This window comes from Prinia subflava, chromosome 11 (genome assembly GCF_021018805.1).
Source record: "Prinia subflava isolate CZ2003 ecotype Zambia chromosome 11, Cam_Psub_1.2, whole genome shotgun sequence".
Lineage (NCBI taxonomy): Eukaryota > Metazoa > Chordata > Aves > Passeriformes > Cisticolidae > Prinia > Prinia subflava.
In genome coordinates this window covers 4,696,829-4,811,091 of record NC_086257.1, presented here as the reverse complement: position 1 = coordinate 4,811,091, position 114,263 = coordinate 4,696,829, and the positions used below count along the sequence as shown (strand labels likewise).

Sequence of the window (114,263 nt, the reverse complement as noted above, 5' to 3'; positions counted from 1 at the left end):
GCCCGTGGGGATGTCCCCACCAGCCTCTTTCAGATGGGAACACTCCTGGCCCCCTCATTGTTCCAGCTGTGCTGGGGTTCCAAGACTGCTGGGGTTCTCCCCCAGGTGGGGAGGGATCTGTCCAGTCCTTCCTCCACTGAGAAAGAGCTGGATCAGTCACCAGCTCAGAGCAGGAACAGGAGTGAGGGGATTTGGCACAACCAGGAGCATCCCAATCCCAGCCATACCCTCCCCAGTTGGAGACTTGTTCAAGGCAAGTTCCCTGCTGGAGTTTTGGGATCAGAATTCACTCTGTTGCACAGCAGCACCCCAGGCCACACATTCCCAATGACGGGGGGGGAGATCAGACCTGGGACACCTCAAAATGATGGAGATTTCAGAGAAAGGACAGGGAAGACAAGTTGGCCTCAGGCCTGGCAGCTTGAGGGGGCATCTCCAGGAGGACAGGATCCCTCTGGCTGGGATGGTGGGGGCAGGGGAAGGGCTGGGGTGGTGCCTTGGCTCCCTGCCCATGGGGATGCAGTTCCCTTTGGGGCAGCCTGGGGAATCCTGGCACTGGAAACAGCGATTCCTTAAACTCCAGCTCTCCTTCCCACCTGGCTGCAGTTTGAATCCCGGGTTTGGGACAGAAGCAGGTACCTGGAGGAAGCTTTATCAGGGAGATTGCCATGGAGAGGTTTGAGGGGTTCAGCACAGTCACAGACACTGCCACTGGGGCTCAGTGGTCACGGGATGCTGTCACCACTGTCACCATCACCCCAGGAGATGTGCTGAGGCTGCAAACCCGCTCTCCATCCCGGGCACCTTCCTCTGCCCACAATGCCCCAGTTTTCCAGGCTCAGCACGGCTGAGGGCTGAGGCACTTTGGGAGCCTGAAGACAGCCGAGGTGATCTCATCCCACGAATATTTTCTTGGCTCACTCTCCTGGCTCCAACGCCTCGGCGATAAGGCTGGGCTGAGGTCAGTGGGAGGGTTTGGCATTGCGGAGCCGTGTGTCACCCCGCCGAGCCTGGGACACGGCACCTGCGCCTTCCTGGCTCCAGCCACAGCCCCAGGGCCCTGCTCATCCACCAGGATGCTCCACTTGGGAAGAGGGGCTGTGCAGGCAGCCAAAGGTGTCCCCACCACTTCTCACAGGTCCAGCTGCTGTTTCACCTTCTCCTGGGGAAAACAAAAAGGTTGAGGTTTTTCTTACTTCCCCCATTAGAAAGAAGGAGAGGAAATTCTTCAGATCACTTTCCAAAGGGGTGTTATCAGCCCAGGAGGGGTTTCCTGCTGCCAGAAATAGAGCGGTGTAAAGATAGGGAGGGAAGCAGGATGACACAGGCATAGATAAGGGGGACGAGCCAGCAGAGGAACCCTGGCTGCTGGGGGAGCTGGTCTGGCTCCCTTGGAGCTCGGGTGGGAGCCCCATCCACCTGGGAAAGAGCAGGGCAGGGCCACAGCTGGGTCCCTTTGGAGATGCTGCTGCTGGGCTTGGTATATTGGAGTGGTGCATCATCCATCCATCCATCCATCCATCCATCCATCCATCCATCCATCCATCCATCCATCCATCCATCCATCCATCCATCCATTTATCCATACAATCACAGACTGATTTTGGGTAAAAAAGGACCTTAAAGCTCATCTTGTTCCACCCTCTACCTCAGGCAGGGATATCTTCCACTAGACTAGGTTGCTCCAAGCAACCACTAGACCAAGTCTGTCCAGCTTGTCCTGTCCATCCATCCGTCCATCCATCCATCTGTCCGTCCGTCCATCCGTCCATCCATCCATCCATCCATCCATCCATCCATCCATCCATCCCTCCATCCATCCATCCATCAATCCCTCCATCCATCCATCCCCCCCTGTGGTGCTGGGCCTGGGCCAGTGTTCCCAGACTCTGCACATGCCTGGGGACACAGGGACAAGGGCTGTGCTCGCCACACACAACTAGACCCTCACTGGGGCTTCAGGGTCGGTGCCAATTCCCACATTTCAACCTTCATCGTGAGGATTTGACTTGTCACTGGGAAAACTGGGCTGAAAAGCCTGTTTCTTGAGCATCCAGGTGCTCCTCTTCCTCCAAGCACTGATTCCATCTTGCTGCATTTTCTTTCCATGCACTCCTGCCTTTGAGTCTGGTGCCTGCTACATGTAGATTTATTTTTTTCCCCATTTTATGGGAGATAACCCAGAGGTAGTGAGGTGCTGCAGCTCTGTGCCTGCTATTGCACCCTGGGTACCCCAGGGGTGATACCAGAGCAGAAAAACAAGGAGAGGAGGCTGGGGACCCCCATGTTCCCCTCCCCAGATCAGCCTCCCGGCACTGTGCCAGTCGGAAGATGCCGAGTTCCCTCCAAAGAATGGGAGCTTAATGTCCCGGAGCTAATAAGCAATTTTCCCCTGCACCTGCCTCTCCCCGCCGCCTCCCCTCCGGCCATCTGCCACCTCGGGGCCTCTGCACTCTGCACCGGCAGCCTGCGCTGAGGCAGGGCGGGTGTTTCACTGCTTTGGGGCTGGGCGGGCTCAGTGTCCCCCCAGAGATGAGCTGGGGTGCTTTGAAGGGGGACTTTGGCCCCTGGTGGCTTTCTCCATCCCTGTGTCCCCCCAGGGAGGTGGGTGGCAGAGCCCAAAAGGGGAAACTGAGGCTGAGAGAGCAGCAGGGAACATCCAAAGGTGCCAAGCCAGAGACGAGCTGGCAGGAATTACTGTATCCACAGGGAGCTGGCATCCCCAGCCAGGGGATGTGAAAGAAGGGCTGTGAGGAAGGGGATGTGAGGATGAAGGACACAGGGAGGTGATGCAAGAGGGAGGAATGCAAAGAGAGGGATGTGAAGAGGGGATGCAAGGAGGGGGAAGGTGAGGAGGGGGTGCGAGATGGGGGATGCAAGAAGAGGGATGTGAAATACGAAGAGGGGGACATAAGGAGGGGATGTGAGGAGGGGGATGTGAGGAGGAAGACACGAGGAGGAATGTGAGAAGGGGAATGAGAGGATAGGGGTGTGAGGGGGGGGATGTGAAGAGGGGGATGTAAGGAGAGGGAATGAGAGGAGGGGGGATGCGAGAACGGAGAATACGAGGCGGGGGGTTGCGAAGAAGGGGAATGTAAGGAGGGGGATTCGAGAAGGGGGGTCCGCGGGGGAAGAGCAGATGGGGCCGGCAGGCTCGGGGTTGCCCCGGCCCCGCAGACAAAGGCTGGGGCAGATTTACGGCCCGGGACAGCTGGCGGGCAGAGCCGCCCCCCCTCCGCCGCAGCTGCCGCTCCCGCTCCCGGCCGCGCTCCTGCGCCGGCGGCGGCCCCGGGGCGGAGCGGGGCGGGACCGGCCCCACATTCCGGGCATAGCAAAGCCCGGCCCGGCCCCCGCGGCCCCGGGACGCTCAGAGCCGCCGCAGCACCGCTCCGCTCCGCCATGCCCCGGTGAGTTCCGCCGCCGGGATCCCCGACAGGCACCGGGGGCCCCTGACACCGGGAGTTCCCCAGCACCGGGACCCTCCCGACCGGCACCGGGACCCCCCCGACAGGCATCGGGAGCCTCCAGCACCGGGAATCCCCCGGTACTGGACACCCCCCCCCCGCGACTCCTCGGGCACAGGGAATCCCCTGGCACTGGGACGCCCCCGACCGGGATCGGGACCCCCGACAGGCACTGGGAACCCCCCGGTCGGCACCGAGACCCCCCGGCACGGGGATGCCCCTCGGGGAAACGAAGCCCCCCCGGGCACCGGGAGCCCCCCAGCAGGGATCGGGAGCTCCCTCGGCACTGGGACCGACCCGGACCAGGAACCCGGGACCCCCCTGGACCGGCATCCTCCCGGCCGGGACTGGGACACCCCCCTGGGGCTGGGACTCTTCGACCGAGACCAAACCCCCCCGGCCCAGACAAGTCCCCAGCCGGGACTGGGACCCCTCCACGGAAAAAGGACGTCCCTCGGAACCGGGACATTTCTCCCTGGGATCGGGACTCGCCGTCCCTGGCACCTGGACCTTTCTCGGGGAAAGCCCCTCTCCCTTGCCGGATCCACCCCAGGGACTGGGAACCCTCCCAGCACCCTCCCAACCGGGACCTAGAGCCCCCCCCGGGAAAATGCAGGACCCTCCCCGGGACGGGGACACCTCTGCAAGTCCAGGACCTGCGGGGACGGGGACGAGGGGTCCTGTCGATCTCCCGGCAGCTCTGTGCCTGCTCCCGCGGGGCCACTTCATCCCCCGTTCCCGGGCCGGTGCCAGTCCCGGCTCCATGGATGCCAGTCCCGGGTCCATGGGTGCCAGCCCCGGGTCCATGGGTGCCAGCCCCAACCGCGCTGAGGCTGCCGGTGCTCGGCCACCCCACTGCGGAGGCTGCTCCGCTCTCCCGCTGCCGCCACGGGCTCCCACCCCTCCGGCACGTCCCGGCCACATTCCTGGCAAACAATCCCGCGTCCATCAGGATCCGCACTGTCCTGCCCGACTGCTTCCCAACGATCCCGCTTTTCCCTCTCGCAGGTGTCTCGGCGTGGCCAGTCGCTGCTGAGGTCCCCCGGGACGCCCTTCTGGGTGGAAACGTGGCTCTGCCGCCGGCACGGACGGACATGAGGACGGCGGAGGACTCGAACGGGACGGTGCTGCACCGCCTGATCCAGGAGCAGCTGCGCTATGGGAACCTCACGGAGAACCGCACTCTGCTGGCCATCCAGCAGCAGGCCCTGCGCGGCGGCGGCGCCGGCAGCCCCCGCTCCTCCCTGGAGAGCCTCAGCCCGGAGGAGAGCCAGATGGTGCAGCAATCCACGCGGCAGGAGCCGCAGGGCCAGGAGCATCACTCTGACCACGTCTACTTGGAGAACAGCGTGTACCGGCTGTGCCCGCCCAAGGGCGAGGAGCTGCCCACCTACGAGGAGGCCAAGGCGCACTCCCAGCTCCTGGCCTCGCAGCGGGTGCGGGCCGAGAGCGGCGCCCGGCGCCCCGACGAGGCGCTCAAGGACCTGAAGCACGGCCACGTGCGGTCGCTGAGCGAGCGGCTCATGCGGATGTCGCTGGAGCGGAACGGGGCCAAGGCGCAGAGCCCCATCAGTGCTTCCCACAGCTTCCCGCAGCTCTCCCGCCAGCTCGTCCCCCTGCGCGGGCAGCACCCCGAGGGCACCGAGCCGCGGGGACCGCCCCCGGAGTATCCCTACGTCATCCCTGCCCAGGACGCTTACCTGGCTGAGCCCCGGCCCTGCTCCCGGGAAGGTCCTGGATTTCAGCATCCTGAGATCAGGTAAACGGTGGCACCTGGGCTCTGCTTTTGGATGCCTCCCAGGAACGTCCAGGATGGATGCTTGGAACTTGCAGGATGTGAAGGGCAGTGGGGGCCCAGAGTGGCTGCTCCTGTCCTCACTGGCTCAGGCTATTGGGGGTCTGCTGGGAGCCCCCCACTCTGCTCCTGTCCCCAGTTCCCCCAGCATGGCTGGGCTTTTCCAACCAGTGATGAAAATCCCACTGCCCCCTCCCCGTGCACCAGGAGAAATCTGGGGGTAACTTAGGGGATAATCTAGGAGCTGGAAGCAGCCCAGGAAACAGCTGGATGTGGAATAGGTATGGGGCAGGGTGGAAGACAGATATGCTCCCTGCTCCACAGAAACGCATCCCATGGTCCTGAGCTGGGAATGTCCATGTATCTTGGAAATGCAGTTGAGCAGAGCCTGGGCTGGTGCCAGGTGGTTTGTGGCCCTTTGGCAGCTCAGTGCCTCTGGCAAAGCCCCAGGCTGACTGTGAGATGGACATCTGGGGGGCCAGGCATTGCCTGGAATTTGGAAACAACCTCTTCCAGTGTGGAAAATGATGGGAAGAAGGGAATTGGTGGCTCAGTGGGAGGACACACTGCTGCCAGCCCTGCTGATCTATCCAGGCAGAGAGCGATAGCATCTCCAGCAGGAAAACCTTCTCTTTCCAGGGAACAAAGAGGGGAAGGGGAGTTGCGAGGAAGATGTATTTATTCTTCCTTGCTCCTATATCATCCCGCAGGAATGCAGGCCCTTGGCGGGCAGCCCGTGGGGGAGCGCAGCGGGGCTGGGCCCTGCACAGCCACCCTGCTCAGGGTATTCCAGGAGGGATGTTGGGGTGGGATGCTGGAGCAGTGGCACGAGGGGCAGCCAGGCCGGCCTGGCTCCTCTGAATATAAAAAGGACATATCCATAGTTTGGCAGTGAGGACCTATGTCAGGAGCCCTTGCTTTGTCCAGAAATTCAGGAAAATGCCGGCTTCCAAGGTGCACCCTATGCCAGGCTGCCTGCAGCATTCCAAGGAAGAGAGGGCCCTGGGGGTTGGGAGCCCATCCAGAGCCACTGGCCAGGTCCTGGAGGGGTCAGGTCAAAGCATCCCTGCAAAATGTGATTTGTGGTTAGAGAGCAAGCGCTTCCCAGTTCTACAAAGCAGGACAGGCACTTCCACCTCCTTTGAGGTGGCTCAGAGACAGCAGCAGCACATGCTCGGTGGGATGCTGGAGCTGCAGCCGCTCTCCCACCCTGCCAAACCATGACAGGCTCTCTTCGGTCCCGCAGGGTGCTGCCCACCCCAGTGCCAGCTGCCTTCCTGCCGCTGTGTCCGGGTGCGCTGGGTCCGGCCGGCGTGGAGGCCCTGGTCAGCGCCCAGGCCGTGTCGGCCGGCAGCCGCCTGGCCCGCGCCGACGCCGTCCTGCGGGAGAACGAGAGGCTCCAGCGGGAGAGCGAGAAGCTGCGGCGGGAGCTGGAGAGCTGTGCCGAGAAGGCGAGCCGCATCCAGAAGGTGAGGGAATGCTGGCAGCCCCGTGTCCCCCCTGCCCGGGGGGATGCTCAACCAGCTGCTGTGAAAATTCACCCCCTTTAGTGATTTAATCCTTTCTCCTCCTCCCTCCGGCAGCTTGCTCCCCTCGGAGCAGCTGCAGCGTGGCAGCCGGGACTGGGCAGAAGGAGCCCATTCTCCAGTGGCCCCATCCCGGCCACCACAGAAAGCCCTTTGTGTGGCCGTGTACAAGGGGCGGCTGTTCCCCAAGGCCAGGCTATGGCAGAGCCAAAATCTGTGGAGAGACTCTTCCATAAGAAAAAAGACTAAAAAAAAATTCAGTTTTCTTCCCCAAAACATGTGCTAAGGGTCAGCTTGGGGTGCACTGAGGTCCTGGGGCAGCTCAGGTTGGGCTGAGCACCCCGGCTGGGCTTTAGCTGGCATCTCCCTTTCCTTTCCTCATTCCATGAATATCTAACCCTGGCCTGTCCCTTCCTCCACCCCAGCTGGAGAGCGAGATCCAGCGCATCTCGGAGGATTACGAAAACCTCGTCAAGGCGTCTTCCAAGCGGGAAGCCTTGGAGAAAGCCATGAGGAACAAGAGAGATTGTGAGATGCGACGGCTCCAGGACTTCAACCGGGACCTGAAAGGTGAGGGACCCCCCGTGTCCCCATCCCTGTGGGTGCTCAGTGTTCCCTGGCTGTTTCCATGGGAAACATGGGCTTTCCCCACTTCCTCCAGCCCAAATCGTGTATTTAAATCTTAATTGGGTTTGATTGTTTTGGACCAGAGCGGTTGGAATCGGCGAACAAGCAGCTGGCCAGCAAGACCCAGGAGAACCAGGAGAGCAACCAGGGCAGCGTGGCCAAACTCCTGGCACAGAGTAAGTCCCGGGGGACACCCATCCTTGCCCGGCTCCCCGTGGCATCTGCGAGCAGGGCTCTGCTGGAGGAGGAGGAGGGTGTCGGGCAGCAGCCCTCGCCCTTCCCCAGGGAGGATGGAGCAGCTCTTGGCGCTGGACTCGAGCCATTAATCCCGGCGGCCGGCCGGCGGCGTGACCCGCATTCCCCACATTCCTGCCGCAGCGCCGGCTCTTCCAGCACCAAGCCCGCACTCCCGCCCCACGCCAGCCTGGCCGTTCTCTCCCTCCTCCCTCCTGAACTTCACAGCCATGCCAGCCTGGGCTTTTTTGGGGGAAAACGTACTTAAATTTTAGCAGAGAGATGTGCTGTTGATCAGGAAGAATTGCATCCCCTTTCCCTAAAGTGGCTGGATTCATGCCAGGCAGGTTTCACACTTCCTGAGCAAAAATTTGGGCTGGAATGTGGCATGGTGGAGGCTTTTGGCCATCTGCCCAGGTGGCTGGAACGCCCCTGACCCCCATTTCGTGGAAGATCTGGAGGAAGGGGTGGCACGGCCAGAAGTCGGGAAGCAAAGAAACCCCACTGCGCTTCATGGGCCAGCCTTGGGCAAGCCAAATGTCTGAGATTCGCGGGGTTCCCTTGCAGGCTACGAGCACCAGCAGGAGAAGGAGAAGCTGGAGCGGGAGGTGTCCCTGCTGCGCAGCGCCAACGAGGACCAGCGGCGGCGGGCAGAGCTGCTGGAGCAGGCACTGGGCAGTGCCCAGGCGCGGGCGGCCAAGGCGGAGGCCGAGCTCCGGAAGAAGCGAGCCTACGTGGAGAAGGTGGAGCGGCTGCAGGCAGCCCTGGGGCAGCTCCAGGCCGCCTGCGAGAAGCGGGAGCAGCTGGAGCTGCGGCTCCGCACCCGCTTGGAGCAGGAGCTGAAGATGCTGCGGGCTCAGCAGGTGGGTGCTGGCCAGCCTCAGTGACCACAGCGAGGCACGGCGGGTGCTCCCAGCACCTCCTCCTGCTCACTGGGGCTTTGTTTTGGCCGCTGCAGAGGCAGGCGGGCACCGCGAGCGGGGGGACGCCAGAGCTGAGCGCCCACACGCTGTCGGAGCAGCTGAGGGAGAGGGAGGAGAAGATCCTGGCGCTGGAGGCCGACATGACCAAGTGGGAGCAGAAGTACCTGGAGGAGTGCACCATGCGCCAGTTTGCCATGGACGCCGCGGCCACGGCGGCCGCCCAGCGCGACACCACCCTCATCAGCCACTCCCCGCGGCACTCCCCCAACAGCAGCTTCAACGAGGACCTTCTCCTGGCCAGCCACAAGCACCAGGAGATGGAGAACAGGTAGTCCCACCTTGCCAGGGGCGTTTGGATGCCCTTCAAATTTTTCCTGGGGTCTGATTGGGCAGTGGATCCTCCTCTCCCCATCCAGCTCCTCTTCCAGCTTCTGCCTTTCCTCCTCTCCAGGTTGAAAGCCCTTCATGCCCAAATCCTGGAGAAGGATGCTGTCATCAAGGTCCTGCAGCAGCGCTCGCGGAGGGACCCCAGCAAAGCCCTTCAGGGCTCCCTGCGGCCGGCCAAATCCGTGCCCTCCATATTCGCTGCCTCCGCTGCCCCAAGCTGGCCAGGGGCTGGCCAGAGTGACCGGCCATCCGAGGGCAGCTCCCGTGGCAGCACAGGTAAAGAGTGACACTTGCCCACTCCCTACCTTCACTTGGTGGTGGGGACCTGCTTGCTATTTCCCCCCGTGGTTTTGGAGTTAGAGAGCGTGGGGAGGGGTGATTCCTCCAGGACCAGCCAGCAATCACAGAATCCCAGAATGGTTTGGGTTGGAAGGGACCTTTAAGCTCATCTTGTTCCACCCTCTGCCTCTGCCTGTAGTGGGCAAGGACACATTCCACTAGACCAAGTTTCTTCAAGCCCCATCCAACCTGACCTTGAAAATTTGAATGCCTTGCCTTGAATCCCTAACAGAGTCTCCTCCAGCAGGCAAAGCCACCGCTGAGGGGACAGCAGTGTCCACTGCCCTTCCCTTGCCATCCCACTCAAAGCACGGCAGCAAGGACGGCAGCACGCAGACGGACGGAGCGGCCGGGAGCAGCGGGCAGGGCGAGGGCACCGCAGGGCTGGGTGAGTCCCCCTGGATGGCACTGGGCAGGGAGTTGGGATGCCCAAGCCCCCACATGGGCTTAGCATCCCTGGGATGGGATTTGCACAGCAGCAGCAAATTTGTAAGGCATTTTTAATGCCTCAGCTGGCTGGGTTGGAATCCCTGCAAGTCCCTGTAAATCCCTTCTTTCTCTGCAGAGAGCTCAGCCACTGTCAGAGCCCCAGACCTGTCTGACATGGTGGAGATCCTGATCTAAGGCCACCCGGGGCTGCACAATGGCCTCTCCGCCCTTCCTGCCAGCACGTCGGGATGGAGAAGCATCTGGGAAGGAGGGGCCGAGCCGGGAGCTCAGCAGTGTCCCCTCAGCCGGTCTCAGCAGTGACTCTGGGGTGTGGGAGGGTCACTGTCCCCCCATGGGTCCCTGGCTGCGCAGGGCGCGCCAGAGCCCGGGGACGCTGTGGTGCCTTCATCCCCATCCCGGCTCCATCCCAACTCCATCTCCATCCCAGCTCCCACCTCTGGGTCTTGGCCATCTGCACCCAGCCAGGTGCTTGGCTTCCAGCTGGAACATCCCTCTCTGATGGCCCCAACTGTACCCACAAGCTGAAGTCTGTGCATGGGAGGGATCCTCCGTGGGTCCCATCCACCACCCGGATCCACATGGCCAAGCCAAGCACTGGGAGCACCAAACTCCCATCACCCGCACCCTGCCTTTGGGTTTTCATCACGGGCTTTGTGATGGGCTGACAGTGAAACAGAAATGACAATGGAGGGGATGAAAGCTGGAGGTGAAAGGCTCCAAGGATGCCGATGGAGGCGGCAGGATGTGCCGCCCTTCTCCTGGCTGCATCCCCTGGTTACTGGCAGCTGGCTTCTGCCATAGCCAGCGCCGACATCCCTCTCCTCGGAGCTCCCCATCCTTGCCCTTCATGTAAATATAGATATTTTTCTTTATTTCTTTCCCCTTTCAACATATGCATTTGCTGGCCAACTGCATTTTTTATTTTTCTCTCCCCAGACATGTAAAAAATGCGTTCGGTTCTCGTGCATTGTTTACAAAATGGAAAAGAAACGAAAAATTATGAAAGAGGAAAAAAAAACCCCAAACTCCATGACTTAATATATTTTATATTAATATTGGTATTTCTTTTTAAGTATTTTTTTCGTGCTGTGAACTTTTTTTCCTGCCAAAGACGACAAGTTCTCGTTTGTGCATTTTAAGTTATCTTTAAGTATTTAAACATAAACTTGGCTGTTTGGTTACGCCGCCCTATACCGAGATTGCTGTAGCATTCCACTTGGTATAACAATATTTTAATAAAAAAACCCAAATATTGATCCATGGATTCTCTTTTTTTCCATGCAATGCGGAGAGATGGAGGTGCCACCAGGGGAAGAGGGTCTGGCAGTGCTGACCCTCTGCTTCACATGTCTTTCCCAGCTCCCCAGGGCAGAGATTTGGGGTGCAGCTGCATGGGAGAGGGGAAAAATGCTCAAGAGCATTTCTGCATTCCCCAAAATCCCTTTGGGGTCTGATTCCCCTCACCTTCATGGGGGAAAAGGATGGAGTTGCCTAAAAGTGTTGATGTTTCCTTCCTGCTCTGGCACCCCTGCATCCCTGTGTCCTTGGTTTCTGCATCCTTGTGACCCTGCATCCCTGTGTCCTCAACCCTTGCACCCTGCTGTCCTTGATCCCTGCATCCCATAACTCATATCCTGATGGGATCCTCCTCTTCCTCACAAAACCCCTTCCTGCCCTCCTAAGCCCCAGCCACAGGGACTCCCTGATGTCTTCCAGCATGGATGGACCTGGTTCCCAAGCTGTCTTGGCTGTGTCAGCCATCTCCAAGCCCTTCCCACTCTGCCTGATCTTCCTTGATCTTCCAGAAGACCAAAAGTTTTCCAGGAGCTGGACTTTTATTTTCTGATAACAGTGGTGTTAATGCATCCTGGGGAGTGTCCCTGGGGACTCAGCCATCTCCAGCCAGGCCAAGGCTTTCCCTTTGTGCCCCCCCTTGGAATAACTGGGAGCTCATCTTTGTTATCCCGCTGTCCCTGGGGACTCACAGCTCTTGTGCTCTGCAATGGGGTTTAGCTTGGATTGTGTGGAACAACAGCATCAGAAATCAGTTTTGCTGCCAGCTCTTCCACGGAATCATGGAATCCTTTAGGTTGGAAAAGCACTTTGAGATCATCAAGTCCAACTGTTAACCCAGCACTGGCAAAGCCACCACTAACCCATGTCCCCAAGTACCACGTCTACATGTTTTTCAGCACTTCCAAGGATGGTGATTCCATCCCTTCCCTGGGCAGAATGCCTTGGGACTCCATTGAGGATCACTGGTCTTGGTGAGACAGTGATGCTGAATCCCAGCTGAGACCCAACTTTCCCACTTAGGACTCTGGAAGAAGTATGGCTAAAAAATGAAAATTTGGGTCTTTCTATGGCTGTGGAACAGGTCCTATCCCTGAGGAGCAGGTTAGGGACACCTGGAGCGATGTGAAGCTTGGAGCTGGGATCCTCCTTGCACCTCTGGCTTCTCCTGGGTGTTGCAAGCAGGGAAATCAGCTCCTCCCATGCAGAAGGCTGAAGAGAATCCTGGAACGGGGCCAGGGATGGGAAGAACAGGGTGGGAAGCTCACAGGGAACTGCTGAGGTTGGGAATATGTCTGGGGGATCCTGGCGGCCTCCAGCCAGGGCTGTACCTGCCCTGCCTCCCCCAGCTCCTGCCGCTCCAGAGCCAGGAAGGCCAGCAGCATTCCTGGCATACCGCAGCTCTCACACCCCATGCTTTATTTACCCAAATCCGGATGCAGAGTGGCCTGGCTGCAGGTCTGGCTGTTTGCAGAGATCCTTCTGGGGCCAGGGATTGAGGGAATGGGCTCCTGTTGAGAGCTTTGCCCATTGATCCTCACCCCCAGGGCTCTCAGTCTCGGGCAGTCAGACAAAAGTACAAAGCCCACCTGTGGATACAGGGATTGGGCTACAGGGAGAGGATTCCTAAATCCAGCAGGTAGAGCAGGGGGTCCCAGTTCTGCCTGCTGCACCTTTCAAGGAGCCGTGTGCTTTTGTACGGATGCTGTTCAGCCAGGGCAACATCCCAAAGGAGCTGCACACCCTGGCCATGGAAGGTGCTGTGGGGTGTGTAATCACCTGCTCTGTCCTCACAGGCATTTCCCTCTGCCCTTCCCACACCGTCTCCCTGGATTTCACCATCGCTGTTGCCTGGACCCACTGTCCTTTATCCCATGTCCCTGGCACCACGGCACGGCTGAAATACCATATGGGAGCCAAACCTCCTGCTCCCATCCCTGTGCACGTGATCTCTGTGTTCTTGATCCTTGCTTCTTGTGTCCCTGCATCCCTGTGTTCTGTTTCTGTGCCCTTACTCTCTCCATACCTGTATCCCTGCATCCCTGTATCCTCAATCCTCGCATCCCTGTCTAGGACACAGGGCTCCCATGCCCTGGGAGGGGTGCTGGAGCTGCCTGCAGAGCTGCAGGCTGGCCTGGCACCTGCGTGTGACTCCCCCTGTGGGCTGCACGTCCCCATCCCTGGGGAGATGGGAAAGGGCCAGCAGGCTCTGCTCCAAGTGCCACCAGTGTCACCTTGGTGGCTTTGGGTGGGATGCCCTGTCCCGGGGCAGCAGCTCTTGTGGGTGACAGGGAGATGGCTCTGCTGCTCCAGGGCTGTCTGGGCAGTTCTGGTCCCTCTGTGGTCACAGTGGGCTGGGACAAGGCCAAGGATCTCCTTGGGGCTCCCTGGCTGTCCACAAGCCCCATTCCCAGCCAGGAACACCTCATGCCCTTGGTGCCACTCCACAGCAGCCTCTCTGCAGCTTTGGTTCCTGCTTTACCTCATTTCTCTTTGGAGAACGTTGGAACCTGGTCCCTGGAGCATCCTTGAATTTTGGCATGTCCTTTTTGAGCCCTGGTTCCTCCCCCTCATCTCCTTGTGCATTCCCCCTCCTTTTCCACTTGCTAAATGCTAGAGCTGAATGGGGAGAGACAAGCTCATCACACTCCCCTTCACATGGAAAACTGTTTTAAAAACCAACAAACAAAAAATCCTCACTGGAATTTGGGAGAAAGGGAATTTCACCCCCCTTCCAAAGAATCCCGATCCTCGTGGGGGAAGCCTGGCGAGGCTGTGGGCCAGCCCCGCAGCCGCTTCCCAGCAAACCAGTCAGGCAAACCGGCTGCTTTCTCTCGCCTCAAGTCCCGGCTTGCTCGTCGGACCGGCAGGAATGAAGCTCTCCCCGCCGGTCCTGCTGAACCCTTCCCTTCCCCCTCCCTCCCTCTCCCATCCCACCCCTTTCCCGATGTTCCCCCAAGCCTCCAGGCTCCTCTCTGTGTCCAGAGCTTGTTGGGGGGTGCCTCCCGGGCTTTCTTCTGCCAGGGGGTCAACGCTCCCTTCCCGAATTCCTTTCATCGGGATTTGCATTCCATTGCAGAATGAGCAACCCCAAGGTGTCCCCTCCCTTCAGAACATCAGCATGTCTCGATTTTTGCATTCCCATGACCCTGCACCCCTCTGTCTTCGATCTCTGTATCCCTGAGTCCTCAGTCCTTGCATCCCTGACCCCCTGGCTCCCCATGCCCCTGCGAGGGGGTGGCTGGAGATTCCTCTGTGGTAGGGATGGGATCACAGGATGGGGGTTGTTATTTAGGGGTTGGCCATGACATCCGCAGCTCCATCCCCTCAGCCTTGGAGCATGGTCCAGCTTGGGAGCTCCCACCCCATCGTCCCCAGCCTCAGGGCCACCTGAAACCCTTCCTGCAGGGCTCTTGTGGGGTGGGGACTGTCCAGGTGTCCCTGTGGGGCTGCCCAGCTCCTGCTGCCACAGCCAGGATCGCCACCCGGGCTCTGCTGGGCTCAGCAGGAGCGGCCGGACCCGCGGTGCGAGCGCGGCGCATTCCTCATTCCTCTTGCCTGCGCTGTGCTGCCTGCCTGCCATCTTTGCATGCAAACAGTAAACAGGCTGTTATTATCCTGGATGCTTTGAATAACTGTGGCTATTTTTTCTCTTCCCAGTATTCTAAAAAGGCAAAAAATTCCCTGCGGTTTCTGAGTCAACTTTTTTTTCCTCGCTCTCTTTTCTTTCCTTCCCACCACCTCTGTGACCTTGAAAAACCAGGCGGATGAGCTCCCTGGCTGTCTCTGCTCGCACCCGCTCCCGGCTGCCGCTCCCGCTGCTCCCGGAACGATGGAACGCGGGGCTGAGCCTGGTGGTAGCGCAGGGCCGGCGTGGCATTGGCAGGACCCGGCCTGCTGGGCACTTTGCTGGTCTCCTCCCCTGGATGAGGAGCTAGGGATGCTCACAGAGGTGTTGGGGATGCCAGAGGAGGCTGGGGATGCTGGAGGTGCTGGGGATGCCAGAGGAGAATGGGGATGTTGAAGGCACTGGGGATGCTGGAGAGGCTGGGGATGCTCAAGATGCTGGGAATGGTTGAGGTGCTGGGGATGCCCAAGGAGGCTGGAGGTGCTGGAGGTATTAAGGATGCTCGAGGAGGTTTGGGATGCTCAAAGATGCTGGAGGTGCTGGAGGTATTAAGGATGTTTGAGGAGATTTGGGATGCTCACAGATGCTGGGCATCCTTGTGGTTCTGGGGATCGAGGTGCTGGGGATGGTGGAGCTGGCCAGGGATGCTGGAGTTGGCCAGGGATGCTGGAGTTGGCCAGGGGTGGTGGAACTGGCCAGGGATGGTGGAGGCACTGGGGGGGCTCTGTTGGGTGTAGCTCACACGGACGTCTGGGGCAGGGGCATGGGATGCTGCCTGTGCTCCTCACTTTGCATCCCCAGGAGCTGGAAGATGTGTCCAGGAAGGATGTGGGCAGCTGGGAATTGAGAGGGACACGAGAACAGCCTGACCATCCAGCCCTTGCAGGCAGCAGGTATTCCCTGGTTCCCTCCATAGATCCCCTGACAGGTCTGGAACTGGATCTGATGGGAGGGTTTTTTTTGGTTGCTTGCTGAGTTTGGTAACAGCAGGAAAAATTGAGAGGTTTGTGGCAGGTCCTGGCACACAGGGCTGGATCCAGCATGGAGCAAAGGGCAAGTCCCTGGGGTGATGGGCCACATCCCACCACAGGGTGCTGCAACAGCTCTGGAATAATATCTGTAGGAAAACAGGGATGAATTAACTGGATGGAGAAAAATTGTGGCCATTAGAAACTAATTTGGAAGCAAAGGGGCTTGGAAAGAGCACTTCCTCTGCTGGAGGGGCAAAACACATCCAGCTGCAGGAGACGGAGATGGCCGGAGCCATCGCTCCAGGCAGGGAAAGCCTTTAAAACCCACCCAGCCTCATTTCCCAGCACAGGGTCATTACACACTAATGATGCTCAGGCCATTTCAAGTGAAACTTCAGTTTCAAGTGTTTTCCCATACAGAAGTGCCTCAGGGTTGTTTGTTTGTTTAAAACCTGTCTTCTTCCTTCCAGGAAAAATGGGATGTTTAGCCTCTCTCCCCACTGCAGGGGAAACATTTTATTGTGATTTTCCTTTCCTCTGCTCCCTCCATTTGCAGCTGAAACTCTTCTGAATAAACAAGCATTTAAGAATGTGTGTTGGTTCATGGAAGAGAAGGGGCCCACATCTCACTTTTCCAGAAAATCACAGAAATACTGAATTTTTTGGAAAACATTTGGCTTCGGGCCAAAGGAAAGTTTTAACTCTGGACACTTGAAACTGTATATGTACAAAGTTTCCTTGAAACATGGTGGGGGGGAGAATCACTTTCCCTAAATTTCCTAATTTTTCATTCGAGAAAGCCGGAGAATAAAAAAAATATCTAGGTTTCAGGGAGAAAAACACAAACAGAGAACGGCAGAATGTGAATTTTGGCCTCGATGGAAAATGACACAGGCTGGAAAATATTCCCACCCGCATTTTTACAGCCTGAAAGTGCGATCCTGTTATTTTTTTCCCTCTTGCACAGGGTCCAGCATGAAGTAACACTACCCAGCCTAGAGATCCCATGGCATGTCCCAGGAATTTGTAAGCAATGTTGTATTTGCCGAGTAAACAGGGGTCGGGACATAGGGTAGGTCAGGGCCACGTGTGTCCAGAGCCACTGGAGAGCAGCTCCTGCCACTTTCAGGAAGGGAGGGCAAGCCCCCACCACCCTTACTGACCATCCTGGAACTCCAGGCATGTCTTGGATCTACCAAAAGTTTAGGAGCATGTTACCAAGGCAACCAAAACATTATTTTTTCCAGCTGCCTTGAAAAAAAAAAAGGTGGAATTAGAGAGAGAGAAAAAAAATGGAACCATCAGAGGAAATTCTAAGAAAATTAAATCAGATGGAAAACTGGCTAGTCCCTCTCCCTGGCCCTCCCTGAGGAATGCTGGATGCATACAAGCAGGGAAGATGCTCGTGGCTGTCTTGAAGCACACCAGGGCTGCCCTCACCAGCCAAGGCTATTCCTGAGCTGCTGCCCCATGCCCAGACCAGGAGCGGCTCCATCCCGGAATAGAGCCCCCATGGAGACATTACCCCATGGCAGCTATTTTGGGTTGTGTCCCTGCAGAGTTAAATGTGTCTCCAGCACCCAGGAGGGTCCATCCCTGTGGCCCAAACACAGCTTGTCCTACCTAAAATCCTCAATATTTTGGTCTTTGCTCCTTCCTCTTCCATCCTTTTTTCTCCCCATCTCCCTCAGCTTTGTGTCTGTTTAACCAGCAGCCTTGCTTTCCTTCCCCATGTCCAGCTGGCTCCAAGGCTGAGCAGTGCCTGGAGCCACCATGGTTTGGGAATGCCCATGGATCAGTGGGGAGGAATGCTCAGCATCACCCAGCACCCCAGCACAGGGCTCACCAGCAAATCAGGAAGACTGGATTGCAAATCCCAGGAATATTTTTGCACTCTGCTCTCTTGTTTACAGCTGCTTGCAGGGTGTAATCTCTGCTGTCCTCCTCTTCTATGCCAGGCATTTGCTGGCAGCGATTCCCTGCCCTGCCACAGAGCTGCATCCAGGAGAGTGTGAGGGAAGCTGGGCAGACGATGCAGGAAAATCCACTCCGGCTTTGCAAGGTCCAAAACAGCTGTAAGAGAGGAGAAAACTCATGGAAAAGAGGGACGTGTGCCATGGCTGCAGCAGAGCTCAGGCAGGCAGCTCATGGCTTTGTGGTCAGGGGAACAGGAGTGCATGGGAATGGACATCTCCCTTGAGACTGCTGCACCATGGAGACTTTGGAGAGAGTTTGGAGAAAGTGTCATTCCATGGTGAAGCAAGACAGTCATGCCATCACATCACCCCCCTCGGCCTCTGCCTGCTTCCAGGCAGGAGAACCAGTCCCAGCCCTTCCAAGCCACATGCTCTTCATGCTCCACCAAACACCATCCCCACTCCCACGGTCCAAAGGCCATCTCCAGTCCATGGTCCATCTCCACTCCCAGTGCTCCTTGGAGGCTGGTGCCCTGCCAGGTGGGAGAACACTGAAAACAACCCCAAAGCTGGAACATTTCCAGCTCCACAGCCTCTCCTGGCTTCAGCACCAGGAATCCTTGGGGCTAGAACTAGGGATCCCTGGGGTGACTGTGGCACAAAGACTGAGGGGTGGAATCCTGAGCATTCAGGCTCCTGTGGTGCTGTGGATCTCTCTGGCTGCCTACACACACACAGAGTCATGTGCTGCACAACCCAGGCACAGCTGTGCATGTCCCTGACTGGCACATCTCACTCACAGGCCAGGGAACAAAATCCTGGGATGACAAAGCAGGAGAATTCCAGGGTGAGCTCTACCACCATAAAAGAGTCTGCAGAAGAGAGAGCTTTGGGGTTACCCAACTGCAACCTTCCAGTGTCTGAAAGGGGCTCCAAGAGGGCTGAAAAGGGACTTTGAACAAGGGCATGGAGGGACAGGACAAGGGGGAATGGCTTCCTGCTGACAGAGAGCAGGGTTAGGTGGGATACTGGGAAGAAATTCTTCCCTGTGAGGGTGGTGAGGCCCTGGCACAGGGTGCCCAGAGAAGCTGAGGCTGCCCCATCCCTGGAAGTGTTCCAGATCAGGTTGGATGGGCTTTGGAGCAACCTGGGATAGTGGAAGGTGTCCCTGCCCATGGCAGGGGGTGGAATGAGGTGCACTTTAGGATCCCTCCCAACCCTGGCATTGGGATCTGGAGATTCAGTAATTCCCTCCTGGAGACAAAAATTTGCAGGGTAACCCCGTGTGCTCCCCAGGCTTGACTTTCAGAGCACGACTAGAAAGCGCTGGCTGGCTCCAACATGCTGAGGCAAGCGCTGCCTCTTCCTGCAGGTTCTGCAACAAACCACTGCTGCTTTGTGCAACACCTGGAGCCTTTCCAGAGGCTCGGCAGGTAGGGAGGTATGGGAGCCTGTGCCGGGAATGCTGCCGGGTCAGCCAGGGTGCTGCTGAGCCCCGCTCCTGGCACAGCGGGCTGGGAATGCTGCTGCACTCACCCCCTCCCCAGGAGCAGAACAAAGGCAGATTTTGTGATACCTTCTTTTATTTTATCCTGTTCTCAAACAGTTGCCCATGGGCTGGGGAAAACTCTCCTCTTGTATTCAGGTTTTGTGCAAAAATTCCCCAAATTCTTTCAAAACTCCCCAACTTTCTCAGCTTCACTGCAATCTCGGGGCTTCACCGTCCTCCAAAATCTGTGGAATGAGCAGCATTTCCTGGTGTTGAAATGCTGATGTAACAGGGTGGTGAATCAGTGGGGATCTTTCTGCCTGAACCATGTTGTATCACTGTGAGTGCTGAAGTTTTGCTATTTCAATCCACAAAGTCCCACAGAATCCAGCCGGAGTAAATGGCGAGTAACCTCGCTGTATCCAGTTTCAAACCCAGGAATTGGTGAGAACTGTATTAGTGCAAAACTATTCTGGTTCATGGGACCCCGCTCCAAACAGACTGGATGCCATGCAGTAATCCAAGCAGTGTGTAACATTGTAAAGTGTATAAATAGTCCTCTCTGGGTGTGTCGGAGGGGCAGGGGGAATGAGAGCAGCCCTGTTTGCCTTGGAAAGATGAGCTAAAAGCCAGCTATGGGCCTGGGGCTTGAATTCACACTCAGTCCTGGTTCCTGCCATGTTACAGACACTAAAATGAGCTGGCTTTGCTTAATATCTTCAGCCTGCACTGCCTCTTCTGGGTCTTCAAGTAACACCCATCAAACCAGGGTGCTGGTCCCTAACTGCTGGTCTCCTTCCCTGCCAGCGGCTCACCGAGGATGGGTTTGGCTTCTCCAAAGTTAGAGCTGCCTGCTGCCCTGAACCCAGCTTCTCAGCTAGCAGCATCCTCATGTTCTCCCAGCTTTTCCAAGAAAAAGCTGACGCAGCTGCAGATTCAGGGGCAGAGGCCACGGAGGCACCAAAACAAGGACGAACAAGGGATGAGTCCCCAGATGCCATGGCATGACGTGGGGAGGTCTTTGGAAGCCACAGGGGAGCTCATCACCCCCAGGTTACGGCAGCCTGGTCACCGAGGGCCGAGTCTTGCTCAGATCCCAGCGTCCCCCTCCTCCAGGGTGAATGAACTCCAGCGCTGGAGTTTGGAGCGGACACTATGTCCACATTCTTCAGCCCAGGGCCCGGAATGTCAGCTCCTGTCCCGACGCCAGGGGCTTGCATTCCTCCCCGATGCCTCTCTCCGAGAATGCCAGCCCAGAGAGCGCCGGGGAGAGGGTGCCACTCACTCCGGGGGGATGTGGGGAGCCGTGCTTGACCTGCAGAAAAGCTTTCCCCGAGCTGGCAGAGCCGGGCAGGCGTTAGCACATGTGTGCTGCCGTGTGTTTACTAAACACTGCTCCCAGCGAGAGGGAATGGCTGGAATTCACCCCGCGCTCCCCACCAGACCCCAAGGACACGCAGGCGGACCGGGGGAATTCGCTCCTCCAGCCTGTTGCCATGGCTGCATATTTCAGAGACTCAAGCAGCGAAAAAAATAAAAGAAGAAAACCAAAACATTTCAATGGGAGAGAAGAAAAATAGGAGGGGGAAAAATGCAGAAGAGTAATGAGAAGGATGAGTGAGTCCAAGAAATGTATTAGATCATCCTTAGAAACTGGTGTCTGAGGAGTTCTCCTCAGCTCAGGCTGTTCCAATATTCATTGTGTATTATTTAAGCCATGACTCCTGGCACCAGCTGGGGCTCTGCAGCACTGTGCACCGCTCAGGAACATTGCTAAAAGTTGGTCCCAGGCTCCAGGAGCGCTTGAGAGGGGCTGAAAACAAAACATCCCTGCTGGCTGTGGGAGGCAGCCTGCTCCAGATGAGTTGCTGGCAGAATGGCAGCAGGGCTGGATCCTGAGAGCAGGACCCAGCATGGAGCTGGCAAACAGCAGTGTGGGATAGAAACTCCTAAGTTATAGGATCAAATCCTTGGAGAGGCTGAGCAAGGACAGGAAAGGGGTGGCTCCGGGGTGAGAATTGAGCTGAGCAGCAAGCTGAGCCTGAGCAAGGGTGAGATGCACACCTGCAGGCAGGAAGGTATCCTGGCTCCTCTGATCCTGGAGGGATTTGTTGCTATCAGTGCACTGGGTATTTAAAGTCACTCTGTGGGCATTTTTTTTTTTATGAATAGGTTTTGGCACATGGATTGCTCCCTGTGCTTCGTGTCTGTGACACTCTGGAAAAGCATCCCTTTCCAAGGCAGAGGCAGTGCATGGCATCAGGAGCCTGGAGTTCCCACTCTGGCCAGGGTGATGCAAGTCTGGCTCATGTATCCCTGTGGTAGGAGCTCGCAGGGGAGCCACAGGCATGCCAGAATCCAGCTGGATTTAAAACCCTACAATGATCCAGCACCTTTGGCTCTCATATCTCCCAGAGGAATCTGGATCTGCAGCAATGTTTATTCTCTCCTGGGATTCCCACTGTTAATTACACGATCTGGAATGATGGTGCCATGGTCTCTGCTCTATGCCAGGAATGCCAGGGCTGTCTGACCACATACAAGATCTGGTCTGGAGCTGGATGCAAACAGGAACAATTTCCCAAGGGATGAAATCAGACAATCAGGTTTGGGTGGGAAGGGAACTTGAAGATCATCTATCCTCACCCCTGCCATGGGCAGGGACACCTTCCACTATCCCAGGTTGTTCCAAGCCCTATCCAACCTGGCCTGGAACATTTCCAAGGATGGAGCAGCCACAGCTTTTCTGGGCAACCTCTGCCAGGGCGTCTCCAGCCTCAAAGGGAAGAATCTCTTCCCAATATCCCAGCTAACGCTGCCCTCTGGCAGTGGGAAACCATCCCCTCTTGTCTTGCCACTCTGGGCCCTTGTCCCAGGTCCCTCTACAGCTCTCGTGGAGCCTCTTCAGCTCTGAAAGTTGCAGTGAGATGTCCCTTCCCTTCCCTTCCCTTCCCTTCCCTTCCCTTCCCTTCCCTTCCCTTCCCTTCCCTTCCCTTCCCTTCCCTTCCCTTCCCTTCCCTTCCCTTCCCTTCCCTTCCCTTCCCTTCCCTTCCCTTCCCTTCCCTTCCCTTCCCTTCCCTTCCCTTCCCTTCCCTTCCCTTCCCTTCCCTTCCCTTCCCTTCCCTTCCCTTCCCTTCCCTTCCCTTCCCTTCCCTTCCCTTCCCTTCCCTTCCCTTCCCTTCCCTTCCCTTCCCTTCCCTTCCCTTCCCTTCCCTTCCCTTCCCTTCCCTTCCCTTCCCTTCCCTTCCCTTCCCTTCCCTTCCCTTCCCTTCCCTTCCCCTCTCCCGCGCCGACAGCGACACCTGGCGGCCCGCACGGGGCCCGCAAATCCCGGAGCGTGTCCAGGGAAGGGAACAGAACTCAGGATGTGTCTGCAGCACCAGGAGCAGCTGAGGGAGCTGGGAAAGGGGCTCAGCCTGGAGAAAAGGAGGCTCAGGGGGAACCTTCTGCTCTGCACAACTCCTGACAGGAGGGGGCAGCCGGCGGGGATCGAGCTGTGCTCCCAGGGAGCAGGGACAGGAGGAAAACAGCCTCGAGTTGTGCCAGGGGAAGTTTAGATTGGATATGAAGGAAAATTTCTTCATGGAAAGGGCTGTTCAGCCCTGGCACAGCTGCCCAGCTGGTGGAGCGCCCACTCCTGGAGGGATTTAAAGGCCACATGGATGTGGCACTTGGGGACATGGGTCAGTGAAGCCTTGGCAGTGCTGGGGGAACAGTTGGACTCTACGGTCTTAGAGGGCTTTTCTAACTTAAATTAAACTTTTATGAGTCCATCTTTATATTGCATTTAGTCACCCATTCCCCACAGCGGAGCGTGGCAGTGGTGTTTTCCAGCCAAGGGCTTTCTCCTGTAATTCATTCAGGAACATTTCTCCCTGGCTGGTTTCATTCTGCTCACAATAATGAGTGTTTAACGACAACCCTGTTGCACATTCAGGACAAAGCTTGGAAATGAGGGATAGGGAATGTATTGCCCTGTCCAGATGGGATTATGAGCACGGGCAGTGAGATGCAAATATCACCAATCTAAAAGCAATTTTGAAAGTGAAATGCATGGCTGTAAACTGTCCACACAGCTTTCACCCCATAAAAATGCCTGTGGATGGTTTTCCAAGGTCCGCCTTTTGCTTTTTGTGGTGTTCAAGAGATATTAAGCAGCAGAAAGTTCCTTTCCAGCTGACCTAACCCTCACCCTGCCCCACAAGGAGATGCCTCCAGTAGGAAACGGGATGGAATTAATTGCTGTGACCCATCTGTGTCCAGCCCAGTCACCCGCAGCTCCAGAAAATGCTGAAATAAGACCTATGGAAGTGGCTCAAGGTCAGACTTCTGCTTCACAGGGAGAACCCAAGGAAATGCAGCTTATTTCACTCATGCAAGCAAAACAGCTGAGCACAGTGATGGCAAAGCAGGAAAATGCCCAAGGATTTTTGCCACAATGGAGACAAAATTTTAATCAGTGAAAATGTGTGAGGATCCTGAAGTGTCATCCAAACTAGGGCAACACCTGGCCTGTGCAGGTTCCTGCTTCCAGGTTCACTTCTTGCTTCCAGAATCCCTTCTCACTGTCTCTGGGGCTTAAAAAGATTTCCAAGTACAGAAAACAACATGGGAATACTGTAGGTTTTATGAGAAGCACCTTAAAATGTTTTGGATTTCTCTGATTTTTTTGAAAGACATTTTCACTGAATTTTGGGTATAGAGGGCTTCATGTGGTGGGAGCTGCTGGAGAGTAAATGGTCTGGCCAGGATTCTGAAATCACCCAGCAATGGTTGGATGGGAGGAGAACAGGTTGCCTTTCCAAAGCCTTTTTCCTGACTTTTCCCACAATTTCAAGATGAGGATCTATGAAAACACAGCAGCACCGAAAGAACAGATTAGAGCCAAAGGCACAAAGCATTTTAATGAGGGAAAAACATCCTGCTAAGTCTTTTAGTTTATTGGTGTTGAGCCTGTTCCAAGCCCAAAGAAAAGGACTCTGAATCTATTAAAATAGTTGGCTTGTGGGATCTGCAATGTAAGCATGATTAAAATCCATCTATTTTTATTCATATGAGAATATATCAGCCAGAGGAATCTGGTTTTTTTCAGAAGTAAAATATATTTGTCTTCAATAAAAGTGCCCAAGTGAGCTCAGCATGTAACAGCATTGCCCAGAGCTGGGAAGAGAGAAAGGTACCCGGGTTTGCTGCTGCCCAACCTTTGTTGGCTGGTGCTGGTCACATTCTAAGACCTGTCATGCCACTTGCACAGAAAATGGGAGACAAGAGTTAGATCACTGCAACCTGCAGAAATTCAGGCTTGCTGCTGACCAGAGTAATCTAAACCCTGAGAATAGTAGGAGAGTCCTGCTCTTTCCTGCTTCCAGTTTTGATGGATCCAGAGGGGCCACAACCTCTTCTGTAGAGGGTGTGGGATTTGCTCAGTACTTCTTTCTGCTTCTCATTTATCCCAGTGAAAATGGCGATTTTAATACTTTCTCAGAAAGAAAGTCACATAAATATTTTCCACTTCCTGGGCAAATGCTCCAATTGTGCCTTTTGTAAAAGAGGGATGGGATACAGTGACTCCTACAATTAATTATCTCCATTCCTGTATTGTGTGTGGGCTCTGAAAAACCATGGTAAACCATAAACCAGCTCCAACTGCCAGAGCACAGGGAAATGCTTGCATAAGTGACCTGTAAAACACAACCACATCAGTTTATCACTGCTGCTCTGTTGGCTTCCCAAGGGGAAAGGGGAAGTCATGGAGAAGACTGAGCTCTCTGAGGATGGGTGCTGGGTTTGGAGTCATGTGCTGAACTACAATGAAAAGTCTGATGTTAGAGCAGAGACATAATAAAACCCCTGGAGACGAATTTTGAAGGATCATTTGCACTGAAAAGCCAAAAAAGGACCAAGCAGGAGGGGGTTCAGGTGCCTGCTTTCCTTTTCTTCTCCGTCTAACACACTCATCCAATTTTCCCTCAATTTTTTTCCACTGAAAATGGTTTGATTTGTAATTTTCTGCCCTGATACCAGCTCTCACCTGAGCTCTGATCAAGCTCTGATCGAGTGCAGAACAAATTGTAAAGGCATTATAAGCCTTGTTGTGGAACATCCATGGCCCCAAATCCTGACACCCGCTGGCAAGGAAAACGCTCCCAATGACACACACATCAGCCAGCAACCCCCAGGTGTCCTGGGGAGGGAAGAGGTGAGACAGCCAGCCCCCAACACAAACAATTTATTTCACATTTAGCAATATCATGGCGTGAACGCTCCCCTTACAAGGCAAACACAGCAATGGCATGTGCCTTCCCAACCACATGCTGAAACCGTATTCCGAGGCTCTGCTCTCCCCCAGCCTCCCTTGCTTAATGCCACAGCAGCTCCAGCCAGCTTCATGTTCCCAGGATGTTTTTTCCATTAAATGCTACATTTCCAGGAACTTGTACGCACATTTCCCTCTGCTGCTGTGTGAGTGACTTTTCCTCTCTGTTTATCCTGAGCAGTCCAACTGCAGCAATGGAGCAGCCAGCTCTTCCTTCTCTAGGGCAGCTTTATGGTCCTGCACGCACAATTAGGAAATAAATATAGGAAAAATAGAAGTCTGGTGCAAAGGGAGCAGGTTGGAAGTCTGAAGGCTTTTATCCTTGCCTCAGTGCTATTCCAGAAACAGGGGACACCAGCCTTCCCAGTGCTGCTTGTTTACAGTTGATGTAATGGGACAAAGAGTTTGTGGAAGGTCTGTACATTTTAAACTTTGAAATTTCAGCTCTTCCCTCCTCTGGAAGACTCCATGGGTCAGTGCTGATTTGAGTGAAGCCATCTGTCTATTTATATTACTCAATATGTTGTCCATTCCCTCATTCTCAGTTCTCCTCATGCTTTGGGAAAAGGGATGGCAAATTCAGAGATGTGGGAGAAAACGAGCAGCAAGCTGCCAGTTTGTTCCACACCGATGAGTGAGGAGAACTGGAAATCCTTGGGCACTGTGCTCTGTGAAAGACAAAAGGGAAAACCCCTCAGGAAACGGCGGGAAGTGAAGCAGAGCAAATGAATGGGTTTATCCCTCCTCAGAGGTGTATGGGCATCCTTGCCCATAGAAAGGGGTAAATAGATACTAAATAAAGGGAAATACTAAATAATAAAGAGGTCAATCCATACTAAATAGCTTCGGGAGCCTGCTGCTTGCACAAGCTCAGCTGTGCCATCTTTTCCTAGCACTCCTAAATCTGAAGCCCCTCTTGCCCATTTCCAATGCCCATCCATGAGCAAAGCCAAAGCTCTGAAGCGTTCCTGCAGAGAAGCCTTGTAGGCAGAGGTCCTTGTGCAAATGATGAGCTGAAGATTCCTGGGCTAAGGAACCAAGGTGCAGTTGTGTTGGAAGCCATCCAAGCACTGACGCCACTCGTAAAGGAGAGAAGCTGTTTGAAGGGAAAAATGTTGGAAGACTAATTGGAAGAGGCAGCAGGACTTCATTCCTGTGTCTGTTTGAAGGGGCCAGCTCTCCTCTGCAGGGAATGCTGCACAGTTACTTACAATCACAAAGAGGAGGTGGGAAAAGCCACCCCCTATGGCAGCAGCGTGTGCGAGCGAGTCTGGACACGGAGCAATCATTCCCAAAGCCCTGTCTCCCATCTTCCAGCACCCACATAAACATCCCTATATCATGTGTCTTCCATGAGGCCCTCACGTATCAAATTCCTATCGGTGCCATTAATTGTCAGCTATTTGCTTTCACGGATTTGTTTTACATCCAGCAATGAATCCCAGCTCCTCCGTGCCTCTCGGGACGCGGTGGTGGTAAATGCTGATACAGTCAGGCTGGGAGCACACGCAGTGAGGCATCCCAGTGTCTATCCAAGCAAAACTTTTCCATGAAAGTGCTGCGAGTTCACAGCTATTGCTAGCAGCTTGCCACAGACAGACTTTGTGTATCCTCTTGCAATATAATCTTCCCTAGAATGGTTTTGAAAGACCGTGAACTCGATCCTGCCAAAAATAGTCTGTGCAGCCAAAAAAAATCAGCACAAGATCCTCAGTGTTTGAGCTGGCCTGCGAATTGCATTTTTCACCTTTTTCCAATGAGATGTTTCTTGACATCCATGAAACCTTCATTTGGCTTCTACTACCCCCAATTATCCTTGCAGCCTGCATTTTAATTACAACATCAGAGCCCAGCAAGCAATTGGCTTGATGGGCAAGAGGGGCCCAGCCAGGCCTGTAGCCCCATGAGTGGCTGTGCACAGGCTGGCAGCTGCAGCCCAAGAATGTGTTTATTTGTGTTTGGTTTATGTGGCTTTGGTGACCTTTGGTTAAAATCAGCCAGTGGCTTCCAGGAGCCAAAGTTACATACTCACTAAAAAGAAATGCAAGGAAATAACCCCGCATGGGCCCTTCTGCTGAACGTCACATTTGTGCTGAATATCATGTCCTTATGCCCAAGGCAGGGGTGGCTAAGGTTAAAGTCATGTTTGTTATCCATGGTGGCTGTGTGAATATTGGTACTCGTGAAGGACAGCCAGAAATAAGTTTGAGGAAAATGGGGCACAGTTGAAAATGAAAAATGGACTCCCATGCTGGGGCTCCTGTGGGCCCTGCCACCATTACAGGGTATTACAGCTGAGGAGTGCCCGTGTTCTTCTGTCCCTTCTTCCGACTCTTTGACAAACTCATGGATAAAAAGCGCTGATTGTCTCCTGCCTGGTGCCTACACCACATTTTCGACCTCGCTGGGCTTGTCCAACCTCCAGAAAGCAGCAGCAATTTCTGCTGTGCCTTCATGCTTATTGTGAGTGAAGCAGGGACCTCTCCAGTGATAAATCCATGCCAACACTCGCGTGGCTTTGGCAGACTTCCCACATAAGCTGCCTGCTCATGTCACCAGAAAAGGGCATCAGAAGTTTGCTTGGTCTCTGCCTAGTGAACCTCAGTCTTGGTTTTGATCACATCAGACACCACACGTTGTCTGTCTGTCCGCGAGTCCCTAAGTGAGGTGCATCACAAACCATGCGGAGTCTGGGATTTAGGCTCCATCTGCAGGGCAAATAAACACAGATGCCCGGGCGCCGGGTCTCCGGGCTGAGGAAATGGCCTGTGGAGAAGCTGTGGTGTGGAGGGCTCTCTCAGCAACCAGCGCTGTGCAGCCGGGGCCACATCCCCCAACTGCAGACCCATATGTAATTTTCAGCTCCATTCCAGTTTGGTGTTTTATTTTTTTAACGCCTCACACTGTTTAAGCAAGTGATGGATATTGTGGGGAGGAGTGCGAGCAATTTCTCTTTCACCTCAGCGATTAGAAGAGCAGAACTTCCTACACACTTTCCACTCTTACGATTACAAGCTGAAAGACTCAGTGATTAAACCTCAGTGATTAAACCATGGCCAATTAGCCTGAAGTGTCCTTCTGTCACAGGGTCCCACAGGAAAAAATTCCTCCCAGCAGGTCAGGAGGGAGTGTAGAACTCAAAGCCATTAAGGGATTTAATGATCATAAGTGAATATTGTGATGCTTCTGTTAAAAATCTCTACCAAGCAGGCAGCTCCCAGAGATGGATTTGCTAAGAGTGAAGCTGTCGCAGCTCTGGGGATTCCAGAGGAGCTGGAGAGCAGCCAGGTGTGACAGCAGGTAGGAAGGTGACAATGCAGGTGGCTCTTCAGCCTGGATGAGGTCTGTTTAGGTCAGCAGCCAGCTCAGAAAACCAAAATCCCCTTCCTAAGCCAATTGGAACAGAGGTTTTGTGTTTCAGGGGAAAGGTGGACACCTTGAAAAAGGGTTTTGCACCAGACTGCCACAGAAATCCTTATTTTTGAAATTCTGCACAGCTGAGGATTTTGGGAAAAGGTCAGGAATGTTTGTATAGGAGATTCAAAGCCTCACACTGGAATTTAATGTTGTTTGCATCGTTGGACTTGATTATTATTGCATTCTTTTAAAATATATCAGCTGTCAAGCAGCCCTGCTGCTGGCATTCCATACTGTAACAGAACAGGAGATGTGTTTACAGTTTGGATTTTACTTCAGGATCGTTACAGGCAGCAGTGGCTTGGCTGGAGCTGAAATCCCCATCCTCTGTGGGCCAAAGGCCCTTTGTTACAGTGAAATGAAATGCTGCTGCTTCTTAGCTCTGAAAGGACCGTAAGATAAAAAAGCAGATTAAAATATTAAATATAACATCAGTATGTTTTATATATTTAAAAACAGTACATTAAAAAACCCTTATTTTTTTGTTCAAAAAATTACCAAAAAAGGAAATTCTCTTAAACTAAAGCACTGGTATTCCAGCAGTATTTCCAGTTGGGAGAGGTTCTGAGCAGTGTGTTGGGTTTTGGGTAGTGGGGGAGCTATAGGAGTGGCTTCTTTGAGAAGCTGCCAGAAGCTTCCCCTGTGTCTGATGGAGCTGATGCCGGCCAGCTCCTAAACAGACTTCTCATTATCCTTCTAATCTGATTGGTAATAAATTCCATAAATTTCCCCAAACTGAGTCTGTTTTGCCCTTGACAGTAACTGCTGAGTGGTCTCTCCCTGTTTTTATCCCAACTTAGGAGCACTGTATTTTCTCTCCCCTGTCCCCTGATGGAGCGGCTTTGGTAGGCACCAGTCATCCCACAGTCTGTCACACTGGGATTATCTTTTTTCAGGGATATTTTGGCAGAGCATTTCCAGTCGTGGCCATGACCCCTTGGCCCATCCTAGATGGATGGCTGGGGCAGGCTGGAAGGGTTTGGGGATGGAGGCAATGACAGCTAAGCAGGAGCATGGGGATGTGCAGGGTCTCAGGGTGAGCATGAGGTGATTCAGTGGGTGACCTCCAGGATGGGGCCAGATGCCACAAAGGACCTGGACAAGGCATTGGAGGTGCTGATCAACAGTGGCTGGACATGAGCCCAGGTGTGTCCATGTGGGCAAGAGGCCAATGAGTCCAGCAGGACGAGGGCAGTGACTGGGCACAGTGAGGCCCCTCGAGTGCTGTGTCCAGTTCTGGCCCTCACAAGAAGGACAATGAGGAGCTGAAGTGTGTCCAGAGAAGGGAACAGAGCTGGGAAGGGGCTGCAGCACCTGGAGCAGCTGAGAGCTGGGGGACCTCAGCCTAGAGAAAAGGAGGCTCAGGGGGAACCTTCTGGCTCTGCACAACTCCTGACAGGAGGGGACAGCTGGGGGGGTCGGGCTCTGCTCTCAGGGAACAGGGACAGGATGAGAGGGAACGGCCTCAAGTTGCACCAGGGGAGGTTCATACTGGACATCATGGAAAGGATGACCAAGTACTGGAAGGGGCTGCCCAGGGAGGTTTGGAGCCCCCGTCCCTGGAGGTGTCCAAGGAAGGCCTGGACATGGCACTCAGTGCCCGGGGCTGGGTGACAAGGTGGAGACTGGTCACAGGTTGGATCTGATGGTCTTCGAAGTCTTCTCCCACCTCAGTGATTTGGTCATTCTGTGATCGGCACTGCGTAGGGACCGGGGATTTTCTCCCTCCTCCTCTTCCTCCCGGCGCCGGGCGGGATGCGGGAAGAGGCGGGAAGAGCGGTGAGGGGGATCCCGCCCCTCCCGCCCGCGCTGAGGGGGCGCCCGCGGCGGCGGGAGCGGCGCGTGCGCGGGGCGGGGCCTGGCGGCGGCCGCGCCGTGCGAGGGTCCGGCGGGGCGGGGGGTTCCGCCCGCTTCCCCCCGGCCCTGCGTCCGTCCCTCCGTCCCCGCGGAGCGATGGTGCCGCGGCGCCGGGAGCCCGGCGGGGGGCGGCGGGGCCGGCCCCGTGAGGCGGCGGGGGAGGCGGGCGCGGGGCCGCGGCGGGGCCGGCGGGTGCGGGGCCCGCGCCGCCATCTCCTCCGCCTCCTGCCGCCGCCGCTGCTGCTGCTGCTGGTGCTGCCCGCCGGCGTCCAGGGCCAGCCCGGCCCCGGCCCGCACGCCCCGGACTGGCCCCCCGGCGGCCCCGGGCCCAGCCTCAGCATCTACCTGAGCGAGGAGGAGGTGCGGCAGCTGATCGGTGAGTGCGCCCGGGGGCGACGCGGGGCCCGGGGACCGTGCGGGGCTGAGGCGGGGCGAGTCCGGCCGCTCAGGAGGGGCTGGGGACAGTTCTGTGGGCCGGGGTGGAAGTGTGGGGGGCTGGAAAAGGATGAGGGACTGTGGGTCTGGGCTGGGAGTGATGGGCGTCAGCAGGACCGGAGGTGGCTGTGTGGTGTCCAGGAGGGATTTGAGAGTGTCTGTGGGAATGTTGGAAGCACACCTCGGATGCAGGGGAGAGTGGAGAGAGCTGTGGGTGGGCATGAAGGACCTCCAGCTCATGAGAGGATGGGAGTCTGTGGATAGGAATGGGTGAATCCAGAGGTTTGTGTGGGTTCTGTGGGAGTAGCTGCGAGCGGGGATGAGGGATCTGGGGCTCGGGAGGGTGGGGGGTGAGGCACTGGGGTGGGGATGGCGGTGTCAGCAGGACCAGGGCTTTGCTGTGGGCTCCAGGAGACGGGGGGTGTCTGTGGGACTCCTGCAAGGGACGCAGCTTTGGGGGTGCAGAGGAGGATGGAAGGGGTCCTGAGTGGGGATAAAGGACCTGGAGCTCAGGAGGGGATGGAGAACTATGGGATTGGGGTTGGGATGGGTGATCCCAGGGATCTGTGGGTTCTGTAGCACTGGGGTCATGGTGAGAATGGATGAATCAAAGGGGTCTCTGTGCTGCCTTGTGTGTGTGTGGTTGGGGGAAGAAAAGAGCACAGGGCTTCACCTTAATGGTGAGGGGCTCCCCAGACTGGAGCAACCAGGGATGGTGTCCTGTGGGAGCAGGGTAAGCCCTGGAAGACATGAGGCCCACGATTTAATTAGCCAGGCAGGTGACATGCAGAGGGCAGAGGGGAGACCTGGCAATAATTGGGTGTGTGTGTGTGAAAGGAATCTTAATTTCTAGGCAGGCTGACAATTGCTGCGCAAGGACTTGGAGGCAGTTCCTGAAGTCCCCCATCTGGCCTGCTGTGGAACGCTTTCACAGGAGCTCTGTGCTTGGAGAGCCTGACTTAAACAAAGATTTGTTTTCTGTAGGCTTTGGCTTGCATAGGCTCTTGTTTAGAGTTGGTGGCTGGAGTCTCAAAACAAATCTGTTGGTGTCTCCGGTGATTTGTTTTTCCCAAGTGCCTTGTATCTCTGCAAGCTGGAAAGCTGGCAGTGCAAGAGTTTATTTGCGTCAAATGGACAAAATAAAAATATCTCCAGTTAATTTGCACTCTGTGAGCACACAGCTGACCCAAGTCAGGGGATCTGGGGACTGAAGAACACTGTAAACATTTTTCCCTCATGGTTTGCCTTGGTGATCAGCATCCTGCTGTTGTCATTTGTACGTGGCTCGTGCTTGCTGCCAGACACTCTGGTACAGATAGAGGTTGAAAATGTCTGGCTTGCTGGTGAGCTGGGGTTCTAAATAAGTAGTTAATCTCCGGAGTACTGAATGGTAATATTTGAGCTCTCCCCTGCCTAGTGCATGAAATCTCTGCTAGCTGGATTTGTTCAGGCTTCTGTGGCCCACTGGCATAATTATTCATCGTGAGGTAGCCACTGAGGAGGCAAGATGTGCTGTTTCTATTTTTTAAGCTAAATTTCTTCCTGTAGCCTCCCTTTTGGGTGTCTGTTACTACATGGCTGAAGGGCACTTACTACTCAGCTGTCTGTAGCTGGTTTATATCACTTTAAGTATCTGACATGAATGATCTGTTCTGTCTCTGTGACCCCAGAATCTTGGATAAATTGGAAGTTAATGTGGAGGTAAACTGGGACTTCCTTCATTTAGTGGGGTTCAGATCACTGGAAATCTGTTGCAAACTAAACTTCTGGGATCTAAAGTGAGTTGTTTGCATGAGCAGATTTAATTTTAGGGGTATCTCTACATGTGCTGTCTGCTGTAGGGGAGGTGTAGTTTAAGGAGGCATTTAGACACTGGCCAATTTACCAATAACTTCATGTATTCCTCTGGCAGAAGAAAATCCAGAGGAACAGACAGCTTTGTTCTTCATGATTCTGAAAACAAACCCAGCTTTTCATATGTTCCATTTTGTGGTGTCTGATTGGGGTTTGCATACAATCAAGTTCATGGTTTAAGGCCTCATACCAATGTGTGAACTTGGAGAGAGCAGTGAGGGGGTTCAGCTTCTGGAACTTCCTGAGAAAAGCTGTGGTTCAGCAGATGCTGGGATGGTCAGTCACGGGGCATAGAGAATGAGGTTGCTTTTGAAGTGAAGTGTTAAGTTCAGTGAAGCTGCTAATAGAAACTGGATTCTTTCACCTTTTGTCTCTAAACAAACTCTGGTCTCTGCTGCTGTCTGGCTGTGGCTGAACAGAAACTCTCAGACTTTTCTGCTTACAAACCCGAATGTTACATGGAATAACTGCAGTTACTACAGCCTGTGCTGTTTCCATGCTTCTAAATATCATCCCTATACATCTTTAGGTGACAAATTAGATTAGGAATGGATGTAAGCACACATGTGGCTGCTGAATCAGTCACAGACAGCACTGCAGAGCTGAAGCATCCCCAGGGTTTGGTGGAAGCTCTGTGGGGCCGGATCCCCACGTGGTCTCTCCATCAGCCAGGCTGACACGGTTCACTGGAGTGTCTGGTGCTGCTGCTTTCCCCCAGCCCGGGCTTCAGTGTCTTGCAGAACCATGGATTGTGTTTTAATCAGGTTGTGGCTCTTGTAAGTGAAATAGGAACTAGTTGCAGATTATTTGTGGCTGCTATTCTTTGTGGCATGGAGGAAGGACAAATATGGTGATTTACAGTGAAAAGTGCCTGCTTCTTTCCTGTATGCTCACGCCAGATTTCCACCGTCAGGCTGTGGAATTCTGACCATGTGTCTGCCTTAGCAGGAATTGTTTTGTAGTCTTCAGGACTTTATGTGGAAGAAAACTAGAGGAAACTGGCTCGTCTTGTTGTGTGAGGTGGATTTTTGTTTCAAAACGCTGCAGAGTTCTCAGGGTCTAAAAGCAGGACTTGCTATATGGCAGGCATATGGTGTCTGTGTCAGAAATATCTCTTGCCATTCCCATGGAAAATATTCCCATCCATCCAGACTACAGGCCTTTGGGAAAAATAATCTGTGGTTTTCACATAGTTGAACATGTCAGGTTCCGCTTGCACCAGGCAGGATTTGGCGATAGAGGGGATGGAGTAGGAGGGAGTTAGCTTAGGGGGCTTGGCTGAGTGACTCCAGCGATGGCAGCAGGAGCCAGAGGCACCAGGGTTGGAGCAGTGATGAGGTACAGGGTGAGGAGGAGCTAGGGAGGAGGAAGGGAGGTGCTGCTTTTTGGGGAGACTCATCCAGAGTACCACAACCATTTCAAGGGTGTCTGTGAACTCTCTTGGCACCACCATCTGTAGGTTTTTGGAGCTGGTTCATCTGGAGAATCTTTCTTGGGCTTGTGCTTAGACCTGAAGAAAGTTCTGTTAGTCTTACGTAGTGGCTGTGCAGGTGTGAGAACACCACCTGATCCTGTCCCTTTTTCCAGTGACCGCCTTGTGGTGCTGAAAACACAGGTGGTGTGAAGTTAGCGATGAGTTACTCGGTAGGAGGGCTCTACTTGATTTAGTGACTTTCATTTTTGCCATGAAATCCAAATGTGGTGTTTGCTTTGTGTTGAAATGCTCCATTGTTCTGCTTCTCGCAGGATCCTGGGATGTGAAGGCTGGTATATCCCTGTTTTGCAGGTAGCAATCTAAGGTTTAGAGAATAAGGTAGAAAATATTAATTATTGTTAGATAGCTCACTTTAATAATTAAGGGTTGGATCTAGTCTGTTTCAGTACATGGTGTTATTTGGCACTTTGTGCATTCCTGGTGTGTCTTTTAGACCTTGATTTTGAGTTCCCAGCAGTTCTGAGCTCAGCCTCACAGGAGACCTTGGGTTCTACCCTCTGAATCTGAGCACCAGAATCAATAGCTGCCTGTGAAAACTTGGCTTAAGCAGTTCTCCTGGCATTGCAGACTGTGCTTTTGCAGCATTCATGGCAGCAATAAGGTGCTTAAGCAGTGAGGACAACCCTTTCTGTCCCTGTGGGGTTTTTTTTTGCAGACTACATGTATTTCAGCTGTGAAATTTGTCTTGTGGATAGCCCTCCTGTCACATGGCTCTGGGTCTTTTTAGGAGTCTGGTCTGGATGTTAGCTGAGACTTTAGTCCCATGGGGGGAAAATACCACCACATTATTGTTTAACTAAGAGCTATGATAATGCATGTATATACAGGGGATAAATTAGAATTGCAGAGGAATTTTAAAGTCAGAAGTCCTACAGTGTTTACACTGAGTTTCCAAATTTAGTGTTCTCTGGCCCAGTTTCTCTGAGCAATCACTGAATGCTGTCTGTTGTTACTTTTATATTTGCACTCGGTCAATTAGAGAGTTAAATTAATTTCACTTACGTGACATGTACTTAGTGTTCTAGAGTTTCATTAAAAGCCATTGTGCAGTTTACTAAGAGGAGTTGTCTGGCTGGAAGACGCGACATTGATGCAAAATCTATTACAGGGGAGGGTTGTTTGTTTGGTTTTTAAATTGAGGTGGTGACTCACAGGGTGGTTGAGGTTGGCAGGGACCTCCAGAGGTCATCTGGTCCCACCCCCTGCTCAAGCTGGGCCACCCAGAGCTGCTTGTCCAGCACCACATCCTGGAGCTTTTGAACATCTCAGAGGATGGGGACTTCACCACCTCTGTGCACAGCCTGTGCCAGTGCTCAGTCACTCTCACTGTGTGAGTTTTTCTTGCTGTTCAGGCAGACCCTCCTGTGTTTCAGTTTGTGCCTGTTTTTTGGATCTTGTCACTGGGCACTAGTGGGAACCTGCCTCCATCCTCTCTGTGCACACCTCTGAATATTTCTATACACTGAGGAAATCCCCCTGAGCCAGCTCTTCTCCAGGCTGAACAGCTCCAGCTTTCTCCGTGTCCTCTCATGGTAGAGGTGTTGCAGTTCCTTTAATGCTCTTTGTGGTCCTTCACGTAACTCTCTCCTGTAGGTCTGTACCTCCTTTGTTGGGAAGCCCAGTGCTCCAGGTGTGCCTTCAGCAGGGCTCAGCAGAGTCCTGAAGAATTACAGGCCAAACGCAATTTTGTATGTTAGAAATGGAGTCTAAACATCATCTTATGGCAGCAGATGATGTTAATTGTCTTCATTTTATTCTGTGAAACAGCTTTGTGGGTGTCACTGTTTTGGGGAGTTTGCCACAGGAGTTCCCATCAAAAGTGCTTTATGGTACTTGCATTGCATCTATAGTGGCTGGAAACCCTCTTGTTCCTTTGTTGCCTGATTGTTCTGAAAGGGAGCTGGAAGTGTGTATTCTTTGTGATGCTTGAAAAGCTTCAGGGCCTTGTTAAAACCCCACTCAGCCTGTCTTGGATAGCACCTCCAGCCAGGCAGTGCTGTGCTCTGAGTGAGGGTTGTTAGCAGCACCCAAGATCATTTTCCCTGGGAGATGGGGAGCTCACAGGTGCTAGAAAAAATGCAGCGAAGAGGTTGCTGCAGGATGAAGGTTGCAGGAGGATGAAGGAGATGTCCCCCAAGGAGCAGATGTTGGAGTACCCCAAGATGTGGAAGCAGAGGTGTGTGTGGTACATGACTTACCATTTAGGATCAGGTTCTCTCATATACGTGTTCTGAAATCTCCATTTCATAGCTTTAAGTGCTTGACTCTGAAGAACAGAAGCTTTTTGCAGGCTCTACTTTTGTAGTGTTCCACATGCCTGTCTTTGCAGGAGTACAAAATCCCACTTCACGGCACCAGTAGAAAGGGAAGATTTACATAGGTGCACACCTGGATGGAAAGTTTACTTCTAATCCTGACAAACACCACACATGGAAACAAAACTGAACTGCTGAAAATGTTCTGATATATCCAGTGAAGTGCAAGTGCTGTTTTTAGGATAATAATTCTGTTACCTTGCTCTGTTAGCCCACTGACAGTCTGCGATGGATGTGCAGGAGCCTGTGGGTTTGGGATTGTGGGCGAGTGTTACCCAGCCTGCTCTGGAGCAGTGGGGCTGGGGACAGGCAGATATTTGGGGCTCAGCAGCAGCAGCAGGTCGTGACAAGTTCCCTGCAGCAGCCTGTGTGCATTCTGGAGCCTCCCATGGTGCCTGGGTGTCTGTCTGTCTGATTTAGCTGTGTTCATTCTGGAGCCTCCCATTGTGCCTGGGTGTCTGTCTGTCTGATTTAGCTGTGTTCGTTCTGGAGCCTCCCATTGTGCCTGGGTGTCTGTCTGTCTGATTTAGCTGTGTTCGTTCTGGAGCCTCCCATTGTGCCTGGGTGTCTGTCTGTCTGATTTAGCTGTGTTCGTTCTGGAGCCTCCCATTGTGCCTGTTGGTCTGATTGACCCAGTGCTGTGGTTCACATCCATATTGAGGCTTCTGAGAACGAGCTGCAGTTGGGGTTTCTCAGTCCCTTTCCATTTTGTTACCTCCCCTTCAGCTTGCACAGTTCTAATAACAGTGCACTGCCATTTCTTTGGAGATACACAAAATCGTATAATCCACTGCAATATTGGTAATGCTTGCAAACCTGCAGAAGAGTAAGCTTCTAGAAGCTTGAAATAGCCAGTGGAAGGCCTTCCTCCCAGAGGAGGCAGCCTCTGGCCTCGATTAGGATTGCTTTGAGACCATTTTCTGTGATGCCACTAAGGTGGAAGTCTGTGAAATAAGCTTCAGTCCTTGCGTGTGTTGAACTGCTCAGCATTGCTGAGGTGGGTGGCTGATATCTGAATCCTGCTCTACCACATCAGTTGATATGTTGGGATTGACACTGCTGGGGGCTCTGAATCCTGCCTGGAGAAGGCTCTGTGCTCCCACAAATTGGTGTCCAGGCGGGACTGCACAGGCGGAGTGCGGCTGGGCTGCCTCGTGCAGCGCTGTCTGTGCTCAGGCCTGGGAGGAAACAGCCATTTCAGCTCCCCAGAGGCCAAGGTCTGCCTAGTGATAAATGTTTGTGGCTCTTGTAACATTTGTGTGTCAGGGACTTGGAAGAAACCTGACCTCTGAGACTGAAGGCTGTCCTGGTGGTGGTGAGGGGAAAAATTCCCAAAGCTGCATTCCTCACTCTTGTGACTTTACACCTGCATTTTGTTTGGCAGCATCTTATTTATCAGTGCTGATTGCTTGGCCTCTTTCTCCCTCCAGTGCACAGACAGAATGGGAACAGAAAGAGAGGAAATGGAGGCACACCTCCTTGCAAAGCAAGAAGGGCTCAGGATACTGAGAGGAAGGCAGGGACCAAAACAGCTCCTAAACACCACCTGTGCAGAGGAAAATACAGGAGATAGGGATCATGTTCACAGGCATGAGAAATCCCAGGGTGCTGTTTTCCTGAGAGTGGGAGCTGTGGAGGCAGCTGTACTGTACAGTCTGGGTATTTTAAAGGATGAAGCCTTGTGTTTTTTGCCTCCCCTTCTGCTATTCAGAGTTGTGTTTGGATACTGGAAAAACTGAATTAATGAGACAGATTCCAAGTATGTTGATTCATGGTTGAGCTGAGCTCTAGTGAAATGGCTTGCTGACTAATTCCTACCTGAAAATATCCAGACTGGAGTATCTGGAGGCTCCTACTTCCCTTGGAGTAGACGGGTGCTAAGTCAGAGTCACTCCTCTGTACTCAGGCTGCAGGATTGAACCACACTCAGCCGTGAGAGCAGGGAGTACAGGCTGAAGTGCATTTAATGAGTTGTGCCTGGTGAATTGAGTTCTTTTCCCTTTTTCCCCGGAATGGCAGCAGCACCAGCAGCTCCCGTGTCGGGATGAATGCTAACACTCTCTGCAAACGCCTTGTGGTGGCACAAAGGGCGCGATGGCAGAGGCTTCAAACGCATTATTCCTCTTCCATCGCTGCCTTTGTCCTTCTCTCAAGCGGATAACTCACATATTTGCACTGACTGCTCCGGAGAGCTGGGAGCAGAGGCAACAGCATGAAACTAATGTGATGCTTTAGAATTTCCCTGCCACTTACTGGGTGTTGAATAGCTGTAATTAAATTAACCAGTATATTGATTTCAGCACGCTGCTTGGGAAAGAGCAGAGTGGGAACACAGGCATGGGAGCTGCTGCTTGGGAGGCTTGGAAAGCTAGAGCAGGCTGATAAACTAATGATGGTTCTCCTCTCCAGTGTGTTTGGGCCTTTTTTGAAATAAGTTGATGGCCTTGTCGAGTAATTCCTAATGAAAGAAAAAAACCACTAAGCTCTGTGGGTTTAGAGGTGGCCACAGGAGTGAACAGACCTGGCTTAGTTGGTTTAGAGCTTGGTTTTGTGTTAACCAATCCGTGTCACTCTGATGAAAGTGTTCAAAGCATCTCAATCCATTATCTCTTCAGCAATGCTGTCAGGCACAGAACCAGGAGTATGAGCTTCAAGGCTGAGAGATCTGAAGCACTGACGGTTTGGGTCTCCCCCCCATTAAGAGGTGTCATTTAACTATTTCTACAGGGAGCTTTATATTCTACCTAGCAGAAAAGTAGAGATTTTTTTCTGTAGGTGAAGGAGAGAAGAACCAGCAGGTAGTTGGAATGTAATTGTTGTTGCTGTTTAAAGACAAAGGGTAAGCAGGTGGGTCCTAGGAAAAATAAATATCTTCTATTTGGTATGGATTCAGGAAAATATTGATAATACTTCAGCAACAGGTGGCATCTCTTAGGGGAGCTTCTTCCTGTGGAAGTGAAGTCCTCCCTCTGACTTTCTAAAAGGCCTTTCAGTGGAAAAAATCCCATTTGCCTGGGGTGTTGAATTTGCAAATTGTATTTAACAGTATCAATGAGGTGAATTGGGGGTGAACTACCTGTGAAGATTCACAAGGACTTAATGAGACTCTCAGCTGAGAGTTTTTCTCTTTTGCTGGATGTTGGGAAGCTTCCTACTAAGATTTCCTGCGGAGGAGTCTTGGTCGGTTTTCGAGGATGCATCAATGGCCTTGAAGCTATGTTGGGTGTTTCCTCAAATCGAAGGCCTTGCACGTTGTACTCCCCCTCCAGCTCGTAAGAAGTTAACTCTGCACAGGTAACAAATAACCACAGCCCGTGTTCCCTCTGCTGCTGCTCTTGCAGAGCTGTGATATTGCCGAGTTTGTGCTGCTGCTTTGTCTTTCGGCTTGACACTGATCACCATCCTCTGACAGTCCCTGGGGCCTGTGTTAAGAGACTGAAAAGCTGCTTCTTCCTCATCTCCACATTGCTGGAGGTTTAATTTGGTTTTGCCCTGTTTTATTTTTCATCAGTCATCTTTTCCAGAGACTCCCAATGTGTAAGGTGCTTAAAAACAAGTATTTCAGGCCAAAATCCTGACCAGCAACTCTTAACTGGCAGACTGTAGCTTTGTGGAAAGCTTAAGTAAAAATGCAGGTGAAGGCAGTGGTCAGTTACTTGTTTTAATAAAACAAAATTTACTTTGTTGTTATATATACTGGATATTCACAAATCGGATGAGTAGTTTTTTGTGTGTCTGTATTTTCAGAGGCTTAGTGTTGCATTCCCAATAGTTTGCTATTTTCTGAACTAAATCGATCCACGTGGATCAGTTTGCATTTTTTTCCTTGTATCTTTGAACTCCCAGCTGTAATTTCAGCCCGGGGCAAGCTGTTTGTTAAATTAATTAAATACATTCAGACTAATAAGGCTTGCTCTGGGAAGCAAGCCTTATATCTGGACGTGTTTTTTCTACCCTGTAAAAAAAAAAGGACATTTCAGTAGTCAAGGGCTGATTTTTAGTTCTGCAGTCACATTTCCTTGTGTTTGGGCTGTATTTTCCAGTGGACATTTGCAGAACCTGCTGAAAAAACAGCAAACTTTAGCATTTAAAGTCAGTGTTTCAGACTTAGGGTGCACTTTAAATGGAAGGAAAATGGAAGTAAAAAGAAGCTGTCTTTCTTCAGCAAGGTAAATTCTCCAGTGGTGGGTGGATCCAGTGTGTTTATGGAGTGGGATGAGCAGGCTTGGGAAGGGGGTGATGTTGGAGGGGTGTTGAACCTTGAGATTTGTACTCTCTCACAATGAGTGTTCATCCTGGCATAGAAATTTGTGGTCTGGCCAGAAGACTAATCCAGATGAGCTGCTCAAGAGCAGAAGCCTCATTCTCTGGAGTACATAATAGAACAAATAAAATATTTCTATAAAGATCATAACTCACTGAACTGGGTAAATCTTCCCTGTTAATTGGTTTCAGTGGCTGTGAGTCAGGATCAGGAGTGGCTGTGCTCTGGGTGGGCTGTGGTGGTTTGATGTCACACTGTGGAGATTTCTCAGCTGCTGATGAAGAAACTTTTAAATTACAGAGCATTAAGGAAACAGCCCCCAATTTCAGTCATATCTCTGCTGGGGAGCCACTGGACTGATAATTGTCAGCTGTTGTTACCAGAGTGCTTTTAATGAAATGCTGCTTTTTGCAATATTCTAGCCCTAGTCTAATAGGAAACTCTTGCATTGCACACTCATTTTGGATCTCCCCATTTAATTCAAAATCTGCCAGAATTTTGTTATGGAGATTTGAAGTGATTTAGTAATGAAGTGAAAGCACAGGTAAGAGACTGCTAAACACTGCTGTCATCTTTAAGAAGAACGTGTTAGTACTGGTGCATGTTGCAGGATAGATTTGCGTCATAAAAATAAAATCCAATTTTCCCATGGTGGCAGAGGCAAGGTTCTTTTGTATATTGTGCTTAAAATGAAAAAAAAAAAAAAAGAGTTGAAGCTAGACTGCATTTACACAAGGACATTTGAAAAGAAGGGTTTGTTAGGCTGCTAGACTGACATGATTCAATTTTGTCATGAACACAAGGGCTGCCCAGCATCTTTGGCATCTGGGAATGAAAGTTGGCCTCTCCCCTTCCTTTCTGAGCTTCTTCAGATGCTTTGTTATGTTAAACAGTGCAAAGAATGACAGACTTTCTCTTTGCTGCTGCTTAAATTTACCTTTTTGTTTGCCTTCAACTTTAATTTATTCTTTCAAGTCTGTGCCCAAGGTACAAAGATGGGGCAGTTAATAATGAGATTCAGAGGCTGCCTGGGTAAAAGGTGGTTTTGCCTCGAAATCCAGCAGAGCATTGCTCTGAACTGATTTCATGTGTGTTGGTGTAGGTTGGTCAAGTCCAAGTAAGGAGAAACCAGATCCTTCTGTGCTGTGCCCTGTCTACATATGGACTTGTTTAGGGAGCTTTGCCAAGCAAAGCTGCAGCCCAGCTTTTCAAACTGGTCAGGATCGATCACCAATATTGTGCTTAAACCAGCAGAAGCTGCTTTTCCTCTTCTGCATTTTGTGGTATTTCTTTGTGAGGCTCTCCACCTCTCAAGGTTATTGTTTCTCTGAGATTCTCTTTGGGGTTGGTGTTCTCTAAGGTAATAAGGTTTTTTTTCTAGGGTAGTTATTCTCTGAGGGTTTCTTCTGGGTTGTTGTTCTCAGAGATAATAAGGGTTTTAGTCTTCTCTTTGCCTTAAGTGTTACACACTAGAGGTAGAGACGACAAGTTGAGTTTGCTGGTGCACATTTCTAAGGTTGTTTATTCTTCATTATCTCAGTCTTTTCTCAGCTCTGCCAGGCCTTCCTGGCAGGGTACCTTATCTTAGTTCTTTCTCAGCTCTGCAGGGCGTCCCCAGCAGAGCAGGACACGCGGCAGGACTGGGCGGATCAGAGAGCCCCATACCTTATGTACAGTATCCCTGACCCAACTACTGTCTGAGACGTATTTTTTATTTACAAAATTTTACCAATACCTACTACCTTTACTAACATGTCAGTTCTACTCTAAGCCAATCTCTAAAACCCAACTCAGCACAAGATGGGGGACGAGAACAAGAACAAGGAAGACAGGGGCCACTCCCCAATTCCTCCATCTTGCCTCTTCAGCCCCATATGCTAAGAATCCTAATTTCTATATTTATATTCTATAATAAACCATCCACTACTTATTTCAAATTCTTAGGATTTGTGATTCTTCCTGCATGTGAGTGTTCACTCCCATGGACAGGAATCAGAGTCAGTGTCCTCCTGGGATCTGTGTGGGTCTAACTGACCCCCCTGTACAGATCCCAGACCCCCCTGTCCGGTTTCCAAACCCTCCAGGGTGGCCAGAGGGATGTTCTAGACTCCGACATCCACCTTTCTTTTAAAGTTTTGCCACTTTGCCTAGAAAATGATTGAGGAGCTGCCCATTTCCTGTAGCTGTTTGTATTGCATCTGTGTTTTCCTCCTAGAGCCACCTGTTTTCTCCTTTTATTATTCTATTCAGGACACAAAACATTAAATCCATCTTGGATTTGCCCTACTTAGTGCAAAGGAAGAATTGAGCACCTTCAGAGGAACCCGGCATCTTGCAGAATGACATTTTCCCTCCTCTCACCCACCAACAAGGAGGTTTAGGTTTACTGAGCATTCTTACAATCTGAAACAACTGAGAAACTAAAACTTTTTTTCCTTTGCTATGCAACCTGCGACTTCAGCTGGTGCAACTTATACTGCTGCTGAGTTTGAAAGAGATTAACACTAAAAAAGTGAAAAGTTGAGGTCGCTGCTTTAGACTGTGTATTGGCAGTGACCTGCTTCATCTGATGCCATTTTTCTAAGCTGTGTCCAAAGCATGCTGGAAAAACCTTACAGTACCTGATGAAGTCACAGGACTGTTTTAGTGTAAGCTCCATCTAAGTGCTGCTGCTGTCTCACCCTCCTGTGGGATGCTCCTGGGCATCCTCACCAATCCAGGGAGTTAAATTCACTGAGGAGCGTTCCCCCACTTGTTTTCTCTCCCTGCATAGTGCCAGCTTGGCTCCTTGCACTTGGCTTCCTGAAGGCTTAAATAAGGAATGTTGCCAGGCATGTGTAAGTGTGCAAGTCTGAAGGAAACAGGGGAAATGCAGAATTAAAGCAATTCTGAGTTAGACTTCAGCTGTCACGATGACACTCGGATCCCACACCCCATCAGTGAACCACGGCTCTCACTGCTGTTCTCTGCAGTGTTCTCTGCAGTTCTCTACAGTCTCTCTGTGTGGTTCCTGATGTGGCCATACCTTCCCAGTGCCTTCCCTTACAGCTGGAATGTGGTGCAGCTCCCAGGATGGGCTCCCCTGTGGCTGCAGCACACGCTTGCCTGCCTGGCTGCCTGCCTGCAGCACAGGCTGAGACTTCTTCTCACTGGCAGGTTCAGCTGCAAAGTTTTGTGTGTTTTGCTGGCCTGATTGAGATAAATTATACAGACAGAGTGCTTGGGGAATTCAGGATTGAGTTGGGGAGGTAGTGAGGGGGTGAAAAATTAGGAATGGAGGGATAGTCTGGAAGCAGATCTGTCCTGTGGTGGGTTGGAGGTGGGGAGATGGGAGCTTGCTTGTCTGGGGAGGACCCTGGTTCTTAGCTGTGCATGGGAAATGGAATTTGGTCTGTAGTTCACTGATGGGAAAAGATGTGCTAGAGAGGAGAGGTCTTAATTGTTGTTAAGCTTAAAAGAGGAAATTGCTGTACGGAATTCAGGCACTGACATTTCCCAAGGGTGTATCTGTCAGTTTCCAGGCTTGGAGAAAACATTGACCCAGATTCCTGGGAGAAAAAAGATCTAGTGAGGAGCAACTGGGAGATAGTGCCTGTGAGTTTAATCATGGAAAGGTTTGGGTTGGAAGGGACCTTGTAGCCCATCCAGTCCCACCCTCTGCCAGGGGCAGGGACACCTTCCACTATCCCAGCTTGCTCCAAGCCTTATCCAGCCTGGCCTAGGGACACTTGCAGGGATGGGGCAGCCACAGCTTCTCTGGGCACCCTGTGCCAGGGCCTCGCCACCCTCACAGGGAATTTCTTCCCAATATCCCATCTGACCCTGTCCCCTGGCAGTGGGAAGCAATTCCCCCTCATCCTGGCACTCCAGCCCTTGGTCAAAAGTCCCACTCCAGCCTTCATGAGGAACTCCTAAAGCTTGTGATCCACGAACACTGGAAGCACAGAGGATCTGCTGGTATAAAGTGTCACCGTGTCCTCAGGTTTTAATCCTTCTCTAGACAGTTTCTTTAGCTCCCTGATGGGAACAGGACTCTGAGTCAGACAATCTTCTGCCTTTTTTAGGAATTCAGAGCGGTAGTACAAAACCTCTGAAGTTATTTTTCTATGCCAGTCTTGAAGCATAATATTTTGAAGCAATACAACACAACATTGATTCTCATGCAGCTCTTCTATTTTGCTTGTGAAATTCATATAATTAGTGTCTCCTGTTAGTGTGGAGCTTTTTCTGGCAGTACAGGCACAAAACATTAGTGTCCTATAAAATGAAATTACTCAGTGTTGTGCCACAATTAAAGCTTAGAAGTTTGATTGATCTTCTGTAGGGTAATTTGCTTTTGTACACTTTTAGATAATATTGCACATCAAGATATTTCTGACAGCTTCAATTACGATTGCATTGTATACTACTTTTATGAAGCTGGGTTTTTGAAAATGGCAATTTTATTGCTGTGTACCCATTTGATTACAATGACCAGTTTCTCTACAAAGTTTCTGTTAAATCAAGGATTATCATCCTGAAATTCTGAAATGTTTCTGTGAACCTCTGGTTTCTGGCACCACTTTAGCAACAAGAGATTTTCTTTATTCCAGAGGCAACTCCCTTGTTTCAATTGCGTTGTTTCACATTTCCTTTTGTTTCCCTAATTTTTAAAATGTTTTGTACTTAATGGGGTTCATTTGAATGAAGGTTCTGCCTTTAAACCTTCCCATCTTGATTGGGTCTAATGCCAAGTGTCTGATAGCTGTGAGCTCTTCTCCACGCTCCTTCTGTGTTTGCTAACTCCGAGTTGGGTTTCATGTATAAACGTGTAGACATGTAAAAATGATCTGGGCAGGGTTTTTTGAAGTTTGAAGCTGTTTTTTGAAGCTGTTGCTTCTAAGTGTTTTCAAAATTTTATTTTGTTTCTGGGGCTGTGTTGGGGCCCTCCTCCCTGTTTTGCTGGTTTCTGCATTTCCCATTTATTTTTAAGTGGAAATAGAGACTATGTTTGCAAGGAATATTGAAGTTCTCTGCACCTGCATCTTTTTCTGCTTAGCATCTCGTGTGAGATCATTTCTCCCTAGGATTACTCCATTATCTTGATTCCTTTCATGCATCCAGTCTTTGGGCTTCTCCCTCTTGCCACCCCCAGTACTGTGGGGTTTTGTTTAAGTTTTTGGACCTTGATGAGCCAGTGGGGAATAAAAGTGGTTAACAGCAACAAGAGTGAGGAGGAACATCTTGACTGCATTTTTGTATCTTGTGGAAACAAGGTGGATTAAATCAAGTTCTGAAGTAAGAGAAAATGTCACTTTGTACTGGTCTGTATCCAGTTTTTGCACTAAACAGGAAGAATTATTTCTCTTGAGCTGATGCCCCCTTTCTTCAAATGCAGCTTATCTACACAGTTCACTGTTCAGCTTTGATTTATTTTTCCTTAATTTCTTAAGAAACCCCAGCCTTTCATGATTGCCTGGATTCTTGAAATGATTTCAGGATGCCTTAAATGCTTTAAGTCACAGCCTCTCCAATATTCTTGACTTTCTAGCCATAAAAAAAATAATTCATGGCATCACAGAATGGTTTAAGTTTGAAAAAACCTATCCAGGTCTACTCCCTGCCATGGGTAAGGACACCTTCCACTAGCCCAGGTTGCTTCAAGCCCTAATCCAGTGTTTCTGGCCTGGAACACTTCCAGGGTTGGGGCAGCCACAGCTTCTCTGAGCACCCTGTGCCAGGACCTCTCCACCCTCATAGGGAAGAGTTTCTTCCCAATATCCCATATGAATCTTAGTTTAAAACCATTCCCCCTTGTGCTGTCACTGCCTCGCTTTGAAAAATGTCTTCCTGTTTTTTAAAGTACCCTTTAGGTGCTGGAAGGCCATGAGGAGGCATCCCAGAATCTGCTGTCTCCATTCCCATTTGCACTGTGACTGATTTGATCTCCTTCTCTCAGTGTGGAATATCCAGTGTCTGATTCACCCCATTGTTTTCCTGGCATGTCCAAGGGCCTCGGCAGCATTTAACTGGGAGCACTGGAGGAGGAGATGTATGAGACAAGGCCAAATGGGACTGACTGCAAATCCAGAGTGGTTTTATGCTGAGGATATGGAGCTGGGATTCATTTTACCCCTGCAGGGAAGCAGTGCTTACCCTACCACTAATTGCTATTGACACCCAGGGCAAGCTGCAGGGTCCTGCCCTGTGTTCAGTGTGACCTTGGATTGTGTGCCACAAAAAATAACAGCAGCTGCAGGGTGTGTAATGTCTGTGTCCTATGTAGGGAAATGCACCTTAGTGCCCTGGAATTAATAGTTTTGTGGGGCTTACAGGTCTCAAGGGTATTTAAATGTTCAGAGAGCAAAGGGTAGATACCAACAAAATGTTGGTGTTGCTGGGTGTACAAATTTCACCCCTCACTCTGTGTGAGGGAGAGCGGCTTTTTACGCGAGCAGACAGTGATAGGACAAGGGGGAATGGCTTTAAACTATTAACGAGAGATTTAGATTAGATATTAGGAGGAAATTGTTCCCTGTGAGGATGGTTAGGCCTGGCACAGTTGCCCAGAGAAGCTGTGGCTGCCCCATCCCTGGGAGTGTCCAAGGCCAGGTTGGACAGGGCTTGGAGCAACCTTGGGACAGTGGGAGGTGTCCCTGACCATGGCAGGGGGTGGGACTGGATGGGCTTTAAGGTCCCTTCCCACCCAAACTGTTTTGGGATTCTGTGATCTAATTACCTTGAAGATAATTCCATACAGCCTAGGTGTCTCAGGCTCAAGGAATGGGCTATTCCAGAAGGAATTACCTGTGATAACTGACTGATAATCCAGAGCAGTTTGGTTTAAGTGAACGCAGTTGTAAATAAAACGAGCTGTGATTCCCAGGAGCAGAACAGGGGATGTTCAGGAGAGCGTGTAATGACTCTCCTGGATGTTTGCATGAGAAGTTGTGTTTCCTTCCATCACATTCCAGCTTTTGCCTGTTCCTTAGGCTGTGGCATCTCTCTAAAGTGATTTCTCTGTAAGGCTTTGCAGCACTCTGTGAGAGCTGACAGCTGTGAGCCTTGGCTTCCAAACCTGCCGTGGAATTTATGGACTGAGAGAAGCGTTCACTTAAACATGCAGATATAAGTGGAGCTGGTGGTGCTGAAAGTTGTTTGTTCCAAAGTCCTTGGTGCTGTTCTTCCCTGTCTTACTCTTCTCTTTCTTCTCACAGGTCTGGATGCAGAGTTGTCTTACGTGAGGAACGATGTGGTCAATCACTATGCCCTGTCCTTCAACCTCCTAATACCCAGCGAGACCAACAGTCTCCACTTCACCTGGCATGCCAAATCCAAGGTGAGCAGGCAGGACTTCTGCTCTGGCTACTTGAGACACAGGCTGTTCTGCTTGGTGATACCCACTGCTATCATTTAATGGCTTTTTTTCTTCACAGAAATTAGCATATGCAAGGTGCAAAATACCTTGTTTATGACTGCAGCCACTAAGTTAAGATGGCATACATCCAAGCTGTTCCTTACTTTAGAAAGTTGAAGCACTTATTTCAAAGTATTTTATACTTCTTGTTCCTGGCAAGGTCCATACAAGCCAGTGACTGTGGAATCTCTTCCCTTGGTGCATTGGACACACAGAAGGGCAGCCATAAACTGAAGCCTCTGGAAATCATATGCAGAGCAATTGTTGTAGAGATTTCTAGAAACATATGCTTGGAGACAAGGAGAGCTTATAAAAGCAGCATCCAGTATGTTATTACTGATCCCTGATTAAATGGAAAAGGTTTTTATGTCACTTAATCACCGTGCCTGGAGCATGCAGCAGCAGCTGTCAGAGAGATTGCGTATGCTCTTACATTCTGAAGCATTTCCAGTTACTTAACAATTTATTTTCATATACTAAATGATCTGTTTAGTCTCTGCCAGATGTTCATTCTGGATTTTTTTTTTAAACTTGAGTGATGGTTGTTCTTCTGCCCTTAAGTAGGAAAGGCTGCAGGAGGAGCAGTAGCATTAAACAACTCCACCAGTGCAGATCCTGGAGATTCCTCCTGCCGTTGTTCTTGCCTTTGAGGTGTAACTTGTTAAGAGGAGTGACTTTTGGCCAGCAGTGGGGTTGGGTCTAGTGACAGCCAGCCCCGATCCCCTGTTCCACATGCACAGTGACACTTCAGTCACTTGTCATTTGAGCAGGAGCTCTCTTGTCACAGCTTCAGCCGAGGCTCCCTGCATCACTGGCCCTGCCCTGTGTTCCCTTGGGCCTGGCTGTGAATTCTGAGGAGGAATTTTGGAGGTGTGTAGCCCTGCTTCCCATTCCCGTGATTCCACCCCTCGGCATCGTCCATTCTGACTTGGTGTGGTGCAGCTTGGAGGAGCTCAGAAGCTGAGCTGTGTCTCTTCCCTTGGCATCTTGGCTGAAAAATAAATTGATAACAGAAATGAATCAAATTATGTTTTAGAAAGGGAGAAAAAACTGGCTATTGGGACCAAGTCCAACAAATTAATTCAGCTGAGAGTGGAGGGGTAGGATGAATTTCCGAGAGGAGCTTATGGTTTAGTGTAGGTCCTGTATTTTTTTTTTTCAACGAGTGTTTGCAGAGTCAGCTTCTTAAGTGGAAACAAAATCTTGACTATAGTTGAATAAACTATTTCTGAGCAATTTTGTTTGTAAAACTGACTGTGGGAGGGGGAATGTTTTGAATTCTAGCAGCTTTAACAAACTGTCTTTTCAACAAGTAAGTTTAAAAGTATCGAGTGAGGTTTGTGGGCGATTTTTTTTTAATACAAGTACGCTGAATTCTGCCCCAGATTTTAAGGAATGATTTTAAGAGCAGCTTCTGGTTTGGCTTTCTTAATTTGAACTGTCACAAAAGTCTTGATACTAGAATGTCACATAAAAACTTGGAATATGGATGCTTAAAATTGCCAGCACTCCTTGAAAATAATGTATGTGTTTTTATATTGCAGAAGAATTCTGAAAAGGGATGTTACATTTCTTTATACTCCTAGACAGATTTCTGATGTGTTTTCTCTCTCCCAACTGTTGTTACAGGTTGAGTATAAACTGGGATTTCAGGTCCATGATCCCATGGCTATGGCTCTGCCCCAGACCAACATTTCTCTGCAAGGAGAAGTTCCTCGCACCCTCTCAGGTAAACTCCCCACCCCCATTATGGATGAATAATGGTCATTTAGCCACAAATGCAGTTTTAGTAATTTGAGAACGCTTAATAAAACCGACAAAAATTAATTTAAAATCCATGTCCTTTAATACTCTAATAGCTGAAGTGATGAGGCGTGAAGACTAAAATAGCATTTTTTAGTATCAAGTTCTTTATAATGTGATCATTTATGATGTTTGCAATGTACTTCAAAAGGCCCTTATTGAAGTATTTCCTCATCCCAGTGTGTGAGAATGTCCCACTCCCCATAACCCCTGTGCTGTGTTCACAGTGTTCCGTGTCGAACTCTCCTGCACCGGCAGACTCGACTCCGACGTCACAATACTGATGCAGCTCAACTTAACAATAAACTCCTCAAAAAACATCACAGTCTTAAACTTCAAACGGAGGAAAATGTGCTACAAAAGTAAGAGATTAAGTTTCAGATATTTAAAAGTTTTTACTGTTGGAGTGTGATAGGAAAAGGAGGTAGGATGGTGTATATCCAGGACAGGAGTAACAGAGTGAATTTTGGGGAGGATCAGAAGAAATCAGGTAAAGTTCTGCCTTTCAGAGAGGAATGGGGACCTTTGGTTAAAGCAGAAGCTGGTGAATAAACAACTTTCCCCAAGAGTTCTGCTGCACTGACTGACCTTTTTATAGATACATAACAAAACTGCAACATTCTGAGAAATCAAATTGTTCTAAAAATTACCAAGAAAATTGACTTAGTTTATAAATTGTGATAAATTTAATGAGTGTAGAAGGCCTTAGTCTGTTAGCTGTGAAGTACAAAACGATCTTGGGAGATAATCCAGATTTTGGAAATTTTAAATTGACTTGCTGTGTGACCACTTGGGAATCTGCAAGCATAATTTATTCTTGGATTGTTCCTTTTTACTGTTGCTGCTTCCTAGAATTTTCATAGGATTTTCTAGTATTTTCATAGACATCAGAAGAAAATGGTTTTGGAGAATCCCAAGAGATGTGCCCACCTTAAAAATGCCTGTGGTGTCCCACTGCTAGGCAGTATTTGGGGATGTCCACCTCTCTCTTTGCCTTCTCCTCCTGCCTCTGTTCAGCTTACCAGGAGCCTTTGAGGACAGTAGCTGTCATTCCAAAGGGGGTTTGTCACTTTTCTTGAGTATAAATATCTAAGGACGAGCTCGGGGAAGGTGTGGGTGGATGAGCTGACCATGCCTTTTAGCACATAATGTTGGGATACTCATGTTTCTTGCATTGAGGCTTCAGGAAGACCAGTCTTAATTCAAAGTGTGTATCTCCTTCTAGTAAAATGGAGGTCTGGCTGATGATGTCGATATTTTTACCTTTATCTCGTGTTTTCTTGGGTATTTTTTCAAATACTCCAGGTGGGGGAAGTCAGCCCTTCTGATCCATTCACAGCTTACTGAGCTGTGGATGTGTGATGGAGCTTTCCATAAGCACCACACAGTTCTCTGAGGGATGAGACAGCTACTGCTTGAACCATCAGAAGTGCTCCTTACAAGGATCTCATTTCTGCAGGTTCATAAAAACAAAAAAATTGCTTTATTTGGTGTGTGTTGATTGGTGTAGAGCATTTGAGGGTTTCTGATTGAATTTAATGCATAAGTTAAGAATATGCAGGAACTTGCTAGTTTTGCTCAGGGCATTCCTGATAGTTCCTCATCAAGTTCAAAAAAGGGATTAAAAAAGAAAAAGTCTTTGATTTTTCCCTCCCTTAAATTACTTTTTCCTAAGCTGCTGGTGTACCAAGGAGTGGAAAGGGTAACACAGGGTTGGACACAACTGAGAGCAAGGAAGGGGGATGTGCAAGCGGGACTGTGTCTGTGCAGCCACAGAAATCTGTGGGATTCCCTCAGATTCATCTGGAGGCATCTCCTGCATTCCCCAGGTTTGCTCTGCTCCTCTTGGTAACCAGACTCAGAGTAAGCTTAAGAAGATTTACCCACTTTCTAAAGGACTGCCACCACTAATGAGCTGAGTGTTGTCCTCCTACCTTCATTTGCACATTTATGAGTATTTCAGTGGACATCACCTCTTGCATCCTTCTGTTTTAACTCTTTGACTTCTCACTGACATCAGCTGAGAAGGCGCAGTGCCTGTGGTTGCATCTCTGATCCCTTCCTAGGATGGGCAACATTAGACTGGAGCCAGGATTTCCTCCAAAAGATCAGGGTAGTTTAAAATGAACATCCCAGCAGTGATTTTCTCTCCTGTAGGAACTGATTCTGTGAGGTCTTTGCTTAGGGCCTTAACAAACACATTCTCTGCCACCTCTTCTTTCTGCTGCTTTGGACCTTGGACAAGCTGCAGGGTTTACGTGGATTCAGTGGGTTCAAGCTTTGCCTCCCTGGACTTGTGTGTCAGTGGTGAAACACCTGACCTGTGTGTTTCACTGTGATTTTCATTCTGCCTGGTTAGGTATTTAAATGGAAATGTAGGGATTAGTGTAGTCCTAGAGTCAGCTCTTCTCTGTGGAAAAGCAGATCTGTTTTTCCATACCTGAGGCAATGTGAAGGGCTGCAATAATAAATGTACTCCAAAGTTAATGACTTTCTCTCATCTCTTTAGAGCTTGAACCAGAAATCAAATCTCCAACAGCTGATAAAAACAGCAGCAAGACTATCTGTAAGTAATCCTGAATGTACAACTTTCAGAGATGTAAAAACTGAAAAACTTTATATGTGCTTTGATTCCACAGCTTTGCCTATGAAAACAGTCCCCAGGTAGTCTTTATTATACCCAGTATTGCAGTGGTTTTTTGGTAATTATTGTTCTAACTGGTGAAGAGGAAAAAACCCTTTTTCAAGTCTTATAACAACTTTTATATCACATGTTAGGGGCTCTGGTTTCCGTACATGACTCTGATCTATTTTCTTGACCTGTCTGGTTTGCTGTTTTAATTTATCACTATTGAAGGAATAGAGTGAGGTCGTTTCCTTTCCTCCCCTTCTACATGGAAATGTCATTGGCTGACTGGGGCTCCATAATACCCAAAATGGAAGTGTTTTTGCCAAAATTCTGTTGGAAAGCAGTGGGAAAGAGTGCTCAGTGCTCTCTTTACCTCCCACTGTCTCTTCCAGGGTAGTTGTTCTCCAGGATGCCTTATTGAACATCTGGGATGGCTGAGGCTGCTTCCTCTGCCTGCCTCCAGCGTCCCTGTGTTTGTGTTGCTGTAACAAACTAACAAAATGTCATTTCTTGGGGGTTTTGTCTGGGGGTTTTGTGTTGTTTTTTCTCCTTTTTGAGAAGGGTTCAGTAACTTTCCACATTTGTTGCAGTCGATCCTGTAAACGCAGCTCCCACCACTTCGACCCGGGTGTTCTATATCAGTGTGGGCGTGTGCTGTGCTGTGATATTCCTGGTGGCAATAATCCTGGCTGTCTTGCACCTCCACAGCATGAAAAGGATAGAGTTGGATGACAGGTATGTGTTCAAGCTTCCCCAGTGGGGTTTTGGGACATACTTACTCAGATTTGTGGCAGTTTGGTCTCAGAATGAGCACGCTGTGGTAGTTTGCATTTTCTGCTCTCAGTGGCAAGCTGTAGCAGGTAGTGCCTGTGTGGGGTTGTGGTGAGAGCTGTGCTGCAGAAAGGCAGCAGTTGCAGGTGCTCTGCTGTTTATGAGGTGGAAGGGCTGTTCAGGTTTTGCCAGAATGTTTGTGTGGAGTGGGAAGATTCAGACAGAATCAGATCTGCAGGGATTGTCAGGATTGAAGGGAAAATTGACTTGGGCACACTGGAAAGGCAGGCTGAGGGAGCTGGAAGTGTTCATGCTGGAGAGGAGAAGGCTCCAGGGAGACCTTAGAGCCCCTTTTAGTACCTAAAGGGGCTCCTGGACAAGGGCCTGGGATGCCAAGGCAAGGGGGAATGGATTCCCTCTGCCAGAGAGTTTTTACCTTTATTTTACCTTTGATGGGATATTGGGAAGAAAATCTTCTCTGAGAGGGTGGGGAGGCCCTGGCACAGGCTGCCCAGAGAAGCTGTGGCTGCCCCAACCCTGAAAGTGTCCAAAGTCAGGTTGGACAGAGCTTGGAGCAACCTGGGACAATGGGAGGTGTCCCTGCCCATGGCAGGGGGGTGGAACAGGATGAGCTTTAAGTTCCCTTCCCACCCAAACCATTCCATGATACATGATTGGGTGAAAACATTTGGGTTTTACTGACATCTGCAGGAGACTGAATTTCAGTTTTCGCTACTTTGATCGATTTCCCAGTATTCACTTTGGCCTGAGGATTCAGTCTGAGCATTACAACTGCTTGGTTATAAAACTGGCAACGTTGGCCTCTCCCAAATATATTTCCAATCCGGAAAAACCGTAGCATATGCATGGAAAAGGGACTTGTAACCTGAGTCCAAGGGCATTGGAGTGGGGATTAAACACTGAGGAGAAGGGAGGCTAGAAAAGCAGGTGGACTGAGGCTGTGTGAACAGCATGTAGGAGATGCAACTGTTCAGGAGCAGGCAGTGTGAAACTGGATCCTTCGGAGAGCAGTCGGCCTGTGGGTGGTCACCCCTGTGAAAGGATATCTTGAACTAAAGGATGTGTTGATCTCCTGTGCTGCCTGCAGCCTTGTGGAGTAGCTCTATCTTTTCATCCTCCTCCTTATCCATTCATCTGTTCCTTTCAGTTTTCTCCCTACCATTCCCTCCCCTGGTGTACCCAGCCCATGTGGCTTTAGTGCTGCCACTGCATTGAGCAGTTATGGTTACTCAGTTGATTGTAACCAAATGAACTTGGCAACTTCCCTCAATTCCTTTGTGCCTGATTGTCTGATTAAGGGTTTTAATCAGCTGAAGGTGTTAAAGGATGTGCAGCTTGCTTTAATTCAGAAAGGAAAAACATTACATTTGTAGTGTGGGATACTGTAATCTGTGAGGTTTTGAGGTGTCCAGCCCAGCAGTGTGATCCAATATCCTTCCATCTACTCCATTGCACTGGATTTCTGTGGAGATACAAGGTAAAAATCCTAAAAAAACAACTGACTTTCTATGGAGATAAAGCTGAAAATCCATCTAATGTAGTCCTCTGTGGTTTGCAGGTGTTAATCATTTGATCTGAATCACCATATATACTACTGATAAATTCTGATAAATTCAGGTTCCTTTCCCTGTCTGTGGAAGAGGATTGGACCAAGATAATCCTCACAGTCCCTTCCAACCCAGACCATTGTGTGGTTTTTGGAGTTTGTGCAGCTCCTGGGTTTAGCTCTTCAAGCATCATGGGATGATTTGTTTTCTGAGCCTGAAGGTGCCTGGCCTGTCAGAGCTATGTGTGTACTGCTGTGTAAAAGCTGCTGCTCAGGGAGTGCCAGAGCAAAGGTGCAACAGAAGCAAAATGTGCCTGAAAATCAGAAGCTGTGGGGTTTGTTTTAAACAAACTCACCAAGGGAAGCAAGAACTTCTGATTTGCTTGTGAAAAATAATCTGAGACTGTTTCTGTAAAAGGTTCCTGAATGGAATATGACAGTGCCATTAGGGTTAACGACCTCCCAGGAGCAACAGAGCCTGGAAAACCCACTGGTGCTCTTAATTTCAACCCCTAGAACTAAATAAAACAGAGGAAGGTTGTTAACTGGAAGCTCAAGCCAGGCAGCCGAGTTTACAGGCTGCACATGGATTTTTTAGGAACATTGTATTGGAAGTCCACAGAAATGCTGCAAACCTCGGAGCAGAGGCACTGGAAAAGTGCCAAGGAAAGCTGGCATGGCTTAACAGCAGGATAATGGGAGTCATTAAAGGAAGAAGGCATCGTTCAAATAGCTGACAGAATATGTAAATGAGGAAGCTCAGGAAGCGGGTTAAACCTAAAAACCAGAATGAAGCCTACCCAGAAGGGAGTTTTTCAATCTTGCAACAGGCATTAAAAGAATAATTCCTTCCTCACACTTGCCTCCAGCCAAAGGAATCCACAGGGCTAGTGGGTGATCAGGTTACAAAAGGAGTTTCCAGCCAGAGCAAGAAAAGGAAATGCGAGTTGTGCCTTGGTGTTTGATGTGGTGACCGTGCCAAGACTCTCCTTCCTGGGGAGTTTGCTGCAGACTGGATCATACTGAAGCAGCTCATGAATGCATTAGTGGGAACAGTTCAAATAAGCAGTAATAAGTTGCCATATTCATTCAAAAACTCTGAAGGAAGTTTAAAGGGGAGGAGCTAGACCAGCATCTGTGGCTTTTAGGCTCATGCTAAATGCTGTGCTGGAACCCTGCACCTGGAAGACAGGGAATGTGGAAATAACTAAAAAATGTTCCAGGGAGAGATTGAGGCCAGCTATAAATAAGTTTGTATTTTGAGATTCTGTTCCAAAGGAAAAATTCAGTGGGTGCATCCATGGTAGTGGTATAATGGAGAAGAGTAGACTTGGATTTCTGGTTTTTAAAGGAAGCCTGGCTTCAAAGGTAGCAGTGGGCCTGGAGGGCATCACCAGCCATTTCTGACAGACCTACAGGGATGACTGGCACTGCTTGGTCAGTGCTCAGCAGCAGCCCAAGAAACCTTAAATGTTGATTATTTGGCAAAGCAGAGGTTGTATCCCAAACCAGTTTCCTCTTTGTCCTCCCAGTACAGTCAGCAGTGGAGAAGCTTTGAAGCTGGATCAAGTGGGGGGACGTTTGTGTGTGTTTGGAGGGGGAGAACATCAGAAAAGCTTCTGGCTCTGCCATCTGACCTGCTAACGGGGTTTTGGTCCATTACAGCTGAAACAGCTCTTTTTGTAGGGTTTTGGCTATGAAAATAAGACAGAAGTTAGCCTATTGTGGTTTAGGCTGTGGTTTACATGTTTTGTGGGTACTCTGTGGACCTCTGATCCTTCTGCCCAAAGAAAGCATCTCAAAAAGCACATTTTAGGTGGTGCTGGAAGGGGCAACAGGTACTCTTAGGGAGGATATAACAAAGCATGGTAGAGCAGTTTGGGCTGTAAAACAGAGCCCTCATCTGAGTGGGACATCAGTGCCATGAGAGAACGTGTGCAAATCTTCCCTGGAATATAATTGTTGTTCTTGGTATGACAGGGTGGTTCTGGCAAGGAATGTGATTATTTTGATTATTCAAAAGTGGGGAGAAGTACTAGAAGATAGAGCAGATTCTGGAAAGCAAATAGGAGGAAGCTGTTCATGCTTAGTGCCAAGATTTTTGAGTTACCTGAAACACATTTTTGTGTGTGAGAGACTTTAAGAACTCTGCTCTTTTAAAGTCTTGCCCGGAAAATCTCCTGGTTCTGACCTCGACAAGTTAATCTGGGATATGTTGGAGTGGCAAGCAGTACTGTTGACCTGCATTTTTGTCTCCCCACAGCATCAGTGACAGCGGCAGCTCGCAGGGGCTGTCGCAGCCCTCCACGCAGACGACGCAGTACCTGCGAGCTGACACGCCCAACAATGCCACGCCAGTAACCAGTAAGTGTTAATCTAAGCACAGACCCCCCTGCCACGCTGCCTTGGTGTCAAGTGAAGAGAGGAACTTGAATAATCCTCTGGCTCTGTCACTTTGCCTCTTGAGTTCACACAATGCGTGATTAACCAGCCATGCCGTAGTCAGGAGTGAGTTTGGGGGTGAGTGGTCAGATGAGCATGAGGCTGTGTTTGTCCCTTGGGTTGTTCTCCTGCACCCAGAGCAGTCAGCCAGCCATAGTTCACCAGCAGCTGTGAGGCATCTGTGTTTTAACCCTGGGAAGAGCCTGCCTTGTGCAGTCCAAGCAGAGGAGAGAGAGCAGGATGTATCCACCCAGCCCTGGGATCAATTACTAAAGCAGGTGATGCCTTGTGCATGAATCCTGATGGTTGTATTATTCTTGTCATCTCCTGTTGCTAACGGCTTTGCTTGAAAGCACTTGAAATAGCTGAAGAGAGCAGTGAGTGGAAAGAAAGGGTGGCAGCAGTTCAAATACTGATCTGGTAACTGATACCACAGAATCACAGAATATCCCAGCTGGAAGGGACCCACAGGGATCATCCAGTCCAGCCCATGGCCCTGCACAGACACCCCAACAGTCCCACCCTGTGCATCCCTGAGAGCATTGTCCAAACACTCCTGGAGCTGTGGCAGCCTTGGGGCTGTGCCCATTCCCTGGGGAGCCTGGGCAGTGCCCAGCACCCTCTGAGGGAAAAACTTTTCCCTGATATCCAACCTAACCCTCCCCTGACACAGCTCCAGCTGTTCCTGGGGTTCTGTCCCTGGACACAGAGAAAAGAGCTCAGAGCTGCCCCTTGGGAGGAGCTGCAGACTGGGATCAGGTCTTTCAGTCTCCTTCAGGATGAACAGACCAAGTACTCTCAGCTCTGTTCTGAGTTAATTTTATAGTTAATGAATGTATTTATTACCTGTGGAATTTCTGCTCCTCAAATTATTGTCTGTTGGAGGGCTATCCCATCCAGGACTGTTCCAGCTGGAGGGAAGGTGGCCAGCACAGGGACACACGTGGGGTTTGTTAAAGCAACTAGTAAGACCCCAAAGTCTCTCCCATTGTCCTCTGATGGCACTTGGTGACAGTGACTGTCCCATCATGAGAGAGCACAGCAGAAATGTCATCATTATTCTCAGCCCTCCTGTGTTCTCATTTTTTCCTCCCCATGTGTGGAAGCAGGTTTACCTGAGGTTGAACTGCACCTCAGGGAGAGATTTGGCTCACTTCTAAATTGTCCTGTATCTCCCTAAAAAAAAAAAATCTTATTTGTCATCTGAGTTCATCTTTCCCTTGTTAAGAGTGGCCTTTAAAATATATTTGGTTAATATATTAATTTAAAATTAATTTAAAAACAGGCATGTAAAAATTTAATATATGAAGTGTTAAAAAAATTCCTTTTCACAGAGTTTGGAAGAGACCTTATCCTGCAAATTATTTTAGCACTGGTTTCCCTCTTGTCACCTGAGTCCCTCCCCAGCCTTTTTATTTTCTATCTCTTAGAATCACAGAATCATTTAGGTGGGAAAAGCCCTCCCACATCATTCAACTGTTCCTGAGCACTGCCAAGGCCACCCATGTCCCCAAGGGCCACACAGCTTTTAACTCCCTTCGGGGGAGGACTCCATCAGCTGGACAGCTGTGCCAGGGCTGGACAAGGCTTTGGGAATGGAATTTTCCCTCATGCCCAATCTAAACCTCCCCTGGTGTGACTTGAGGCTGTTTCCCCTCATCCTGTCCCTGTTCCCTGGGAGCAGAACCTGACCCCCCCAGCTGCCCCCTCCTGTCAGGGAGTTGTGCAGAGCCACAAGGTTCTCCCTGAGCCTCCTTTTCTCCAGGCTGAGCTCCTTTCCCAGCTCCCTCAGTCACTCCTGGTGCTCCAGCCCTTCCCCAGCTCCATTTCCTTCCCTGGACATGTTCCAGCCCCTCAGTGTCTTGTCCCAGGTCAGGTTGAGCTGTTGATGTCCAGTCAGCCTCAGGTTTTTTGTTTGGCTTTCTAAGTGACTCGGGTTAATTTGGCTGAGTTCCAGTTGCTGGAGTGTTGTCCCTCAGAACCCTCTGACCAAGGGACAGGGGACCAAGCCCAGGGTGATGGTTCAGCCCTCCTCACCCTGCCCAGTGTGGTGGCCACTGTGCCAGAGTGGCACCTGTTTGCTGTGGGCAGCCCTTGCTTCACAGTGTCTCTCATCTGCTTTGGGACACCCCCAGTAGCACTGGAAGTGGTGAAAATTAGGAGAATAAAAGGTTGGCTGTGTGTAAAAAGCAGGACTGACATTCTTTGTCATTCCACAGTTGCATAATTTCATTTTCAGTAATGTTTAAATTTTGAAGTAAGTATTATCAGAGTAATTCTCAAGATTTCTCTAATAATTCGTATACATGTACAAAAATATTCCGGCCTTTCTGACTCTACTGGTGTATCCAGATGTGTGGAAGTGCCAGAAGAGGGCACTGCGAGTTTGTTAATGTCCTGCTGGGGTAAGGATCTTCCCAGCTCCAAGTTTTCCAACAGTCTGTTTCCTCCTCCTGAGGGCAGTGCAGTGTTGATCACCTTCAGTACAGGAGTTTATTTCACGTGGAGTTAATAATAAAAGTTGCTTGCATGACACTACAGGGAGTTCCTGTGTGATTTCTTACCCTGCAGATGATTATTCTTGAGTTTTTCATCGCTAAATACTGTCATCTTTTTAAAATTACTATATAATATGTTTAAGATTGTGCTGCTCTTTGTGTGTGGAGCTGTAGGTGGTCAGAGGTGAAGCCCTGTGCCTGTTCTCATTCCAAGGGTATTTATGTTGGATTGTTTGGCTCTGCTGGCTCCTCAGGTTATCCCACATTACGGATAGAGAAGAATGATCTGAAAAGTGTCACTCTCATGGAGGCCAAAGCTAAGGTGAAGGACATAGCCATCTCCAGGGAGAGGATCACCCTCAAAGACGTGCTCCAAGAAGGTATTTACAGCACTCTGACACTTCATTCTTACAACATAATAATGTAGATATGTAAATACAAATATATAGATATTTATTTACAGGTTTTTCTGAAAGCATTCACAGATGACGTTTCTGATCTTCATAGCTTGGTGGAGGGGAGGAATGATGAGTTCTGTTTGCATTTGGGGTGTGGGGAAAGCAGTTTCCAGAATTCATTAGGCTGGGGGAGCGACCAGGCGTGCTCAGTAAATCATTCAGTTGTCTGTCTCAATAACCTGCTCCCTGAAATGAAGGGTGGCTGAGGAGAGAGGTTATCAGCCAGGGCTCTCAGTGCCAAGTTAACTTCACTTTTGGGAGTTCCTGCAGGAGAGCTGCTCTTAACAACACAAAAATCAAAACCAACCCAAAGCCCAGAAAAACTTCAGTTATCCAAATCTGGTGTCTCAGTTTGATAACTTTGACTTGGAAATCTAATCCACACATGCAACATTTACAGCCCTGATCTAAAAGATTCAGAGATTACCTGATTGTTTTTGTGGAATATCCTGAGTTGGAAGGACCCACAAGGATCATCCAGTTCCTCAATTGTTCACTCTTTGTTTAATGTGCACTTGGAAAGCATTCGTGCACAACATGAGTTGATTCTTGTTGATACTGAATTTGAAAAATAGGCTTAAATAGTTTTCTTTGTCATTCACCTTTGCTGCTGCAATTTCCAGTCCCTGTTCCCTGAGAAATCAAACTTCCCAAAGCTGGAGATTGGAGATAATCATCTTTTGGAGGCAGAATGCTTTGTGTTAGTCTCAGCAGCAGTGGAGGATGTTCCCATTCTCGTTCAGTGTGTGCCTCTGAACCTCTGGGGAGGCAGCTCCATGCTCACTTCCAGAGTGGGCCCTGCAAAAACCTTCCTTGTGGGATGTGGGATGTGCTTTGTGTTCCTCTGGGCTGCCTGGAGCTGGGATATTGGGAGTCATCCATGACTAGAGGTGACTCAGTGCCCCAGCAACGCTTCAGATGTTTGGTGGCAGAGCTGCCCTGTTCTGCCAGATGAGGCATCAGGAGCTGTTGAATGCAGTTTGGACCCAGTTAATCCTGGGATCTCGTTTCTTAGCCTCCAGCTGTTAATTTGAGTCAGAACCTTCAAAAGTTAATCACAAAGTCATTAAGGGTAGAAAAGCCCTGTAAGGTCATCGAGTCCAAACACTCCCCCAGCACTGCCAATTTCACCCATGTCCCCAAGTGCCACATCCACATGTCAGAGGATGTAAAAGTCCTGACCAATTTTAGTTCGGGACTGTAGTGGTGTTGAGTCTCTGCCATTGAAGAGCAAAAGAGCTTCAGAGAGGAAGAAGGGGATAAAGTAAATGCATGCATGGGAGACTTCTTTACAGATCTTGGCCACAGATCCATTATAAACTTAATGTAGCTTCCGTAGCTTCACCTGCTTTAACATTTTGGAAATACATATTTAGGCATTTTCTTGAAGTCTTCAAGAACCAAGAGGAGGATTTTAGCTGTTAAATAATTCATGGTATTGTGGTTTCCTGAGAGTCTCCCAAGTTCAGCTGCTGCTTAGTGGAATTGCAGTTTGAAGACCCCTGTCATACAAGGTTTCCTTGCAGCCCCAGGGTAGGTGACAGAAATATTGCCCCTGTTTAAGGTATTTAGAAACAAATAAGAGCTGTGTTTCATACAATAAAAGATCTTTCCACCTACTCAGGCAGGAGGAATCCCTGGGAAGGGGCTGTAATGCTGGAATAGACTGGAGATGATGCGCACCTACATGCAGAAAAGTGCTGCCAAGCTGAGCAGTAAAAATCAATTTATTTTGTGTGTTACCAGCTGTTCTCAGCCCAGCTCCTCAGAGTAGTTCTGCAGTAGGATCAGTAACATCCTGTGAATGAAAAAATGCTGCAGAGTCTGAAAGACCCCCAAACAAACCCAGCACCTTCCAGCTGAGGTGAAACTTGTGAATAATGTGATGCTGCCTATTTCAAAGTGTTCCATGTGTGCTGGGTGGCCAGAATTGCTGTTTCCTTGTGAATATTTCCAAAAAAACTTGGGCCTTGTGAGAGGTGTTTTAGCTTAGAATTCTGGACCGGGTGGGTGAGAAAAGGGAGCTGGAGTTCTTAGTGCTGAGAGTTGACTGAAGTGCCACAAATAAACCATCATCATAATGATATTTAATTTCACTGGGCTCTGCTGCTATCACTAGTTCACTCTCATGCTTGTCCCCTTAAGTTTTACTTTATTTGCTGCCTGTAGTTGTGAATCTCCCTGGTGCTGGAGAGCAGTTGGGTTCTCTCTTGGTGACTTTAGAGGGTTTAGAGCCTTCAACTGCAGGCATTGCTCACTTTCTGCTGTGAAAGGTACTGTTTGCTTAAGATACTCCTATTGCTATCAGTGTTTCTTAGCCACACATTACTAATTGGATGTTCTGTTCCTAGGCACATTCGGGCGCATTTTCCATGGAATTCTAATAGAAGAAAAAGACCCCAGTAAAGAGAAACAAGTTTTTGTCAAAACTGTTAAAGGTATGTTTGCATAAAGGAGTGGGTTTTTGAATTGCAGGTGCAGGTGTTTGAATTGTGCTGCAGACTGAGGGTGCTAAACTTGGCTTTTCAACAACCCCCTTCTCTGCTAAATATGCAAATGATGAAAAGCAACAGCAATTTGGATGCTTCCATCAGCCACAGAGAACAGCAATCTTATATGGAAGAAAAATGCATGTGTTCTCCACCAGTGCCTTCAGTCATCGCCCTTGAATACTTCTGTTCATTAGTCTTCTAAGTAAAAATTATCGTGGTTTTTTTTCCCCAGCATGTCATTGTCTTCCCAGTCACAGCCTTGTCCCCTGCAAATTGCTGAAAAACACCTGAAATGCATCTCAGAAATATTTTATAAATGCATGGCTGTACAAAAGACAGGGTATAGTTTCTGCCCTCCTTAAGCTTTGCAACTGAAGCATGAGAATTGGCATTTAGAACTGAATTTATCCAAATGCAGAACCTGTCTTCAGGAAATACCTTGTTGGAGTGATTGAAATGGGGATGGGTAGACTAAGGAGCAAGGTTGGTGTAGATGAAAATATTGCAAGTGTCCTACGTGTCTGTCACATGTATCCTACGTGTATATTACAAGTATCCCATATGTATCCCTATTTTACATGTATCCTACATCTGTCCCTTCCTCTGCCATCATCACAAGTTCTCTGGTTGCTCACAAGAGTTTTGCCAAATTCCCGGTGCAGTGGTTGTTTTATCACTTATTTTTGTCATTTCAGTTGGGTGTCTTACTGCCTTTGGTTTTTCATTTGACAACATATTTAATTCTTCCTTGAAAAAGAAATAAGCATCTATGAGAATTTAAATTTTTTTTTTTTTCTGCCTGGCTATTAATTTTTGAAGATACTGATTGGGAAATGGTGAAGGTGCTGAACTCAGTTGTTGAATCTTTCTGCTACCCATTTATTCTCTGCCAATTTTAAGAAAAGTATGTTCCTTAAAGGAAGCAGCCACCTTGATCTGTTTCTGACACAGTCAGATGCTTGTGGTGCTCTTTTCCCTCACATGACATAGAATCGTGGAACCAATCATGGAATGATTTGGAATGAGGGAGACCTCACAGCTCCACCCCTGCCAGGGGCAGGGACACCTTCCACTATCCCAGGCTGCTCCAAGCCCTGTCCAGCCTGGCCTTGGGCACTTCCAGGGATGAGGCAACCACAGCTTCTCTGGGCAGCCTGTGCCAGGGCCCCACCACCCTCCCAGGGAAGGATTTCTTCCCAGTGTCCCATCTAACCCTGCCCTCTGGCAGCTTAAAGCTTGTACTGTCCCTCCATCCCTTGTCCCAAGTCCCTCCAGCTCTCCTGGAGCCCCTTTAGGCCCTGGAAGGGGCTCTAAGTTCTTAAGTTCTCCCTGGGTCCTCCCCTTCTCCAGGTGAACACCCCAAGCTCTCCCTGCCTGGCTTCTTTTATTTAAAAACCAAGAAATATGCTTCTTTCCAGGATTTTGGGAATGTTTTCTGAATTCTGCCTTCTTCTGTTCCCTTTCCCTGCCAAACAGTTCTTTTTTTTTTTCTTGGCTCTTATTTAATATAGTTCTCAAAAACTTAGCCCTTGGCATGCAAGCTACTTTTTATAGCATTGGATTAAACAACATAACAACATTTATCAAAATGGATCTTAATTTAGCTGCCTCCCATGACCTCTTATTGAATTGCTTTCCCAAAATGGGACTTCCAATGCACTCCTAAATCCCTAATTCTCCCTTACCATGGCTCGTGTCTGTGACACAGCCGTGTCCTACAGGGAAAAAAGCTTTTCCCTTTGCAGGGAAGGATTCGCTGCAGTGAACTGGAGCATGGTCTTCACGGAGTGATGGCATTCACAGGATCCCTGTAGAGAACTCCCCAGCATTAAAAAGGGATGTAAAAAGTATGTAAAAAGTGTACTGTAGGTTTTGCTGATACTTTGGTCTTAGGCAGCAGAAGTTTGCAAGGAATAAAACCTGTAACATCCCCTCTCCTCACAGCAGCTCACTTGCAGTGCTGATATCACACAGCTTCTTTTTCACACCCTGGCCTGTGATTGCTGTGTGTGCAGCTGGGGCGTGTAATAAGTAGGGAATTTGATCTGGTTGGAAGAAAAAACATGCAAAAATTCTCTTGTAACCAGACTTTTTCCTTGATCTCAGTCGTTCTGTGGCCACACACACACTGCTGTTCTGGCACAAACAGGAGCAGGGCAGGACCATAAAAGCTTGATGGGTATGAGAACTCTTTGCTAAAGGCAATAAAGCCTGAGGGTCATGGAAAATAGACAAGGAATAAAGTCTTTGTCTGCGGAGTTAAATTATCTCTTCCCAAAAGTACGAGCTGCTCCAGAACTGTCTTGTTTTGCCCAGAGATGCACTCTGAAAGTGATAAAATGAAGTCCAGTGGTGCCCCAAATATCAGGAAACAATGGGGAGGGGGGTTGAGTATCCCAGATCTTTGGAAAATGTGAACCTTTGTTTAGTAGGTACTGTGAGGAAGAATAACCTCCTTGAGAGACAAAACACCTCTTCTTTTCTCACCAGGATCAGAGCTTGAGAAACTGAAGACTCTGTTTTGACATTAGGGTAGTTGTTATGGCTTTAAACCTGGAATTTCAAGAGAACCCTAGAATCCCAGAATTATTTGGGTCGGAAGAGTCCTTAAAGCTCATCCACTCCCACCCCTTCCATGGGTGCTTGGCACTCATGGACCAGGTTGCCTGGACCAGGTTGCTTCAAGCCCTGTCCAACCTGGCCTGGGACACTTGTGGGGATGAGGCAGCCACAGCTTCTCTGGTCAACCTGTACCAGCATCTGGCCTCACAGGGAAGAGTAACTAAATAAATAAATTTTGAACAATTGTCTTCCTTATGTCCAACGTAAATCTGTCTTTTTCCTGTTTAAAACTGTTGCCCGTTGCCCTGTCCCTGCAAGCCATGATCGAAAGTCTGTCTCAGTCTTTTTTAAGATCCACAAGCCACAAAGATGTTCTTGGAAAATTTTCTTCTCCAAGCTGAACCCCCTAAGCCAACAAGTATTGTAGATGGGCCGTGAGCTTGGGTTTGTTGGCTGTTAGGAGAAGAGCTCTGCACCACTCAGGTGGGTGTCAAGGTTGTGCTGTTCAAGGAGTGGTTTCTGAATGAAAATCCATGAAGAAAAGTCATGCCTTAAGTGCCTGTCACAGTGGATCTCTTTTCACGTGTCCCTCCTTCAGCTCTCAGTGTATTACAACATCTATATCCTTTCAAGAGAGGTTATTTCCAATAATCTGGACAGGGAGAATGTGCTGTCAGTTTTCTCATTTCCTGTGCCAGGGAAGGGGAATGTTGTGGCTGTTGTGGTCATCAGGCAATAGTTACCTCTGTGGGTATTTCCTGCTCTGGAGGGAGAGTGATTGCAGCCTTGTCAGTTTGTCTCTTCCCTGTATTCTTTCCCCATGGTTGACTGTTGCCCCCAAAGGATCAAAAGCACAGGTAGCTGACTGCAGTAACTGCAGCAGCCCTTCCCACTTTCCTGCCCTGATGTTTCCCAGAGCTCCAGTGAGATGCAGAACATTGCTGTAAACCAGGGGAGTGCTCAGTGAGAACAGGATCCCTGGATTTCTCTGAACTTTGTGCTTGTTCCCCTTCTGAAGTGATCTGCTCTTAGAGGAATCAGTAATATATGAAAACTGAGAGAGCTTGGACCTGCCTGAGAGGTGGAAGAGCTCATCCTGGAATATTCTGTATTCTCTGTTGTCTCAAGCTGTCAGGTCAGGCTCAAACACCAAGTTTGAGCCTGATTAAGCAGTATCAGTGCAGGGGTTGAATAGGTTGGAGAGTGCTCATGCAGCATGATCTGACTGGTTTCTCATCTGCTACAGAATCTGGGGTCTTTCATCTGAACACTTGATGAAGTTATTGAAGTACTTTTGAAGTGATTCAGTGATTGCTTGTTCTGTAGCTCTTAAATTGATGGGGTGTAAAAGTTGGAGATGTTTCTCTTGAAGGCTCAACTCCACATCTCTTATAAAGACCAGCTGAAGGAGGATTCATCCCTGGGTTTCACTCCAGATCCTTAAAAGAGTTTTTTTCTTTCATGGAACTTTGGTTCACTCCAGGGAGAAAGTTGTAACATGCCCGTGGCAGTGACAAAGTTTCTACGTGCAGGTTCATGAAATACATAAATTTATAAGGTTTTTTTTAACGTTGTATCGTCTGGGTGCCTGAGCCTTCTCATACGTGCAATGCCTTGTGCCAAGGAGAGCTTAAAAGGCAAATGGATCTCTCTTGGCTTTCTGGAAGCTCTGATAACTTAGGGCCACAAAGATCCCAAGCTCTGGGGAAAAGGTGTGACTTGTTCAGACTGTCCTACATCCTTTATGTTGGCCACACAGTTGTTGTGTTATCCTTGCACTTTACACTTCCACTGTGTTCATTTGCTAAGCAAGGTGCTCAAAGCTATAGTTACTTTCACACTTGGATATTTCAGTGGAAAATTTGCCTTCGTTCTGTCTTCAGACAGACACTGATGAGGACTGAGGCTGTGTGTCATTGCCAGCAAGAACCAGGGTATGTTATCTAGAATATTTGGGACTTTTGAATCTTTGGATCAACACAACCTGAATAACTTCTTTGTTAGAAAGATGAGAGACAGCTGGCATTTGCTTTCTTCGTTGTGTTTTTTGTTTCACAGAAAAATTGTGTTATGAGGGTGGAATGCTTCACTTCCCAATCAGAGATTTCCAATCCCTCTCATTTTTGGAAGTGTCTCTGATTGCATGCTTCTCCAAGCTGGCATTGCATCTCTTGCAAGGGTTTAACAGATCCCTTCAGCCTTTCTGTGGAATCTTTTAAATCATCTGATGTCAGAGGAGGAAGAAAACACACAGGTTTCACCTTTGATTTAAAGAACACATTGTTTAATGGTGCTTTTCCTGTGAAGGAGAAAATTCTTAGTAAAACAAATGGAATTGTGTTATGCCAGGAACATATGAAGTGAGGGTGAGCTTTGCAGAGCCCTGACTCATTTAGGATGTTCTGGCCAAGGTACACTTTTGGTAAAAACAACCAGTGTGCAGTTCAAGATAACCTGGCTGCTCCCATTACATGTTCTAACCACTTAACATTTTTCTGATGTACAAGGAAGGAGTGTTTGGAAACAAACCACCCATGGAAAGCACTGGAAACAAAGTGGATGTTGACAAAGGTCAGCTCCTTAAACTTTATTGTTCTACCAACATTTAACAAAGCTTTGAGTTCTGTCATCTTAATCACTAAAAGACTTTCAGCATTTTTGGCTATCTCTGAAACTTCACTATTTAGATTTTTTAAATGTATTGCTAGTCTAGTTAAGAGGAGATGCCCCATCCCTGGAAGTGTTCAGGCCAGGCTGGACAGGGCTTGGAGCATCATGGTCTAGTGGAAGGCATCCCTGCCATGGCAGGAGGTGGAGTGAGATGAGCTTTAAGGTCCTTCCAACCCAAACCATTCCATGATTGCAAGGCTGGTGACCCTTTAGGATTTCATGCAGTTGAGAAGTGCAGGAGTAGAAATCCTGAGAATTCAGGAGAAAGCATTTAGGGCACATTCAGGGTATGTGGCTGTAGACAAGCAGCTCTGTGTTAACCAAGGTGAAGGTTTCTTGTTCACACTAAACAGATACCAGAACTTGGACCATCCACAGTTGTTCTGTGTTTAAATTGATGGAATTTGCTATTCTGGGCGGTTAATTCTTAAAAGCACAGCCTTGTGAAAATAGTTCTAAGTTTAAGTTCATACCTTAAACATGCAGTATTTGAATTAATTGTTCAAAGTATTTAACATCCCAAAATCAGAGTGTGGTATCCTGTTTCTGAAGAATATGGCTTATACAAAAAAAAAATCAAGAGCTACTGCTCATCTGAGCTAAATTTTTGAGTATCTTTGTGAAGGAAGATACTTGAATTTAAAGAATTTGGGATAAGTAGCAAATCTTTGAATATCAGCATAAAAATGCACTCAATTTGTCATTTAATCCTAGTCCTTTAAGAAAATACCCTGAGGCACCTAAAGCTGTACAGTATGCTTCAGAAAATACTGAGGGGATGATTTCCAAAGTATTGTACTACATCATTTAAAGATTTATTATTCCCTGTGCTAAAAAATTCACCTGCAGGACACTTTAGTTTACATACAGTTAAAATCTCTACTTGTACATCAGTTTTATTATGTGCTGTCCCTTGACCTTTGGAGCATGACATCAGTCATGTCTCTCTTTCCCAGTTTCACTTTGCAATGCTTTCAGGTTCATTTTGAGTTAAATGAATTATTGAACAAAAAGCCTTTTACTTCCTCCTCTTTGCTGCTGCTTCTTGGATTCTGGTGTTACTGTTACACAGGGAATTAAGATTATCCCCAAATCCTGCTTTTCTCTGCCCTTTTCTGTGGTTTAAAACTACATGTGCATTTGTAATGTAGGATAACAAGAATAGCTTTCCCTATTTTAGCAGTGCCATGTTGACACAGCCCCAGGATTTATTAAAATTGGGTTTGGATTTGTCAGTGTGAGCTGCCTTGCTTTGCAAAATGAACTCATGTGGTTGATACTTGATGCCTGGATACCAGGATTGGAAGAGAAGTCCTGCTCTCTGGAAATTTTATGGGGACTAAGTGCGGTGTGTGCCGTGCTGTAACCTCCTCCTGCTGTGGCTTGGTGTGCATGGTTTACCTTTACAGGAGACTGGAGTTCTGTGGAATGCAGGGCTGCCTTGGAAAGCAGGGGGATGTTGATTTGTGGAAGTGGTTACCTGAATATCTCCTGCAGCTCTGAGCTGCAAACAGGAGCACAGCGTGCTGTGCTCAGTCCTGGGCAGGAGGAAGCATCGGATGCTCCACTTGGCCCTGTCTGACTCCTGGCGCCTCAGAATTTTAAAGCTGAAATATTTTTTGTATGTAGTTTCCTTTCTGCCTATGAAAAAGCAGGTTGGATCATGACTCTTTGCATTCCTTTAGCATCCTTCTGGTGAAGGAAAGTTGTGAAAGTTATCTGCTAGAAGCATTAAAAATGTCCTGTGCAACAGATGTGAGCACAGGCATTGAATTTCTTCCAAGGACTTGTGTAGAAGGGTTAAAGCAATACTCAGGCATGCATTCTCTTTGAACTGGAGTGGAATTCTGCCTTGGGAGCAGTTTTACCTAATTAATTACCATGCAGAAGCAGCAGTAATTAACAAAGATGTGTTGATACTGGGAGCATTTATCACCTGGAGCTGCTCTAGTCCTGCACTCTCAATTCCTGTGGCCATACTCTGTGACCTCTGCCTGCCTGTGTGCCTGTCACCCTGCAATAACTGGAGCTTATGTGCTTTGTCATGGGATGTTTGGCAAAGCCCACAAGGCTGTAAAATAAGAAGGGTAATAGAAACTTGTGAAAACAGGCAAGTGTGTAGAAAATGGGCTGTGTAAGTGTTGTCATGTGGGGGAGTATTACCTTGCAATATGAAACAGGAGGAAGTTCACAGGGGAACAAGCCATTACAAATTATGGGAAAAAATGAGAAAAGCTGCAGGTAAAACATCTTAAATATTGCTGTTGGAAACATTCATAAGAAGCCTTGGAGCTCTTGGCTGTAGCATTTGCAGAGCTGCTTCTGCCAGGAGTGCTGAGACAATCTGCTGTTACTGTACCTGCAGCAGGCTGTGAGAGGGTTCAAATGTGACTCAGTTCAATTTTGAGACCTGTGGTTACATGGATTTTCAGGTTCTGCTTTGTCTTCTGAAGAAACAGATTTCAGTGACCATTCTACAATCAGAAGTGTTTTCAATTGTGATGCTGCCTGAGAGGGGGTTGTGGTGAGGTGGGTGTCAGTCTGTTCTCCCAGGGAACAAGGGACAGGACCAGAAATTGCCTCAAGTTGCCCCAGGGGAAGTTTAGGTTGGATATCATGGAAAATTTCTTCCCAGAAAGGGCTGCCCAGCCCTGGCACATCTGCCCAGGGCAGTGATGGAGTCCCCATCCCTGCAGGGATTTCAGATGTGTGGATGTGACACTTGGGGACATGGATTAGGAGTGGCTTTGGCAGTGCTGGAGGAATGATTTGCCTTGATGATCTTGGAGGGCTTTTCTAACCGAAAGGATTCTGTGATCCTACTTAGCTGTGCTTTGCTGTTTTGAGGTTCTGGGAGGTCTGACTTACAAAGTGACTCATGAAAACATCCACCTAATTGGCTCCCCACTGCAATATCCAGGTAATTGCTGCTTTTCATCTCTGCTACGTCCTTTGGGGTGTGGAGTGACTTTTCCTGGTGAGACAGAGCCTGGTGCCTTGCAGCTGATGAGTGCCTGGTCTCAGAGCAGGCAATTTCCTTCAATTTAGAGTCATCACAGGAACTTCCCAAGATCTTTTCACCTGATTACTCATGTGATCAATGAATGATAAAGAACAAAGATTTTAAAATGCATTTTTGCATCTGGATTTTAAGAATTTGGTAAAAACGGAGTAGGTGGTTTTTCTCCCCATGAACCAGGCAGGGCCCCAGCACATCCCAGCACAGAGGGATCATCCTCTTCTGTAAAATCAGCAGTGCCAAGAGCCCCATTGTGCCTGGCTCCATACAAATCCTATGATATCAGGAGATAAACCTGCAGCTTCAGCAGAGCTTGAAATCCTGCCTTGTTCTTGTCCTGGGCCTCAGGGCAGGCTTTCACAGCCAGGCTTTTGGGTAAAACCAGGGTTTGGAGAGCATCTTCCTCTCTGGGATTCATTTACATCCATCTCAGTCTTGGTTCTAACCACCTTCTGAAAGTTGGACCTTTTTGGGCCTAACAGAGCATCTGGAATATATCTGGGTGTTAAATCTTCCTCTGAACTCATCTGAAGCTGCTGCTCTTTGGTTTCTCAGCTGTTGGTTGGTGCATGATCACCTCATGAAAACCTGGCTGCTCCCCATGACTATCCAACTGCAGCTCCATTCATGGCTGAGCACTGACACGTTCTTAATCACAAATAATGGTAATACCTCAGTTTAGCTTTTTTCAGGGCTTTGAGGAAGTTTTGCAACGAGCCCTTGCTGCCTTGCCCTGGAGCGCTCAACTTAAATTCAGGGCTGTTCCTGTTGCCCAGATTTAATAAATAGGAGCCTGTGACCTCCTCAGTTGTGTCTCCAAGTAGCTGATGACATTTCTGGCTCTGGGGGAGGCTTTCCTCCCCTCTCCCCTGTGCGCTGTGTGTGTGGCTGTGCTCGCATCCAACATCTTTACGGATCCAGGGCAGACAAAAGGAGCTGCAAAAGCCTGTGGGCATCCCGTGGGTTTGACAGGATCCTTCCCCTGTTTTGTTTGAGAGGCTGCACAAACACCTCTGAGAAGAAAACAAAATGTGTGTGTGCTTACATGTAGCACTCAAGGATTGACACAGTTTGGGGAATTTGGGATTATACATTGGCCCAGGCAGGAAGATGAAATGTGTAGGATTCATCTCAGTATGTCCTTGAAAAAACATCTCAGCAAGCTGAGATTGCTGTGGCACAGCTGTCATTGGTGTGGCTCTGGGACTCTGTTTCTCTTACCAAAACTAGAAATTGTGGGTTTGCTGGATTGATTTTAAAGGTTTTCAGTACAGGATGGTCAGATTTACCAGGTCCTTACAACAAAAAATGTAATATTGCCAAAATCGTCTTCATCCTGGTCTGTGAAGACTTGTGTGTTGGTTGCTCAAAAGTGGTTATAGTCTACTAAATGTGACAAAGTTTGTTTAACTGAACTTTTTCCTTTGTAAGTGATGAAAATGGCCTTAAAAGGAAGCCTGATTGCAGTGGGGACTGTTACAGTAGCAGTATTTTGTGTTCTTTTCCCCTTTTTGACAAGAATCACTCCAAGAAGTGGTGATTAATATTGTGTTTTGAATTATGTCTAGTTCAAACCCACAATAATCAAATTATGTGGTGGTTCTAAATTGGCACTGGTCTCAACTGAAGGAGGATTAGCCTCGAACACTATTGTTTGTTCTGGGTCTGTTGAATTTGTTAGTGTTGGGTAAGTTTTTTCCGTGTAGAAAACAAGGAAATAATATTGATAAGCAAACACAATATGGATGGTGGGACTGTTTCACAAGATAAGATTTCAGTTTCCGTATATACTTGCCTGGGAGTCAATCGTCCTTTTTGGGTGCTCAAGCACTATAATGTGGAGAGAAAACAACAGAACGTCACAGTGACCTGCTGGAAACCTCCCTGAGTGCTGGAAAGGGAAAGGCACCGGCAGAAGAGTCACCAGCAGGAGATTAATGGGTGCATTGTCCAAACCAGCCTGACTCGTTCTGGAGATTTTAAATCCACTCTTAAACAATGTGATTTAAAGCTTCCAATTATTGCTTGGTGGCACTTATAATTAAAAGCAAACCAGTTCAGCAAGCACAAGGCCAGAGAGTGTGTGAGGAGTTAATCAGCTTAAACTCACACCCAGGAATCTCTTTCCTCCCATCGTTGTGTGCTGGGTGAAGAGGTTGAGGTCTTTGGGCCCTGTAATTAATTACTGCTTTTACACCTGAAGGTCTGTACAGGTAACCTGCTCCTCTGACTTCTCAGAATCTGTTTCCACCTCCATTTGTAATTCTGGCTTTTAGAACTGTCTGACTCAGTCATTCAGGGCTGTGTAACTTCATTTTAATGTAGGATCTTGGTTTTTCTTTCCTCTTTCCAAGATTTTTGCATCTGTCTCATACACAATCAAATTCATGAAGTGTCCAGCCCACAGGGGTAGGACCTTCTCTTTCTCATGCTTCTGTTGGAGAGCAGCCCAGAGACTTCAGCTGGCCATGGCTGCAGTGTCTCCTGCACTGCAAGAACCTGTTCGTACCATCCCCACATACAGATTTGTTATCGAATAGAAGGGAATCATAGATTTGTTTGTGTTGGAAAAACCCTCCAAGACCATCGAGTCCAACCATTCCCCCAGCACTGCCAAGATCACCACTGACCTATGTCCTCACATGCCACGTCCACACAGCTCTGATTCCCTCCAGATTTAAATCCTCAAGCACTGCCCCAGGCAGCCTGGTCCATTGTCTGACCATCCTCTCTGCCAGTAAATATTCCCCAATATCCAACTTAAACCTCCCCTGGTGCAACTCGAGGCTGTTTCCTCTCCTTCTGTCCCTATTCCTCAACCCCCCCAGCTGTCCCCTACTGTCAGGGAGTTGTGCAGAGCCAGAAGGTTCCCTCTGAGCCTCCTTTTCTCCAGGCTGAGCCCCTTTCCCAGCTCCCTCAGCCGCTCCTGGTGCTCCAGCCCCTTCCCCAGCTCCATTCCCTTCCCTGGACACACTCCCAGCTCCTCGATGTTCTTGTAGTGAGGGGGCCAAAAGCACTGGCTGATGCATCCCATAATATACCACAGCCATAATTGTCACTAATTTCGTCGCACCTCTGAGCTTCTCTAGAGTGCTCCCATCACTCTTCACTCAGCCAGTCACGTTTTCTTTTGCAGGGCTCAGGCTCAGTTAGGAGAGGGTGTCAGGGCTGTACAGGGAGCAGGATCAGACCTTGGAGGAGGGAAAAGAGCAGAGGATTTCTTGCCTATTCTTCCTCCCAGGGCAGTAAAACCTTGGCTTGACTCATCCACAACATGCAAATTCCTCCTGGTGCAGCCAGGAGAGCTCCTTGGGCTGTGCTGGGCTCTCCTGTGCCAGCTCCCTGCCAGAACTAGTCCCAGCACGAGGGAGACACAGAAAATGCTCCCAGGTGTGAGGAGGGTGGGATTGGGAGAGCTCTCATTGACGTCTCCTTAAGCTTCCCTGGAGGTTCTTGCCACCAAAGGGTGAAAAAAGCCCCAAGTACAAAAACAGCAATGGGAAAGGCGTTCCAGGCACCACTTGTGCTTCTGTCCAGTGGATGCTCTGATTGCTGAGGGCTACTGGAGTTATCACAGGTGCCTGAATTTTAGCTGGCAGCAGTGGTTTTATTTATTTATTCATTTTTAAAGGTGGGGGTGAGAACAGCAAACAGTTCTAAGGTTACCAAGCGTGTCAAGCAGACAGCAGAGATGAGTAAATCTAGACATAAACAGCCTCCAGCCATGTGGCAGTAAACACAACTGTACCTGGAGTGGTAACTCAGCAGCAAAGCAGTGTCCTCAGAGCACATCCCCCTGCTTCCACGGGCACCAGTGCTGTGCAGGATGGGGCCACACTGCCCAGTGCAGCCGGCTTGTGCCTGCCCAGAAGCTGTCAGGAAGTGCAGAGCCACAGCCTGTCAGCACCTGGAATGTGCTTGATTTCCTTTCTGGGCTTCACCCCACTCCTTTAAGCAGAAATGAGCCTCAGAACTTGGCCTTGAGCTTTGGGGCTTTTTGTAAGTGCCATTTTAAGAAAGGAGGCAAACAAGTTTTGTTCGTGCTCAAATGACCTCAAGTGACTCGCAAATCTGGACTGAATTTTAATTAATATGTTGATTTGTTTCCAAAGTTTATATGTGGTTCCTTTTTCCCTCAGATCAAGCCTCAGAGGTGCAGGTGACAATGATGCTGACGGAAAGCTGTAAACTCAGAGGGCTTCACCACAGGTAGGGCAGGCAGGGCTGGTGACAAACCCATGTCATTGTGAGGTGGAAGTACCTGGGCTAAAGCTCCCTGGGGAGCTCTTTGTGGGGAATTCAGCAACACTTCTGTAGAATCATGGATTGCCAGGGTGGTTTGGGTGGGGAGGGACCTTAAAGCTCATTTCTGTCGTGGGCAGGGACACCTTCCATTAGCCCAGGTTGCTGCAAGCCCCATCCAGCCTGGTCTTGGACACTGCCAGGGTTGGGGCAGCCACAGCTTCTCTGGGCAACCCATGCCAGGGCCTCACCTCCCTCCCAGGGAAGGATTTCTTCCCAAGATCCCATCTATCCCTGTCTGGCAGTGGGAAGCCATTTCCCCTTGTGCTGTCACTCCAGGCCCTTGTCCAAAATCCCTCTCCAGCTCTCCTGGAGCCCCTTTAGGCACTGGAAGGGGCTCTGAGCTCTCCCTGGATCCTTCTCCAGACTGGACATTCCCAGCTTTCCCAGCCTTATATAATAAAGGCCTTGCCTAAAATACAGGACCAGCAGGTTCTTGGTGAAACATATCTAAAATAGAAACAAAATGAACCTGCCCTGCTCTCATCATCCCAAATGAACTGTTTCCTCCCTTTTATAAGTGAAACTTCAAAAAAAAAGTTGAAAAAGCTTTTCTTCCCAACTCTGCCCATAAAGCTGGGGCTTTCATGGGTCTCTAGAGCTTATGGATGTGACACCTGGCTGTGAGAAATTTTCAGGAAAGAGTAAGAAAATTCAAAATTAAAACCAGTTGTAAGTCATTGGTGACTTTGACTAATGGTTTTCAATGGAAAATACAGATATTTTAAAAAGTGATTAGTGGAACTTGAAACTGTATCCAGTTTGGTTTGAGTTTCTATGAATTTACATATTGATATTTGTAGTATTTTATGTATCTTCTAAGGAAGATGGGCAGAGACACTGCAGTGTGGGGTTTATCTGAATCACAAAAGGCTTGGAAAGGCCCTTAAAGTGGCTGATTCAGAACTAAAATCTTCTGTCAGTTTGCAGCAGCTCAAACATGATGTTCTTTTTTATGTTAAACTGCTGTAATGGAAGTATATATTTTATATCTGTAGTTGATTTAGAATGCTACACCTCCACTTTAGGATATAGCACTTCTGTGTATGAATGGTAACCTGAATTCACAACAGTTTGTGTCAGCCCTCTTGGACCAAGTGAAAACATTTGGAGGGTTCTTCATAACAGGAAAGTAGTCAAATATTTCGTTTATGAAAAGATGTACTGTCTAGGGTTTTAGTTATTTGGACATGTTGTACTCTGCAATTCCTAATACAAGATTAAATGGTTTTCTTCCATGTTGAATTAATTTTATTACTGTGTTTAGGAATCAAAGGTGTTTTTATCAAATGTCAGTTCCATAACATTTGGAATTTCTCTGTCTTCCAGGAATCTGCTGCCTATCACTCATGTCTGTATAGAGGAGGGAGAGAAACCAATGGTGCTGCTGCCCTACATGAACTGGGGGAACCTTAAACTCTTCCTGCGACAGTGCAAATTGGTGGAGGCCAACAATCCTCAGGTACCCTCGGGCACATGGGACTTTGTGCCCATTAAATCTCCATTTCCTCGGGCACCTCAGTTTGTGCCACCAGAGGAGTGGTTGTGGCACTCTCCCTTTGAGTGGGATGGCAGGAGAACTGCAGAGGTGACTCCCCAGCAAGTGTTTGCCCTGATTCCCACCAGGGAAAGCATTCCTGGCTGTTTATCCTGGGTGTTCAGAGGGCAGGAGGCTGGGTCACCTCTCATTAGGGTAGGAGCTTAATCAGTGCATCCTAAAATTCTATCAACAATTGGAGAAAATTGTGAATTAAGGGAAATCGTGTATGGAGAAATTTGAGATTTACTGATACTACTTTTGGTATCTCAAGCTATAAATACATGCAAGATTTTAATCATGATGGGACTGTGAAGTTGCAAAAGGAGCTGAAGCAACAGCCTTTGATACTGGTTTTGGAGAGCAACAAGGATTTTGACTGTGCTGCTGCCTGGAAATGAGCTGGTTTCCAGAGAAACAAAGTGAAAAAAGTGTGGGAAGAGGGGTAAAATGGACCATTTTTGCCTATGTCCACTTCCAGTCAAATGAAAAGTAGGTACAAAGAGTGAGGCACTTGGCATGTCAAAAAAAGAAGTTAAAATTTAGAGCAAGGCCCCATCATGAGTGTCCGTAGTGGTTGTGACTGTGGGGACTAGAAGGGGAGGGGCCACTGGGACACAGCAAGCCTGGTAACCCTGCAGGTTACCCTGGGGAATTGCCCTTTGGATTGAATTTGTTTTCAAACGGGTCTTCTAGGAATTCTAAACTCTTAAAGGAAATTTCCCGGTGTGTAAATTTTGAGGATAAGGAACTGACTTGGAAGTGCACAGAAATAAAATAAATAAAAAGGGGCTGAAGGGGCTGATGGCTGCTGCTCTGGGCTCTTGCAGGCCATTTCCCAGCAGGATCTGGTCCATATGGCCATCCAGATCGCCTGTGGGATGAGCTACCTGGCCAGAAGAGAGGTCATCCACAAAGACCTGGCTGCAAGGAACTGTGTGTAAGTACTATCCCCTCTGCAGCTCCCTGCACTCAGCCTGAGCTCGCCTTCAAAATGCAGGTTTGAGCTCGCTGGTGTAGTCAGTGAAGTTGTTTTCCTCCAAAGCAAGGGGAACCAGGAATCATGGTTTTAAAGGACACAGAACATTCTCTCTGTAAATGCTTCAACTGGGCTTGTCTATCACTTTTTCAAAGGCTTGGAAAGAATTAAAGCTTCCCTTCAACTTTAATAAAAACTTGGAATATCTTCAACAGGTTATTGATAGATAGATTTTTGTTGGAAGTTGGTTTTCTTCATTTTTGCCTCCCTAAAATCTGTGTTAAAGAGTTTGTTCACTGATAGTTTTCTTAGTTGCCAAATGATGGATAGATACAAGTGCTCTGGAATGGCAAGAGTGCCAGAGAGGGGTTTGAGACCTCTTCAGGCTGGAATACACTCCAAAATGCAGAGATGGAGGTGTTGGGTGGCCTTGTAGGAACCCAATCACTCAGTGACCACCATCTCTGTTCCTGTGCCCCGAAAGGATGCTCAGTGTGATGGGGCTCCTGACAGATTGTGTTCCTAATTTCTATTGCTTTTCCTCACTGCTGAGCAAACTGAGTAGGAAGTAGGACCACAGGAGACAGAGATCACAAACATCAGGGACATCACCTGGAACTTTATATCTGAGAGTATATTTTTATTTCTTTTTCATATTGGAGAATGATTTGGGTTTGGAGGGACCTTAAAGCCCATTTAATCCCATCCCCTGTCATGGACTGGAAAGAGAAAGAGGTGCAAGTAGCCAAGGTCCCCTGAAGGACTTGGTTCCACCTGCCCCTCTTTGTTCCCCAGGTTTGCTCTGGGTGGTGGAAGGCTGGGAAGTGCATCAGACTCCTGATTTTGGGAAAGGAGCCAGGATTCCAGTGATCTTGGCAAGTTTAAGGCAGGAAATGCTTTTTGGTCTCATGTGCCCATGGCACAGCCAGGTCCAGTTACAGTGGACATGAGGATTACACAACTCAGGGCTCTCCAGTCGCTGGGGAATTGCCCTTTGGATTGAATTTGTTTTCAAATAGGTCTTCTAGGAATTTCTCTAAACTCTTAAAGGAAATTTCCTGGTGTGTAAATTTTGAGGATAAGGAACTGACTTGAAAGTACATAGAAATAAAATAAATAAAGAAATGTATGACCTAGTAAAGAGGGAAACACACAGAGCATTTATATTTAATTATTTTCACCAAAATAAAGAAATAATTGGCAAAATAAGAAGACGACAAAAACAACCCCCCAACCCAATGTTCCTTCTGTACTTTTGTCACACAATGTTGAAGCCAACATCTTTGCCATATTCTGAAGTCAGCTGTTTATGAGAACACTGAACTTTATTACACACAGTTTTAAGTTCAAAGAGTTTGAATCACATCCCAGAGAGGGCAAGTTCTCTGTGCTGTTTTGAGTCATCTTTTCTTGATTAAAGTAAGTTTCCCTTAGTACCCGATTTCTGACAAGCATCAATATCTCTTGTGGAGTGAATAAACAGTTTTTCAGCAGATGGCTTGATCAGAGATGTGCTTTTGGTACCACAAAGAGTACTGGTTTCTTAAAGATATGACTGACTCCTGCTTTGCTTAGATCTTTGCCTCATTATTGCCACAGAGGTACTAGAGCTACAGGGTGTTCAATTGCTCTGATAGGGGATCTCTGAAAGAGCAGGAGTAACTTGAGGCAGTTACTTGTTTGCTTTAACAGTATTTTTTTGCACTTGTAAATGTTTGGTTTTATTTAATCAAGCCTGCTGATTTTTCTAGTGCTTATCAGTTGGCACAGAATAAATTAGTGCTGTGATAATATTTGCTAATCACGGAGTGAGTGTGTCCTGATGCAGGAGAGTGCCAGTGCTCGAGACGTGGGTTAGCAGTCCCTGGGTAGATGCTGAGTGTGGGCTGAGCAGAGCTGTTTGCTGTGGGGCTGTTTGCTGTGGGGCTGTTTGCTGTGGGGCTGTTTGCTGTGGGGCTGTTTGCTGTGGGGCTGTTTGCTGTGGGGCTGTTTGCTGTGGGGCTGTTTGTTTGCTGTGGGGCTGTTTGCTGTGGGGCTGTTTGTTTGCTGTGGGGCTGTTTGTTTGCTGTGGGGCTGTTTGTTTGCTGTGGGGCTGTTTGTTTGCTGTGGGGCTGTGCTGCTGGGGTTGCTGAAGGCTGCTCTTCTCTGTGCCCCAGCATCGATGACGCGCTGCAGGTGAAGATCACGGACAACGCGCTGTCCCGGGACCTGTTCCCCATGGACTACCACTGCCTGGGGGACAACGAGAACAGACCAGTCCGCTGGATGGCTCTGGAGAGCCTGGTGAACAACGAATTCTCCAGTGCTAGTGATGTGGTGAGGAGGTTTTTTGTGTTTTGTTGACATTTTTATCTTTTTTCAGCTGTTGGAGAATCACTGAATCCCAGAATGATTTGGGTTGGGAGGGACCTTAAAGCCTATTTAGTTCCACCCCCTGCCATGGATTGGGACACCTTCCATTGTCCCAGGTTGCTCCAAGCCTGGCCTGGAACACTTCCAGGGATGGGGCAGCCACAGCTGCTGCTGGGCACCCTGTGCCAGGACCTCACCACCCTCATAGGGAGGAATTTCTTCCCAATATCCCATCTATTTCTTCCCTCTGGGAAGCCATTCCCCTTGTCCTATCCTTCCATCCCTTGTCCAAAGTCCCTCTCCAGCACTCCTGGGGCTCCTTTATGCACTGGAAGGTGCTTGATGTTTCCCTAGAGCCTCCCCTTCTCCAAGTGAACCCCTCCAGTTCTCCCAGCCTGGCTGCAGAGCAGAGGGGCTCCAGCCCTTGGAGCATCTCTGTGGCCTCCTCTGGACTCACTCCAGCAACTCCAACGTCCCTCTGCTGTTGGGGACCCCAGAGCTGGAGGCAGAGGATCATGGCACTGGATAGGTAACAGTGGCTTGTTCAGAGCAGCATCTCTGCTCCCACTCCCTCATCAGCTGCTCGTGGCAGATGGTTCAGGGGCACAGCAAAGTGCACCTTGTTCCCTGTTCCCTTGGGAGTGCTGGCAGGGAGCACAGTCAAATTCAGGGAGCTGCTTTGGGACTAGTCTGCTTTTCATAAAGTATCCCAAGTTGGAAGGGACCCACAAGGATCATCCAGTCCAGCTCCTGGCCCTGCACAGGACATCCCAGCAATCCCACTCTGTCCCTGGGAGCATTGTCCAAATGCTCCTGGAGCTCTGGCAGCCTTGGGGCCGTGCCCATTCCCTGGGATCCTGTTCATTGCCCCACCACCCTCTGGAAGTAAAGGTGGACATGCACTGCTCACCCTCTGTCTGCTCAGCAAAGATCTGGCCAGGCACAGGTTCCCTTCATAAATCCCCACTGGCTGTTCCCAGATGTCCGTGTGCTTCACACACACAGGAGTGAGTTCCAGGATAATGAACTCCCTACCATTAGCAGGAGCTGGTGTTGGACTGTGTGGCCCATAGCTGCATCCCAGCTCTTCCAGAGGCTGCCTCCATTCCAGTGGTCAGGAACCTCTCCCAGCTGAGGTGACCTTTCAGAGATAAGAGCAGTGTTGCAGTGACCTCAGCCTGTTCCCTCAGTGCCCTCGGATGCATCCCATCTGGGATAGTGGTCTGGTGCCAGTTTGGGAAACTTCAGAGAAGTTCTGGTTGTTTTTTCCTTCCGTGGTCTCTGTACTAGTGCTGCAGCCATATAAACAACAAGAAAAAGAAGGAAGGAAGGGAAGGTGCCAGTTGTGCTCTGCATGTGTATTCATTGGAAAACACACTGGGGGTTTGCGTTATACCAAACTTGAAGACAGAAGAGGAAATGGAAGTTGCCTGTAAAAGCATGTTTTTAGAGAGCTAAATGAACTCAATTAAGTGGTGGGGTTTTTTATTTTTACTTTTTTTAAAAAATCTGGAACGTGAAAGCATTCGCTGTTTGTGAGGACTGGGAAATCAAAGCTTATGTAACAGTGGCAGTGAGATGTGGAATTTTATTAGGATGAGTAAATCTCAATATTGTAACCATTTTTGAAAACTCCAGTGCAATTCAGCATCTCTACCAGCCCATTTTAAGCCAGAAGTCCTTTTTTCATTGCTTAGAGACAAATGCCACCCACCTTTTAACACAGTTCTAGCTGCAGACACGTGGCCATATGGGTTCTGTAGAGTTCAAAAGTGAACAGTTTTTCTGGGTGTAGAAAACACCGTGTGCCCTAAATATCAGCTTTGCATCTACCTGGACTCCTTTCACAAAAAGCTGATGTCAGATGTTTTTGTGGGTTTGGTAGGAACAAACCCAGTGATCCCTTGCATGTAACAGGGAAAGGGTGATGAAGTGTGGTACAAACAGCATTTGTGTCTGCAGAGATGCCATGGGACGTGTTCCAGGCTTGCTTTTTGGATGACTTTCTTTCAAATGTGTTCGCTGGCTTGAAACTTTCCCAATAATGTGTTGCTCCCCTGCCAACAGCTCTATCAGTCAGCCAGAGTGTAGGAAAACAAACCATAGATTCCTGCTGAATCCTAATTCTGTGGTTTTCCTGCTGTTGGGTATGAGGCTCTGCATCTCTCTGTGCCATTTTTATGCAGCTGCCTATGGAATTAGAACAGCTGTGTTCCCAGAGTGTGTGGAATCACTCTCTGTCTTATCTTCATGGCCACCCCTTGTCCCTCAGCACTCCTCTCCACTGCAGGTAAAAAGGGGCTTTATTTCCTTTGGTGGCTGTTTGGAGTGGGGCCACATCTGCGCCCCTGCCCTTCTCTGCCCTTCCCACATGAAAATATCCCTTCCCTAAGGCTTGGATCAAGAACATGGTGGGATTTCTCTTGTTTAAAACAAGAATCGTGTGAGCCTTGCAGGATTCTGCCCCTTTTAAATGAATGATAATTTGTAACTTGAGTTGTGACTCACGAGCGTGCAGTATTAGCCCTATCTCTGTTTGGTCTTCTGGGTCTCTCGATACCAGATAATAAATCATTTTCCTTGTACTTGGCTTGTGTGTGGATTAACTGATGGATTTTTCATCACTTTAAGCTCTTTCTGGCAAGAGTTGCTGGCTGAACGTGTTGAGTGCTGATCCAGCTGTCAGGTTTACTGAGATGAAATCTCTTTTTTTTCCTGAGTCCTATTCCTGAGCATACTCTCCAAATACACAGATTATTGTGTATAATCAAAAAATTATAATTTCATTCAGTTTGCCTTTCTGATCCTTTGAAGTTTGCAGACTTTTTTTGAGGATTTTTGAGACATTTTGAAGCAGTAAAATGTAAAAAAAACCCAAACGGTTTTATACTAGACGATCATTCAGTGTTCAGTATTGTTTAGATTTAGGTGTTCTGTAATGTCAGGTTTAAAAATGCATGATTTTTTGCACTGATATCTTAGTGCAGTAAGATTTTAAGTTTAGTTCAAGCTTGTAGGATCACAGGTTGGTGTGGGATGGGAGGGATCTTAAGGCCATCTGGATCCTATTCCTGCCACGGGCACCTTCCACTGTCCCAGGTTGCTCCAAGCCCCATCCAGCGTGACCATGGACACTTCCAGGGATGGGGCAGCCACAGCTGCTCTGGGCTATTTAACACCAGTTCTGTGATTCTTAATTAGCCCAGCTCAAGACACATTGAATTTAGTTCTGTAGAGCATTTATGTAAAGCTTTCTCACTGTGTGTGCTCTTCCTTCCAGCTGTCTTTGTGGCCTGGCAGGAGGAGCTCTGGGGGTGTTTTGTTGATGCCTGCTGTGTTCCTTTGCAGTGGGCCTTCGGGGTGACGCTGTGGGAGCTGATGACCCTGGGCCAGACCCCATACGTGGACATCGACCCCTTCGAGATGGCAGCTTATTTAAAGGATGGCTATCGAATAGCTCAGCCCATCAACTGCCCCGATGAACTGTGAGTGCCTCTGCAGGGGGAGGAGAAATGTGCTGCGTTGTGTTTGGTGCCCAAAGGGAGAGAGACAGGACTGCCTTTCCCTGCGGGTTTATTCTGCCTGTCAGACAAACCCTGGGGTAAACATTGCTCGTGGAACCCTGGCTCTGGGGTCTCCAGCATCAGAGGGATGTGGAGCTGATGGAGTGAGTGCAGAGGAGGCCATGGAGATATTCTGATGGCTGGAGCCCCTTCTGCTCTGGAGGCAGTCCGGGAGTGTTCAGCATGGACCAGAGAAGGCTCCAGGGAGACCTTAGAGCCCCTTCCAGTACCTGAACAGGCTCCGAGAGAACTGGAAGGGGGCTTGAGACCAGGGGCAGAGTGACAGGACACAGGGAATGGCTTCCCACTGCCAGGGAGCAGGGTTAGATGGGATTTGGGAAGAAATTCTTCCCTGTGAGGGTGGTGAGGCCCTGGCACAGGTTGCCCAGAGAAGCTGTGGCTGCCCCATCCCTGGCAGTGTTCCAGGCCAGGCTGGACAGGGTTTGGAGCAGCCTGGGCTAGTGGAATGTGTCACCCCCTCTGGCAGGGGATGTGACTGGGTAATCTTCAAGGTCCCTTCTGACCCAAACCATTCCATGCTTTTATAGCAGTTGAGCAATTTCCAGTGAACTATGTGCTGCTCCTTCCTGGATTGCCATGGGTTATATCCTAAATCAAGCCAGGACCTCTGGGGACAACCCCTTTGCTCATCATTCCAGGTGCCCATCCTTGGAAGGGGCTGTTCAGCATTATGAACTATAAAATCCAAGGCTCCTTGTCTCTCTCTGGTTGCTCACCAGTTTCCCAGTGGCAGCTTCTGTTGTGCCTTTCAGGCTGGGGCTGTGCTGGCCTGGCTGCCATTCCCCTGTGCTCCATGTGCCTCTGTGTTGCAGGTTTGCTGTGATGGCCTGCTGTTGGGCCCTAGATCCTGAGGAGAGACCCAAGTTTCAGCAGCTGGTGCAATGTCTCACTGAATTTCACGCAGCGTTGGGAGCCTACGTCTGAAACAGCAGCAGAAGATGGAATTCCCTGTTTGGGAGAAGCCATGGCATTCCATCTGCAGCTCCATGCATCCCTCGGACTCGCACACGTGATGTGTATAAAGCAACACTACAGGGAGAAAGCACTTCTTCCAAAACACTGTGCCTTAGAATGCCTTAGTAGTCTCAAGTTTTTTTGTAAGACCTCTTGGTGTTGAATATTTTCTAGATATCACTTTTGCTAAGTTAAATTGAGACCTTTTGGTTTGCCATCAGGATTTGTAAAGTGTAGAGATAGTGAACTGAAACGCGAGATTTGGATGGACTTTGCACTCTGACAACAGACACGTGATTTTTTCGGAAGGGTTTATGGAACTGGTGGAAAAGTGAGGAGAGGGGAAATGAAAAGCCACACTACAGAAAATTTTCCCTGCTTTTAAAAAAAAAGTTGAAACTGAATCTTTCTGACCAGCTCTAGTGTTTGTACTTGTATGTATCTGGAATAGCTTTTTAGTATCAACTTCTTCTATTTTGAGACAACAGCACATTATGGTTGGATCCACACATCTTGCCTTTTTAACCCACTCACAAATGTTCTTTGGAAAAGCTGGTCTTCAGGTTACAACATCTCCTTTCTAAAGTGATGATGTAAAAGTGATCCCATGTTACCTCATACAGAGTGGTGAAAGTGGGGTAAGAATGGTGCCCCTTCTTTCACATCAAAGGATTTTTGAGATGGTTTTATGTGCTAACTAAAGGCCTTCAGAGAAGCGCCAGAGCAGCCCCTGTGTGGGAGTCTGTCACCTCAGGCTTCTGCCCTGCAGTTTCTCGTGTTCAAAAAGGTACTGGTTGTTTTTTATGGGCTTTTATGGCCTGAAATGGGCTTAAATATATAAATATATATTTGTAAAGACACTTGCAGAGTAAAGAATGTTTTTCTATTACACCTAATGTGAAAGCTTGGTCCCTCACCTTGCCCTGTGTGTGGATTGTGCGGGTTGGTGGTGGTTAGGTTGGAGTTGGCAGAAGGAGAAGGTGGATTACCTGCCTCCCTGTGGAATGGTCCCTGACACCTCAGGTATTATCCTGCTGCCTTCCTTAACCCAGAGATCCATTCCAACCTGGGTTGTTTTGAGCTGAATATTGCTTAAGAGGAGTGAACATGTTTTTTCAGCAACATGTGTGATAGATTCAGGCTTTTTCTGTATGTATCAAAATTACTTGCAGGATAGCTCCCAGTTCTCCTGGGGAACTGTAGGCTGCATCCTCTGCCTGGTGGCACACAGGGAGGGTTGTGCTTCAGCACGGTGTGGGACATGAGAAGTTGCCTTTGTCTCTCACCATCTGCAGCTGAGCACCCGCTGCCTCGAGTGTTTGTGCAACTGCAGGGCTGGGACATTGCCCTGACAGGCTCCGGAGCCATCGGAGCATTTCAGGAGACTGCTGTGCAAGTAGGAGCACCTGGATTTGGCTGGGTCATGCAGATGTGCAGCTTCTGTTCTTTCCAGAGGGAACCTTGCTAAGAAAATTAATCCTTTCTAATTAGCATCACGTAAGGCAGAGCCTTCTGTGGTCTTTGTCCCTCAAAATGACAGAGCTTTCCTGTCTGTTCTCCAGGGTTTGTTACTTGTGGCCAGTGACCCAAGCCTTGCTTTATCCTGTAAGGAAAGTTTCCTGCTGGCTCAAGTTTGGGCATGTTTTAATGGGCTGTGCTTGCCTGACAGAATTGAAACTGGTTTTGTTTGGTTGAATTTAGAGTGGCTGAGTTTGGGGACAGCAGCAGGGCTTTGGGTGTGTGGTCTCTCCATTCTGACCTGGGGAACTGGTACCAGTGACAGGACCTGATGGTGACGTGTGTGTTGAAGTCAGCAGAGGCAGTTCCTGACATCCAGGTCAGTGTTTCAACAGGATCTGCAGAGATCACAGCTCTAAACGTGAGGTTGGAGAACAGCCCAGGGTGAAAATGATCCACCTGTCGTATGTGCCCGAGGTGGAGTCACACAGGATGTGCATTGTGCAAGTTCTGCTCACATCCCAGGAGTGTCACAGGTGACATCTGACCAGTGTGGGCTGGACGTGGCTCAGGGATGTTCTGCACCTGAACCTGCTCCACTCAGAGCTGTGGGAGCAGGAAATACATCAGCTTTCCCTTCCCTAGGCAGCTTCTCCCTTGCTTTCATCCACAGAGACTGGGAAGTGGTTCAGTGTAGGTTAGGGCACAGATACAACTCTTAATTTTGGAAATTTACTTTCAGTTAATCAGGGTTCATCTACAGGGATGAGGCTGCCACCTGCTCCACCCAGGCATGCACTTCCACCATCCCTGGAAGTGTACAGGAAACACTGGTGGATGTGGCACTTCATGACACAGTTTGTTGGGCATGATGGGCTGTGGTCAAAGGTTGGACTCAATAATCTTGGATATCTTGTCCAACCCTAATGATTCAATGCTTCTACAACAGGCATTCTGCTGATAGCAGAGCTACCTTGAGTAGATTCCCTGCAGGAATTTGTTGTACCTGGGACTGCAGATAGTTTTCCTGCAGGGATTTTGCTGCATGTGCTGTATCTTCGCTCTATGGGCTTTTGGGGAAACTCTTGAGGAGCAGGTCACTTGGGTAGAAAATTGGAAAGACAGACTTCCTGGAAAGAGAACATTTTTGGTAACTTTTAGTCTTAAAGTACATGGAAAAGTCTCAGTGTGACCCTGGGGAGAGTTGGATGGAGCATGGCTGGGAGGTGAGGCCAAGAGATGAAGAACAGAAAGCTGTGGTTACAGGAAGTAGGAAATCAGGAAGATTTTGGCTCCCAGGTTTTTGTTGTTGTTGTTGTTTGTTTTGGGGGGGGGCTTTTTGTGTTTTTTTTGTTTTGTTTTCCTGGAAGCATAATGCCAGAAGTAAAAATGAGGCACAAAGGAGTAAAAGGTAAGAGGTGTTGAGTGCTAGAGGCTTAGGTGGGAAGCCAGCTGAAGGACAGGGTAGGATGGGCAGAGGGCAGAGTTCTTGGGCAGATGGAGGAGTGATCACTCTGGAGTGAAGAGAAGGATCAAACCATGGGGAGGGGAGAAGGCTGAGAGCAGACAGGGCTTCAGAAGTGATGGTTGAGAGCTGTGGAGGTGTTCAGGAAGTGAAGGCCACCTGGAAAACAGCACTCAGAGAACGGCTGCTCTGTGGTTTTTCCATGTAACTCAAGACACCTTGGAGGATCAAAACACTTTCCTTGTTGAGCCTCGAGTCCTTTGTTTCCCACTTCAGCTGTGTCCAGATTGGCAGCAAAGGGCAAGGCTGACAAAAGAAGATGGGAATGAAGACTATGTTTTATTTAATTATTTTCTTCCCTGGAGTTTGACACTTGGAATCAGCACCCCAGAGTGTTCAACAACCTTTGTGCTGGGATCTGAGAAGGCTTCCAGCTGTTTTGTGTGGAAAGACTCATGTTGTGTGCTCTAAACTACAGCGTGGAAAGGTCAGCTGGTGTTTGTCAGGGGCAAGTGGAAATATCGCCAAAATGGTGGAATTCCTGTCCGGGCATCGAGTTTAAACATTTTTGTGGTAACTGATGGATGGGAATCATTTTGAAGAAATGGAAGATTAAAAACATTAGGGAGAAAAAGTCGCCAGTCCAGTGTTAAAACTGTCACTTGGCACATGAAGGGTGTTCATGCCATCCTGTTGGGAAGCAGCGCCCTTGGAGTGTTTTGTACCTCACATCAGGTATTTTTTCAGCACCACACACGTGCAAATGACCCGTGGATTTTGAGTGCCCAAGGCTGTAGGAATTCAGCTTGAGAAATCCCTGTCTGTCAGGTAAATACCTGCTGATGCCAGTGGATTATCATAGGATGCTGTTTGATCTCAGCACAGGAGTTTCAGTGAGGAGCCATTGAAAGAAACCAAAGAAATGTGTTTAAAATATGCAAAAGGGCTCTGAGAACTGGTGTGAGGGATCCAAGTAGCTCCACTGGGGTCACAGAGTGCCTGATAAGGAGCCAGCCTGGCAGCTGGAATCTATGCAGCTGCTGCTGGGGGAGTGAGGCACTTAATGCCCTGGCACATCCAGATTCTTCCCACCAGATAAGGACATTCCTGCAGCCATCTGTGGGCTCCACGCAGTGATGCTCCTGGTAATTGCTGCTTCCTCACGGTGAGGATGTGGAGAGCCTACCTTTGCTCTGGGAGCACCTTGCAAATACCAGATGGTGTGGCATTGCAGAGAGGCAGTGTTTTGGGGTGGAGGGAATGTGCTTTATTCCTGATGGCTCACCCCGTTCCCACAGGGTGTGTGCTGTGCCTGTCCTGACCTCAGGCTGGGTCTTGCTTGGAGCAATATGTAAGTGCTGCTGAGAAGGGGCTTGTGTTGCTGAGCAGCAGCTCTGAGCAGGAGGCAAGGTTTGACTAGAAGATTTAGGGGCTGTTTTGGGTCAGTTTTTGGCCTGATTTGGCACTGAGTGTTGGACTCAGCAGAGCTTGGTGTGTTCTCACATGGATGAGCTTGATGTCCTGCTGCCAGACATGGTGGCTTTCCAGAAGCTTCCAATGAAAACATTCTTCCACTAAGAAATCCAAGAATTAGACAAAGTTAAACAAAATAACATCCCACAAGTGTGTTTTTGATCCATATGCCAGCTTCTGTGCATTCCTAGAGTGGGAGAGGCCAGATCATCAACCTGTCTCCTCCTCTCCCTCCTTTCTGCCTCCAGCCCCTTCTGCAGCTCCATACTCTCAGCTTCCTCCTAGGTTTCTTAAGCAGGATGACTTCATTTGTTCCAGCTCTTTGCTTGGGAAGTTTTATCTTCAAGTTTTATCTCAGGCTCTTCAATTGTGTCACAATCCCATAGCTTTGGACCTGGTGAGCTGGGTTATATCTGGGAAAAACCCTCTGGGATCCAAGACCCCCTGCCTTGCCCTGCAACCATGTGGAGCCAAAACAGAGCAAGCAACCAGAAACCCGGGCTCTGGCTGGGCTGCAAGGAGTCCCCCGGCCCAAGGAATTTGGCTCATGGGATCAGAGTGGAACCAGCTGATAAGAGAAGGATCTGTGGTTCTGCTCATGTCACCCTGGAGATGACAAGATGTCTGGGACCTGTCCTGATCTGGGAGAGGCCCAGAGCAGAGGCTGGCACTTGAGGCTTGTTCTTGGAGCTGTCCAACACCTTCAAATGAGGCAATTTCACTGTTGGAATAGGTTTGAAATCCCAGTTCAGTGCAGGTCCCAGGCTTGCCTGCCTTGTAAGACAGTTGTTCTAAGGATGGAAGTTAGGGGAAGTGGCTCCAGTATATTTGTGATGCTTCAGCCTCTGGAATAGACTTGGAGAAGTCTGGAAGCTGCAGCTGAGTGCTGAGTGCATTTCTGCTGTAGAACTGGGATGAAAGCCAGTCTGAATCTCCTCTGGATGTGCCTGAGTTGTGATAGCCTGTGCAGGATGCAAATATGTTGCTGCAGCCAACATATAAAAGCTGTTTTCAAGCTTACCTGGTCCTGAGACTGCTCAGACCCGGCCCTCTGTGTCCCACCTCATTCCAGGCAGCCCTGGGGCAACACCGCTGTGAGCACGTCTTGGTTCTTGGAGACCCTTGCTCACAGAGAATCCAACTGATCTTGATCCTTCCTTTCCAAATGGAGCAGAGCTGGTGGGACTTGTAAACAGAGCTGCCCTCCAAGCCTTGTCTCTGAGCCAGGAGAAACCCAGGGGTGGATACACCTCTGTGTAAACCTCCCCTGTGGAGTCAGGCTGAGGAGACTGAGGCTTCAGCCTGGAGAAAAGAGGGTTGTGTGGAGATCTTAGAACAGCCTTCCAGGATCTGAGGGGACTACAGGGAAGCCAGAGAGGAAATCTTCATCAGGAGCTGGAGTGACAGGACAAGAGGGAATTGATTCAAACTGAGAACAGGTTTAGATGGAACACTGGAAGAAATTGCTATGAGGGTGGTGAGGCCCTGGCACAGGTTGCCCAGAGCAGCTGTGGTTGCCCCTGGATCCCTGGAAATGTCCAAGGCCAGGTTGGATGGGTCTTGGAGCAACCTGGGACAGTGGAAGGTGTCTCTCCCCATGGCAGGGGCTGGAATGGGATGAGCTTTAAGATCTCATCCAAACCCTGATATTCTGGGATTCCATGTAAAGAGGGTGTCATGGTGGGGGTGATTCATGCTGTACAAGGAAAAATAAATACATTGTCTATCTGGGTGATGCAAATGGGATAGATGTTGGGAACAGCTCTCTAGGAAATGCTGAAGGACAGTGAATAACAGGGTTTGATGGAAAAGACTTGAAGGAATAGGGAAGTGGAGCGACTAAACTTGTCTTTGCAGACATGTCTAAGTGTTAGGAGGTGGGGAGACAGGAAGCTGCTGTGGATAGAGGCTATTGATACCATGGGTATCAATAGCATGAGCCAAGCAGGGAGATGGTCAAATACCAGGGGAGAACAGCTATGTTGGCCTGGCAGGAGGCTTCAGGCTCTGTGTTGGGTAAATGCCATATTTGGAGCATCTCTTTTTATATATAAACAGTGTTTCATGGAGCACAGAAAGAACCCTGGCTGATGCACAGGGCCAGGCGTGGAATTAGTGAAGAGCTGCTCTGTACCAGTGACCAAACTGGGCTTGGATCTGCAGTCCTGCTGGGCAGGGAAAGAAAAAGAGCAAAGGGGGTGAAAAACAGGAAAAAACTCCAATGAAAAAAAAACACACAACAAAATCCCACAACTAAATTCGTGTTTAGTCTTGAAAGAAAGTGGTGGCTGAGGCTGCCTTGCTGAAGGATTTATAGGAGCACCAAGAAATGGTGGGGAAGCGAGGCCAGAGGTGGTTTAGGTTGTATATTAAGGAAAATTTCTTTGCAAAAGGGTGTTGGAACATTGGAACAGGCTACGCAGGGTAGTACTGGAATTCCTGTCCCTGGAGGGATTTAGAAGCTGTGTGGATGTGGCACTTGGGGACACCGTTAGAGGTGGCCTTGGCAGTGCTTGGGTGGGGTTGGACTCGATGATCCTGGAGGGCTTTTCCATCCTGTTCGTTGTCAGGAACTGGAAATAGCACAAGGAAAATTGAACATGGGAAGAGGGCGTTGCTGGCAGCTTCTCTGGCAGTGGGAAACCTGTGCTGCATCTCCAAGGGGTCCTTCCACAGAGTGCCATTGTAGACTGACTACCAAATTTTACTTCTGAAGCAAAGGAGGGGTTTACTGGGGGACTGAGGAGACGGTTGGCCTTGAATTCGTACAAAACCATGAAGGGATGGTGAAAACCCACTGAAAAGTTTGCTGGCTTGATCCTCTTCTCCAGCAGGATGGTGCTGGCAGCTGAGTTGTGGGCCCAGCTGGTCTACAAATGCCCTTGGTGGCCTGGGTGATGGCAGCAATTTGGGTGGAAATCATAAAAAAAGGTGTTTTCAGTGCCAGTGTCCAGCAGAAATCCCAGCTGTTGCTCTTGGAAAACAAGTGAAGCTTCAGGTGATGCCATGCCAGTCCCTCCTTCTCTGACGTCACATTACCTCAGGATATCTTGGTCCTACCTGCAGAAACATTCCTAGCTTTGTTTTGGCACCGCTGGGATATAACAAAGAACGTGGATTCTGGGAAGGGCTGTGAGATCCAGCTCTGCTCAGCTTTTGGGAACACAGGATTGCGCGTCAGAGGCGGGTTTGGGTGTCTGCAGGGAGTTGTTGTGCCCTGGGGGATCCGTGCTGGATCCTCGGTGCCGGTGCCCTGGGATGGTGTTGGCTGCTCCCCAATCCCCCGTGGTGCCAGCGCTGCGGAACGTCAGAGGCTTGGCTCTTGGGTTGCATCCTCCAAAGACTCCCAGCCAGAAAGCTGTACCTGGGAGCAACAGGAATGCTGCTTCCAAGAAACAGGAGGACTTCCTGGGATAGAACCAACCACCCTTGCGTTGCTGCCGCAGGTCTGAAGACGTGTGGGCACCCAGGCTGGGACCACCTCTGAGGTGGCTTCTCCTCCTTAACCCCAGTGTGGTTCCTGGACCCGCTGAGGAGATGCTGTTGTTCTGCTCCTGGTTCTGACTTTACCCACCAGATACAATCCCATTCCTTTGGATGTTAAAAATTAGGTAATTTTTGGAGCAAAAGTCTGATGAGGAGCAGCTGGGGACACTCAGCCTGGAGAAAAGAAGGCTCAGGAGGGACCTTCTCACTCTGTCCAACTCCCTGACAGGAGGGTGGAGCGGGGGGAGTTCAGTCTCTGTTCCCAGGGAACAACTGGAAATGGCCTCAGGTTGCACTGGGGGATGTTTAGGTTGGATATTAGCAAAACATTTCTTCACAGAAAGGACTAGGGGGGCATAAACACCCAAACAATTCCTGGTGTGGGTAAACCCAAACAGTTCCTGGTGTGGGTAAACTCTGGATTTACCCATCACTGCAATGAAATTTGTCTTCTTTTCCCCTTTCTAACCCATTCCACACAACACCTCACATTCAGTTCCTCGCTGGGGAGGGAGTGACGTTGTCACGGAGCATTGCAATTACAGAAAGTCTTTAGAGATAAATTAAAGTTAATGCAGCTCCTGACCCAGGTGTTAGATTTGTCCTTCTCCCTTGTGTAACACTGGTGTAATGAGGAGTGCCCCACACTGTGGACAATTATCCATACTGGAAAACTTCAGCATGACTCCCAAACAAGGGAAAAAAGACTTTAACAATGAAAAGCTTAGTGCCCGAAGTTGTACACACAGGGTTTTGCTGCAAGAAGGGACTTGTGGATATTGTCTCCAAGTCTATAGAAACACATAATTCTCTCAAAGCTGCTTTGTTCCTTTAGGTAGCCCGAGCCATGCTGGGTGTGTGTCTCTAATCTTTAAATCTATGAGCTTTAAGGAAAAAAATTAAGTTAATTAAAGCAGTTTTTACATGTATTGTCAGGTGGTGCTTCTGAGTGTGGGACCAGACTGCCTGGATCCATGATCACTGAAACACAGGAATCTCTTCCCATTATCCCCTCCCAAGATCTGCTTGATTTGGACCAGAGCAGTTTGAACCTCTGATGTTTAGGGAATTAATGTCTCGTTTCTCAACGTGTCTGCTGAATAGACGCCGAGTCCCAGGGGGGAAATTGGGAGCCATAGGAAGGAGAGGTGGGTGGGAGAGCCCATTAAGCAGCCGCCACTCCCACGAATATATTTCCTCCTAGCAAGTCGTTGATGAGCTGCTCTGGATTTGCAGGAAGCTTGAGTGCTGCCACTTCTTTTTATCTCCTTCCTGTGTCCTGGCAGAGTTCATCTGAGAGTAATTGGTGACAGGTTTGTGTTTTCCTCCAGTTCCCTGGAGCAGAAACTCTCCCTTCCCTTTGCTGCTGGCAGTAAAGTCATGGTTCCAAGGGCCTTGGTGGTCAGACCCCATGTGGAGCTTGTTGTCCCCCCCTATGCACATTCCTCAGGCAGGAGCAACATCTTGTACCACTTCCAAAGTTCATTTGGGTTTCTTTCACCTGGCATTGGTGCTGGGCAGGTCCTTGGGGTTCCAGAATCTGAAGGTCTCCTGGATTTCCTGTTCCTGTGGAGTGAGGTGGCTGCAGGGCCAAAGCCCGGGTTTGGTTTATTTTGGTGAGCTGATGTTGCTGCCTGTGGCAGCCACCACAGATTGGATGTCAGCGCCACAGAAAACAGCAGAAAACTGCCAAATGGGGCTTTTTTAGCGTTGCTTTAATTTACTCCCTTAAAAATATCAGGGTCTGGAGTCCTGTCCTTATGTGAACACCTCATCAAGGTGCTGCAGCAAGTTCCCAGCCCTGAAGAACCAAAACCTGGAAAAAAAATGAACTCTGATAGGGATAATGTCTTCATGAATGTCATTTTATAAAAAGTATTTAATTAGTTTTGAGGTTTTTTCCATCTTGGAGGAAAGCTGCTTTCCTTCATGCAAGGCGCAGATGCCGGTAACGCGTCAATCCTTGAGCATCACCCAGAGCTTGGACAGCCCCAGCACAGGAAAGAAGGAAATTGTTTGTATTCTGCAAAAATATGGTAATCTGGGAGGCCAGTTGGTGGAGGAAGCAGCTCTAAGTGTCAATTAATTGCTCAGAGTTTGTTTTTGATTTCCCAATCTCAAGTTTTCATTCTTTCCCTGTGCAGCCCAGAAACCCACCCTGTGCTGGGCTGATCCCCAGAGTGGGCAGCAGGAAAGGGATTGGGATTCTGCCCCTCTGCCCCACTCAGGTGAGACCCCACCTGCAGAGCTGCCCCAGCCCTGGGGCCCAGCCCAGGGAGGACGTGGAGCTGCTGGAGGGAGTCCAGAGGAGGCCCCAGGATGATCAGAGGGATGGAGCAGCTCTGCTGGGAGGAAAGGCTGGGAGAGCTGGGATTGTTCAGCCTGGAGGGGAGAAGGTGATTGTGGTCTTTCAGTATCTGAAAGCCAGAGAAATACTTTGGACTTTGGATAGAGTGACAGGGCAAGGAGGAATGGCTTCAAACTGAAAGAGAGTGGGTTTAGATTACATGTTAGAAAGCAATTCTTCCCTGTGAGGGTGGTGAGGCCCTGGCACAGGGTGCCCAGAGAAGCTGTGGCTGCCCCTGGATCCCTGGAAGTGTCCAAGGCCAGGCTGGACAGAACTCGGAGCAACCTGGGCTAGTGGAAGGTGTCCCTGCCCATGGCAGGGGTGGCACTGGAGGAGCTTCAAGGTCCCTTCCAGCCCAAACCATTCCATGCCTGCGTGAAGAAGTCACTCACTTTGCTCAGCTGCTGTGTCTCTTGTTGCAGGCCTCACAACCTTCCCAGGAGCTGCAAAGGGCAACTCAGAAGTCACAGGAGAAGCTTTCCTGAGCCCCTTTGCTTCCAACAGATGGTACTTGTAAGGATAAGGGGAATGTGTCCTGGGAGGGGCTGGCTTGTCCTGGGGCTCTCCTTTCAGCCGAGTTCTCCTGTCAGGACATACCTGGGGCTACTGTGAGTTCCTTCTTTGGGAATTCCATCCCTAGGATGCTTCAGGCCTGTTCTGCCTCTACCAGCAGTGAGGTGAGCTCATGCCATGGGAAAGGGATGCTCCTGGAGAGTGAAGCCCACATGCCCTGGGACTGCTGGCAGGGGCTGCTCCAGTGGTCCCTAAAGGTAAATGTGGGTAAAAAGGCTGGCAGAGACCCCCTTTCTCCCAGCACAGGGCACAGGAGGACCTGGAATGTGCAGCCCACATGGGTGAATCCTGGTGGGATGTGGTGCAAAGCAGCCTCTCTTCTCCTGCCCCCATGAATCCTCTGCAAAAGGTGGCTGTGACCATCCCACCCACCCCAGGATTTCCTTCATCGGGGATCTTTAGGGTAAATTCCTCTGTGATTGAGTCATGCAAAGCTGTCAAATGAGCTGTAAACCCAGTTTGTGTGGGGGGGCCCCCCTGCTCCCCCCGCTCCAAAGAGATCCAGAATTTCCCAAGCCCTCTGGCAGCACTCTGGGGAGGGAATGCTCACATCCTTGTGTAGTTTTGCACTGCTGGGCTGCATCCTGCTCCCACTGCAGAGGGTTTGATGCCACCAAAGGCTCATGAACTTGCCTGACGTGTTCCAAACGTGCTTCCCCGTAGCAGCTTGTGCCAAGCTGTCCCTGTGGGTGGCACGTTCCAGCCTGGCACGCTCCAGCCCTGGGAGCCTCATTCCTTGCCTTGTCCAAACAAAGGCAGGTGGCTGATGTGGGAGCAGGAGCGATGCTCCGAGCTCGGCCCGAAGGAAACAAATGGGTGGGAGCTGTACCCTTTGTGGGGAGGCCTCCAGAAACAACAAAGTTGTTGGCCAGGCTGGGGCATGGGCAGGGCCCAGAGAGGTGGGAGCAGCCAGCACAGCTCCAACAAGCACAGGGCAGCTCCTCCATGTGCCCTGGGCAAACAAAGCAGCACCTGCATGGCAGCACCTGAGCCAACAGTGGCAGGAGGCAGCAAGGGGTCAAGAGGGCTGGCAGGTTTCTAAGGCACCTTCTCTAATCTCCCAGGAATGTCAGAACCCGGAGCAAAACATGCCTGTGTTACCCTCTGACCCCAGCAAGGTGTGGAATTCCCAGGAATGAGCTGGCTTTGCTTCCTGAATGTCCCCCAGGATTCCAGCACGGCATTGGGTCACCTGTCCCTGCTGCTGTGTCCAGAGCTGTTTCATGTAGTAGGCTACATACTATGATACTATGAAGAATTTCTTCACAGAAAGGGTTGCCAGGCATTGGAGTGTGCTGCCCAGGGAAGTGGTGGAGTCACCATCCCTGGAAGTGTTCCCAAAACATGTGGATGAGGCCATGGGTTAGTGGTGAGCTCTGGTGTTGTCTGATGGTTGGACTTGGTGATCTCAGAGGACTTTCCCAACCTTGAGGCTTCCATGACTGGAGCAGGGCAGTAAGGATGCTCCCTCACCACAGAGATCACCAGCTTGCCTCTGGCAGAGGGAGCAGCACAAAGGACAGTCCCACCTGGGCCGGGAAGAGCGGGCAGGTGCCACCTGCACAGCCAGGCCATCCCTGGTGCCACCTGCACAGCCAGGCCATCCCTGGTGCCACCTGCACTGCCAGGCCATCCCTGGTGCTGCAGAACCTGGAAGGGCCATGCCCTGCTGGCACCCTGGCTGCAGGCTGGGCTCTGGTTGGAGGGTGGCTCCGTGTGCCCTGGGATGGGGCACATCCTCCCCGTGGAGCTGCTCGGGGCTCTGTTTGCTGGCAGAGATAAAGGCTGGCGTGGGCTCGGCCCCACGTGGGGCTGCGGCTCTTGCTCAACCCCGTGAGAATGAAAACAAGGCCGGTGCTTCCTCTTCCCCTCAGCCCTGGCGTTTAGTGGAATTGAGGATAGGCCTGGTCCGTGTTGTTACGTTTGTTTGTTGCTTTCGTGCCGGCCGAAGTCCACGGAGCCGTGGATTTTCAGTTAAGCTTTTTCCGGGAAACCTCTGCCTCTGTGGAAGAGGAGGAGTGCCCAGAGAGGACCTGGGGCTCTGTGCAGGTGCTTCAGGGGAGGCAGTGGTGGGATGCACTGACCAGGGCTGAGACAGGGCCATCTCCTGGGGCCAGCAGGAAATCTGCAGCCTGGAAGATGGAGGAAAACCTGCATGAGACCAAAACACTTGAATACTTTGAAAATCACAAACCTAGTGGGGAACACATGAGGGAATCATGAAATGGTTTGGGTTGTAAGGGACCTTGAAAGGTCATCCAGACCAATCCTCCTGGTGTGAGCAGGGAGTGGGACCTGGGAGAAGTTCAGATACTACTGAGGATATGCAGGGAGAGCTGAGGAGCAGCAAATATCAGAGCTGAGTGACACAGGGTGGGGTGGCTGCCTGTCACCTGTCCCCACCACGCCCCGGGATGGAGCCAGGTGTTTGCTGAGCTGCTGTGTCAGGATGGGTGAGCGTGTCCTGCCCTGGGCCGTGTCCTTATAGTGAGGGATCTCCCTCCAGGAAGCGATGGGGGCAGAGGTGGTGCTGGAAAATGTCTCCTGGTCTCCTTGCAGTGACCCCGAGCCCAGACAGAAGGGCAGAACTGGTGTCACACCGTGGCTCTGTGAGCACAGAGGGTGTTACTTGCAGGGTGCCTTGGTAGGGTGGGGTGTTCAACTTTCTGTGAAAAATCTCTCCCTGGGCTATTTGCAGAATCACAGAATTGTTTGCTTTGAAAGGAACCTTGAAGCCCATCTCATTCCATCCCCTGCCAGGGGCAGGGACACCTTCCACTAGCCCAGGTTGCTCCAAGCCCTGTCCAAGCTGGCCTTGGACACTCCCAGGGCTGGGGCAGCCACAGCTTCTCTGGGCACCCTGTGCCAGGGCCTCACCACCCTCACAGGTAACAATTTTTTTCCCACTATCCAATCCAAATCTCTCCTCTTTTAGTTTAAAAACCTTTCCCCTTATCCTATCACTATTTTCTTGTGTAAAAATTCATTCTCTCTCTTTTATAAGCCCCCATAGGAACCAAAAGGCTGCAATAAGGTCTTCCCAATCTTTTTCTTCTCCAGGTGAACACCCCGGCTCTCTCAGCCTGTTAGTGGCAGCTGCTCTTCCCAGTGCTCTGTTCCTCTGCTCTTGTCCTCTGCAGGCGCTGGTGTCCAGCAGTCCTGGTGATGTTTCTGCAGAGAGAAGAAGGCTCATCCTCACTCACGCTGAGTCACGGCACTGTTCATCCCTCTTGCCATCCCAGCTCCTGGAGGGAACCTTCCTTGTGGGGGTGATGTGAGGTGTTTAAAGTGTCTTGTCAGCCCTGGGCAGGTGCTCCAGGAAGGTGGGCACGATGTGTTTGTCTGGACTTCATGTTGGACGTTCCCCCTGGGCCCCTCTGGTCAGACCCTTCTCTGGAGCCATTTCCTCCAGCACAAGCTGTGCTGGATGCCCTCGTTGGACCAAAATAGAACAATGACTCCCAGGGTTTTCCTTTGAGAGTGTCTTGAGGGAGAACAAATGGGAAGGACTCAAACAGGCCATCTGCTCCCCTCCCATCCGGCCATGCTGGGCCAGGCCCTTGATAAGGGTGGTGAAAGGGGAGGTTTGCCAGCAGGGTTGGTGTGAAGGGCCTGAGAGGGGGCAGCACACAGGGGCCCCTTGAATCCCACCACACCAGGGACCACTCAGGAGGAGAAGCCAACAGAGCCCAAGAGAAAGTGCTGTCCCTGCCAGCCTGCTGCACCTGGGGCAGCTCGTACCCTGGGCACCCCTGCCTTCTGCTCTGAACCCTGGCTGGGCTGTGGAGCAGGGACTCCAGCAAACACAGTCAGCTTGCACTGGGCCTGGCCTGGTCCTTGGAGCTGGAGAAGGGAAGGCTGGGAGAGGGAACATCTCCCCATGTCCTGGTTAGAGGCAGGACCTTGCCAATGGTATTCCCATGGGCAGGGTGAGTTACAGGAGCCCTGGCACGAGGAGATGCCAGGGCCTGGCTCTGCTGTTGGTGCCCAGGGTCTGGTGTTCCCAGCCTGGTGTGGAGGGAGTGGGCAGGAGCTGGACCCTGGCCATGTCCATGGGTGTGCTGTGCCCTGTCCCCAGGCCAGCGCTGTCTGTCCCACCCGGGTGAGCCACGTACTTCCCTCCTGTACCTGGTGAGACCCAGTTTGCCAGCAGGATCCTGCAGCTGGAGCAGGAGGCACAGTAAGCTGGGATAACTTGCCAGAGAGCAGGGCACGAGCCCACAGGGTTGGTAGCTTGTACTGGAGCTGTCACATCCTTGTGGCTTCCTGACTTTGAGTGTTGTAGATCGTGTTTCTCTAACCTCAGGTGCCCTCCTGGCTCTGCTGGTTTGGTGAGGAGTGAAGGCTGGCAGGGAGATTGATGCCCTGCTGCTGCCCTGCTGCTGCCTCAGGTTCTGCTCTGCTCACAGAGGTGTTTCTGTCTCTCCTCTGGCCCTGAGGGCCCCAGGTCCTTGTTGAGCCCAGCCTGGGGGCTGAGTTACAGTGGCAGTGCTGGGTGACCCTTGTGTTTGCAGTTCTCCTGCCTCTATTTTGGCAAGAGACAGGTCCTGGCAGCCCTGCTGGCTGTGCCCAGTGGGGCACCGTGTGCCTGCAGCAGGGATGGGAAGGTTGGCATGCAAAGCCAGGATGGTGGGATGGTCAAGCATGATGACTAGAAGCAGCTCCCTGTTTTCCAGGAGTCTTTCCAGCTGCTCCCTCAAGCTGGTGCCAGCCTGGCCATGTCCCAGACATTCCCTGTTGCCCAAGCCCTTGGTGTGGGTCGGGACTGAGTGTCCTGAAGATGTTTGTCTGCTCCAGGAAAAACCCCAGGGCTGAACCTCCTGAGCAGGGAGTGAGGCCTTGGCTGTGCCACTCCTCTGCAAGAGGCAGCACACCATGGCCATGGCCTCTGTCCCTGTGCTGGGCAGAGCAGGGAGGGACGAGCCCCGGGCCTGTCCCTGGCACTGCACATCCCTTGGTACACAGTGGGCTGGAGCCACGAGCAGCCCCTGCCAGGGCTGTGCCTCCTCCAGCCCTGTGCCCTGGCCACGCTGGGTCCTGCTGGGTGAGCACAGGGGCTGCTGAGCCCTGGGGGCTGCCCGGGCATGACCCAGCCCCAGGCAGGGCTCAGGCCGGGCTCAGGCCGGGTCAGTGTCCAGGTGCAGCGCATGGGTTGGTGCAATGCGCCCGTTCCTGCTGGGCAGGGATGTTGCTCACCTGCCCGGTGAGGCACGCGCTCTCCACGGCTCAGCACCGCCTGCCAAGCCTTAATCTCCACTGTTTGACAGCTGGAGCGCTGCTGACGTCAATGCCATGGCTCAGGGGGCTTTTGGAGAAGAATGGGCAAGTCTCCGCACACGTGGGCTTAGCAGGAAAACATCGCGCTGAAACCGCAGCGGGAGAGCGCGGGGAAGGAGGAGCTGGAGAGAGGACAGGGTGCAGTGCCAAGGGACGCCGCTCCTGCGCTGACTCAGCCAGCCCTGCCTGGCTGGGCATCGTCTCTGAGGCAGGAAAATGCCACCCTGTGTGTCCAGCTTGCTGGGAATCGCTGCTGGGCTCCCTTCCCTGCTCACGCTGAGGGTCTGGGTGTGTCCTGCCCTCCTGGTCCCACAGGGCCAGCTGGGACCACTGCTGAGGGAAGCTGGATGTTGTCTGCACTGCTGGGTGACAGCTGCTCTGCTCTCACCCGTGTCTCAAGGCCTAAGGAAGAGGTGCGGGTCTGTCCCTCCCTTCACTCTGTGTCATTAACGAAGCTGCTCGCCCCTGTCTGGATTGTGCCAGCTTTGGTTATTGCTGTCCTGCCTCAAGGGAACATTCCAGGATGCTCCTTGGAAGCCGTGCCCACATCACTTTTGGCTTTGGTCAACTCAGCTCTGCTGCTCTCCTCATGAAGGAAATAGGTCCCGTGAACAGGTTATGGGAACAACACCCTGTGTCTCCTATGGACTGAGCCTTCCTCCACAAATCCACAGGGTGATCCATGTGGTATTCCCTGGGAATGCTGAGCATCCATTGTTTCTCCTTGCAGGAATGGTCTAGGTCCAGCTTCCTTGTGTCTGTCTTGCAAAGCCTCACTTGTCTTTGGAGCCTGGATAAAGCTCTCTGGAGAGTCTTGGCATGGAAATCGTTGCTGCTTCCACTTGTGACCTTAGCAACACATCCTGATGGCAATTGTTCTCCAGGCTGGAAATCCTGTCTGCTCTGCTGCAGGACTCGTGCTCCCCAAGCAGCCCGAGGCCTTTGGCCAAGGCACTCAACCCTTCCTGCAGGGAAATCACTCTTGTCCTGTGGCACGGGGCAGCCACCCCTGGCACAGGCTGCTCCACTCCCTGGGCTGGGCTGCTCCACTTTAACATCCTTAAAAATATTTTATATTGGAAAAAAAAAAAAAAAAAGCAACAACCCAGGGAGTGAGGAGACAAAAGAAGAGGAAGTCAGGAGTTACCACAAGTAGCTCCGAAGGGATGTTGTTTTTTCCTGGCTTAGAAAGCAACTTGATGGCAACTGTGCTGAAGCTCAACCTGGGTCATACCTGGGAAGTGGAAAACCCTGAAAGCCATTCCAGGTCCTGAGCTGAAAGCCAGGAGGGTCAAAGAAACCTGTAAATAATCCACTTCTCAAATGTAAGTTGTTTTCCTTTGCCCCTCACCCCTGTCAGCACAAAAGAACCCGAGTAACCCTGGAGTAAATTACTCGACATCTTGCCTTAGGCTGCCTTTGGTTATGTTTGCACCACTGGCATGGGGCTGTGTTGCTTCCTGAGCACATATTTTTGAGGCCTTGGAAACTGAAAGTTGGATGATCTCCACCAGAAAAGGTTTTTAGCAAAGTGTCTCAGTTTTCAGATCTCTGGGGAAACATCGACTATGGCTTGGTCCAGAGGAGGGGAAGTAGCACAAGTTGTGCCATGGTGAGTTTTTCTGGAGAAAGCTGGATTCCTCGCTGTGATTAGTCAAATGCTGTGATTCAGCCCTCTCTCACTAAATGAGGCATCCTAAAGTATGCAGGGAGTTTTTCTTCCTTGAACTTCTGCTCCAGAGGGTACATGTGGGCTGCATAACTCAAGTTTTCCTTCGTAGAGATAAAAGTTGCACTTGATTACCCAAAAAGGCTCCTTTGATCGCTTTTCTGAAATGAGCATCCTCTGTGTATGACCTTATCTTCTTGTCCACCCTGCCCCAGGGTGCAGTGGTAATCCCCACTATTTTCTAGCTGATATTCCAAGAATATTTTCTAATATTCCAGCCAAGACTTCCCATGTGCCTGTTTCTGTAGCTGGGGGCAGGACATGCTCTGCAGCCCAGCCCAGGCTTTGGAGACCCGCGATCAGTTCTGACCATGCCAAAGGCAGTTTGAATACCAAAATAATGAACAAATCAAAGGAAATTATAGTAAGTGTGCCACAAGCTTCCCTGGAAACTCAGCAGGGAAGACTTAGGAAGAGTTTTGTGCATGCCTTTAGCAAGATGAGGCTGAGAGGAGATGTGATGTTTTTATTAGAAATATTAATAAAAGGTGTTTCTTTCTCTTACAGACCTGATCTGCTGCTCCAGTGACCCCAGTGTTGGCACATGCTGTGATTTTAGCAATGACTTAATGAAATTTGTGCTCATCTGAAGCATCAGGGAAGCTGAGACAGGGAACTGAGAGTCTGCATGGAAAAGATGCAGCCCAGTGGCACAAGGGTGAGGGGTCAGAGTGGGGCATGGTCTTCTCTGGAATCCCTGAGCACCCTTGTCCATTAAAAAGTGGGATCTGTGTTCAGGTTTTCTTTTGGGCTCGTCTTTGTAACCCCTGTGAGTGGTGTGGGGCTCCAGCTGCTGCTGGTGCAGCTGGGTTTGTAGAGGCTGAGGGGATCCTGGACTGTTCCCTCCCCAAAACAGCCCCAGCCTGGGTTTGGGCTGAGCCTGCACCTTCCCCAGGAGGGGCTGCCAGCCCTGGCTGGCTCACTGCAGGGCAGGGAGAGTCACCTAATCCCTTCCACCACTGAACAGCAGCATCTCATCAGGACCTGCCTTTCTCTCTGAGCCACAGTGGCTGATGCCACCTCCTTGGTGGTCAAGGCCAGGGGTCCCAAACCCCTCTTTGAAATCCTTATGGCCCAAAAACATTGGCACAGGCTCAGCTCTGCTTCCTAAAGAGCTCCCATTGTTTCACTGGCCCCAGGAGACAGGGACTGTCTGCCTGAGAGCGGGGTCCTTTAGGTCTTTTCAATCAAAAATCATGTTTTACATGGAAAAAAAGTTCTGAAAAGCTGACATCTGAGAATCCCACTTTGGTCACAGGGCTCCCTCTGCCCAGGCTGGGTCAGTCTCTTCTGTGTCCTTGCAGACTCCAATGGTTTTGCCACAGACAGTTCCTTTTTCTTGTTCTTTCAGCTCTGGGAAGAGCACGGCTGGTGCTGAGAACTCAGCGCAGCCTTTCTGCTCACGGCTTCCTCCACTTCAGACAGCTCCGAGGCACAGGCAGGCAGTGTCCCCTCCCTGCCAGCACTGCCAGCACTGATCCCACCCTGCCACACCTGCCCCTGTGGTGGTAAGGGTCCAGATGTGGAGCACAGAATCCCAGATGTGGAACACAGAATCCCAGATGTGGAACACAGAATCCCAGACTCTCAGGGTTGCTGTTCCCTGAGACTTTCCTTGGGGTTGCTGTTCCCTGAGGCAATCAGGCTTTCGAGCTTCTCTTGCCCAAAGGGTCTCACACCAGAGCCAGAGAAGACAAGCTGAGTCCCCAGTCCGTGTTTCCAAGGGTGTTTATTCTTCATTATCTCTCATTTCTTTCTCAGCTCTGCAGGGCATCCCCAGCAGAGCAGGACACGCAGCAGGACTGGGTGGATCAGAGGGTCCCGGACCCTTTGTACCATTCCCTGATCCAACCACCGTCCACAAGGAACTTTTTATTTACAAAATCTTACCAATACTTGCTACCTATGTTAACATGTCATTTCTACTCTGAACCAACCCTTGTGATCCAACTCAGCAGAAATGGGGGAAAAGAACAAGAATAAGGAGGACAGGACCACTCCCCAATTCCTCCATCTTGCCTTTTCAAGGCCATACACTAAAAATCCTAAATTCTACATTTACACTCTGTGATAAACTAACTACTGCTTATTTTGAATTCTCTTGGCTTGTGATTCTTCATACAATGTGGGCATTCACTCCCGTGGACAGGGATCAGAGGCAGTGTCCTCCTGGGCTCTGTGTGAGGCTGGCTGAGCCCCCTGTACAGATCCCAGACCCCCCTGTCCGGTCTGCAAACCCTCCAGGGTGGCCAGAGGGATGTTCTGGACTCCAGACTGGTTTAGGTTGGACAGAACCTTAACACCCATCTCAATTCACACCCTGCCATGGGCAGGGTCACCTTCCACTATCCCAGGCTGCTCCAAGCCCTGTCCTGTCTGTCCTTGGACATGCCAGGAATGGGGCAGCCACAGCTGGGCTGGGCCACCTGGGATATGTTTGTGGAGAGATCCCCTTGAATGAATTACAGAGGGCTCTGGGATAATTCAACTCCCAAGAAATGGAGAGAAGAGACAAAGAAGCATCCCAAGGAGGGAGAGGTCACAAGGATTTTCCCATCCTTTGCTGCCTGGACCACTGAGTGTTGCATGTCCTTGGTGCTGAGATGGGGGCCACAGAGAAACAGGCAGAGCTGTGGGATAGTAGAGGAGAAAAGCAATGTGTATAAACACCAGACCCTTAGAACCCAGGCTTCTCGGCCTTTCTAGTAACTCAAACTTAGCTTGATGCTCATGCATTTCTCCAAACCAGGGGCTGACATTCCCCTAACTGTTCACTTCTGAGAAATGTCCCTTGCAGTTCACTGAGATCATCAGACAGAACGTGCTGATCTGTGGCTGGTTGTGTGGTTTGGGAGTTTTTGCTAGCAGAGAATGTTTTGGGAGGACGTGTCTTGCTCCTCTTCAGCCCCAAATCCAGCAGTTTTCAGAGAAAAATCAGAACATGTGGGCAAAGCTTCCCCCTCACTCTACCCACCTCCCTGCAGATTTCCTAAATCCATTAAACTGGGTGGAGGAGGCTGTTCCTTAATCTCAAAAATGCAAGGCTCAGGTTTGTTGTGCCAGACTCTTGGCCAACCTGGTTTCTGTGAGCATGAAAGACCTCAATGAGAAGCTCTCCCCACCACATCAGCTGATATGAAAACCTGCTTCTGGAAAAGTACTTTCTTCCTGCCTTTTAAAAGCCAACTGCAGGGTGTTCCTGGTGGAGCCGGAATATTTTCCAAGGGCTAAATAATTATGTTTAATTAGTTTTCATTAAGGTGATGCCAATCCACCCTTCTCTTTGGAAACTCAGCTTCTGAGTGGGCTTGAAAACAACGAAGCAGGGAAAATATTGTACCTGTACCTCACTCATTTCCATCTGTGATGGAAAAGACAAAGACCACCACTCCCAAACTCCTTGGGGAAAGGGACCAGTAGATTGCACGCTAGATGTCCATCCCTCTCTGGTCCTGGGAAGCCATGGAATGTCCTGCGGGGGGACACAGGGTTTCCCCTCTGGCACCTCTGTGTCACCTTTTCTACAAAGCCAGCTGTGGCAGTGGATCCAGGGTCTGGAATACCAGTGAGTCACTGGTTTCCATTTCATAGAACCATCATTCCACCTGGAGCATTAAATCCTAGAATCACAGAATGGTTTGGGTGGGAAGGGACCTGTCCATTCTGTTCCATTCACCTGCCTTGGGCAGGGACACCTCCCACTATCCCAGCTTGCTCCAAGCCCTGTCTAACCTGGCCTTGCACACTTCCAGGGATGGGGCAGCCACAGCTTCTTTAGAAACCCATTCCTCTGCTTGAATCTATGGTGTTTGATCAAAAAATGGTTTCCTCAAGTTCTGCCTCTTATTGGTCTAATTTCTGCTGTTTTCCATTGGGCTCGAGTGCAACACATTCCCATTTAATTAAGGAATAAAATTTGAGAGCAAAACCTCCTTGGATCTGCTTTTACCTGGGTGCACACTTGCTTTCAACTTTTCTCAGCTGAAATCATTGATTTTTTTTTTCTTCCCATGGAGAACCCTTCCTGCAAGAGTTTCTTGTACACATGTATTGGTGGGAAAAAACAAAACCTGCCACCCAGATGTCTGCACATCTCCAGCTGTGTTACCAAGGCAGGCGCCTCTTCGTCTGGTCCCGATCCAAGCCCCAGCAGTGGCAGGGGAAATTCCCAGTTCAGAGGAAGCCATACCAGCATTCCTGTCAGCCTTTTCAAAATACTTGCTGAGGAAAAGCACACACCCTCCGTTTGAGTCCATCGAGTGTCCTGTTTACCTTTCTTCTTGGACGCTGCAGGAGAATGTCCCAGCATCACCTGGCCCAAGAAAAAGGGAATTATCCATGAAAAATCCCCTGTCCTGGCACTTTTCAGAGTTGAAGAGGTGCCAGCAGCCCAGGTGAGAATTCCTGGGATGGGGATTGTGAAAGAGGCTAAAAAACATTTGAGACTTGGCACTGTGAGGTGGGGACAGCTCTGCCCTGAGGAGCTGCAGGTCTGCTTTCCCTCTCTGCACCCCACACCTGCTGGGTTTGCTCTGTGCCATAAGATTCTGCTTCTGTGAATTGTGGTGCTGTCCTGCGAGTAGAAAGGGGCTCGGTGCTGCAGAGGGAAATGTTGGCCTGGGAACTCATCAGAGACACCTCGTGCTCCTGGACAGGATGGCAGGAGCAGCAGAGGGGCTGCATTTCCCTGGGTACTTTTTTGTGCAAAGGATGAGGAATTGCTTCTTAAAGGACGTCACTGAATAAACACTGAGTGTGTTAAATCAAGCCCCACGTCTCACTCCGGGTCTTTTGTCCTCACCATTCTTGTGTGATTCCTGGGAATGCTTCCAGCACCAAGCTGGCAGTCAAAGCACAGCATCCAGCATGCTCCATGTGGACAAGGCTTGGAGCAACCTGGTCCAGTGGAAGGTGTCCCTGCCCATGGCAGGGCTTTGGAATGAGATGGGCTTTAAGGTCCCTTCCAACCCGAACCATCCTGGGATTCAGTGGTTCTGTGATCTGCCTGCAGCAACCCCAGGGAACTGCAGTGGTCCCAAACTCTCTGGAGCTTCTTTGGACTGTCCCAAAAGTAGCTGGAACACCCCGTGCTCCAGTGAGACCCCAACCCTGTACTGTGTCCCCAAGAAGGTTGTCTCTTCCCCGTGAGAGAGCACTGCCATGCCCTGGCATGCCCTGGAACGTGTCCATGGGCTCCAGGAGGAAAACCACCCCCATGGGCACTGGTGGGAGACGTGCAGCCCCTGCTTTGGCACAGCCAGGGGCACAACCTGCTGCCCTCCCTGGAAATCTGGGTGCTGAAGGTGATGTTCCCCAGGCTGGTCCCTCCAGGAGAGGGGTTGGCTGTCGCTCAGCACCCCGTGAGTGGCTCTGCCTCTTATCTCTGGCCATGGAGGGCCGTGCTGAGGAACAGGGAGTCCCGGGCCGGTGTCCAGCGGGGGATGCCAGCAGCTCTGCACAGGCTGTGCACAGAACGATTCCTCCCGCTCCGGTGCTGCCACGGGCTCTTGTGAAATGTCCTGGCTGCATCGGGGATCAGGGCTGGCTCTGGGCACAGGCTGGAGGAGGCAAGGAAAGGCCTGGGGAACAAAGAGAGCGCCAAATCCCTCTCCTTAAACCCCTCTGTGCCCATGACCTGTGAGGAGGTCCCCGTGTCTCACATCAGTAGTTAATTCCCAAGGAACTGTCTCTAGACCATGGCACAGCCCTGCTCCGTGAAAACCCAGAAATTTTGTCCATCTGGTTGGCACCACCTGCATTCAGGTGCCAGAGACCTGCAGCCTGTACCCACCTCCCCGAGGGGCTCTGTCCACACCAGGCTGGGATCTTTCCCTTCTAGGTTCCTCACAGCCCCAGGTTTGCATCATGTCCTTGGCTTCTCTTCTGGGAGTTTTCCTGGCTGGTGGAACATGTTGATGTGCCTGTCCTTGGGTCTTCCCCAGCACTTTGGAAGGGCAGTAGCTGCTGCCAGTGCCAGCACCAGCAACCTCTGCAGGAGTTAATTTTCCTTAATTTAGGTGAGTTAGGAACCTGCTTCCCGATGGACCAGGCAAGACCTGCACTGCTGTTTGTGGCAGCAGAGGGGAACTGGCTGAGTCTTAATTCCTCGTGGCATCTTCCCATCCCTCTGCTGCTGCTCTGCTTGTGCCCAGGCTGGGTTTGAGCTGACATCGTTCATCTGAGAGCAAACCTGCTGTCAGGACTGGAAAAGGAGCTGAGTCTCCAGGTGCCCACAGCCTTCTGTTGACATCCAGAGCCCACAGAGAGGGCAGCTTGGATCCCTGGAAGACCCCAAATGCCAGGGCCTCTGGGGATGGGAGGAGGTACAGCCTGAGTCATGCAAGAGAGGAACTGCTGCTGTGCTCCACCTATTCCAGTTATGTTCCATCCCTTGCCTCGCTCCCTGTAGCAGGGGAGCAGGCAACAAACGATGAGTCAGGCATTGTCCAGAGAGTCCAGAGGGACAAACATCATGCTATCATCTTTCCTTGGCTATCTCCTCAACAACTGCATCCTACAGCTGGCCTGGCAGCTTCTCCTCCTGTTTTCTTTGCTTCCTCCTGGCTGCAGACCGCTGTTGCTGGAAGGGGAAGTGTCAACGGTGCCTCTCAGTCTATCCTACCTAAATTTAAATCACTATTTTTATCTTTCCAGGCTCATTGTGTTTTAAATTTGGAATAAAGTCACACGAGGAAAGCTGTTGTCTGATGTTTGGTGCCTTGGTGATGAAGCCCTGGGGCCAGGACAGCCCAGTCTCACCCTGAGTGTCCTGGCTGCGAGGGACAGGGTTGTGTTTCCTACAGACATTCCCCAAAGGAGCAGGGAGGAGGCAGGAGCAGGATGGGATGTCCTATTTCTCTTCTCAGTTGAGTGTTTCCAGTCAAGGGGCTCCTTCAGCAGCGTGTCAGCACAGAGATAACAGAGGTGGGCACGTCTCAGGAAACGGTTCCCAGAAGTGGGCTGGCATTTCTCACCGGTGTGACCTGGGCCGAGGGGTGACCTTGCAAAAGAAGGAAAACCAAAGGCAGAGGTCAAGCAACAGGAACAAGCATTGAGGAAATGAACCCTTGCTGAAATTATTGAACTCGTGTGGATAACATGTCTTTGGGTGTGAGTCAGAGCTTTTCCCTCCATGGCCCTGAGGGGAGCACAGGGTGTTGGGTACCCGCTGTCCCTGGGGTGTCTGGGCTGGATGGGGTGAGGATTTTGGTGGCTCCTCACCGAGAGAAGGGCAGTGCTTGGGATGGGATGGCTGGGCAGCCCCCACTGAAATCACCCCACAGGCTGATTGTGAGGAGCTCAACTGGCCCCAAAAAGGGTGGTGGTGTCCATGCAGCTTCCCCTTGTTCTGGCTGGACGGTGCCCACCCCTGCCAGGTGAAGCTCACCAGGAGATCTGCAGGAGGGAGGGAGCTGAAGGACGACTGTGCAGTTCCAGATGCTGACCAAACTCCCCCCCAGCCTCTGCCATCCCACCCCTACGGCAGCAGTGCATGGTCCCCCCTTCAGCTGAGGAGCTCAGGACAGTTTCTTCTCAGAAGAACAGCAACTCCTATCCCTCTCCTTTTGCTCAGGGTGTGGGGAAACTTTAAAATGCCACTTCCAAGGGAAAACAGGCAGCTTGCTCCGTGAGCTGGCAGCTCACTCTTGAAATGATTGGTTTGGGGAGAGCTTCAGGGGACCCCCAATGACCACATCCTTTTTACACCAGAATGTATCTGCCCTCACAGCTCTGTGCTGGCACGTCAAAGACAGCTGGAGTGGGGTCTCTGTGCTCCAGCCAGTATGGATCCAGCTGGGATGGTGGGATCTCAGCCATGCCTTTTGCTCTGGAATTCAAACCTTATGACAGCTCCTCCATCTGACTGTCACCTGCCAGATACACTCGAGGAACACAATGTTCCTGGTTCAAAACAAGTAATTTCTAAGGTAAGTAAAGTCAAGCCCATCAGGAAGATGATTGATCAAAGGAGTTATTCTGGATGGGAGTGCTCCATCATGGCTGTCAAAACAATTTACGGATTTCCCTGTAAAAATAAACATCTGCCTCATTCTTTAGGGTGAGGCTGAGCAGCAGTGGCAGAAGTCAGTCAGTCACTCTCAGTCACCTGGCGGGGTGGCTCTCAAGTGGCTCAGGTGGAGTGTGAAGGCACAATGTGTGTCATGGGAGCTGGCAGCTCCTCACCACACCTGCTCCTTGCTCCAGGCTCACTCCCTCCCGGTGTGCCTCGGGTCCTTGCTGTCCCCAGAGCAGCCAGAAGCTGTCAGGTTCCCCTGCTGGCACTGTGGTGCTGATACCCCGAGGCAGGGGCTGCCTGGGCTGGGTCCAAGGACGTGGTGCTGAGTCTCTCCTTCCACCAGCCCATCCCCAGCACAGTCAGGGGGTCAGGGGGTGTGGGGTGGGCTGGGTGAGCATCACCTCCATCAGGATGTTCCTGTAGGATCATGGAATCACACAATGGTTTGGGTTGAAAGGGACCTTAAAGCCCATCCAGTCCCACCCCTGCCATGGGCAGGGACACCTCCCACTGTCCCAGGCTGCTCCAAGCCCTGTCCAACCTGGTCTTGGACACTGCCAGGGATCCAGGGGCAACCACAGCTCCTCTGGGCAACTGTGCCAGGGCCTCACCTCCCTCGCAGGGAAGAGTTTCTTCCCAACATCTCGTCTGACCCTGCCCTGTCTCAGTTCCAAGCTGTTTCCCCTTGTCCTATCTCCTAAAGGAGAAGAGGAAAGGAAGGATCCTCTTTCCAACACATTTGACTGGAATACTGTGATTTTTTTCCCGTCTGTGTTAATTTTTTTTTTAGAAGAGGAAGGGAAAAAGGACACATTTTGTTTCAAACCCAAAGCTTTTCACAATCATTTAGAGTGTGGGGGGGAGGGGGATGAGGGGAGGAAGATGTTTCAGAGTCCTCAGCTCATTTTTGAAAGGAAACAGCAGCAGATTATTCTGCTCAGAAATTATTGTTTCGGAATGTGAGCTAATCACACAGTGCTAAAAAAGACATGATCTAAAGGAAATGCTTTGAAATTGTGAAAGCTGTAACGCTGCAGCCAACCTGAGACTGCAACTTTCTTCTGCTGATGAAGCTTTTCAAGAACAGAGGTTTTGTTCAGATTGGAGATGGGAGGGGGTGGAGGTTCCTCGAGCTCTCCAGGTACGAGAAACCTGAGACAACAACAAAGCAGGGCTCAGGTTTCTCATTTGTTACCCGTTTTCCTTCCATTTCTTTACGGAAAGGATTTTGGCTTCTCTCCAGTGCTCCTCTGGTGCCCTGGACGTGGGTCCACAGGGATGTGCTCCCATCCAGCCCATGGAGGAGATGCAAAGAGACCTCCTCCTCCTCCTGTCAGGTCGAAACTAAGAGCCTTAAAAACCATCCCCAGGTCTCCTGTTGACCTATTCTGTGATATGTCACATTTCACTACTGTTCTTCTCCACATTTGTTGGCCTTCCCCCAAGGTCTTCAGTCCAAAACACATCCCCCTGGATGCCTTGCCCTCCATTTTCCATGTTAAAATGAGTGTTTCCATGAGCTGTGCCCATGGTGGCTGCTTGTAAGGCTCTCCATGCCCCTGGATGAGGTGGTTGGATGGCTCTCCACTGCTCTTGCTTCTGGCTCCATGGATCCCTCCTGCTCAAGTGGGAAGGGCCAGAGAAGGATGGAAACTCTAATGGGACAACTCCTCTGTGTATCAACAGAAACTAAATGTCATTTCCATTGGAAAATATTTCAAGGTGTTGCAACCTTTCAAGATGAAACAAAATCTTTCCTTGCAAAATGTTGATTCCAGCCATTGTTCCAGTTGGACTTGCCTGTTCCAAGGAAAACAAATTTCACTTGCAATGGCTCGTGCTGATAGCAGCTCAAAATCAGCTCTTCCCTGCCCACACTCAGAGTTTGGAGGGGCTCTTGTGATCCAAAACCTTTTCGCTGTTTTGATTCCAGCTTCTCCAAACAGAGAGTTCCCAGCACTTTCTGTACGACGGACATTGCAGTTTTCCATCCTGCCCTGGGCAACGCCCGCATTCTCCTCGCAGGATGACGCCTGGGATGCAGCCAGAGCTGCCAGTACCGAGGCATGGCCAAGCCTTCACCTTAATTTTGGGGTTTGAGCTGCTAAATCTCAGTGCAGGAGGGAACCCCACAGGCAGAGACACCCTCTGAGGTGTTCATTGTGGGGATGTAAAGAGCTCGCAGCGCGTTGTCTCCTTGGGAAACCTCGGAGGGGCAACGAGGAGATCTGACTGCCTTGAGCATCCAGAAATGGGTCTGTCCAACCTGATTCCCAGCTGGGCTCCACAGAACTCGTGTCAGCAGGGCCTGGTGGCTGCCAAACCTCGGCGCCCTGCTCAGAGCCGCCGCTGCCTCGCGTCCAGCCTGAGCAGGGCAGGCTCAGTGGCTTTGTCTGGGGTGTGCTCGTGGGTTTGCTGCCTGAAATCCAGGCTGGCTCATGGAGCAGGGGGACCCTTCCCCACTGACAAACCATGCAGTGATGCCCCACAGCATCGGGGAGAGTGGCAAGGTTTCGAACCAAACAAGGAGTTTTTATGAAACCTCTGAGTGGTTGAAAAACAAAATGGAAAAAAAAAAAAGAGAGAGATGATTACACAACTTTGTTGGCACTCCTGTTGCCATCATCGTTAAGTAAGTCAATATATAGTATAATAAAAATATTTTGCTCCCTATTAGTGGAGACTGAAGCATTTTCCTTGCAAACACATAACTCTCATTCCATATTTAACAATACCCAGAGCTTCAGGACTTGCAGCAGTTCAGTGCCAGAGATATTAGGAATGAGATGTGCTGAATTCACTCTCACTTATCCTCTTTTTATTGAATTTAACATTTTTTCCAGAGGGAAGCCTGCAAGCGTCCTAAGTTTGTGGTTTTATTGTCCTTAGAGCAGTTTCAGGAGGAATCAGATCAGAGCTGTGATCTTTGCACAGTGCCTGGACCAGCTCCTGTCATGTAATGGGGTAAGAGCCATTAAAGCTTTTGGATATTTTGCTTTTTTTAGTTTAATTTCCATTCAGTGGCGGCTGCCAGAACACTCAGAGGTCTTTTAAAGCAGGCAAAACAGCTAAAGAAAATAATTCCCAATCTGAGGGTCACGGAAGCTGTGGCCGCCCCATCCCTGCAAGGCCAGGTTGAACAGCTTGGAGCAACCTGGTGCAGGGGGAGGTGTCCCTGCCCAGGGCAGGGGGTGGGACTGGGGGGGCTTCAAGGTCCCTCCCAACCCAGACCATCTGTGATTCCATGATCTACCCAACAAGGATCGGCTCTTGGAGGAAGTGAAGGTTCCCAGTGGGAAGTGACCACAGAGACCATCCCAGCCCCTCTGGCCCTCCCTGGGGTGTCTGTGGGGACTCTGTGCTCACGTCAGTGCCTTGTCTGTCAGCGAGCAGAGACTCCTCACCCTCAGTGAATTAGAGGCTGTGAC

The 114,263-nt window shown here is 49.9% G+C and overlaps 2 protein-coding genes across 5 annotated transcripts; both read left to right on the top strand.

The window, feature by feature from the left end:
- Positions 1-3,251: 3,251 nt before the first annotated feature.
- On the top strand, positions 3,252-11,001 carry AMOTL2 (angiomotin like 2). Of its 3 annotated transcripts, none has more exons than XM_063408089.1 (10): positions 3,252-3,407; positions 4,473-5,223; positions 6,506-6,728; positions 7,211-7,355; positions 7,496-7,588; positions 8,214-8,509; positions 8,605-8,897; positions 9,021-9,232; positions 9,543-9,683; positions 9,861-11,001. In XM_063408089.1, the coding sequence occupies exons 2-10, from the start codon at positions 4,559-4,561 to the stop codon at positions 9,917-9,919; spliced, it is 2,127 nt and encodes a 708-aa protein (XP_063264159.1). In that variant the 5' UTR covers positions 3,252-3,407; positions 4,473-4,558; the 3' UTR covers positions 9,920-11,001. The 3 variants fall into 3 exon arrangements, with proteins under 3 accessions (XP_063264159.1, XP_063264158.1, XP_063264157.1); XM_063408088.1 differs by having other exon boundaries at positions 9,540-9,683; XM_063408087.1 differs by having other exon boundaries at positions 9,528-9,683.
- A 19,615-nt stretch (positions 11,002-30,616) lies between these two features.
- On the top strand, positions 30,617-85,899 carry RYK (receptor like tyrosine kinase). 2 transcript variants are annotated; one of them, XM_063408234.1, is made up of 15 exons: positions 30,617-31,008; positions 48,192-48,313; positions 50,021-50,120; positions 50,422-50,556; positions 52,704-52,760; positions 53,414-53,558; positions 57,425-57,525; positions 60,356-60,481; positions 62,911-62,997; positions 75,442-75,511; positions 76,934-77,066; positions 77,972-78,081; positions 80,277-80,436; positions 83,821-83,957; positions 84,869-85,899. In XM_063408234.1, exons 1-15 carry the CDS (start codon positions 30,729-30,731, stop codon positions 84,978-84,980), a joined length of 1,875 nt encoding a protein of 624 aa, XP_063264304.1. In that variant the 5' UTR covers positions 30,617-30,728; the 3' UTR covers positions 84,981-85,899. The 2 variants fall into 2 exon arrangements, with proteins under 2 accessions (XP_063264304.1, XP_063264303.1); XM_063408233.1 differs by having other exon boundaries at positions 57,425-57,526; positions 60,348-60,481.
- Positions 85,900-114,263: the final 28,364 nt, after the last annotated feature.

What these genes read in the sequence shown, in the direction of transcription:
- AMOTL2 (XM_063408087.1), top strand. Translation starts at nt 4,559, where the DNA reads ATGAGGACGGCGGAGGACTCGAACGGGACGGTGCTGCACCGCCTGATC. An exon ending in CTTCAACCGGGACCTGAAAG is followed by an intron (nt 7,356 to 7,495) that starts GTGAGGGACCCC and finishes GTTTTGGACCAG; the next exon opens with AGCGGTTGGAATCGGCGAAC. An exon ending in CAGCTCCCGTGGCAGCACAG is followed by an intron (nt 9,233 to 9,527) that starts GTAAAGAGTGAC and finishes AATCCCTAACAG; the next exon opens with AGTCTCCTCCAGCAGGCAAA.
- RYK (XM_063408233.1), top strand. Translation starts at nt 30,729, where the DNA reads ATGGTGCCGCGGCGCCGGGAGCCCGGCGGGGGGCGGCGGGGCCGGCCC. An exon ending in CTCAGAGGGCTTCACCACAG is followed by an intron (nt 75,512 to 76,933) that starts GTAGGGCAGGCA and finishes TCTGTCTTCCAG; the next exon opens with GAATCTGCTGCCTATCACTC. An exon ending in TGGAGGCCAACAATCCTCAG is followed by an intron (nt 77,067 to 77,971) that starts GTACCCTCGGGC and finishes GGGCTCTTGCAG; the next exon opens with GCCATTTCCCAGCAGGATCT.